Below are 144,179 nucleotides of genomic sequence, written 5' to 3' on the forward strand. Positions count from 1 at the left end.
GACGCTATTGCTGGAATCCGTGACCAAAACTGATCAATTAAATATTATATAATTAAAATATATTGAATAAACTGAGGGACAATAATAATATGGATATTAAAAATATTTAATAAATAATACATGATAGAAAAACATAATAACCCTTCCTTGTCTTCTTTCATACTCACTAGGGTATAATACTAATTTTGAAGTATTCAAAAAAAAATTGAATATTTCGTTTTGAGATTTAATCTTATGTAACAAGTGTATGATAAATTTAAATTTTGGGAAAGAAATGAGTTTTTGTTAAATAGGTCTTAAATTTTAATAAATTATGTCTATAAAAAAAGTCAAATGAATGTCCTAAAGGACTTTTATTTGGGAATATTCTTTAAAAATGATAATAAAAAAACCTTCAAAAATATGAGCTGCTAATTTTTTAAAAAGTTTTTTTCGAAAAGGTTTGTCTGATTTGTTTTATTTAAAAACTAAAGCCTAAACAATGGGCCTAAAGCATTAAGCTTATGCTCATGAGATGGTTAGGATTAGATTAATATTTATTAATAAATATAATTTTTGCTGGAAAAAATTTGATACAAACAGAAACCATCATAAATATTCTATTGATTATACCAAAAATAGGTTTGCCACGGATAGGATCAATGGTGATTTGTAAAAAATAATAATGCAAGGGGTATAAAGAAATTAGATGTTTTAAATTGACGAGCAAAGCCAAGGTACAACATTAAATAAAGATTTATAAATAATTATTCGTTAGGTATTATTTTATTTTCCTAGATGTTGTTTATATCTATGCCATAAACGTAGTCGGGGGGGGGGGGGTTGCAAAAAAAATTCTCTCCCACCCCCTTTGCAAATATATCACTTTTTGTTAATATATAAAAAATATACACCTTAGTCCTCTCCCTACCCCCTGTTTCCCCAAAATGTATGCATATATCTTACACAATAATTTAAAAGAAGGAATGTAAAAGTTAAAAATTTTTTAAACTAAAACTATTAACTTAATTCATATATTTTTAGAAAAAAGCAATTATATATAATAAAAGTGAAACCAAAAAATGTCTTTAAAGAAATGAAATATAAGCCAAAGATAAGTCTTAAGACAAAAGTGAAATATAATTACTTATTAATAGATCCATATTACCAGATAATATAACATATCAAATATAAATTTTTATAAAGTGAGTAATTTTATTTATTTATTTTTATAAAAGTAAAATATAATTATAAAACTATTGATAAAATTAAATCATAAATTAAATAAAAAAATTAAAGCACAATACAAACAGTGGAATATTATATGTTGTAGATTTACAGTATATTTAATTTTATCAATTATCATTTGACAATTTACAAATATAGCGAATTATATATTTTACAGAAAACTATAAAATATTGATAAGGACATCAGAAAATATCTTTTAAAGATATTGTGGGATGAATAATATGTAGATTAGTTTTTAATATAATTTTTTATTTAAAATAAATAGATGGGGTTTAATAATTGAATGCAAAAATTTATTATCAAGAGCATTGATTAGTTAAATTTGTTAAAATATTAACTGTAATATATTCTCTAACTGTCAAATATGCCTGTAAGAGTGGAATTTTACCTAGTATTTTGTAACCAATTCTATATAATAGAGGAATATCAACTATATGTCTACTTACTTTTTATAAATGAATTTCTTATATTTCTTTGGAATAAATTATTACCATGCATATTAATATATATACAAATAATTTTTTATATTTTATATAAACTAATAAAACTATATTTGATATTTGTTCCAGGCTTATTTTTTTTATTAAAATTAACCTCCTATCTTGTAAAAATATTTTATAACTATATGTAGACTAAGGTAACACGGCAGAAGACCGGGCAAAAGCGGGCGGAAGACCCGCCCAAAATAGGGTCTGGAAGCAAAGCCACCATTAACCCCCCCCCACCTTAAAAAATCCTGACTACGCCTATCTAATATCGTATGATAATAAGATTATTTTTACCAATAGTGAATTATATATTTTACAGAAGATTATGAAATATTGATATGGACATCATAAAATATCTTGTGAAGAATGTAAATGTAAAAAATAATTTTATATTTGTTAAATTAATAAAGATATATATTAATATTTAATTTTCTACTAGAACAAAATACTGTTATATTCATTTAAACATATGAATTATAATTTTTAAAATTTTGGTTCAACCATTATCAATCTTCTTTATTATTATTATTATTTATTAATGTAAATCCTAAGTGGGTACGATTGATATTGAATATGGAATGGATTTTTGATTATTTTCAAAGTTGGATATAAAGAACTAGTTTTATTGACAAGTGATACTATTTGTACTGATATTTTTTATTTTATAGAATCATGTTTATTTCTAGGTTTTCACAATACTAAATATGTGTAAAATTAACCAACCAATATAATTTTTCCATAATCAAGTTTTTTTTAATCGGGCATGGGCTTTTTAACTCTCCTCTTATTTCCCAACGGATGGGCGTTTAGGTAGGTTCACCTCAATTCAGCGCGGAAAATTAGGGGCATAAAATTTGGCGCGGCGACAATTCAGCGCAGCGTCAATTCGGCGCGTATCTATTACAGTTGCAATTTATTATATATTACTTAGTATAAAAAAATAAGGATGATTAAGTAGAAATCATTTTGAATGTTGGCCTATTAATTATTTCTTCATATTTATTTTTACAAAAATCTTAATTTTATTTATTAAATGTGTAATATCAAAAAAAATTAACAACCAATATTTATACCTATTTCTTTGGTTGACCAATTTCCACATAGGGTATGTTGATTAGTAGCCAATGTTATGTAAGCCGAGATTTTGGGCATAGAAAAAGAAAGGTTTGGACCTCTATATTCAAAATTTAGATTTATTATTTGTTGATGCACATTTATTTTAATAAAACATTAACTCAAAAACAAAATTAGGTAAAATAAAAATAATATTATTTAATTAAAATTAATATTGGAATTCAAACATTAAAAAAACTTTTTGCATTTCAAACTACCTAACTAGATAATAACCCGTCAAGTATGACGGGGTTGAGGGGTAATTAGTTTGAGTATATGGCACTAAATATATTTTATTAATATATTTTATGAAAATATTAAAATTTTGGCGAAAAAGAGGTAAATTTGTGAATAACACCTCATAAGATTTTCTAAATTTCTGATTCATCTATCACCGAAAAAGGGACAAGTATGATGACCCGTCTTTCTTAAAGGGCAAAATGAAAAATATATAACTAAGATTACCAGAGCTCCTGTTAGTCAGCATTGCTGAGTCCGTCAAAAATGACGGTGAATGAGAATTTTCTCCGTACCCTTATGATAGTTGTTACCTGTTATTTGAAAATAATATCCAATTTTTATTCTTTATAACCTCCTCCTACCTTCAGGCAGGGCCGTAGCCACGTTGGGGGGGGGGGCACAAAAATTTTTGGCCCCCAAACCTGGCCCCCAGAAAAAATCTTTGGCCCCCAAAAATTTTTCTGACCCCCCCCCCCCATAAAAATTTGAAATTTTTTTTTAAAATTGATTTTTTTTATATTTTTAAAATAAATTTTGAATATTTATTCTACAAACATGTCTAGTTTGTAAATTTTTTTCTATCCTGTTTTATTTTTATTTTTATTTTTACCAATATTAAATTATCATTCAGTCATTTTTTTTCATTTGTTTTTGTTGTGTATAACATTCTCTATAGGTATCACATTTATATTATAATACATAACCAGTTATTTTATTTTACAGCGTTTATTTTAAAATTATGAAGAAACAATCAGTTATTAACTCTTATTTTAAGTTAAAGAACAAATGTCAAGCAACATCACCTCTACAAACTACTAGTAATACTACATCAGAAATTTCAGAAAATTATTCTTCTCATAGTTATTATAAATTTATATTATTATTTCATGACTTATATGATATTGATATAGGGCAATACCTATATATTATTATTTCATATATATTTATTTTATATAAGATAAGAGACAGACATTTATTATTAATATTATCATTTTGTATAATAATTTTAATTATTAAAATAAATATATTCACTCATATTTCAAGATATGAATGAAGCTAATAATCTAGAAACTGATCATCACTACACTCAGGAGGAGGAAGATGGTAAATAGTTTAAAATTTAACCCAAATTTTTCTAGTTATATATTTTTGACACTATCAATAGGAGTAGGCGATTATGGTGTTTCATTATTATATTTTGATTTTAAGACAAATAAAGACGAAGAAGAGACTCAATCATCTTCATCTAGCAGCTCAGTCTCTCATTGTCAAGTAGCAACTAGTAATTGATTTATAAATATAAAAATATTATATTTTTTTGTTAATCTTTAAAGATATAATGTTTATGACCTTTTTCTAGTTTTTAATACTGAATATCTATAATTTACTGATCAACTTTACTGATAATCTTCATCAGGGTTGGGCACTACAGTATAGCAAATACTTGTATCTTAAATACAAGATAAATTTTGTGTTTGTTCATTTTCAGCATGCCCTTCCTTCACCCATTCGGATGACCATTATTATTTAAGACCCTTTCCCTCATTACAATTTATTAATTATAATATTTTTAGTGTCAAAAAAGTCCTCTAATGGTTCAATTCAAATCTCAGGTGACCTAGGCCAGAATAAACCAAATCAAATTAAACAATTACGCGAAAAGAGATATCCATGGAAGGCCAAGCTCATTTCAAAAATCATGGTATAGAGGCCGAGACTGGTTGGAATATAGTGTAGAAGCTGACGCTGCCTTTTGTTTTCCATGTAGGAAATACTTGTGTGATCCATGTGATGAATTTGGACAAACGGGATTCAGAAATTGGAAAAATGCGTTAACTGCCAAGAAGGGACTGCTAAAACACGAGAGCTCAAAAGCTCATTTAAATTCAATTACAATATGGCATGATAAAAATCAAAATATAAACAAAGGTACAGAAATAACTAAAATGTTGGGAGATGATAAAATTAATCGTAATCAATATTATATTAAATCAATATTTGATTTGATGCTATTTCTTAGCATACAAGAGCTACCTTTCCGTGGGACTGGTTCAACAAATATTACGAATGCTGCAAAAGATGAAAACATAATTTATTCTTCTGGGATATTTATAGCAATGTTTTTGTTAAACAGTGACACTCATGTATTTTATCTTAACTTTAAAAAATTGTTATGTTAAACAGTGACACTCATGTATTTTATCTTAACTTTAAAAAATTGTTTTTCTTTTACATCCTTAAGCTATTTATGGCGTAACTTAATATATTTCAAATGTAATAAGAATTGTTTCTTTCTTTTTGCTAAAAACAACTTTTATATTTTAAAATCAATTTGTTTATAAACTAATATTAAATTTTATATTTTATAAATCAATTTACTTAATAAACTAATGTTCAATTTTTTATTTTAACTTTAAAAAAAAGATCAATTTACTTAATAAACTAATGTTCAATTTTATATTTTAACTTTAAAAAAAAGATCAATTTATTATAAACTACATTAAATTAAATTGTCAATATATATAGGAAACTATTTTGAATTATGTGATGATTATATTTTTTAAATTTAAATATCAATAAATTGACGTAATATACGTTTATTACATTTGATTTCTGCCTTTGATATCTGCAACCTTTTCATGGTGGCAGTAAACGTATATTACGTCAATTTATTGATATTTAAATTTAAAAAATATAATCATCACATAATTCAAAATAGTTTCCTATATATATTGACAATTTAATTTAATGTAGTTTATAATAAATTGATCTTTTTTTTAAAGTTAAAATATAAAATTGAACATTAGTTTATTAAGTAAATTGATCTTTTTTTTAAAGTTAAAATAAAAAATTGAACATTAGTTAATTAAGTAAATTGATTTATAAAATATAAAATTTAATATTAGTTTATAAACAAATTGATTTTAAAATATAAAAGTTGTTTTTAACAAAAAGAAAGAAACAATTCTTATTACATTTGAAATATATTAAGTTACGCCATAAATAGCTTAAGGATGTAAAAGAAAAAACAATTTTTTAAAGTTAAGATAAAATACATGAGTGTCACTGTTTAACATAACAATTTTTTAAAGTTAAGATAAAATACATGAGTGTCACTGTTTAACATTTCACACTTTTTTTTTTTATTTGCCCTCTGTCTATAATTTTGTCGTTTGTCATTCTTGCTCGTTAACCCCTTCGTTGATCTTTTTTTGTTGTACGTTTTATCTATTTAGTTCCACACACAAAAAAACTAATTTTGTTTTAAGATAAGGAAGAGAAAAAAAAAATTTATTATCAAATTTAATTCATTATAAAATTTTCAAATTTTCTAGGTAACACACTATTTCTAACTGGTCTTTGAACGTTGCGATTCTGATCATTCACTTGTACATTTTGGTTTCTTGGTTCATCACCTCCCCTTCTAAAATTCAATGTATAAGGTGATGCATTATTATTAACATTCGCTTTAAAAACTGTTGCACCATTAGAAGAAGGTTCAACATTAGTTGATCTTTTTTTTATTTGGTCCAAGTGTCTTTTTATAATTTTGTTCCCAGTATCTATCTCATACAACAAATTTCCGTTTTGGAATTGTTTCATTTTATATTATAATTTTTTATTTAATTATTTTTATTTTTTAAATTTTACTCCTTTATTTTTCAATTTGAACACTTTTTTTATATCATAATTTCTCTTTAACTTGTTCTTTATAACAAAATTTCTCTTTCTCCTTCCATTTTCAACATATGATCTCCATATCGTATTCTTAATCTCCTTTTCAACATCATGCTATTTAATCACCTTTGTTTTAATTTTCTTTTCCAAAGTTTTTTTAAATTTTTTATTAATTATAAAATTTTTTATTTTATTATTTTCTTCAATTTTTGTTTCATTATTGTTTTTAATAACTATAATTTCTTCAATTGTTATCAAATGATTTATTTCTTCTAATCTATAAGAATTTATTTTTTTAACATTTGGTATTATTTTTGGTACAGCATTTTGCTTTAAGCGAAGCTTGATATTGGTTTTGCAGATGGGTTTATCGGCCATTTTAAGTTTGTAATCAAGTATGAGTTTAGTAAGTTTATCATTACAATAATCATCACCTATATTTCCCACAAATTTTTTTAAAATATTCTTGAAGGCACTTAGCCAAGTTCTGCCAAGTAATGGACTCTTATTGCTATTAACAACGATCGCTTGTAAATTTTTAGTTACTCCTTCATAATTTACGCTAATTTGCGCCGTTCCTAATATTTTGATTTGATAGCCGTCATAGCCTGTTAATTTTAAATTAGATTTCTTTAATTCAGTGATGCCTGCGCTCTTAGCTATCGAACTAGGTATTATTGAGAATCTAGAGCCAGTATCGACCTGCATGATCGTTGACAGGTTATTCAATTTTAAAGTTACTTTATACGCGTTATTATCTGTGTTGTCTTTATCAGCATCCATATTATTTATGTCCAAGTTATACAAATTATATTCTTTTTTTTCTATTTTATTATTATCATCCTCTTTTATTTCTTCTATGTTTATGGTATTTATTTTATTAGTGTATCGTGTTTGATTATTATGGTCGACATGATGTCTACAATTACATGCGTAACTTCCTCCTCGATTTCCATTATAATTATTACTATGCCTTTGCGTGCATCTTGAAGTATCATAGCGTCTGTTGAATCCGTGATTGTAATCATAATAAAATCTTTGGTTATTATCGTTATTATAACTGGTTCTATTTTCAAATCTTGAAAAATTATTGTATAATCCTGGGTAATTTGCCCTAACGTTATTGTAGTTACCCGCATTATATAAAAAGACCCTGAATTAAATAAAATTATGAAATTTATACCCCAAAATGCTCAATATACATCATCACAGATTCAAAACGAAGTAATATCCATTATGGCAGATATGGTGCTTGAACATATTTCAGACAAATATAATAAAAGCGAGATGCCTTTTTTTTGTCTTAAGGCTGATGAGACAAAAGATGCTTCAGGTTGTGAAAACCTTTTAATAGGAATCATTAATTTAGAGTGTCTTTCTGATGAAAGCATTACAGATTGCATTTTAAAGCAACTTAATGATCTAAATATTAATTCAGCTAATATAATAAGCCAGGCATATGATGGTGCAAACGTTATGTCTGGCCGAAATGGAAGAGTGCAAACACTTCTTCAAAAAAAAATTAATAAAAATGTTCCTTTTATACATTGCTACAACCACAAGTTGCATCTTGTGGTTCAAAATTGGTATAATAATATTGTTATTATTTCTAATTTTTTTAATTTATCAAATGCATTGTATAATATTTTCAGGCGTTTTAACGTATCCAAATATACAGGCCACGCCCTTAAGAGACTTTTAGACCAGAGGTGGATTGGTCATTTGGAAACATCTCGCATTATTTATGAGAATTTTGAGGCTATTGGTGAAGTATTATTTTACTTTTCTAATAGAACTCTTAATTCAGAGGTTTCAATTCATGATTCAGTCGAAGCCTCTGGTCTTTTATCTCAATGTATTAATATAAATTACATTATATTAGCCATCATAATTTATGAGATATTAATTACAATAGATCCACTAAATAAGTATCTACAATCAGTAGGTACTAATTTAGTGGATGCTAAAAATTGTATTGATTCTACTATCAATATATTAAAAAATAAAAGAAGTGATAATTCTTTTGCTTTGATTATGATTAAGGCTGAAAAACTTTTATCAAAATTTAATCTTACTCCCCAAAAATCATCACGGGTACGTAAAACGCCTAAAAATTTCCAAGATTTTTTAGTTGATAGCAAACTAGAATTCGATTGTGAAAGACTCCAATTGGAGTTCTTTAAAAAGGATATATTATGAAATTATAGATAACTTTGTGGATCGTTTTTTAGACCGATTTACAGAAGATGATTTTAATCTTTTAATAAATTGTCCCCACCTTGACCCTGATTATTTTTTATCAGATAAAATGGCCCCATTAAAATCCCTGTTAAACTTAAATATGGAAACACTGCATCATGAAATGAAGATAGCAAAAGGATTGCTAGCTTCGGAAGCTAAAGAAAATCTTAATTTTGAAAATATCTTACATATTATGCATAAAAAAAATATAATCATGCATTTAAAGAATTATATAAATCCTACTCAGCAGCGATAATCATTGGAATATTAACGGCTTCTTGTGAGGCCTCGTTCTCTACATTAAAGAGTTTTATCGAGCAGTAGAGAGTCTATGAAGGATAAACGTAAACAAAATTTAGTATTAATGGCGTATGAAAAAAGAATAACGCAGAATTTATCTTTTAGTTCATTTATATTAAAATTTAAAAATAAAAATCGCCGTATTCTATTATAGTAATATTTTGTTTTTTATATGCATATTATAGTATTATTTTGTTTTGTATATTCATATTATAGTATTATTTTGTTATTAAATTTTTAATAAAAATAGGAAAAAATTTCTATGAATGCGTAATTATTTGTTTGATTTTAAAAAAATAGTGCCCCCCCCCCCAAGTAAGCACTTGGCCCCCCTAAGTGAAAATTCCTGGCTACGGCCCTGCCTTCAGGTCAGGTTCAATCCATTAAAACTAAGTTTAAATGCTATGTTTTGAGACAAAATATATTTATCAAATTTTTTAAAGGGATCAAAACTATCCAGGATCATCACTGGTTTTAAAGAGATAACTAAAAAATTAGGGTTTTAAGCTAAGGAATGATAATACGGTATTATCACGTTATAATCGTGATAAAGAGGAATCTTATTTTAAAAAGCGTTTTATGCGCTTTTCGTTTCGTTTTATTTCTTTTTAATTTTATTGTTATTTATTAATTTTCAATGTTGTTTTTTTTGGCCTTATGAAATAAGATATGTCTAATATAGGGTATCAATCGATAGCTAATCAAAAGATCTATTCAACTGGAGGTCAATCTATCCCCCTTAATGGGCGACTCTAGGTTTGGGGGTAAGGAATATTTTTATCAAAATAAAATATAAATATGGGTATCAAATAATAGCTAATTTTATATCTTTTGACTGAAATTCTTTATTCTTGGTCTGTGGGAATGGGGGGGGGGGGGGTAACGAGTAAATTAATGAAATTATTCTGAGTCCCAAAGATTGTTTACCCGACTTCATATGACCTTAGTTTGATAAGATCGTGCAAGGCTATATCTCGAATACTGAAAGTAAATGCTGATTGAATTATAAATGTGAAGGTTTTGATAATGACAGCAATGGACAAATTCGGGGAAAATAAAAGAAAGAGAGAACGGAATTGATTAAATATATTAAATTTTATATAATAAATTATTTTCAATGTTCTCTGCATTTATCGTGAAATTCGATGGCATAATTAGAAATAATTTATTCTTGTATATAATCTTTTATTATATAGATATCTAAAAAATAAATGACAAAAGAATAGTTTTAAAAATAGATCAATAAATTTTCCATCAAAATTTGCTTCATATTTAAAAATTACTGATAACATTTTTTTCTAAAATATAATAGACCAATTGAACATGATAAGATTTGTAACCTATATAAAATTAATGAAGGATAAGATCCAGATCGTGGCCCTAAATAGTCCGGGCTAAAACAAAGAGGTTGGTTAATCAATCCGGTTTCGGTCTAAGGTTGATAGGTCTTGAAAGATGGCCTCACTGTACAAAATGTTATTTAAAAAAGGTGAGGGTTTAATGTTTTGTTAATGTGCGAAATATTTATAAAAATGGATGCGGTTTATATTACACAAAAATAATGATATTATTAATGCTAATTTCTAAAATAAAATGATAAGGAGGTCAAAGAAATGAAAAAAAAATCACATTTATTTAAATATCAATTATTCAATGAATAATAAATTTTTAAAACATATAAATTTTAATCAGAGCATGGGTGTGAATTGAATATAATAATTTTAAAAAACAAATTCTTATATCATATGAAAAATATAACTTATAAAATTACAAGTTAAAAAATTCAAACTTGACTTAGAAGGATATAAGGGAACATGAAAATAAATTAAGATTTAGAGGGATTTTTAAGAAACTTTGAACTGAATTCGAAGAGGAAAAAAGTTATGATTTGGGAAAGTGAGGGAATATTTTTTGGTAGATATTTTTTTAGGTGGCACCTTGTGGTTATTCAACTTTAATATTACTGTGATGGTTTTTATTATTAATGGAAATGCTATGATTGGTGAGACCAGCTTCTAGACACATGCCATAAAATCTGCTACGTTTATTTCGCAATAAATTTGAAGGAATATCGAACTCCACGTTTTTCCCGTGATCAAGCACTAGTATTCTAGAATAGGTTTAATGGATAAATAAGCGAGTGATGAGATAATATTAGAGAATAATTTATTGAGGATATTAATTCATATAATTTTTCCCTTTCTTTAATAAACTAGGAAATTTTTTATATTTAAGATTTTTTAAAAAGTAAATTTTTCTGAATAAGTCAAACAGGATTTTTGATAAAATTTTACAAAATTCCAAATTTCTTTTGTAAAAATTATAAGTAAATAGTGTGTGATTTTTATGCATAAAAATCTTATGTTGAAATCACAAATTTATGATCTTTAAAAAAAATTTCAATTTTGTTGATCTTATATCTTCAAATGAGAATTTGAAGATTTAAACCCTGTTAAACTAAACCTTTTTCTTCTCACTCTGCATTCCATTCTTTATTTTCTTCTGTTTTCAATAATATATTTACATAAATTCGTATTGAATAGCGAGCTATAAATATCCATGTATTTTGAATCGACTATAATCTGTTTCTACTTTTATTTCACTACCAATATATACAAAAAATTGTTTACTTATCATAATCGATGACGGTATTTAGTCTGTGAGCTATGGTCAGGACCGTGCAGAGAGAAAACTTTTCAGCAATAGTCTTTTGAATGAGCTCATCCGTTTCCACGTCCACAGCTGCCGTTGCTTCGTCCAGAACGAGAATTTTAGATTTTCTCAGCAAGGCCCGGGCCAAGCAAACGAGCTGTCGTTGACCCAAACTTTTTTTTTAAAAAAATGATCAACTAAATTGAATCTTTGTTAAAATTTCCAAAATCATGAGTTGGAAGCTAGATGGGCCTGCATTTTTCAAAATTAATTTGGCGGCCCTAAATTTAAAATTTTTAAAATAACATAAAACATGATTTCTTTTCTTTTATCAAAATAAAATACTTAGAATTATAATGCAATAACATAAGGAGCAATGATTTTTCACTTAACTTAACAAATACGTTTATTTTATTTTTTAATTAAAATTTGTGGGCCACGTAAAATATGACGGGGTATGGGTCTAATGGTGAATATGCAATATTCGACTCTCAAAATCCTGACCGGTCTGTAAAAGGTGATTAAGAATATATTACAAGCAGGGTTTCTAATCGTTAAGCATAACGGTTCGGTTCGTTCCGGTTTTTAGTTTAAAATTCTATAAAGGTTTTGTTCCATTTCGGTTTTTTTAAAAAAAAATTAATATCGGTTCGGTTTATAATTTATAACGGTTCTTTTCGGTTTGTCCGGTTTTTATAAATTTGATTTAAAAAAATTAATCATTAACCATGTATATATTAATTTTAGAGAAAAATCTTTTTAATTTATAATTTCTTATCATGATAATCTAATAGATATTTATATTAAACTTAGTAAATATAAAACACCCGCTAACATTATCCCAATTTCCCCTCAACCTCTCTCAACTTGTGCCTCTCTTTTTACTTCAGAAGAAGTGAGGAAAGCTATTCTTTTCTTTCATCGCGATTCTGCTCAGGGTCTCGATGGCATACGTCCCATTTTTCTCCAGGACATCACTTCCCCCTCTACATGCTCACAAACATCCGTTCTTTCCAAATTAACAAACTTCTGCAACAAAATTTTAAACGGTGATGTTCCAAATTTTGTTTCACCTATCCTCTTTGGTGCTAGGGTAATCGCACTTCAAAAACCTAATAATGATATCAGACCTATTGCCATTGGTTCTACCTTTCGTCGTTTAGTAGCCAAGATGATATCATCTCGAATTAAGCATGACGCTTCACGTCTCTTAAGCCCCTTCCAACTTGGTGTTGGAATCCCTGGTGGCTGTGAAGCGGTGGTACATATAACTAGATTATATCTTGAAAATTTACCCTCTAATGAATCCTTAATTAAAATTGACTTCTCTAATGTTTACAACACACTCTCCCGGAACTCCTTCCTGAGTTCCTCGAGTAATCTTTTTCCCAGTTACACTAAGTTCTTTTATTCGTGTTATCAACAGCCCTCCACTCTTCAGTTTGATACCTTTAAAATTCCTTCCATTGAAAGCATTCAACAGGGAGACCCTCTAGGTTCCCTATTCTTTTGTTTAGGTATTAATGACATCATTAAATCCATTAATTCGGTCTGCTCTTTATCCTTGCATTCTTGGTACATTGATGATGGTATCCTTGGAGGATCCAATGTTGAGGTCAATAAAGCTGTGAATATCATCAAGGAGACCGTATCTGCTATCGGACTCTCCATTAATCCAGAGAAATCAGAATTTATCCCTATCAATACTATCGAACCTAATTCAAATAAATTCAAACTAACGACCCTTGATGGTCTTCATCATTTGGGAGCCTCTGTTGGTGGTAACTCTGCTATATCTTCCTTCCTTCAGTCTACTCTGGATACTTTATTTGAGCTGGCAGATTTATTCTCCCTACTTCCCTTTCATAAAGCCTTTTTCCTTAATTTTTTTCAATATTCCCCGTATTCTTTACGAACTTCGTTCAACCGCCATATATTTAAATTCCCCATTCCTCTTGGAGTTTATGAAAATGGGATCAAAGTCCTTATCGAAAATATTCTAAATCTTAAATTTGATGAAATAGCATGGACACAAGCCTCTTTACCCACTAAGATGGGAGGTCTCGGTTTCAGATCTCCGTCTGATCTCGCCTTAACAGCCTTCATATCCAGTTGTCTTTTAACTAAAAACATAGTAAATTCTAATTCTTTAAAACCCGACTCGTCTTATAATGATGCAATCATCGAATGGAAGACTCGAATTATTGCGGATCACCCTCTTCCTGAATCGAAAAAGCAGAAGGACTGGGATAGTCCTATTATTGCATTCTGCGTTGAATCACTCCTTTCCAGAATGCAATTATCTGACCGTCCCTTATTCTCCTCACTGCTTAATGGTTCTGGCCATGAGTTTCTTGAAGCTATTCCGTCTGTTTATCTGCAATTACAACTGAACCAAAACGAGATTGCTCACGCGATCGGCATTCGATTAAATTGTGTAATTACCCAACCCCACACATGTTCAGGTTGCAGTTCTGCCGTTTTGGGTAATGGTAGACATAGTCTTCACTGTCGCTCGTGTAAAGGTCGAATCGTTAGACATAATCTATGAAATTCACATCCTTAGAGCTCTGAGATCTGCTCAAATCCCCTCTACTCTTGAACCTTCCGGTCTTTTCAGATCTGATGGGAAACGGCTTGACGGGATTTCTCAAATTTCTTGAGCGCGGTCAATTCTTGGTCTGGGACTACTCATGTATTGATCCACTTGCTCCATCAAACCAACTTTTAATATTAGCGAAATATTCTGAAATCTCTCAAGAATATATTTTCATTCCCATCATCTCCACAACCCTTACAACTTTTGGGAAATATGCCTTATCTTTTTTCAAGGAACTTGGCTCTCACATTCGTCAACTAACCGGTGAACCCCACGAAGGCTTCTTCTTAAGTCAAAGATTCGCCATAGCAATACACAAGACAAATTATATTAGCTTCATAGGCAGTCTTTCCACAAGATGATCCGTTTTAACCTCAATAATTTTTACTGCCCCCCCCTCTCTTTTTGTTTCTTTTCTCCTTATTACTAATATATATAATATAGTTTATATGAAAGTATTAAATATAATATCTTTTTTACTTATACATTTATAAAATCAAGATAATTATTTATATTTAAAATGGAATATGAATAATAAAATATATAAAATAATATAACATTAAAATTTAATATACAAAAAAATTACCAAACACATTTTTTACATTTTAATAAATCTAATACATATTTATAATAACATAAATATAATATGGATAATTTTATGGAATATGATCAATATTTTTATAAAGTTTCATTAATTTATTAATTTTAGATGAGAATATATATTCAGGCCAAAATTAATTGATGTATTTGTATTAAATAATGAATTTTAAATATATATATATATATATATATCGATATCCTTTTCATTAATTATATATATACATATACATATATAATATTTTTAAATTAGACAAATTAATTTTTTTTATTTCATAAATAAATAAGATAAAAACAAACATGCGTAAATACAATGATGAATAAAATAACGCATAAATATAATAAAATGTATACTAACGGATAACTAAAATATTTTCTAATATTTCAGGATTTAATTTAGTTTTATGCGCAGAGAGTATAAACTTAAGGCTAGAAAATGCTCTTTCTACGGATACCTGCGTAGCTGGAACTGCTAGCACAGTTATAGCTAGCTTATAAAGTTCTGGCATATTAATATTATTTTCCCAATAATTCAAAAGATTAGTATCTTTTTCTAATCTCTCTATATTATCAAATGACATATTCTATTTCCTACACATTTATTATAATTTTCTATGCCCTGAGAATAATTCTTATTAAGACTTTCATGCGAAATCTTCAAAATCATCATCTAAATTATCTTTCGAATGCAAACACGTAGGCATAGTATTTAGAATTTCAATATTCAGATTATTAAGACTTTGTATCAAGTTCCAAGTTTTACAAAGATGTTTTCTGGCGATCTCTCTTTCTTCAAATGTTAAAAATATTATTTTAATAATAAATAATTTATAATGACTTAAATGAATATTAGAATTCTGAATTTAAAAAAACAATATGATTATAAATAAAAAATTATTATATCATTAAATTATTGCTGACCATTTTATTTATTGTCATTTAAATTCTATTATCTAAGTTTTTATAATGAGATAAAAAATAAAGCATATAATACAAAAATGAATGTAAATAGTACTTGATTTCTTTTAGATGTTAGTTATTAATAGTAGAATTATTTAATTTTTTCCTAAATTATTAGCAAGTATTATTATAAAAGCTTAATAACTTATATATATAAATAATTTAGCCAAGAATAATTATGTGTGATTTTAAGATATCTTATCTAATTAACAGATAATTTGCCTAATCTCTAATAAATTAAGTATTTAAAGAAGAATGGTTTTAATTGATATATAATGTTGTTAATATAAAAATATTTAATTTGAAAAGAAATCACCAATTTAAAAAATACCCCCAAGGAAAATTAAATTTTAAATTTAGGTTAATAATTTAAAATTAATTATTTTTTAAAACCGTTTTGAACCGGTTTAATATTTATAACGGTTCGTTTCCCTCTTTTTATATTTTCTTTATAACGGTTCGGTTAAGGTTACGGTTCAGAAAATCATAACGGTTCATTCCGGTTTGGCGGTTCGGTTCGAAACCCTGATTACAAGAAATAAAAAAAAAGTGGCACCTGACTCTCCTAATAAAAAAAATGTTGTATTTTAAATGGATGGAATTACGAAGTTGCTAAAGGCTGTAGGGAGAAAACCTGAAGAGAAATGAATGAGGCCAAAAGAGAATTTTGTTAATAATCTATTTTTATTTATTCTAAATTTAAAAAATGGCGATGTTATTCTTGGACTTATTCATTGTGTTTATTTATTTAAAGGGACGAACCCAAAAGATATATAATGCTAATGTGAATAATCGACGAATATGGATTATAAGAATAAAAATTCACATTAAAAAATTGATATTTTCAGATTATGCATAAGCATCAATTTAGATTATTGTATGTCGGGGTTAAGTGGATAAAATATTATGTTTGAGTGGAAATTTTATAAAAATTTTTAGACAGGTTATGTAGAGTCATCCCAGGAATTAGGTAGAAAAAATTAGTCTCCTATAGGTATAGATGAGGAATCGGCTACGTTTAACCGACTATTCGCCAACAAGAATTGACTGAATAGTTGTAATAATAGCCAATTTAAATTATTACAATTGACGTTTTGAATAGCTCTGGCTAATAGTTTTTTTTAGTTATTTCCTTTAAATCAATGAGCAGATTCTTTCATATTTTTTAATTTGTTTGCAAAAAAAATTATTTAACTTTTAAAAATTGTTAAATAATATTAATATGTTATTATAATAATTTTATTTACAATTAAATTAAAAAATATGAAACACTGTATTTAATTTTATGTTAAATATTTTTAAAAAAAATTTTGAATTTTCTTTTATTCACTAATTTTGAAAAAATTATTCGCCATAGCTATTTAAAACTGCCTATGGCTATTAATTGTAATCATTTAAATTGCCTATATTAAGTCAGTCGTGTTTTGTGATTATAAATTTCTTTAATTACTTTTTATAAGCTATGGTTTAGGCAAAAGTGGTGATAACTTAACCATTTCCTAACTATATGTTTCAAAAAAAAACCTCAAATTTTCCCCATATTCTGCAATCTCGTGGTCAATTCCCAGAGGTAAACTGGATACAAAAGTGTGTAGGTGAGCGTTTCTCAAACTTTCCCATATTTCGATATCCGTTTTTTCGTTGAAAGGGTCCAAGTTAAACCGCAGAGTGCCAGAGAAAAGCACTGGATCCTTTATAGTCAATTTTTTTTAGTATAGATGAGAAAATAATTTCTAATATAACTTATATTAAATTGTTCAAAATAAGCCAAATCTGGTACAAAAATGCATGTTAAGCTTCCATTTCTGGAAGGTGATATTTAAAAATTAGCCATAAATTGTTTTTTAAATAAAGTAAATAACAAAATTTTAATAAAGGTATAGAATTTATTCTAAAATATAATTCGTGGAATAAGTAGTTCACTTTTTGGTGTATAAAATTAATTATTAACTCAAAATTTTCTACGAAAATATTAAAATTTATAATAAGAAATAAAATTATTTAAAATTAATAACAATCGAATAACAAAAAAAAATTCTTTTCAAATATGTTAAATCAATATTTATCGAATATTCGTTACTAACACAGGTATAGTATATTTTTTATATACAAAAATAATTTACCTTATATGACAAAATCAATATATATAAAATTCATAAATAACTTAATCATCTACCCAATAAAACCATATCATCGTATTATTATGTATGTATAATTTGAGTTTAAAATAAGATATACCTGAGGTATGATAGTAATACGACTCCGAATATCGTGTAGCCCGAGCTGACTGATATCGATTCCGTCTATGTATATCTTAGATATTTTCGAGAATGTTTTATTAGATTCGGAAATTTCGTTTTCATTTAAATTTATGGAATCATCGGACTCCATTATACGAAACAGGGCTACCGTAAGGCTAGATTTTCCGGCCCCAGTGCGACCCACGATTCCTACTTTGGATTCGCCCTGTACTTCGAAAGACACATCGTCCAGTGCAGGGGGAGGGAGAGAACCGATCTGCGCGGCCGAGCGATATCGCATGGTATAATGAGAAAATTTTAAGGAGCCTCTGGAAGGCCAATCAGCAGGGGGTCGATGGTCAGGAATTATCCAGGGGGCCTGTAATATATGTTTGTTTTGGTTCGTTAATGAAGTGATATTTATTAATTTTTCTTTAGTGATCTACAATGTCTTGCCAAATAAATCCGATTTAAATTTTCGTTCAGATTCCAATGGGTTCATTCATATTATTACTTATCTATCACATAAAACTTAAGGGGACAATGGTAAGAGAAGGTAATTATATAAGTTAAGATAATTCCTTTCCTAAAATCTAGATCCAGTCATGTTAAAGGGTGACTAGAAATGCTCTGCATTTTTTTCTCTGTCTTTCTTTACTTTTCATTCTTATCTTATAACCAATTTCCTATAATATATATTGTTATATATAAATTCCTATAATTAAAACCTATTTTTTCTAGAGCTATTATACCCTTCTATAACATTTTATAAAATAAACCTCTGTAGGGGTGTATGAGTATTCAGTGACCCTCTCCACAGCGACTATATTAGTTTCCAAATCGCAAGTCATTCTGACTAGCCAATTAAGGGCTTGGGTTACACTAAGAGCGTAGCTTATGGCTAGTCCAGCTTCTCCGGGCTTAATATTATCTCTATTCAAAGCTATTGTTAGTGCGGCCAAAAATACTATAAAACTGCCTATAAACTCAAGACGGACTGCTAGCCATCTTGTGTATTTTTGGAATAATAATATAATAATATTATTGTAATTTATATTTATATCGTTAGAGAGCAGATTTTATTTTTTTAATTTAAAATTTATACGTAGGAACAGGTTTCTTCTCTTCAAATATAGAAAAATGTTTAATTAAGAATTCGATAAAAATATTAATTAAATGAGCCTAAATTGGATAAGTTGACATAATATACAAATGAATATATTTCATATACAAAATGAAAGATTATATAATATATATTTATAAATTAAAAGTAGGGCTGTGCCGATATTAAATTCGGATCAAGCCCATACCTGTAAAAATCGATCCGATCTTTTTACTTTTCTTTTTTTTTTGTTATTTTATTTATATTTATTTTACAATTATAATATTTTCTAAATAATTTTTTAAAATTTTATTTCTTTTTTAAAATAGATTTATAGTATTTTAAAAGTTTTTTTTATAAAAATAGAAAGAAACACCCAAGGTTTTATTTATTTTAAATCTTTTTAAATAACGCCAATTTTTTTATTTATACTTTAAATAAAAGAATTTTTTTAAATATGGTATCTGAATTATGCAAATATTTTACAAAAGACAGATAATTTTGCAAAATGCGTTATCTGCGGAATCATCTGAGTCTGCCTTCAGTACGGCAGGAGATATAGATAGTCCATATCGTAGAAGCTTATTCCCAGAAAATCTGGAGGCTCTCATATTTATTAAAAAAATCTAATATATTATAATTTTATATATTAAATATTACAATTTTATAATTCATACCAACATAAAATGGATATATTATTGAATATATATTTTTTTATTATAGTCTTAGTTGTAGAAATAAAAAATTAAATTAAATTCATAATTCGATTTTTTGCATAAAAAATATTGATTTCTTAATTACATTTGGTTCAAACGGGGATGATTGAAAATCAGTATAAATATCGGATCGGTTTTGAGGCAATATCGGAAAATATCGGATCGGTGAAAAATATGTGGATCGGCACAGCCCTAATTAAAAGTTATAAGAAAAATAAAATTGAATGAAAAGCCGAGTTTTTCTAATTTTACAATTTATTATAACGGTGTTAATAAAATTATATTTTATTACAATATCATAATGAATCAATGCTTTAAAAATAAAAGGGGGAAGGAGATCATTTCATTACCTATTAGAAACCAAACTTGGGTAAAAACACATTTGATTTTCGTCAACAAGTCTGTACGATTCAGTTAAAAATTTATCTGTCACCCCAAAAGCTCGTATAGTCGAAGCCCCAAGCAGAGTTTCCTGAAAATGGGAATATATGGGAGATCTGGATATGGACTCTAACCTCTTGAGCTGGCGAGATGTAGGGATGTAAAATTTCTTATTATTTATATATATAACGATAAATAAAAGAGATAAGAGCTCCTATTAAACCCCCGTAAAATAATATGATTTAAAAATCGAGTGGGGTTGAAATATTATTTATTTTTACCAAACTAGGGACATATTTTTTGAAATAAATTTAAATTGTTGAAAACTCATTCGGTTCTAATTACCCTTAAAACTATTTGCAACAAAGGGCCAGGTCAGGCCTTAGGTTTAAAAAAAATTTCCAATTTAGATACCTCTAGGGTTTTAGATAAATAATTTAAACAGAAAATATTCCATGAATGTTTCAAATTAGAATAATGAGGCGTTAGTTTAGTCTAACATTAGTCACGTCTTATAAACATTAACTGATTTAGGTTGGCAAAATATCCTTGCTTATATTTTGAGCAAAGAGTAAGACTAAGAATTTTGTAAAATTATATTGAAAATCGTAATATAAATGGGGAAATATCATAAGATCCTCCTAATTCTAACCATAATATTTGATACATTTAAATAATTATATTTCGTTTTAAAGTAATCATCTTTTTAAACGATGTGGCATAAGATGAGGTTGGCTTAAATTTTTTAGTTATACACTGCAATAATATAAAATATAGTGAGGGAAATGGGGGTGGGGGGGGGGGAGTTAAAATTAATATTTCAAAAAATTTAAAATAAAGTATGAATACCGATAAAGTTGTATACATACCAAAATGAAGAAGTATATGATGGCAATGGGCACGACCCCAATCAAAAACATGGGGGTGCTCATGCATATGACTAATAATGTAGTGAGTACGCTGTAAAAAGTGGTGATCCATGACCGTATGTTAGGAGGAAGGCCATTGTCTAAAGTGTCCATATCTTTGGCAAATCTAATTTAATTTTATAAATTAAAATCATTTAAAGTGTTCTATTAGATTTTTTTCACAATTTATATATACACATATTACATATAAAATCGTTAGTTAGAAATATTTATTCATATAAACATTTTCTTATCATTTTATGAAGATAATTATTGTAATAAAGTAATAAGAAGTATACCTATTAACTATCCTCCCAAGAGGGGTACTATCGAAAAATGTCATAGGTGAATGAAGAATATTCCTGAGTAATTTCTGGTGTAGAGACCTGGAAGCATATACCATTGACATGGCTACCACCACAGTGCTTGCCATTATTGCGATGCCTAATTTTAAAGTGTACGTATTTTGAAAATTATCTATTGCTTGTGATTTAATGTTTTAATGATGCATCAAATATTTCTTAAAATTGAATGTGCCTTTTTTTTTATTTGCAGGGATTTACATGAAATCTTGCAATCACTATGAAGAAACAAATATCTCATAAAAAAAGTTCAATTAGAAAAAATCAAGGAGCGAATTTATTAAGATAGGGGGTGGCTATGTTTATTATAAAAATTTTGGAAATAGTCCTTGCCCCCTACTTTGTTTTTCTTACAATAAAACCTTGTAAAAGTCCATACAGGGCGTAAACTCCCAATCGTTTATTCCTAAGAGGAATGTCTTGATAAGCAGTGCCGTTAATCATAACAAATTTATCATCGCTCCATTGACTTAGCCAAAAATTCCCGGCAACCGAAAGTGCGTAATAAAGGCCGTATAGAAACATGACAAGGGCAAAGATGTGGTATTTCAGAGCTTTGAAGTAGGTTAGGTACACGGAAAATTTAACCTTTAAGAAAAATATTTATATATTTTAAAGAGAATCGCAATATAAAATGTTATTGCAAATGCTAAAGCCAAATAATATTTTAAAACGCTTTTTTTACCACAACTTAAATACTGCTGGTAAAATAAACGGTGTTACTTTTTTATAGGGTAACGGCGTTATTCGGAAGATATTAAAGTAACACGTTATTTCGTTACTTTATCTTTTATTATTTTTATTTTTTTTATGTTTATAATGATATAAATGGTTAATATAAAGGCATAATTAATTAACATGTTAAGAATTATTAATCATTTTTGTTTTATTACTGTTTAATGTTTAGGTCTAAAATTTATATGGAAAAATTATATAAAATATAAAAATCAGTTTTCATTCTTCTTTCAGTGGAAGTCATGAATTACATTAGTGGGCATAATATGTGAATTATCTATATCATTTTCTTAAAGACCAAATGATAAAAAAAACAGTATTTGGGTGTTTTTTGAGGGAAATATTGATAAATTAAGAAATTTGAAGGAAATTAGTAAGAGGAAATTAATGCCAAAACTCATTCCCGAAAGAAATTTTTAGTGAGGAAGATATATGTGATGAATGACTAGGATGATATACTTTCAAAATTCTTAGGGAGAAAAAAATATCTTTAGAAAAGAAAACCATTTTCAATGATTAAAATCTTGTTTATAAAATATTGTCATATTTGCCATTTAACGTTCAGTAGAGCAAAAGCGGTGCTGAGAGATATGCGATATTAAAATAAAAACTTGAAAAACAATTACCATCAAGAAAATAAATTGTCCATATATTTATAGAATAATCATGACGTATTTAAAAAAATTCTAATTATTAATTCATTTGAATTTTGAGATTTGTGTAATATATCAATGAAAAATCAAATAATGTAACGACGTTGCTAGTTTTAAAGAATATTAAATTAGTGTTGTTATAGTGACTATTTACTAACTAGTTACTGATAACGATAACTAGTTACATTTTAAAAAAAATATTGAAAAATTATAACTAGTAACTGTAACTAGTTACTTTAAAATATTCATATATTATTATTATAAATATATTTAAATAATTAATTTTATTTTTAATATATATTATAATAAATTATTTTAAATTAAACTTATTAATTTTAAATTTTTATTAAATATCTGATTCTATATGCAGGCCTTTTTTATATAGTTAATATTGATAAATGAATCAGACAGATACAAAATCATCCTGGATTTTGGTAGGGGGAAAGCACTATTATGTGAGTGTTGCCCCATAAATTTTATTGATAGGTCTAGGTTATATTTTATAATTTTGGTTTCTACTTTTTTAAAAAAAATTTGAATTATGGTGGTTATTTAAATTATTAACTTTTACTTATTTTCAGAATTCTTGCTTATAGTGTGATATATTGAATATATTTTGGGGAGGGGATGGGGGGGGGGGTGTATTGTCTTAAAATAATATTTATGATGACAAATTTCCGAAGGGGGGATTTCACCTTGTCACTCCTATTTACAGAATTTAATATGAATTCTAGGATGACATTCAAATGACTCAAAATATGAAATAGAAATTGTACATTTCTAAAAGTATTATCAAAACAATAGACTTAGATGTTAAAATACCTTAGCCAAGCTTCAAAAAATATTTTGAATTTCACATAATGTTTCCTATGTTGTATTGTTAAACGGCTCAATTTAAGTCGATTTTTAAAAAGGGTCCGGATTAAGAATTTAGTCAAAATAATAGCCTAAAGATTTTGCACATACTTGGCAGAAAGGTTTGGACCTCTATTTTGAAATATCGAGGCTTACATAAAATTATTTTGGAATAAATCGTAATCGGGCCGTTTTTAAAATTCGACACAAATCGTTCAGTTTACTAATACAACTCCTATGCCTAATAAGGTATATTTCAGCATCTAAGTCATCCAAAGCAAAGCTATGGGAACCCATCTATGTTAGATTATTTCCATATAATAATTTTACTAAATTTTAGTCAAGTTTTTTTTAGCTAAATATTATATAGAATTATTAATTAATTTAAACAACTTAATTAAAATAACTTTGTCTACAATCCTTGGGAATGATGATGTTCTTATCATACATTATACTAAGTAGCAACTTATGATGCCAAAAAAATCTTTTTATATAATTATAAGAAAGCATATAACATTGCCATGTGAAAATACCAACCTTTGTATGGGCCATCATCTGAACTATTTAAAAAGAAATTAAATGATTACATCTTATTAATTTAAGGTTGTCCTCACGCCAAGTGCTCCCGTAGAATGTTTTCTCACTCTAGGGATGCTTATTTGAAGAGAAAAGAGCGTCCTTTAAAAAAATTTTAAAATAGTTTATTATTAAAGGCAAATATAAATTTATTTATAAAAATAATCAGTGCATATATATATGATATTATGTTATTTTATTTCGGTGTAAATATATTCTATTCTCCGGATTTGTTTTCCGTGTAAATATATTTTTATGAATGTAATTAGTTAAGTTTCAAAAGTAACTTTTAACAACACTAAATATAATCATACTGGTGCAATACAATAAGGATCGCCAAGTGGTCAATATTTTCTAAACAATTTATTTTTCAATAAAATTTACCTGATTCCTTACACCTACTCTCCTTCTTTATAGTTGCCTTTACAAACCCAGATGGTGGAATTCGTCCTATCGTTGTTGGTATTTCCTTTAAAAGGCTAGTCGCAAATATAGTCGTCTAAAGGACGTTGACATCGTCGCCTTCTCTCCCGACCAACTGGGTTTTGCAATTTAAGGAGATTGTGATATTATATCCCATTCCCATGGAATTTATCTCAATTCTAGTAAATGAAGATAAGGTAATCTGCAAGTGAATACGCCTTCAACATTAATAGGAGTGACATTTTCCTTCCTGCTTTCTACTTTTTCCAACTTAATATCCTTTCCTTCTTAATCTGCTACCTGCATGAGCACCAGGCCATAAAGCCTCAAGAGGGCATTAATTTGGGAAATATTTTACAAATTGTGAAATGAACACTTTTCTACGAAAATACTTATTAAATGTTGAGAATCATTGGTGTTTTTAAATAAAAATATGAGTGATATGCCTCGCATTCTGATCATATTCTCAAACCCAAAATTGGAAGTAGAATGCTAGATACTTGCGTGCTGATTCTAGCTGTTATAAAGATGCCGAAAGAATTAATATATTATATAATTAAAAGCTACTTATCAAATTCTTTAGGATGTTCTACAAATTGTATTTCATATGTATGCAGCACTTGTTAATAGCCCATAAATATATATCTTGTAAGATGAAATTCCTTCCTAATTATTCTGTTATTGCAATATAGATAAGTAATTTAATATAAATAGATGAAATTGTTATTAGCAAATTTTAGTTTCCAATCACAATATTGAAGTAAATGTTTATTTGATTAATCAAAGGCATACATTTTAATAGTTTAATTTAAATATCAATTTATTTTACTGATATAAATAGATAATATATATATACTGATCACTTTAAAAATATTGACCATTTTAGTGTGTTTATGTATATATATATAATATTAAAAAAATGAATAGTATCTTGATTGACATTAAATTATAACTAGTATGACAAGGTAATTTTAATATGTTACTCTTCCAGTCTCTGACGTTTCGGTTGTCATCCATCTTCCATCAGCTAATTTACTTTCTTTGAACTCTGCCATTTTGCTTCCTAATCGTCTCCTAACTATATCGGGCGTGTTATCGGTGTCTTCTTTTTTATCCGTCATTTCATTATTATCGTCCAATCCTGAATCGGGTTTGATGAGGACATTAGATTCGAGACCAGTGATTCCCAACTCCAAAGATAATAATGAATCTCGTAAGGTTTTGGGCTGAGGAGAAAATTGGTCCGATTTATTAATTAATGAAGTATTCGAGGTGTGAAAAGATGATGAACGGACTTTATCGTCATTTGTCTGACTTTATTATTTGCGTGTTTTTTTTTAAATAAAATAATTTATAGTTTGATATTTTTATATAATTGGTGATAATATGTGGGTTAAGGCTTAATTTATAATAAAACGCGTTTTGTTCAAGAGGAGTAGTATTTAACGCCGAGTTATTTACAAAATCAAGCCAATAAATAGGTATAATTTATAAATACGAAGCGAAATGATGATAACGCAATGATAAAATTTGAAAAACATATTCTGCGATGTGATGAATAAAATATATGAGATACGATTGTAAAAATAATTGCGAAATCGGATAAAGAAGTATATGATATTTCTAAAATATCATGTAAAATAATTATTCTATCTTTATTTCAAAAATTATTATCGCTAGATGAATCACATTACATGTCAAATCGATCAAAAAAAGCACATTTTCGGCCGACCCCTTTTAAAATTGTTAAAATTTTCTGGAATTATTTAGATAGGCAAATAAATGAGAAAGCCGGTTATTTTAGCCCGCTAGCACATCTGGTTCCCGAAATAATAGGGGCTCAAAAGTGCAAAAAAGACTTTGGAATCTATAAAATTTTTAAATGCCTATATCTCAGAAACTATTTATAGTAAAAAAATATATAATATATCAAATTGTAGGTAAAAAAATTTCTAAAGGGCTATCAAAAAATCATAAAAAATGGCGCCAATTTTAATCTTTAACTTCCGGTTTACCTATATTGCTTTACCTGTATTTTTAAAAAGGGAGTTTGATTTCGAAATTTTTTTACGTATAAATATTAAAATGTTGTAACCCATTTAATCTACAAAGACATGCTTATTATCGCAAGATCTAAGAATGATTCTACCCTAAATGACCCAAAAAAATTTACCATTCAATTTAGATATGTTAATATGGTCTCTATGCCGACAAGAATTAATAAACATTCCTTATACTTCAAATGACAATGTAGATATTGATTCTCCCCCTCATATAATTAATCGAGAGGCGGAAACATTAATATATCCCTACAATCAATAGGGGAATCTTCCATTAAAAGAAAACGCTTAAGTGAAAAGAAATATTTGAAGAAAAAAATATCTAGAGTAAAAAAAATTTTAACGATTAAAATTATACATTATCTTCATCAAATGATGAAACTTCGATGAAATTATAGATACCTTAAAAATCAATTTCTCACAACTGTGGATTGCAAATAAATATAGATTATTAACATTATTACTATCAAATTGGACTGTAAGAAAAATTATAAAAGAATTTAATATTTCATATATGGAGTTAAAATCAAAAGGTTTAATAAAAGAAAAAGGGTTTTTTTTCAACACCGAATCCTAAACCCGGCAAAACAATAGATGCCGCCCACCTTTACTGTTGTCAAAGCTTTTTTATAGCAATGATGAATATAATAGATCGATCCTGGGAAAAGGGATTTTTGTTTCTATAATAAAAAATGGTGAAAAGATTCAAGCCAAAAAAAGATTAATTTTAATTAATTTACGAGAGCCAATTTAAAGATATTTATTCAAATATTAAAATTGGACTGACTAAATTTTGTTTCAAATATATTTTAAATTATGGAATGAACATGATTTTATCTATATTTCTATATATTAATAAAAATGAATATTAAAAAAATTATATGAAAGATAATTATTATTGGAAATTTTTTACATTATTAAGTGGCTAATGGGCATTTTCCCACTCTGCTTATCAGTTTATTTAGTATATTTAATAGAAATTCAAAATTTTTTAGTATAAAAAGTGAAAATATCCGGTTATTGATAAGTTAGCAGCAAAATTTTAACCATAATCCGTATTTTCATAAAGCCATCTTTTTTTTCTTAGATTTTTAGAGTCGATAGCGTCGCCAAGGTTTTGACATCGTATATATATTTATAAAAGGTGTCTAAATAAAACAAACTCCCTTTTTAAATACAGGTAAACCGGTTTAGAGATTCAAATTGGCGCCAATTTGAATTATTTTTTGATCCCTTTAGAGATTTTTTTTTACAATTTGATATATTATATATTTCTTTACTATAAATAGTTTTTGAGATATAAGCATTCTAAAAATTTTACAGATTCCAAAGTGGCTCTTTTTTGCACTTTTGAGTCCCTATATCTCGGGAACCAGTGTACTTTCTCATTTATTTGCCTATCTAAATAATTCCAGAAATTTTTAACAATTTTAAAAGGGGTGGCCGAATCGTGATTGATTTGACGTGGAATGGCCCATCAACTTTGTATCGATAGCGTTAAATAACGCACCGCTTGAATAAAACGCGTCTACTATAAATTCAACCTAAGATTATAACAATTTTTCTTAGGCAGAACAAATATATTAGAGTTAGACATAGAATAGAATCTCTCTTTATTTAATATGAATTTTAAAATAGAATTTAAATGAAAATTTTTAAAAAAAAATAGATGAAAAGATAAATCTGGGAAAAATTTTGGACTAATTCAGAACAATATTTTAAGGAAAACTAAATAAAATTTAATTATAAATAGATTACTGAATATAACTTTTGTCAAAAACTGAAAATAATATATATCGTCTTGATCAATTTATATAGGAATTTTAATAATTTAAAAATTAAAATTCATTCATTGTCAACACTCAATTTAAAAATCTTGGATAAAGAATTTTCGTACTGATAATATTACTCTGGAAATAAAAAAAGAATGGGAGGGAGGGGTCTAAGGAGTCGATGTAGTGTTCGAACTATAAAAATTGATAACGTTTCTTATATTCTACAAGGAATGTTATTTGGAGTTTAATAGCCGTAAAGAAGCTTTAAAATATATGAGAAAGAAAATCGGATCGACAAAGAATCTTCATTTTTAAGTTATCTGCCGATTCCAAAGTACTGATAAGGCTGCCGATCCGATTTGATTACAAGAATTGTTCCTCCCTATAAATTTGAAAATAATAACCTTGATTTTCTGATAATCTGATTCGCTTTGCCAAGATTGATGATGTCGCGATTTGAACTATTGATCAAGGCTTCGGGCGCGAGATCAGTGTTTAAAAAAAATTAATGATATAAATTAAAATATTTTCTTTATTTTGAGTTGTTATATAAGTTAACTTAATATAAATATTATTTATTTGGAAATTCGCGATATAATATGAGATATTCATTGTAAAATAATCATTATAATATTCATAATTATAATTTACTTGGGAATTATTCAATACTGGGAAATCTATCATAATTCAATATCCTTTCTTATAATGCTAACTTTTTATTTAAAATTACTCAAATAAACTACAATGGAATTATCTACTAACATTAAAATTAGTAGATTGATTAAAATATTATGAGAAAGAGTAAGAAATTCTTTTTAAAAATTATAGCTTCTATCCTTTTTTTATAATGTAAAATCAAAAATATAGGGAGCGTCCAAAGTCAAAATTTTTTTTAAAAAAAATAAATTTATTATTGAAATTTACGAAATCGAGTTTGGACGCATAATACATAAAAATGAGAGAATCTTTTTTTTGAAAAAATTTTTGAACCCATTAACTTAACTACTTAGTTGAGTTCATTTAATTATGAAAAATATCATGGGTTATTATATCAACCCGAAAAGAATTTCTTATTATAGGGAGCGTAAGATTAATTTCAAATTTATGTCAAACCATTTTCGGGAGAAATCTGCTCACTGTCGGTTCCATCTTCCTCCACCTGTGAACTGAGATAATTCTTTAAAATTTCGGAGAAAACGCCTTCATTTTTAGCCGAGAGTTCCGTATAAGTGCCCTGTTCGGCTATGGTTCCGTCCTTCATGACCAGGATTCTATCTACCTCGGGAAGTAAATGGATGGCATTGGTCACCAATAGGCGGGTCTGGGAGTTTGAGTTATTAAATATTATAAAATAATAATGAACAAATCGTCACTATATTGGTCAATTTTGTAATTGAAGATTGCCGATTCATTCTTTAAATGTATTTTAAAGCGTTGTTAGAAACAAATAAGCTGATGACACGCCAATTTGGCTTTCGATATAAAAAAATTTAATAAATGAAACTCAAATTTTTTTAAAATTTTTAAATCGTATTGCAAATTATTAATATGAGAAACAAAAATGGGGTGACATGAATGAAACATTTTGGTGTGTATATATTTTTAATTCAATTCAAAGTTAATATTTTACATTTCTAACTACTTTTCATATTTCTCACATTCCTTTCCTTTCCAAAATTACATTATTTTTTTAACTTTATGTTTAAGCGCCCCCTTAGGTCCTAGTACATTTTCAAAAATGTGTCGTCCCACGTGGACGTCCACGGAACTCAAAGGATCGTCGAGTAAGTAAACGTCAATCAAATCCTTTCGATAAACTGCCCTGGCCAGTGACAGTCTTTGCTTTTGACCGCCTGAAAGATTTACACCTTTTGCCGCCATCAAAAATAAAATATAATGATATGCGAGTGTTAATTGAAATATAAGAAAAAAAGTGAAATAGTTATGACTTTCGTTTGCTTATTATAAAGCTCTAACTTCATTTCAATTTTTTAAAAAGACCATGCCAGTTGGTTACCATTATAAAAACTATAATTTAATTATATAAAATATAAAAAAAACAAAATTGGGGGTGGGGATAATATAAAAAGAGGGTGATTCCATATCGGCCAAAACTAGAGTAATAACCGCGACGGTGTCAACATGTCATGTCTCAGTAACATATTTCGCAATTATAAAATCATATTAAATCGATACGATTTAAAGCATTTTACAACCTGTTATAAATATTCCCCTGCCCTTATTTATTCTAATAATTTCCTAGTCTTCGTTTTTTTAATAGTAAAAAAACCTTTTTCCCCAATCTCGGTGTCGTCTCCATTCGGCAGTATGTAATCGCGATCCCTTACCAAGTCACAAGCTTGTAAGGCTTCTAAGTAAGTGGAAGAATTAAAAGGGAAAGGAGCTTCAAAAGTGACGTTATTCCGAAGGTTGGCATTTCGGATCCAAGGCTGTTGAGAGGCGTACGCCACTGACCCTCGTATTTTCATCATCGGTGTCGATGTGCTGGTGAAAGATATCTTTAAGTTGTTTCAAAAAAATTAAATATTGTTTATGGGGGGAGATTGTTAATCTTATAACCAAAATAAATTTGTATTTGTATAAAAGATATTTACGTCCTCCTTATTCTCTCCCTGAAAATTGAATTCATTAATATTTGTCGATATGATGTAATTGACTCTTTTCATCTCCCCAAGAAGTGCAGAAAGTAGCGAACTTTTACCGGAACCCACCGCTCCAACGATAGCCACCAATTGGCCTCTCTTTACGGTAAAATTCAAATTCTTGAGCACTGGACTGTTATAATTAGTAAATTTATCATTAAGACTATTTGCGGACTCGTTTAAATGAATAATAGTCGTGCCGTTTCCTTTCGCGTGTTCTTCTATTTTGGGTAATTCAGTTGTTGATTTAGAGTTATTTTCGATTTGGAAACTTTGGGGGAAATCCCAAGCGAAATTGCAGTTTTTCACGATGATCACATCAACGTTAGCTTATAAGAGGGAGGAGAAAAAATAAGTGCATGAACGAGTTTAAACAATCTTTAATAATAAAAGGAAACTAATGCCTGGTTGTTTTACATTTACAGAATGGTGGTTAGAAATTAAAAACTAATCATCAATTGTTCCTGTATTTAATATGTATTTCTATTTAACTATTTCCTTCTTAAAATTAATACAGAAATAATATTTTCATTTACTATCATAAGCATTCAGGGTTTCTCTGATGACACAGTCAGGTTCTAATTCGTCTTGTAATAAAAACGTGCACAGTCGCTTAAGAGACACTCTGGCCTGGCATAATTTTGTTTTAAAATATTTGCGAATTTTAAAAAAATTAGAATATAAATTGTTTACTCGATATATTTTATAATATATACAAATATCATCGCTTAGATGTGTAATTTATAAAATATTATTTTGTTTTATATTGCATGATGAGTTTCAATTTAATCAATAAAAATGTAATTATATTAGATCATTAGATTATAATATAACTTGTATAAAAAGAATTATTTATAAAAGTACCTCGATCACATATGTTATAATCATGGGAAGCATGGACAAGGGGAAACGCAAAAGATTGAACAAAGCTAAAGAAACAAAAGCCTTCTCAGCATCCAATATATTTTTGGGATTACTTAAAACATAGGTGGCAAAAGTCACACATGATACCTATAAACGAAAGAAATATACATTACTAGACTTGTTTCTAATGATTATGTTAGGCATTCATTTTCGTGTAAATTGTTCATGAATCTACCTTTTATAAATTATTGATAATTGTGGTTTTCCAATATCCTGGATAAAAAATAAATATTCAAGGAACAACAATTTATTATGGTCAACATTTGTGTATTAAATTTATTAGTTAACCTTAATATATCATCGTTGATAAAATTCATTATGATATTTTTAGAAACATATCTAAAGGCAGCTAGTGTACTTAACTCGGACCAGTCTTAAAATAGTCATCTGAAGCCAAAATAATGTAATAGAAGATGTCACACTTGTAAATACTACATAGATATGGGATAAAATTTTGGACCGGAGCCATGACCAGGCTGGCCTATGTTGCGACTCGAATTTTTAAAAAAAATGAGAGATAAGAAATTTTAAATTAAATATTTTATTTATTATATTCTATATTTTATTGTTATCTATTAAATTTGAATATTCATTTTGATAATTTAATGATAATTTTATTCTATTTATTACAAAATATGATAGGAAAATAAATAGTAAATATTTCCTACCTCTTGATATTTTTAAAACATTTCTTATTTTTTATTTATAATTATGATTAAATGTAGGTACAGCCTGAAAGTATATCGAACCAACCCACATTATTTTTACCAAGCCTGGCCCGTAAAATGTATTGTATAAGTTGTCCAATTCATTCTAGAATAATTTTTATTAACGACATTAATTTGCTAATTATCAGCTTTAAAAATCTTTTGCCCGACTTGTAAAAATATTTTGAACAATTTGTCCAGCCCAATCAAATTGTGATATCTAATGAGGTTAAAAAAATGAAAAATAGGAAGGAAATATAACATAAATATTTTTCAACATAAGCCAGACCTATATTTTATTGGCAATGTTACCACAAGTCGTATTCAGCCGGTCCTGCATAGTTATGTTAGTTCGTTTAAATATATCGGTGAATATGTAATCGACCTTTTATTTCCAAAAAATTATTTGCAATTAAATTATGGTACAAGTTTGTCGCTATTTTTAACGGTGGCTATTTTCAGACCGGTCGAGATTTAGCATTAGACGCTGATCTTTATGTGGTAATACTCAAATGTATTAGAAGCATGTATATAACTAGGAAAGGAGCACAAGACCAAACGAAGGAGGTAACCGCGTTTAGAAGTGCTATTTTTTTGAGTATGGCCACTTCTTTATTACGTATTTTAAGAATTTTATCTTCGAAAGATAGTTCCCAGGCATATAGCTTAAGCACTTTTATCCCATTCAAAACTTCGTTCATAACCTTGATACGTTCGTCTTTGAGATTCATTTGACTAGTCTTATTTTTTTATTAAATATTAATAATAATTTTAAATTTGATAATAAAAGTATCCATAGAGCTTTGCAAGTCGGCCTCAGGCCAACCCTCGAGATTGAGTTAGGATTATAATTTTATATTCATGAAAATCCAGTTGTATTTAGAACCAGATACCACTTTTTTAGGGATACCAATATGGATACCAAGTAGGGGTGGGGTGTACAAAGTGTCAAACGGCTCGATTTTTTAAAAAGGCTAACCCAATATTTTAGCAAAAAAATATAAATATTATTTTGGCGAAAATTTTAATCTAAAATCGACTATATCAGCCCTTTTAAATAACAAGATGTACAGCTATTTTTGATCGATTACTCCTCTTTTTAAAAAATTGTATTGGCCTGTATTATTAAATTTTTCAATTAGATAAAATAGCTTCTTAATTAAAAAAATTTACAGCATTAATATTTAATTTTTTAATATATGAAAATATATTTATTCTTAAGAATAAATTTATATAATTGAAATGATATAAATAATTTAAAATATGCTAAAAAAATATATATAATTTATTTTTATTTGGATATTTATGATTTTAAAAATAAATAAATAATTTTAAAAACATTGTAACAATTTATATTGATCATGAATAAACTAAATGATATAATATTCTATCCGGTAGAAAGATTTTAGAACAAAAAAAGTACTATAGAAATAAATTATTTATTAATATTTATATTTTGAATAAATAAGCTTTAAAATAATAGGCTAATTTAAATTTGATAGTAGTATTTTTTAAATGATTTGATATGGTTATGGTATAGTTATCCGATATAAATAATATTTACAACAGAGGATCAGCCTCCAGAAAATAATATCCATACACTGTCAAGTTGCAGTTCGATATCAACTAATTTATTCTGATGCTTTAAAAAAATCAGATTAAATGATTTAAGCCATGACTTTAAGTTTAAAAATAAAAATACAGCACTACTAATAAAAAATTGAAAAATTTATTATTATTGTATTATATAATACAATTTTATTTGAATGATCATTGATATCAATATAAAGGGATTATTAACAAGGATTTACTTTAAATATAAATTATCCAAATAAGGAAAAAATGGAACGCAAAATACATTAAAATTGTTATATCGGCCATTAATATCAGTCCTATGCCAATAACTATCAATATAGATAAGTGGTATCGGTATATCTCTGCTTAGAATCCTATATAATTAAGCGATGATATCCCAAAATACTAACCTTGCCCCATATATTGAACCAAATTTATTTTTTGTAAAATGGACATTATTATATAAATTACTTGAAGATGTTTAATCCTGTTAGCCATAACCCCGTTTAGCGGTATCAATAAAACCATAACCAATAGACCAGAGAGAACGGAAGGTCCAAGAATATTCCATAAAAATGCCATACAAATGGCTATTTGGAGTGGGCTACTCCATAACAAACTAACATATGCGCATACATCTGATACCTTTTGGGTGTCTACCGACATTAGATTCACTATTTCACCAACCGTGGATGTTTTGCGGGCGGAATTAGAGAGTTTTAAGGCCTTTTCAAAATAAGTGAAAACAAACGGAAGTAAATCAGAATAAGATTTTTTATAAATGATTTGATAATATGTAAAACATAGTATATCATTCAGGTGGAAGAATTAGGCAAAAAAAACAAATAAAGCTATAAATTGGATGAATTTTGTGTTCATAAAAAATCGTAGATTTTAAAAATAAAATTTATAAAACGGTTATTAAAATTTTAAAAATAATTATATATTATATAATATAATAATCATACTTTCTTGTAAACGGTACAAATGAGAATGGTTTTGATTCGCATACCTATCACAAATACAATTTGAAAATATTGATGTAAGATGATGGTTTGGATAATAACAGCGGCTAGCATTGCGACAGCATAAAATACACCTATCCAAATGGATTGACTTTTGGAGTTCACAAAAGATATAAGGTACCTGAAAATCAAAGGATGTTTTGGAAAAATATATATCATTTTAGGAGTTAAATAAATGTGTAGTTGAAATATGAAATATTGTTAATCGTTATATAACAAAAATAAATAATTGAGATTTAGAGGTTAATTGATACTTTAAAATTTTGTTTTAGACTAATATTCCTTTTTTTCTTTCCTTCTTTCTGCATCTTATCTATGTTTTCTATAATTTTTCTATAAGATTTATCTATATTTATATATGTTTATAAATATAATTGGGAATTTAATATAAATTAAGTTACTTTAATATTTGAGGACTAACAAAGGTAAGCATATCATTGATAAGCTTGTAAAGTATGCTTTGATACATCATAGGTTTAAAGCAACCAAACAAAACCAATGCCAATGAAGGTTTGAGTTTAAGTAGTTCGTTCTCTAAAATTGTGGGAGATTTGGGGGAATTGTCATCAGATGTCTTAGTAATTTGCAATAATTTTTGGCTAGCGGGAGATTTGTATATCCCATTTTCGATGTTTTTACGCATTTGAGTGGATTTACTCTTAGGGCGACGTTTATTAGCGCATAAGCCAAAAACATTAAACGATTTTATTAGATTTGTTGGAGTCACAACGCTTTGGAAAAATATATATTAACAGAGTTCGATCATTAATAATCAATACAAATCTGAATATTCACAATAGAGATCTGCAAAGTTAGGTCCGGCCCGAACGGGCTTTGGGCCAGGCTCGGGCCTAATTTTATTTTAAATAATCGGGTTCGGGTCGGGCCTAATATTTAAAAAAAATTTGGGCCCGGTCAGGTCGGACCTTGGAAATATTTTTAAATATATCTAAATTTATCAATTTTATATTGAATTTTTTATGTAAATGTCTTTTATTTTGAGTAATTATAAAAATTAATTTCTATATTTAAATAAATTCGGGCCGGGCTTGGTTGGTAAATTTTATTAAAAAAAATTTCGGGTTCGGGCTGGGCCGGCAAAACATTTTTAAAAAATTTCGGGTTCGGGCCGGAAAAATATTTTTGAAAAACGGGCTTGAAAAATTAGGCCTGATGCAGATCACAAATTCACAATCCTTCAACGGCCATTTCCCTTTTCTATAACAAAAAATAGCATATTATATTCTTTTTTCAAATACAGGGACAATAAAATACATTTAAAATAATTTTTATTTTATTTTTAATCGCGATTAGTTTAATAATAAATCAAAGTTATAAAATAAAAAAAATTAAGCTGTTCCCGTAAAAATAAAATAATTTTATATTTTGATAGAAAAAATATATATACAATTATAACTATAAGTCTGCAAAGAGAAAATAGTATCGGGCAGGAGGTTTAAAAAAAAAATTCAAGTATCGAGCAGGCGGGTTTAGAAAAATTTTAAGTGTTGGGCAGGCAGGTTAAGAAAGAAATTTTAAGTATTGGGCAGGCAGGTTAAGAAATAAAATTTAAGTATCAAGCAGGAGGGTTAAAAAAAATTTTGTTTTATTTTACTTGACATATTTTTTGAAAAAATATATTATTCATTATTATCAAAATTTAAACGAGAGTATTTTATCAGTGTTTTGCTTATCTCACTCCTATTAACCTTAAAATTTTTGTTAATCTCAATATAGACTAAATTAAAACTACCTACTGAATTATCAGCAATATAAGATGTACTTCATTTTATCATTTCTCGTGGCTGCTTATATTTTTTATATTATTTTTAAGAGAATAATTTTTTATATCTTTCTCGCTTTCCACATGCATTATTATGTATACAATAGCATAATTTAATCTTTTTATTCACTTTTTAACCACCTGTTAAAAGTCTAATAAATTATTTAAAAAATGATTCATGAAAATATAATTTTAAAAAATTTTTAAAGCAATGATTATTCTTTGCAAACTTTATAATTGGTCATAAATATTTAATCACTATTTTTGATTTTATTAAATAAATTTAAATCCATCAAGTATTTTCCTTCAATTTGTATTAAGAATTTATAGTTATTTTTTTATTATTTATCTAAATTATAAAATTATAATATATTGAATAAAATGCTTAACTAAAAATTATGGTCGGGAGGGTAGGTTAAAAAAAATTGAAACAATAGGCACGCTTATGAGGTTAAAAACACGGTCATTGCACACTCTAATTACAACCAAAAATTAGTATTACCCTTTTATATGAGCTTTCTCTCTAAGCTTGTCGATATAAGGATACCAATGTTTGTCGAATAATGGGTAAAGTTTCAGTGATGTATCTTTATCGGCCAGTTGCCACAAATCCGATTTAGTCAGAGGATATTTACTTCCGTATAAGGCTAATCTTTTTTTAAAAACAATATTATCAATGAATATGACATGAGAAATTTACATTTTCTATTTTGTCGTTTTGATTGACATCGAATATCTAAAATATTTTTAACATCAAAACTCATAATATTAGTATAAGTTAATATTGCTTAAAGAATATTGCAGAACGAGAAAAAAAAGGGGGGAGCAAATATTAAACCATTTTTCAATCTCTAAAATAGATTCTTTTTTAAGGGATCTAATGTTTTTTATAAAAAAATACAAGCAATTCACATACATTATATTTAATCATTGCATTGATATCAATAAGAGCGCTATTAAAGTCAAAAAATATTCTTGATTTAGGCTCTCTCACTCATACAGGGCCTATTTATGCTCCTCGTCGGGCGCCACTGCTTACTTAATAAAAAAAATTTAGTAGAAAAAGCACTAACATCAGGATAAATTGATATATCATCATAATAATAATTTACTTGTTAAACCACCAAAAGGATATTCTCGATAAAAACGATGCGTATATTTCGGGGCATGTTTTCTGTAAATTAGTTATTTGTTATTATTTATAGTAATTGTATGTAATTTGGAAATGGGGGAAAAAAATTATTCATTACCAAAGTCTCATCTTTCGATATAGAAGTAAGCTTAATGTTTTCTTCAGGATTTAGAGTCTAAAGTGAAAATTAAAAAAATCATAAAAGTTTTTTTTAACATACGATTTATATAAAATGTATTTGTAAAATAAAGTCGGAGAAAATGTATCACCTTTAATCACCGTTACTTTTAAAATAAATAACGAGAAAGCTTTTAAAAAACGATATATAATTTTAAAATACTAACTTTCTGGTCTGAAGAAGAAAGTCGAAAATTTCCGGAACTACCAAATTTAGTTTTTAAAAAATGAAATTTATTGCTATCGAACCCAGATCGACTTTTGGCGTTGAAACAATGCAAAATGATTTGGAGAATAACTATGGTCAATTGCAGTATGTAAAGGGTATAATGGGAAAATGCTATAACAGCCTGTGTATTCAATTTCATTTATTATTAAATATTAAGAAGTAATAAATATTTTATTATCATTTTAGATAACGTAAATTATAGCGACAACACGCTTTTATCTTAATATTTCTCAGAAATCTTTCCAATTTTATTTATAATATTTTCTCGGTTATATCTAATAGCTTTATTTCTCAACAGCCCTTTTCAATTTGATTTTAAAAATGTCTTGAAAGGTTAAATATTGTTTATTTTATTTATTACCGAGTGTTTCTTTATGGATAAACTTCTCGACCAAATGTAGACGATAAGGTAGCAAGAGCATAAAACCCAAAAATTGAAAGTGTAACCCGAAGACCATATCCCTTTCATCCTCTCGTAATACAATAAGAACGATATAATCGCCTTGGACCATATGTTTATTTTTTTTAAACCTCAATAAATAGGTATTAAATAAAGTGTAATTTTTTTTAAAAAAATCGTTTAATTCAAAATTAATATACAGTAATAATGGCAAATCAGTCTTTTATAAGAGTTAAAGATTTTAAGGATGCCTAATATTTTTTTGTATGTGACAAAGAAGAAAACCTATGTAAAGGTGAAATTTTAATCCAATTTGAGTTCATTGGCTTATTATATTAATAAAATAACGTAAATAATTTATGCATGGCCAATTTTTTTTAACAAAAAATACACGAAATTTAACTCGTTAACCAAAATTTATAAATAAAAGTAGAAATGTTTTACAAATTAATTGTTTTTTTTACTAAATATACGACCTTCGAATCTATTCTACCAAGTCATATTTCAAATTTTACCGTATTTGAAAGAGATAATGATGTATAGCGTTGTGTTATTAATTTTTTTATGTGTTTTATTAAAATATTTAATAGCGTCATAATTTTATTCTTATGTATAAAAAAATTTAATGTTTTCGAGTAGCGTGTAACCTAGTCTGTTAAGTGTGTGTATCACAATCGGGTAGATCTTGATTCAAATCCAGCAAGGACCATGTTTTTTTCTAAATAACAAAATCTAAATAATGGAATTTCATGCTTTACATACATAATCCGTGATACATGACAAAATAAAGAAATTTTTATAAAGTAGTTTCGTCCTTGGGGGGATAGTATATAGTAGATCGGACTCGGCCACGTGATTCCGTTTATATATTTTCAAAATAAATTGGTTTATTGCATTAATAAATTATAGTTGTGGCTTAGCAAGTGTTTATATGCCGATCAGCGTCATACATCATTACCCATTTGAAAGGTATTAATATTTAATAATTACATTTTATGTCTTAAGAGTCTTAATAAAAACAAGTATTTAATTTTATAAATTGTGCTCCATTTAAAATCTGAGACATATTAGTCCTTTTTAAATTAATTATAATTAGGTTGTCGTCCGACTTTTCGCTAAATTTTGCAACTTGGATTTAAATTTAAAAAAATATATTTAGAAATTGGGACAATTTTTGCTTAGTTGATTCCTACAACTAGCGCAGCTAAATTTAGGGTTGGGTAATAAAAACACAAAAAAAGATTGAATTTCAAAAAAATTAAAGTTATTTTTTGAATAATTTAAAAAATACCAAAAAACTATTTCAATTAAATCAATTTACCGTCGAAGTCTGTCAAATTATCGCAAAAAATAAATTGATAATTATTAGTATTACGATACGAAAGAGATAATAAATCTAAATAAAACTCATTTTTGATTTACGTAAGATACAACGAGGAATGTCGGGAACAAAATAGCTGAAACAATTAAGGATTTCGAATCGTCGGTAATTCTTAAGACCAAATCTGCGACCGTAATTAAGCATAACAAGACTGAGAGGATCTATGAAAGGGGTAAAAAAAATATGAATTAATAAGGCTAAGTTCAAAGTCTATTTTTATTAAAACTTTTTGTTTGCTATAAATTTATCGAGAAATATCGTTCACGACGTTCTTACCCATTTAAAGTTGTAATTAGTGTTGTTAAATGGCTCGTTTTGAGCCGATTTTTAAAAACGGCTAACTCAATATTTCGTCCAGAAAAATATTACGCAAGCCTCAAGATTTTGCTCATAGAAGGAACAAAGGTCTAGGCATATATTATCGAAATCTCGAGACTTAGGCAATATTTTTCTGGCTAAAATATTGAGTTAGCCGTTTTAAAAAATCGGCTCAAAATGAGCCGTTTAACAACACTAGTTGTAATGGTTAATATATAAAAAATCGGGGTCTGGTGTGGGTGGAAACGAAGTCGAGTTAAAGAAGTAATTTAACAATCATGTTAGGTAAAATTAGCCAAATCTTTCGGGTTTTTGCATCTGCCTCATATTTAACAAGGTATAATAAATTTTGATATTCAAAAACATAATACATAGTAAAAAAGATAGTTTTAAACTAGAGCAAAAGTACCAAACAGTTTTAATAAATTGTTATTAAAAAAAATTATATAAAAAAAATATTAGCATAATATAGTATGTTGACATAATATTAAATTATTTTTTCAAAACATGTATTATAAAACATTGAAAATGATCAAAATTAAGATTTATATAGAAAAAACTTTGGGGTCGGGGAAGAGTTATTAACTTAAAAAAAGAAGGGGGGGGGCAACCATTTTGCCGAATAATTTATTTATTTGTGTAAAGGGTTTGATTAATTATTTTCCCCAAAAAAATATACTATTTTGAACTTTCGAAATAAGAAGAATTATTTATCATGGTAAAAATAATAATAATTGTGTATAATCTAAAATAGGTCTGTTTATATTTTAAAATACCTCGTTCGAAAATAGATAAAAAATTTGTTTTTTTAAGTCATTTGAGTACAAATTTATCTATCAATTATTTTGTATATAATTTTACAAATAAAATATTAGTTAGACAAAAATGTCATTAAACTTAAACGTGATATAGGCGAAGACGCAATAAAAAGTAATACTGATTATGATTTTTTGGACTATTTTTTAGATGTTCGTATAAAACCAAGAAAAATAAAGATTTTAATATTGTTTTGAAAAGATTTGGAGGAAAGTTCATCATTGATCAATAATATGCAAAATCTGGTTGATAATAGTATGCAAAATCTGGTTGATAATAGACTCAAGTGGTTGATAATAGACTCAAGGAATGTTCAACGGAAGGAATTTTGTTAATTGGATGAAATATATTTAAAATTAAACTCAAGAGTAGGATTAAAATTCACAGATCTATGGATTGGGGTTATTTAAAGGTTTGAGAGGTATGGCTTTGGGTTTAGATTGGTTTTTAATAAAATTTAATCATTTCAATTAATATCCTGTTACACCTGACAATGATTATAAATAAACGAATAGAAATTTACAGCAAAACGGCAACTTCCTTGGGTTGAAAATCACAATATTTTTAAGAGGCTATTTTTTTTATATATAAACATCAATTTATATTTTACCGATCTGATCATATTATCCCTTTTTTGAAAATTACTATATACGAATACATTATGCTAGCATGCCTTAAAATTATTTTTATAATTTTTTCTTTGAATATACAGATAGATACCAGATATATTTATCGGGATCAGGATTGAATAAATAAATTTAAGTTTTGCACAATGTATTTTTTTAAAGGGGCTATTTAGAATATTATCTTTTGTCCGAAACATTTTTGTTTGATATTCAATTTTTAATAATAATTGCATTGCAAAATATATAATTAAGGACTAAACATTGTATTAATAAAATGTCTCGTTCCTTACAATTGGATTTGATACTATTTCCCAGCACTTATAATTTATCAATGTCAAAAATATTAAATAATTTTTCTATTAATTTTTTTTTACTCGACAATTTTTTTTAGAGAGGTAAATAAACTTAGCCAGTATACTTTGTATTAAATTTTATACAATAAAAAATACATCATATTATATATGTATATGTATATATTATCATAAAAATATTATATTTTAATTTAAATGATAAATTTTTTTATACATTGCATTTTTTCATAAGGCATAGAAGAATGGTCAATTAGAAGAACATAGGTTAAAGGCTGTTTTTTGAAAATATGGAAATATAAATATTTTTAAAAATAATTTATTAGGGAGATCAGATTATATATCATTCTACCGTCGCTGTTTCAGAACATCTTACCCTTTTGGAAAAGAAGTTAATTATTCTCCAAACTTAATAAAATGTACATCCAAGTCAACCCGATGGTGAGCTAAAAAAATTAGGTAGAGCTTGGGCTTGAAAAATATTTGAAAAAAAAACAGAAAATGATGTTTTTACTTGCTTTATCGAAATAAAATGAGAATCAAAATTCATGTGATAAGGAAAAGGCAATTAATGATTTTCGGGCAGATCTCGTGATATGATAAAAATTAATAAACAAAAAATCGAATTTTCAGAGCTCTCTTCAGAAGGAGCCTAAAATATAAAGTCGCAAGACTTTTTCAATTTAACAAAACAAAAAAAAAGTTTTAGGAGCTATTAGACTGACCATTGGTTATGATTTTAAAATATTGTAAAAAAAAAAATTAAAGTCCTTTTTAACTACTTCATATTCCTTACCCCTATTCCACTTCAATGAGGAAATGGTGTCATATTCCCTGTAGTTGAAGTGCCTGGCCAAGCCACGAATGCTATTAATCGAATTCAAATAATATGTTTTTGGCTAATTAGTTTAGGTTTGGAATATTGTTTTCAAGTCTCATTTTCTTTACCGAATGATCGACTAAGACCAACTAGAATTATTCAGAGAAATAAAATTAATTCGGACTTCGGAACAGTCCTCAAATTAATATTGATGATGTTACTATTCCCCCGACAATGCAGGACTTCTCTATTACATATAATATACCTATAGGCTATAGCCTTGCAAATTCAAAAAAAAATTCGGCCCATCCTATTCCTTTTTAAATCAAACCCCTGCCACATATTTTTCCATTTATTTTTAGACTTTGAGACCGATCCGAATTTTTATTTTAAGCTTGAGCAAAGGCCTCGCTCGAAATTTTTGATGAAAATTAAAAGCATTTTTATAAGGTTTAATGAGACAAAAATCACTCATTGATTGTCCTCATCGCATATAAATTCAAATTATCATGTTATTTTAATAATAAAAGAGAAGACATCATTTTCTGTATTTTTAGAATTTTTTTTAAAGGCCCCTTGCCCGATTTTTCGACTAATTATATATATTGCAATAATTGATATGGCGATGCCCTGGTTCTACTTAATTTTGATATTGAATACACTTTTAAAATAGGAAAATCTATTTTGGTGTTTTAGGTATTTGGTGGCATTGTTATTTTTCGTATATATTTTGTCGTTTTTTTCCTTTTTTTCGTTTTGTTTATTTTTTCTTTTACTTTTTATGCTGTTTTTTCGAAGCTAAATAGCCGGCTAAACAAGGCTGTTTAGTAATAAGTCGAACCAGGACACGGCCTATAAAGTTAAATTTTTTAGTTGTACAATCAAAAACTTGTACTAAAGCGATATTTGATAAATAATTTTATGAAAAAACTGCAATTTTTATGTTGAAAGGAAACATGATATAAGTTCCGGAGTTCCACCATAGAAAATCGAAACAACTGGACAATTTTTTTTTCTGGAAGCTTATATATTATATTTAGTTTTTTAGGATAAAATCAAACAAATACTTTTGCGACAATATTTTAATATTTTTTAAAAAAAATTATAGCAATATTGATTTATTGGGTTAAAATAGCGAAATATCGGTTTTTATATAATATCTAATGATGATTGAGAGAGTAGGGTAGTTTAATTTATGTTGTTTTTATAACCTTGACATAGCATTTATATGGTTTTATACGATGGTATAAATATTATAGCTATAATCTAATATATAATGGCAATCAATTTTGAAAACTATAATTTTAAATTAATTTTTTTTTTAAATATTAGTACAAGTGTTACATAGTAACTTGTAAATTTATGATATTTTAATTATGGATCGGAAATGTTATATAGAAAATTAAATTATTAGTCAAATAATGTAATTTAGCTTAAATAATAAACTATACTTAAGGGAAGCAAAACGCTTGTTATATCTTATAAATATATATAATAAAAATCGATATATATAATTAATTATAATACAAATACATTAAATATATTACACTTTATACATTTATTATTGATAAATAATCAATATACATTTTCATTTAATTTTATGGAGACAACAAAAAAATTTTTTAAAAAACGTTTTTTGAAGGTTAAGGTTACAAATGTTGAAAATAAATATTTAGGAAAATAATTAAATATTTCAAAAAGTGCAAGGACCCGTATCTAAATTTGTGGGTTGCCCTTATAAAAACAGCTGAGCCTCCCCATTGCCCCAGGAAATTTACAAAAAAATATAAAATTCTAATTGAAATTTATATTGGATTTAATGTAAATTCAAAATATCATAAATTAGGCTGCATTTATAATAATAGGGCACGATATCGTTTTTATCGTTTTTTTATTCACATATGCCTTAATTTAACATTCAATTTATGATCAAGGTAATTTAACTCTACAAAGCATAGGTGTGACTATGTAGACCGCAGTCATTTAAAAAAACGTTATCACTCAAAATAATTTCTATATTTTTGTCGGAATCTTTTTAGCATATTATCAGGTAAAGTATATATGCTCAAAATTAATTTTGATTTTATTAGGTCGTTCATGAGTTATAGTGGTTTTTTAGCGTGGTCATTCGTAACTTTTTTTATTTGTTTTAGCATTGATATCCTATCCTGAATAAACCTTTTTTATACATCATTTTTTTTAATTAAAAATTATAATATATTAATATTTAAACCTTAGATATTTTTTTATATCATACTCAAACATTTTAAAATAATTTGTCACTTTTTTGACTCTCTTGGCAAAAGCTTTCATAAAATTTAAATAACGATAAAATCTTAAAAGAACAGTTAAAAATCACTTTATTAGAGTTTAATTTAATATATGTTTAAAATATGAAGGCTACAAATAAATTCAATTATAAGATATCGCGTATTTAAATTGGTGTCCGAAAGAACCCCATCTAGACTTTCGTGTCATTATTTTCACCAGTGGTATGAAGGGTTATAATATTGAAGTTTATGCTTTAAATGAAGATATAATTTCCTTACATAATATTATTATATTATTCCAACAATTGAAAGAGATATACTACACCCTAATTTTAATTCTCAAATTCAAATATAATCATTGATCTCTTAATATAATTAAATTTCTAATTATTTTTATGTTTTAAAAATTGTCACATAGATAAAGTGTTGTTAAATGACTCGATTTAACCGATCTTTAAAAAGTCAATATTTTGGCTAAATTAAATAATCCAAATTTGAAGAATGAACCCACTGTTGACGTAAATATTTAGACATCTATTTTGGAAATTTCTAAGCGTAGGTAATATTTTGATTAAAATCTTGATTTAGCCGTTTTAAAAAAAAATGTTAAATCGAACCATTTAACAACACAATATAGATTACACCCATAAGATAATCAAAATGTTGCATGTTAATATATTTATCCTATTTTTAAGAAAAGAGGTTCTAGGAAAAAATTTCAAAATCTGCATGCCACTTTTTACCACAAGAATAGCCACAGTTATAAAATCAAAGGTAGAACAAATTTAATATAGCTGGGAGATAATATAGATATTTTAGCATAGTACAATAGTTTTTAATAGTTACATATTTAATAATTTAATTTATTTTAATTTGGGTTCATTGTATATATTTAAAATAATAAGGATTATGAAAAAAGAGTGTTCATGAAAATTTTTTAAATTAAAATTTCAAATAAGCAAAAAACTATTAGTTGATGTATAAGTGGGGTTGTAATTATTAAGTAGGCCCAGGCCTATTTTTAAAAAAAAAAATGAGTGTCAGTTGTTTGGACCTAATATTTTTGTAAAAAATTTGTGTTTTGAAACAATATTGATATATTTTAAAACAATTTGCCAGAAACAAGGCACCAATATTTTTTATTTTCAATTATGTTAAATGTGAAAATGTAAAACTACATTAAAGAAAAAAATTAATTTCTATATTTAAACAAATTTGGGCTGGACCAGGCTGACAAATAATTTTTATTTGGTTAGGTATTTAGGACAAATAAAAAAAATTATTCAAGATTGGGCTGGCTTGGACAATTTTTTTAAAAAAAATTCTATCTAGGGTTAAAAAATTATGCCCAGTCCAAATTACTATATGCCATATGAGATCATAATATAAAAGGTTTTTTTTAATACAAAAATTTATAAATATTGCCCAAAAGATTAATTTGTTTGCAATAAAAATACTGCCCATTTTTATTAATTTACTGCCCAAAAAAATAGATAGTTTTAAAAAATATATATATATTGTTAACTAAAAATTATTGTTATCAATTATTATATTTTGTATAATTAGCCAATTTTAATATATTTTGAACAGGCTTGTTAATCGATCCTTTTAAAAAGATCGAATCCCGATCACGATCTTTTGAAAAAAAGAGCATCGAAATCCAGGATCGACCATTTTTTAAAAAAAGGATCACGATCCTTTTCTTATTTATATTTCTGATCGATGCATAATTAACATATATAAAAAATAAATAAATATGGTATAAATTTATTGTAATTGAATAATATAATATATTTATTTATAATTAAATTAGCCTTTAATAATAAATTTTTTTCTAAATTATCAACATTTAAACAACCACGTTTTTCATTAAATACATGTTTAGTCTTATTAAACAAGCACTCCACAGGAGCGCTTGATGGTAAAGGTGTGTTATATTCAATAAATGTTTTTTTTAATTAACATAATTATTAAAATATTCACTGAATCATCATTAGAATAAAAAAAGTTATCAATGGAAAGAGCATTTTGTGACGAGTTTGTCCAAAAAAGGTATCGATCCATGCATTCATTTGAAGGATCTGCATATGGTTGACCCTGATTTTCAAAATGGGCAATTACCTTTTTTTTAGCAATAAATTTTGTGGCAGATTAATAAAAGGCCAATTGAGCTTAAATTTTGGGTGAATTATTGATGCCAATCAGGCACGTACGCAGCGGGGGGGGAGAGCAGGGGGCAAATCCCCAACCAAGCCAAAAAATGCAGATGCCGGATATATTTTTCAAAAATATTATTGTTAATATTTATTCCTATCTCATATTAAATATTTAATTACATTTATTTATCACATTCATCTACTTAGTTATTTTATCAATTAATTTCGATTTCAAGTTTTCCGGCGTGATATTTATTTAATATTCAAATTTTTAGTGGCGTAATATTTATCTACCATTTTCAAATTTCTAGTCAAATAATAATTGAAACTCCATGTCCAACAGGGAGAAAGAAATTGCAAGTTTGTCCAACGAGATAGTCTTCGCCATCAAGTAATAACCGCTTTTATGGAGTTAGAAGAGTCGATTATTTGCTATTACTGAAATATCACAATGGCCTAAGTATTTCCTCAGAAGCAAGAAAATTATTGAAATAAATGCTCATTCTAAATTTTTTTGCTGATTAGAATGTATTATTTAATTATACAACTATATATAATACTTTTCAAAAACATGACATTGACTTGATTAAGAAGATGAGAATAGCGGAGAACATTTTATTAGAACTCAAGGAAATTAGGGCTAATGTTAATTTTCATATTTATATGTTATTGTTGAGTCAACAGTAGAGTTATACGTGTCCTTCGACTTGCAGCAAGGCAAGCTCATCGTTAAAACATTAATATGGGATTAGTAGAAGAGTATTATAAAACAAATGTCCCCTCTCTTAGATATATTTATAACCCAAATAAATGAATGGTTTTTAATTCATCAAGCAGCACTTACCAATCTGCAGATATTACTTCCACAAAAGCCTTACCAACCTTTTTCAGATGGTGATAGAAAAAAAAATATTTGTTATATTATATCATGAAAATATTAAAGTATCTTATGATGCCTTATTAGCTGAATAACTATGTTTATAAAATTAACTATGGTTGATATAGCCCCAAAAAATGCTATGAATGCTTTGCATTTGTAACATTTAAATTATATTCCCAGTGTATTAAAAGGGTTTATATATATTAGCAACTCTTCCCATTAGTAAACTAATGAGAAAACATTCTCTTTTTTAAGAAGAATAACAGACCCCTGCAGAGGTAATCTGCAGAGCACGGCCTGGATTTTTTTAAAAATTTTTTATGGCCCGGCTCGAGTTTTTTTTAAATAAAATTTTCAGACCGGCCCGGATTTTTTTAAAAATTTTTTATGGCCCGGCTCGAGTTTTTTTTAAATAAAATTTTCAGGCCGGCCCGAATTTTTTTAAAATAAATTATATTTCTTTTTGATTTTTATAGCTAATAAAAACGATATCAAATATAGGCTGTTTTAAAATATGCAACCCGGCCTGGATATTTTTTTTAAAAAATTTTCAGCCCTGCCCAAGTGTATTTAAAAAATTAAAATAGTCTCTGAAAAACATACCAAGAAGTACAACTTCTGAAAGTAGATTGAAAGGTTTGGATCTTTTGAATATTCTAGGCATTTGACGACAAGCAAGGATGAGATAATTGAAAAATTAGCCCAATCCCAACGAAGATTGGATTTTACATATAAATATATAACATACAATTATTCCTAAGAAACTTTTTGTATATTAATTTATATTTCCAACATTTAAATTTTTTATGTATATAAATTATAGATTTTAAAGGCTCAAAAAATTCAAATTTCTATTTTGGGTCAATTTATAGTGGTTATATTCATTTTATATTTTATAATTCACATTTATTTTATAGTTTATCTTTACCGCCAGTTGTATCCATTTAATATTTTTATTCACAAGTTTTTTCTATATGAAATATATTTTTTTATAATTCACATTAATTTAAAATTGTGTATTAGAATTAGTTATTAGTTCTAATAAATTTATGCCTGATATTTTTAAAAAACAATAATATTTCTTAAAAAATTTTATTATCTTCCCCCCCCCAGACCAAATTCTTGTGTACGCGGCCTGATGCCAATATATTACTGTCATCAAATAGTGAAGGAATTCTATAATTTTTATGCATATTGTTATGATCTTCATAAATAATAAAAATTGCATTTTTAAAAGAATTAAATACTTCTAAATGCCTCTTTAGGTTGAACTACTAATCTTTGAAGAAAATATTTTGTTTTTGCATAAAGAGCATTTTGCATAGATCATTTTATGGTACTTTCATTTATTTCACATAAAGTAAACTACTTACATAAATTATGAAATGGTAAAAGATTCTCATTCTCACTTATATCTGCTGTCACATCAATAGAAGTAGATGTATCATCTTCTAAATCTATAATGGAGGACATTATTAAAACCTAGATTTTATATTATAATATAATTAATAAATAAATATAACTTGTTCTTACAAAAAATTTGGAAAATTGTTGAAATATAAAATCTGGTGGAATGGTTAAAATATGATGTAGATAGATTTTTTTTATAATAATATTTAAATTTAATTTTCAAAATTTTTATTTTATTTATTGCTTTTTAAGTAAAAAAATAATTTTTAAAAGGATCGGGATCAAATATTTTAAAAAAATGATCTCGATCATGATCCACAATTTAAGGTCAGGATCTTAAATCCGAGAAAATTGACAAATTTAGGATTGAATCCAGGATCAGTCATCTTTTGATTTGATCCTTTAACAACTCAGATTTTGAATATAGTAAATTTAAATATATTTTTTAAATTAAAATATATTATTATAAAATCTACATTTAATATACAAAATATAATATATGAATTATTTGACCATGTCTATAATTTAATTGTACTTAGTGAAAATGTGATGTTACTTATTTCTCTAAATCAATTTACTATCAGGATATGTATCAGAGACCTTCATTAAACTCAGTCCCTGGCAAAAATTATATAATTTTATTAATCTAAACCAAATAAAATTATTAGCTGATTTTTTTAACTAAATTTTATATTTAATCAGTTGAAAAATCATATAATGGAGTGTTTAATATTCATTCACTGCTCATATTTTCATTAAGACTATTTTAAAAATAGAGCCATAATAATTTTAAATAAAAACATTTCAAAATCCCAAAATTTGGGCTGGTGCAAAAAAATTGGACCTAAATATAAATTTTTTTCCAAATCTTGGCCATGCTTAAAATTTTAACCTCTGTAGACCTCTGACATATTGATTATTATTTCACATGGCCATAGTTTACTAAGATATATTGAGGTGGCTAGATAAAAAATTTACTACATAAAAATATTTTTTATTTATTGGAGAGGGAAGGGTCCTCATTCACCTTAATATCGTCATGATTAAATGTTATAAAAATAAATATAACTCACTTTACCCATTTTCATGAACTCAAATAGCTATTTTTATATAGTTCGTTTTTTAAATCATAAAATATTTGAAAATAAAATGTGACATAAATTACTATTTTAAATAATGCCAAGGCAGTTATGTGATAATGTCTATGAGTTTTGCCATATCTATATAGGTGTACCAAATAAAATGGGAATGAAAATAGAATATAAAAGCTAGGCAAAAATGAAAGAACAGAATCTTGAAAGCATTTAGTTAAATCTGGATATTTAGAATATATGGTGAAATTTGTATCCTATTTATAAATAATGTTTAAAATATTATCTAAAATAATAAATACCCATAATAAGGAATCACAAAACTTCATTCCTCCTATTTGCTTAGACATATCTCATCTTTTTCAAATGCAAATTATCACATTTGTAAAAAATGGTATCGTACCGTTAATTCTATTTTTAAGTTATAATTAGGTGTTTTGTCGTGATACATTACGTTATATTTTCAATACTAATGTCATTGATACGACGAGCATACCAAAATTAAGTGATGAATATTATTTATTTTATAATAAAAAATCTGAAAAAAATACTTATAAAAAATGGATATAGTTCAAAAACTATTAATAAAGCTTAAAAAAATTAGAATAATACACCTAATATATTTAATGATATTATATATCATTGTATAATCTTTCAATTTCAACCCTTCTAGGCATAGAAGTTTGATCTGTAATCTGAAATATCCCATTTCAAATAAGGGTGTATTGCAAGGGGCGAGCTAGAGTAGCAGAGCGTCTCTATGAGCTGGGAAGTCATGTAGGGTTTGCATCCAAATATTTAAGGGGGTTATACATTTAAAAATGGTAGTCTAGGGGTAAACCAGATATTGTTTAAATTTATTTAGGGAGTTATCTATTCAATTTTTAGATAAAAGGTATAACATATACCTGTAAAATATTATTAATAATTTTATTATAGACCAATTATAACAATACAATGATAATTGCTAAATATAAATTTATGTATTGCTTATAAAAATAAACATTATTTTACAGATAAAACTTATTACTGGATAATTTCCAGCTACCTTTTTAAATATACCACATCCGTTTAATATTTTTAATTCACATTTATTTTATAGTTTTATATATGCCAATTTATATATTTAATTTTTCACATTAATTTAAATTTACATATTAGAATATTAGTCCTAATAAATTTATGCTTGATATTTTTAAATAACAAAAATTTTATCTTATAAAAATTTAATAATAACTCCCCCTCTCCTCTCCAGCAACAAATTGCTGCATACGCGCCTGAATTTCAGTAATTTAACAACAATTTTTGAGGTATAACTATGTATCTCTGCATATTCTATCCACTTTGAATAGGAATCCACCACCAAAAATATGATTTTTTTTCTAGATCGAAGAAATCGATATGGAGACGTTCCCATGGTTTCTTTGATTTGGGCCACATTTGACCTACTTCTTTACAGAACATAGATTCACAGATATTATAGGGAATACATTTCCTTATAATTTTTTCAATATCATTACCTATACATACCAGGCCACCTTACATATTTCCCAAGATTTCATTTTATCCCGACCCTAATGGTATCTATGTAATAAATCAACAATTTTACTACGTAATTTAAAAGGAATTACGGTTCTATTTCTCCTTACTAAACAAACACCCACCACGGACAATTCTTTTCAATTTTTTATAAATTTTGTATTTTTCCATGGTTTTTTCCGTTAAAAATAATTTTATCTAATTCAATTATTTCTCTAAAGTATTTAACTCGATCCCAAAAGGATAAAATATCGAACAATTTTCTTTGCCTTGAAGATATATAATTTCTACATTGAAACTTCCTACTAATAACAACCAATGTTGTAATCGTGGAGATAACAATAATTATCAATTATTCTTTTTGAATAAAGTAATTAATGGTTTATGATCGGCGTAAATTACAAATTTTTTCCGATTAAATATTCGCGACAGGTTAAACCAAAAATGACGGCTAGTGATTCCTTTACAATAACAGAATATCGCGTTTCCACTTCTCTGAAAACTCTTGAAAAAATTAATATTGGTCTTTCCAAATCATCAATTAAAAGATAATTGTACCCCCCCCCCCTACACATTTGTTAGATGTTACATCAAATTTATTTGTATTGATGCCTGATTTTTTCTCACAATGGAATTTTCTAATACGGATATTCTAAAGGGAAAACCCATCCGTAAATTCTATTCCTTCACCATATGAGTTTCAACCTTTTGTCCTTAATAACCACAACGGTTACATGTAATATTATTCAAAATATTTTCTGTATCAATATTTTAACCAAATATTTTATCTTTTGAAAAACCATTTTTTATTCAAACCATTTGCACATATCTGGCTTTTATCACAATTATTATTCATATTAAAATTTTGATTATATCTTTCACTTCTTTTACTTCTTGGAGGATAACCACTGGTCTCATCGCACATTCCGGAATATCGCACGGATTATCCTTTATATTATTCTGATTTATCCTTCTTAATTTCATTTAAAACTCTTTTAAAGTAAAATATTCAATAATTATCTGACACCACAGTGTCTTTCTTTAGATTATTATCTACCTTTGTTTCTATATCGGTTCGGTACATTTACTTATCAGAAATTTTAATGTAATGAATAGCACATATATTATTACAAATAATAATATCGTAACTAACTGATTACTTATATTTAATTGGTTAAGTTCTTTATACAAAATTTGATAACCAAAATCCTTATAAATAAAAACTTTATCAAAAATATTAGGCCTATGATAATTATCAAAATACAAACCCATTTCATCTATATTATAATTTTCCGATGTCCTCATTAAGTCATCGTGACGTCATGTCATCGCTACGTATTTATTATTATTTGTTGATTTTATTATTTTTTTCTCTATACAAACAGATGATCCTATAACTTAAGTTTAATATGCAATTGTAGGATGCCTTATTAAAACCTTAAATATTCTTATAATTTATCATTACAAAATTTTACATTGGATGTCAAAGTAATACATTAAATATATCTATTTACAAAATATTACAAATTATTAATATTTTATATAGATATATGATTTATAAAATCAAAATATAATTATAACTATTGAACAAGGAAAAATTCAATTTAACTTGTACGTCAGAGATAAGAATTGTTGCAGTGAACACAATTTCAATCCATATTTTTTTCCATAACTTAATTTTTGGAGTTATCTCCAATAATACGAGGTAATATTTGTTATTTCTTATAATAATATTAGGGCAGACCTTATTTTGTCATGATTCTCTAATAAGTGGTTTTCCCGAGGCTTTCCCAGTTTCCCTTATTACGAATTCACAAGTTTTTTTTGCATATATAACTAGGAGTTAACTAATAGACTAATTGTTAAATCAGAGATTTCCCATTCATTAATTATAAATTTAATATCTCCAGGCTTGGGAAAATTTTTTCAAAATTATTATGTATTGGACTGGGCTTAAAAAATATTTTTCAAAATTAATATTGGCTTGATTTTCAAAATTATTAGGGATTGAGGTGGGCTTGAGAAAATTTTTTTAAATTATTAAGATCTTGGATGCTTGGAAATTTTTCCCAATAGTACAAAAAATGTATAAAAATCATTAAGCATTATTACTCAAGAAGCTGCTATTAGTGAAAATAATTATAAATGTACATAATATTTTCATTATATCATTATATTACAATTTCATGCAAGAATTGGATATCAAAATAATACATTAAATATATCCTATTTATAAAATATTACAAATTATTCATATTATCATTAATATTTTATACATTTACTCAATAAAATACCAACAGTCTAAATTTATTTTTAAAATAGTATTTTTTTATAAAAGCATTTTATAAATTTATAAAATCAAAATATAATTATTTTTCTAACCTTATTTTCTATACTTTTTTTCTTGGATTTTCTGAGAGTCAAATACAAAATATTTTTTAACACTTCTTTATTTTTCTTTATTATATATATTTTTCGTGATTTTACAACAAAAAAGAATAATCAATAAACACCGATTTTTACAAAATATAATATATTTCTTTTTTAATATTATTTTTTTATCAATATTATATTTTTTATCAATTATTTTTTATATAATAAATAAATATTTATTATAATACAACATGTACCCCTTTTTCAAGGTACTACATGAACATGCCACATTTAACCGTAACTATAATTTAAGAATATATTTTTTTTAGATTCTTTTGATTCAAAACTTCGCATCATTGAAATTCTCTTGATATCGACGTTGAGGGAAACTTCATATCTTTGATATTTTCTTGATATTATTGTATCGTTCCTTTCTGACGTATACGACGATTTGATAATTGATTAAACGATTGTTTTGGTTGTTATCAAAAATTATCCTGATTAATGAGTCATAGCTTGATTTATCCATTGTATCATTGGTCAGTCATGATCATTCTATTTTAAGCTTGGTATCCTTATCCAGCATTGTTGATTATCATTAAATTATGGTTAATGTATCATAGATCTATTGCATCATTGTAATTTATTGAGTGAGCATCATTGTAATTTATTGAGTTGATTACACAGAATATTACACAAAGTAAGTCAGATCTATTGCGTCATTGTAATTTATTGAGTTGATTACACAGGATATTACACACAGTAAGCAAGTCAAATATTTTTCTTAATATCTTTAACAACATATTCACAATACCCCTTTTTCTTTTTACATAAGGAACCATTACACAAAACAACAACCTTATTATTTTCTTTTTATTATTTTTTATTCTCTTACCCTTATATTTCCAATGATTTCTCTATTTCACTACCAGTTGTTTTTTCGCAATTAACGTTTCTTCTCTTCTCAATACCGCTTACAATTTTTATAATCTTCTAATTTTACTTTTTAATTCTTTAATAATTAACTATTTTTTATAACAAACAACTTTATATTAACGAACTTATTTCCCAACTCCTATAAACATTATATTTTCCAACTTTCTTTTACCAACTATAAATAACAAAATATAATATGACCCACATATTATACATTAATATAACATTTTTTAAAAAGCATAAAACAACTGCACGTCTGCATCTAATTTTTACAATTTTCTCATTAACAATAACAATCAAATTTTGCAATATTAAAATTTAAATTCCAAACGACTATCAAATTTTCAACTCATCTAGCATTTTATAATAGAACTAATTAATCCATAACCATTTTACCCCATAAAAATTTCAGAATATATTATTCCACAATTCCCTCAGATAACAAGCATTTTACAATCAACAATTGGACTAAGCCATCCAATTTATCTAACAATTTACAATTGGAATAAGCGATCCCTAACCGTTTTACCCCATAAATAATTTAGAATATATTATTTCATAATTCCTCCAGATAACAAGCATTTATTATCAACCCATATATATATTTCTTTTAAATTTTAATACTCAATTATATCCTTGTTTTCAGCTGATCTCGATTTCAATTCATCTCGATTTCAATTGATCTCGATGTCTAGTTACCTCACTATTATCCTCCCATCTAACCTTAAATATTTTATTTCCCACATTACCTATAATCACTCCTTTCTCCCATTTTATAGTTATTCCATATATTCTAACCCATACTAATTGATTAATCACATATTCCAAAATAACATTATCTTCAATTTCAACATCCCTATCTAAAGGTTTCCATATCTAAGAAAATATTAATTTTTCTTCCCATCATTTTTTCCGCAGGTGATTTATCCTCTTTTCCCACTGCACTATTATAATATAACTGCGCTATCCACAACTCAGCTTTCCCTTCCTTATGTTTCTTTAACCAACTTTTTACAATGGCTACCATTTGTTCAGCCTATCTATTCGAACTTGGAGGATATGGTGGTGCCATTATATTCTCACATTCATTTTACAACAAAAATCCTTGAATAACGAACTCACAAACGCCGGCCCTCCATCCGACATCAAAATACCTGGAATCCCAAATTTCGAAAAAATTTTCTTACAATGTTTTATAACTATTCCCGTGGTCAAACCATACACTTCTTCAAATTCAATCCCCTTGGAAAATGCATCCACACTCAAAATAAATTTTTTCCTTCCCATTCGAAAAAATGAACCCTCTTCCAAGGACCTCTACATTTTGGCCAACTATAACCTTTTTTTTCCAGGGCATATTAGACCAGACATTGCAAATTTCACAACTTTTACCTAAATTATTAATTTCTTCATTCATCCCAGGCCACCATACATACTCTCTTCCCCATTGTTTCATTTTCGCTATTCCTTGATGACCCGCATGTAGCATATTTAAAACATTTTCCCTCAATTTTCTGGGTACAACTACTCTATTTCCTCTCATTAAACAATCATCAATTTTCATCAATTCTGTCTCTATAATTTTAAATTTATTTCCTTTATTATTCCACGTTTTTTCCCCCATTAAACACAATTTTATCAAATCCAATTCCCTGTCCTTTAAAGTATATTTTTGTATTTCCTTCCACGTAGTTGGACTACCTTTAAAACTTCCCGTTAATATTCGAATCAATGCCTCTTCTTTATAATCCTCCTTTCTATTATTCTTTTCATCCATTCCTAATCTCGATAAAACATCTGGTAAATGATTTTCCTTTCCCTGCCTATATTTCAACTCTAAATCAAAACTACTACTAACAATAACCAACGCTGAAGTCTTGATGACATCATCAATTCCTTATTATCTCTCTTAAACAAAAATATCAACCCACAAATTTTCTTCCAATCAAATATTCCCGACATTTTGTTAATCCATAAATAACTGCCAATGATTTTTTCTCTATCACCGAATATCTCGTTTCTACATCCCTAAATACTATCGAGAAAAATATTACCGGCCTTTCCATACCTTTAATTACATGTAACAGCGCTCCTCCCACACCTTTGTTAGAAGCATCTACAGCTAAAATTACCTCCAAATCACTATTAAAATATACCAAAACAGGTTCTTTACTAATTTCCAATCTCAATTTCTCAAATGATATTTCCTGTCCATCCTTCCATTCAAACTTTACATTTTTCTTTAATAATTCATACAATGGTGCATCTATTCGAGCAAAATCCGCTATAAATCTACGATAATAAATCATTCCCATGAAAGATTGGACTTCAGATTTGTTTGCAGGTTTACGCATATTCGCTATACTCATCAAATTCTTATCCATCGGTTTTACTTCCGTCCCATTTATCTTATGCCCCAAATATGTAACTTCAATTACTCCCATAACACTTTTCACGACTCGCCTTCCCTTATCTCTGATTCTTATGAAAACTTCCTCCAATCTCTGATTATGTTGCTCAACCATTACCCCTGTCACTAAAACATCATCCATATAATAAAAAATTCCTTCCAAACCCTGAAAAACTGCAACCATCGTACGCTGAAAAATCGGAGCTGACACACTCAACCCAAACGGTAACCGGCAAAAAGTAAATAATCCTTTAAACGTTGTTATTGTCAATAATTTCCTTGTACATTCTTTCATAGGTAATTGTAAATATGCACATGAAAAATCTATTTTCGAAAAATATTTTGCCTCTTTTAAATTCGCCAAAATTTCTTCCATTCTTGGTAACGTATATTTTACTTCTACTACCCACGGATTAAGCGTTACTCTAAAATGTGCACAAATCCTTAATTGACCATTAGACTTTCTCACCGGAACTAACGGCGTCGCCCATTCACTATATCCAATCGGACATATTATTCCCTCACGTACCCAATTATCCAATTCTTTCTCCATTTCGGCTCTCCATTCAAACGGTACTCTACGCACTGCACAATATTGCGGAACATACCCCTCTTTAAAACGTAAATCTACTTCATAATCTACCAATCGACCTAATTTCTTATCAAAAATTTCTCCATATTTAATTTCCAAATTCATCACTGCCTTTTGCAAAATCTTCAATTTTTGATTTACCTCAATATTTTCCAATACTATATCATCTTCCATTTTTTTTCTCACCAATTTCGCTGGTATAATTTCCAACACAGGACATTTATATCTTTCAAACTTTTTTTCTAATTGCTTACCATCTAAATACTTTTGGGTATTATTATTATTTTCTAATATCCTCTCAAAATCTAATTCTGATTTTTCTGATTTTTTATAATTTTTATCTCTTCCTATATCATTACTTTTCAACATCGATTCCCCTACAATTAATTCATTGTTTATTTCTCCTTTAAAATCCTTGTCACTAATTTTCGAAATATTATCAACTTTCAAATCAACCGAAATATTATTAATTTCCATATCAATATTTTTTTTAATTTCTTGATTTTCCAAAATATCATCAACTTCTAAATCAACCGAAATATTACTAATTTCTGCATCAATATTTTTTTTAATTTCCATATCAGGTATTATACTTATATTAATTTTATTTTCCAAAATATCAAGTTTCTCCTGACCCATTTTATTACTCATAATTTTTTTATTTTTCTGAACTTGAATTATTTAATATATTTTTAATTCCACCACCTTTTAGTATTTTATTTTCTAAAAATTCATTTTCTCCTTTATCACAAATTATTTGATTATTATTTATCATACTCTCAATTTTAATATTCTCTAAAATTTCATTTTTCATTAATTTATTTCTCAAATTTTTTACATCTACCTCTTTTACAGATTTTTTTAATCCTTCAATATTTTTATTATCAATTTTCCCTTGAAATATATTCAACAAAATATTTTCTAATCCAAAATTTGATATCCAATTCCATCCCAAAACTGTATCAATTTTTTCTTTCAATACCCAAAGATTCAAATTTATTAATTCGTTATTTATTATTGCCGGTAAATTTACTTTTCCCATTACCATAATTTCCGATCCATTCAATTGTTTTACTCTCGTTTTATCTTTAATTATTGTTTCATTCGGCCATAATTTGTAATCATCATACCCCATTACAGATATTGTTGCCTCTGTATCCAATAACATCAAAATTTCTTTATTTCCTACATTCACTTTTACTCTTGGACATTGATCAAAATTTTTATTATCTTCCAACTTTAAAATAGGTAAAATACTAATTTGTATATTCTTTCGTGTTTCATTTTCTAACATATTTTTACAAATCCCATAAATGTTATTTAAATTTCCTTCATTTTTTCTTTCTATTTCAATGTGATCATTTACCTTATTTTTATCTATATTTTCCTTCAATTAATCCAACTGATTTTTTGATGTAACTCCTCCAAATGTTTTTATTTCACTATCATACAGTCATCCTACTGTACAATCTCTCGCATAATGACCAATATTACGACATTTAAAACACGTTATATCTTCTACATTTCTTTTTTTCATAAATATTATTCCCTTCATTTTTTCTATATTCCACCGCTGGAAATGCTTTGGAATTTCCCTGTTGATTTTTATAACACTTATCCTGATTATGCCCAAACTTTCTACAATTTTCACACGCCGCTGTAATTTTTTGTTCTTCATTTAATAATTTATATGCCGGAACATAACATTCCTCAGCATTGTGTCCTCGGTTTCCACATCTTTTGCAAACTACGGGTAACATTTTCTTATTTATTCCTTCATTACATTCTCTGCTTATATGTCCATATTTTCCACAATTATAACACGGTCTATTTTGACCGTTCTATTCCACATTCCTGCTATATTCCATTCTATCCAAATTTTCCCCTGAATTATTTCCATAATTTCGCTCTAATTCTTTTTCTTTATTCTTCTCCTCCAATTCTTTTATCTTTATCTTCATCTTCATTTCTGTCATTTTTACTCTTAATATTTCTTTTTCTTTTTTTAAAAATTCCATTTTATCCAATTTTTCTTTATTTTTTCTTTCCAATTCTTCAATCTCCTTTCTTTCATTTTACCATTCTTCTCTCATTATTTTTCTCATTTTTTCAATTTCACTCTCTTTTTTTCTATTTTCTATATCAATATCATCATTTTCTTTTTCAGAATCTCTAATGATCTCTGTTTTATTATCATTAATTTCAAATTTTCTTTTTTCAGTATCTCTAATGATATCTGTTTTTACTATTTCACATTTTTCATCAAACATATTTCATTATATAACTTTTCCATTTTATCATATTTTTCATTTTTTTCTCTATCTATTTGTTTTAACAATCTTATTTTATTTGCCTCTCTATTAAAATTTCTTCTTTTATACCAAAAATAAATACTTAATATTAGACTTAAAACTAATATTAAATAAATACATTGCGACAAATTCCTGATTCAATATAATTATAAGCTTTTATCACTTTTTTATTAAACATAATTTTTTTTTTAAATTTACCTTACAATTTATTCAAATTTTTGTGTAATTATAATAAATTTATTAAAAAAATTTATTATATAAATCTTTATAATTCTAAATGAAAAAAAATACGCTAAAGCTATTATTATTAATAAAATTGTTATATAATACATTCAAATAAAAATATTTTACCTTTTATTATTATGAATTTTTCCTTTTTTTTTATTTTAAATTTTAGCCGTCATATAAGTGGTAGTAATTGGTTATGCCAAATTAATTATCAGTGTCGTTTTTACACGGCACCACTTTTCTTAACTTATTTTCTATACTTTTTTATTCTTAGATTTTTTTAGAGTCAAATACAAAATATTTTTTAACACTTCTTTATTTTTCTTTATTATATATATTTTTCGCGATTTTACATCCAAAAAAAGAATAATCAATAAACACCGATTTTTACAAAATATAATATATTTCTTTTTTAATATTATTTTTTTTATCAATTATTTTTTATATAATTAATAAATATTTATTATAATACAACAATTATTACCTTGATCATATAGTACAAAAAAAGTAGAAAAATCATTAAGCATTATAAAAAATAAATTGTTAGAATTGTTGCAGTGAACATAATTTCATTCCATATTTTTCTCCGTAACTTTATTTTTAGAGTTATCTCCAATAATACGAGGTAATATTTGTTATTTCTTATAATAATATTAGGGCAGACCTGATTTTGTCATGATTCTCTAATAAGTGGTTTCCCCAGTTTCCCTTATTATGAATTCACACATTCTTTTTTGCATAATAGACTAATTGGTAAATCAGATATTTCCCCTTCATGTGATGATAAATCAATAAAAATTTAACTATCTCCGAGGTGGGAAAAAATTTTCAAAATTATAATGGGTAGGACTGGGCTTGGAACGTCAAAATTAATATTAGCTTGCACCTGACTTGGGAATATCTTTTACAAATTATTAACGATTTAGCTGGGCTTGATAAACTTTTTTGAAATGATAAAATCTTGGATGCTTCCTAATATTGTAAGCTTGGACCTGGCATGACATCTATCGTAAAAAAATATATAAAAATCTTATTCCCCTTCATTTTTGACGGGCTTTCTACTAGTATTACAAAAATTTTAAATTAACTTAAGATTGCTTAGTTAAAAATTTTGAAAAATATTTATATATAAAAATTTTTTTATCTTTTAAACCCGAATTAATCAGAATTCAGATCCGCTAGTCACGAGCACAATTTAACCGTTTACATTTTACTTTGAAATTTCTAATTTATATTTCTTAAATATATACTATGGTTTTATATAATTTTTAAACGAATTCAAAGACATTATATTTACAAAAAATATAAGTCCGAAAAATATATTTTAGTCAATCAATTTAATAATTATCCAAAATTAAAATATTTTTCGCAAGAATATCATAAACACAGATAATAAAAATATAAAACAAGAATTTTTTATTCATTTTTATTTCTTATTTTTTTTATAATGCTTTGTTTAATTTAAGTATATTTTAAAAAAATATTTGTTAACTTTTATATAAACGACAAATATGAATAAATTAAACAAAAACTAGGAATAAATTGAACAAAAGCTAGGCTAATAGTAAAAATATATCACGTTACTATTATATCGACCCAATTGTAAGTTTCGGATAGACTACTAATTTTTTGCGAATATAGTAATGATTGCTGTTGGTGATGAACACAGTTCAGTCACCAATTAATATATGCTGATAATATTCCAATAAGTATAAATAATTTAATAATATATAATTAAAATAAAATAGATTGAAAGAATATCCAAAAAAAATAAATCGACAATTTATTGATAAAAATTTAATTCAATCTGTGAATAATATATTCATGACTGATATCGCATTTCCATAATTATATGGCGACCAAACCGTTTTTTAGAATATAAACAGGTTGGATCATGTCGGCCCTCTATTCTAAATATTTCTCATATCCATAGGCGTAACCAGGATTTTCCTAAAAGAGGGGTGGGGGGATAAAAAATTACTGGGGACTTCGCCCCCAGATCTTAGTTTGGGCGAGCCTTTGGCCCGCTTTTTCCTGGCCTTCGGCCGGGTTACCTTAGTCTTTCTATAGTCATAAAATATTAGGTTAATTTTAATAATAAAAATAAGCCTGGAACAAATATGAAATATATTTACATTAGTTTATATAAAATATTATAAATTACTTGTATATACATTAATATAAAAGCATGGTAATAATTTATTCCAAACAAGTATAAGAAATTTATTTATAAAAAGTAAGTAGACATCTATATTATAATTTTCCGATGTCCTCACTACGTCATGTCATCGGTACGTATTTATTTATTCGTTGATTTTATTTATTTATTTTTACAAATAGATGAATAGAATTTCGAGAATTGATGGTGTACACATAACTAACATGGATTGAGAGATTTGAAAAATCTTCTTTGAATTGATAAAAACAATATTCCCTCAACTTTGTAAATATGAATAAAACTTTTTATTTCACTTAATCCTTTCTTTATTTTTTAGATTACCTTATCAATTTTCATCTCATATTATCAATTACACATTAATGAAATCTCTACAAGATACTCAACTTGTATATTTATTTTTTCACATACTCATAATTTTTGTCAGTACTTACATTACAATTTTTTATACTCATATTTTTCTTTCATAACCAATAATTAAGAAGATAACCAAGTATATTCAAATATTTAAATATTCTTATCCTAACCTATTTATAATCTCCAATCCTTATAAATAACTCTTTCTTTATTTTTTTCCCCTCCCTTAATGAATTTATTTACCACTAAATTTTATTTTCTCATTCTTTTCTTTCTATCTCTATTATCTATTAACATTATCAATTCCTTTAATTGAATTTTTATAATATAATAATTACCTTCTTTTTTCCCCCCTTTTTTAATCTTATTTTTTAATTACCTTACAATTAATTAACCTTAATCTTAATAACATTACATTCATCATGTTATATTTTAACTTTTAGAATATCATAATAGGATTGATAAGTCCCCCAAAAATTTATTTTGATGATAGCCAAACCTTATCAATTCCTTTAATTTAATTTTTATTATTTTTATAATATAATAATTTATACCTTCTTATCCCCCCTTTTTTAATCTTATTTTTTAATTACCATACAATTAATTAACCTTAATCTTAATAACATTACATTCAACATGTTTTTTTTATTTAGAATATCGTAATAGGATTGATAAGTCCCCCAAAAAATTTTTTTGATGATAGCCCTCCAACTACTAGAAATATGCATCTAATATGACCCATCTACCGGTTTTACATTATTTTAATGTTTGTTTAATTTCAACAATAGTTTATTTATATTTTTGCCTGATTTCTTTATTTGTCTAGGCTAACCCTAATCCCTCACATTGCTACAAAACATGATGAATCTATTATTAAAGATAAGCAAAGAAAATAATTACGATTAAACAAACGCCTTACACGCTCAAGAGTTACTGGTAGACAAAATAATAAAGAACTACGTTTGAAATGAACTCATCTGGAGGTTTATTTTGTTTATCTTATGTTTTATATCTATGTTTATTTTATTTTCACCCAGTTCTCCAAATTATACTATCACCACTACCACAATCCCTATGCTCCGCCTATTTTTTAACAAATATAAACATTTAATTCTGTACTATCATTCACTTCACTAGGAATTAATATAAATATTACTTTATCCAATTCTCTGAGAAACTTTCATGAATATTTAGAGGAATGTTCAAACTTGAATGTAGAGTACGGCCAATTTCATCAACTCTATTAATGGAAAAATATGTAGTAGTTCTGTCGTGGCCTTTAAAACAATACTTACGACCGTTTTATGGTTGAGTTAACATTGTCGTTCATGATTTTATTTTAGAAGGGAGTACCAATGCTGACATTGACAGAAATATCGTTTTGCGTGTTCAAACTTGAATGTACAGTACGGCCAATTTCATCAACTTTATTAATGGAAATATATGCAGTAGTTCTGTCGTGGCCTTTATAATAATACTTACGACCGTTTTATGGTTGAGTTAACACTGTCGTTCATGATTCTATTTTAGAGGGGAATACCAATGCTGACATTGACAGAAATATCGTTTTGCGTTCTTCTTTTACCAGTATCCCAAGGCATAGGCATATAATCTTTATCAGGACGTAATGTGTTTTATACACTGCTTTGTTAATCCGTCATCACTTTCATCTACAACCCTAAATGATATAAAATTATATATTAATTATTTCCTCTCCAGATGACCGCCCAGATTTATTTTGTCGCTTTTTCCATCAAAAATTAAAATGTCAACAAGGATTTTTTTAATTTTATCAAATACACAACATAATAATTATTCCTCATTATTTTTAAAAAAAATTAGCCTAAATTTATATGTCAATAAAAAATATTTTCTTAAAAAATATATATATAATTTGCATATAAGTTTCCTTAGTGTTTAAGGGCATTTTTGTAATTTAAATAGACAGCATTTTTTTTTACTTAACATAAAAAAATATATATCCCTTATCAAATTCTTTGACAAATAATTTCAGAAATGCAAGACATACATAAATTTATATGAAAAACAACAATAACCCTATATAATAAACAACATATTTTTTAGATATAATTTTAATTGATCATATTACAATAAAGTATAAGAGTCGGTTATTTTTATTTTATTTGTCATGATTCTCTAATAAGTGGTCGCCCAGGCCTTCCCAGTTTCCCTTAATAAGGAATTTGCATGTTTTTTTTCCATATTAGACTAATTGGTAAATCAGATATTTCCCGTTTATGTGATGATATTAAAAATTTAACTATCTCCGAGGCGGGAAAAAATTTTCAAAATTATAATGGGTAGGACTGGGCTTGGAACATCAAAATTAATATTAGCTTGCACTTGACTTGGGAATATCTTTTACAAATTATCAAGGGTTGAGCTGGGCTTGATAAACCTTTTTAAAATTATAGGATCTTGGATGCTTCCTAATATTGTCGGCATGGACCTGGCATGACATCTATCGTAAAAAATGAATAAAAATCTCATTCCCCGTCATTTTTGACGGGCTTTCTACTAGTATAGTTGATATTCCTCTATTATTTAGAATTAGTTACAAAATACTAAGTAAAATTCCATTTTTATAGACATATTTGACAGTTAGAGAATATATTACAGTTAATATTTTAACAAATTTTACTAATCAATGCTCTTGATAATAAATACAATTTGCATTCAACTTTTTAAAGCCATCTATTTACTTTAAATAAAATTGATATCAAAAATTAATCTTCATAATATTCATCCCATAATCTCTTTAAAAGATATTTTCTGATGTCCTTATCAATATTTTAATGTTTTATGTAAAATATATAATTCGCTATATTGGTAAAAATTACTTGATTGTCATATGATAATTGATAAAATTAGATATACTGTAAATCCACGACATATAATATTCCACTGTTTGTGATTTATTTTTTTTATTTAATTATTAATTTATGATTTAATTTAATCAATAGTTTTAAAATTATATTTTACTTTTATTAAGATAAATAAATTAAAATTACTCACTCTATAAAATTTTATATTTGATATATTATATTATTTAGTAATTTTATGAATCTATTACTAATAATTATAATACATTTCAATTTTGTCTTAAGATTTATTTTTGGCTTATATTCCATTTCTTAAAAAACATTTTTGGTTCACTTTTTATATATATAAATGCTTTTTTCCAAAAATGTATAAATTATGATGAATAGTTATATAAAAAAAATATCAACTTTTACATTCTTTCATTCAAATTTTTGTTGATATATGCATACATTTTTGAGGGTCAGGGTATGGGGGGGGGCAGTGTACTAAGGGGGATTTTTTTATTAGCTTACAATGATATTCACAAAAAGTGATAAATTTCTTAAGGGGAGGAATATTTGTCCTTATCTCCCCCCTGGCTACGCCTATGTCATATCCTTAACAATTATGGGTTAGACATAAGTCACCGCCTAGTCTATATCCTGTGGTCACACTGAGCTCCTCATCGGATAGCAAATGATCAAGATTGATACTTGGGACAGGTTCAAGTCGATCCGAGTATTTTACGAAGTATTTGAGGATTGGAATGTTTTCAATAGAGGGATTAAAACATATAATAATAACTAGACTGACAATTCATTCATTAAAATGTATTTTTTAGCATGTATCAATTAAAATCAGCTGGAAACGCCATTAAAACGATGATAATTTGTCTACCTAATATTAAAATTTTTAAAATAATCAAGAAGCACTATTCACTCATTATTAAATTCTTATAACATTAATATGAACGTTATTTACACATCCTATTTCATCATTATGGCGATAATCAAAAGGGAAAATATAATATCAATATTCATTATAAATTGACCAAAACAATTTTATTTAATAGCCAATAAATAAATTTATATATTGTGACTGAATTGAGATTAATTTATTTAATTGTAAAATTTTTAGATTTACATCGTGACTATATATTTTTAAATGTTGATAATATTTTGTTAGGAGTATATATTATTATTAGTTTTATATTGTGACTGTATACTTTTAAATATTGTTATTTATTATTAAAAATAAACATAAATATTACAAACAAGGAATGATAAAAACATTAAAAATAATAAATAATTTAAAACTAGTTGGAAAAATAAATACCAAGAGATAAAATTATACCGGATATCGTAATGAAAGTAAAAATGTTTTAAATTTTCTCCATAACTAAGATAGGGTTGCTAAATGGGTTAAATAGTTAATAAGGTCCAATTAGCACAACTCCTTCAAATATCAAATTCATAAGTATTTTATTTATTATAATAAATATTATAAATAATATTAAAATTATTTTAAATTGGCCCTTAGAAAATTAAACAAAATAACTATAATACTTTATTAAATACTACATATTTATAATATGCACAAACAAATTGCTATATTATTAAGAAATAGTAGAAAGCCCGTCAAAAATGACGGGGGATGAGATTTTTATTCATTTTTTACGATAGATGTCATGCCAGGTCCAAGCTCACAATATTAGGAAGCGTATAATTATAAAAAAGTTTATCAAGCCAGCTAACCTTAATAATTTGTAAAAGATATTCCCATGTCAGGTGCAAGCTAATATTAATTTTGAGGTTCCAAGTATAATTTTCAAAATTTTTTCCCACCTCGGAGATAGGTAAATTTTTAATTGGTTTATCATCACATGAAGAGGAAATATCTGATTTACCAATTAGTTTAAGATGTAAAAAAAGCATGTGAATTCCCAATTAAGGGAAATTGGGAAGGCCTGGGCAAACCACTTATTAGAGAATCATGACAAATAAAATAAAAATAACCGACTCTTATACTTTTTGGTAATATGATCAAATAAAATTATATAAAAAAAAAATTGTTGTTTATTATATAGGGTTATTGTAGCTTTTCGGATAAATTTAATGTATGTCTTGCATTTCCCAAATTATTTGTCTATATTTTTATGTTAAGTAAAAAAAATGCTATCTATTTAAATTACAAAAATTCCATTAACACTAAGGAAACTTATATGCAAATTATTTATATATTTTTTTATTTACATACAAATTTAGGCTAATTTTTTTTAAAAAAAAGAGGAATAATTATTATGTTGTGTATTTGATAAAATTTAGAGAAAATCTTTGTTGACATTTTTATTTTTGATGGAAAAAGCGACAAAATTTTTACTCTTCTTAAAATTGGATCTTTCGCAATTTCTTCTCTAAGTTCTTTTCTTGGCAGAGTTAATGTGTCATAAGTAAGATTAGATTTGGGCAGTCGTCTGAAGAGGAAATAATAAATGTACAATTTCATATCATTTAGGGTTGTAAATGAAAGTAATGACGGATTACCAAAGCAGTGTACAAAACACATTACTTCCTGATAAAGATGAGGCATATTCCTATGCCTTGGGGTTGGGATACTTGTAAAAGAAGAACGCAAAATGATATTTCTGTCAATGTTAGCATTGATAGCCCCCTCTAAAATAGAATCATGAAGGACAATGTTAACTCAACCATAAAAAGGTAGTAAGAATTGTTATAAAGGATACATTTTTCCATTAATAAAGTTGATGAAAATGGCCGTACTGCACATTCAAGTTTGAACATTCCTCTAAATATTCATGAAAGTTTCTCAGAGAATCTGATAAAGTAATATTTATAATAACTCCTAGTAAAGTGAATGATAGTATGGAATTGAATGCTTATATTTGTTAAAAAAATAGGCAGAGGTGCCATAGGGATTGTGGTAGTGGTGATAGAAATATCATTTGGAGGCAACTGGGTGAAAATAAAATAAACATATAAATATAAAACATAAGATAAAAAAAACAAAAAAAACCTCCAGAGGAGTTAATTTCAAGTGCAGTTCTTTATTATTATGGCTACCAGTAACTTTAGAACGTGCAAGGCGTTTGTTTATTCGTCATTATTTTCTTTGCTTATCTTTAATAGATTCATCATGTTTTGTAGCAATGTGAGGGATTAAGGTTAGGTTAGCCTAGACAAATAAAGAAATCAGGCCAAAATATAAATAAACTATTGTTGAAATTAAACAAACATGAAAATCATGTAAACCAGTAGATGGGTCAATATTAACCAAGCCCAGAGATATTAAATTTTTAATTAATGAAGGGGAAATCTCTGATTTACCAATTAGTCTACGGGTAAAATATATTTATTAATAAAAATAATAACATAGGACCAATATTTAACATCAAAAATCCCAATCTAGGTTCAAGCCCACAATATTTGGAAAAAAAATTTATAAGCATTCAAGATCTTAATAATTTAAAAAGATTTTCTCAAGCCCATTTCAATCCCTAATAATTTTGAAAACCAAGCCAATATTAATTTCAAGAAATATTTTTCAAGCCCAGTCCAACCCATAATAATTTTTAAAAAATTTTCCCAAGCCTAGAGATATTAAATTTATAATTAATGAATAAGAAAAAAGCCTGAGCAAACCACTTATTAGAGAATAATGACAAAATAAGGTCTGCCCTAATATTATAATAAGAAATAAAAAATATTACCTCGTATTATTGGAGATAACTTCAAAAAATAAGTTATGGAGAAAAAATCTCTGGCGTACAAGTTAAATTGAATTTCTATATAAAATATTAATAATTTGTAATATTATGTAAATAGATATATTTAATGTATATTAACATAAGACTAACATTTAACATTAAAAATCCCAATGAATATTAATAATTTGTAAATAATGTATTACTTTTTCCAAGCATCCAAGATCTTAATAATTTTAAAAGATTTTCTCAAGCCAACCTCATAAGTAAATTGAATTTCTATATAAAATACTAATAATTTGTAATATTTAGTAATTAATGTATTATTTTGACAATTGGTTTTAATATGGCCTCCTACAGTTGCATAAAAAATTAAGTTATAGGATCATCTGTTTGTATAAAATAAATAAATAAAATCAACAAATAAAAAATATAAAATATGTAGCGATGACATGACGTCACGATGACGTAGTGTGGACATCGGAAAATTATAATATAGATATATGTGAACCTAAGCATTTATTTTATATATGCAAAATAAAAGTACTACTTTTAAGATAGAAGACAATAAATTTTTATATTATTAAGAGAACATTAAATCTATCTATGAAAATTATAATATATTTTATTTTTTCCATAATTTCGAAAGAATACCTAGAAGTGAAGATTTCTAAATTTTATTTGGCTTTAAAATATTTTCTGGGTTTTTCTTAATAAAGGTTTAACCATTACTTTGCAAAATGTATATTATTTATTTTGCTTGAATGCTTTAAAGATATAATTTAAGTTTGGATATGTTAAAGCTAGATGGTCTTTTGTAATTTCATCATGATTCAAAATTTCTGATAATTCAGTTTTATTACCTTATAATATGGTATCATAAAAACAAATAACTAAAAGCAAATTTATTAGATAATATATAATTTTTATCAAAATATATAAGATTTATTAATATTAATATAATAAAAAATTCATGTTTCCAGAATATTTATAATCATAAAAATGTCTTTTGAAAAATTGATTTTGAAGTCATTGCCATAGTTTTTCATATTTTTTATATTACAAATTTTACCATGCAGGTAATAAACATGTGGCGTCTCCAGCTGATTTGCATTGATACATACATTGATACATACTTTTATCAATGAATTGTCAGTCTACAGTCTAGGTCTTATTATATGTCATTAGATTAAACACAACCAATTTTTTAAAGTTAGCCAGAAGAGGGTTAATAAAGTTTCCTGTGCAGAGTACTATTATGACGATAAAAGTTAAAATTTTTCCTCCATAAATCATAGGCATTTCAAATAGAATATCATTACCTCTAACAATCTTGCTTATAAATTAGTCACATTGAAGAAGGCTAGCATGATATAACCCCAAACCACTTTGTTTGGTTGGAATTTGGGCAATTGACCAGTTTAACTCTTAAACTATAACAGATTTATTTCTAATAGCCACTTTTTTCTTTAAGGAGGGTACTTGTTACGCTATTAAAAACGGAACAAAAAGTTCTTGCACAAAAATAGAAATTAACTTGGTTTTGAAGGTTTTTAATATAATGAATTAAATTATTATCTTATACCTCGGAAAATGGTCAATGCTACTCATATTTCTATATATATTTTGTATGACAATCATCGTCATTTATTATAATTAGTCTTATTCGTTTTCTGTATGACAGCTGAAATAGCATTTTATTTTCTGATAAATTAATTTTAGCGCTTTAATGGAGCTTGTCTCTGTATCCAATATAAATTTTAAACTTATTAATGTATTTATGCTTGGCGTGTCGTTCCTATTTATTTTCAGTGCGTTTCAAACTTGTGAAATGATACAAGTTCAAATTGTCATTTTATTTTATATGAATATATATCGTAGGAAGTTGTTTTGGAAAGCACTAGCTTAAAAATATTCCAAGGTAGCGGATATAAAAGGTAGCTCTTTTTATTTATATTTAATTTATTAAAATATAGCTTATCAATTATTTATGGATCCTTTGCATTGTGTAATTGGTTCGCTGCCCCAGTTGTAACATTCCTTGGCCCTAAAATATCTTTAATTCTTGGAGCTTCTACCTATTGGTAAAAAAAATTCCCTTATAAACCTTTATTATTGCTTAGCATTTTCATTGGTTCTTTTTTAAATCCAAGATTATGGTCATTATATGTAACATCTGCTCTTTTAGGGTTAGGAGCAGCTAGTAACAATTTTATTTTAACTCACAAATATATTTTATTTGTGATTTAGTATTATGGACAGCTCAAGGAAATTTTTTAACTATTATTTCTGATCAATCTAATATATCAAGAAATACAGGAATATTTTGGGCACTTTTTCAAACAAGGTAATTTTAAAGTGTATATTACATTTTATTTAAAAAAAACAATAAAAGTTATGTAGTTGGAAATACGATAATGTTTGTAAAGTTTAAAGGGATGACAAATTTAGATCAAGAAGCCTACTCAGCTTTGTTTACTATTTTACTAGTTTTATGTTGTACAGGTGTACTTATGTTAATAACATGCCTTAAAAATGTAGCCTATGAAAACAAACTAAATCATATTGATATAATAAATGATAATATTAGTACCAATAATTATACCTCAATCAATGAATCTGAAAGGACTGCCCTAATTAAAGGAGATATGGAAAAATTGTATTCAAGTAGCCTAACCCATCATGAAATTCCACAAATAGAAGTCAAGAATGATAAAAAAATTAATAAAAGGGTTGAATTTTTGGAAAATGAATATGAAATTGGCACTAGTAGTTATTTAAACAAGTAATTTTGTTACATATTTTCTATTCATGAAGAAAATTCCCTAAATTTGAATGATTTGATTAAAAAAATCATATAGATGGACAATAAATTTAAAAGAAATATTTATTTATTTGCAGGGCTTTTTGTTCTTGGCATCTTATGTATTTTGTCTATGGACATTATGTCATAATGCATTATATACCAGACACCTGCAGGCCTGGGTACATGGGCCAGCCATATTTTAATTGTTTTACAGCAGAGTTTGGCCTAAAAAAAATTTTAAATACCTGGTCTAAAAAAATTTTTAAAAAAATACTTGGACTAGGCTGCACCATATATATTAAAACTAAATAATTTAAAAAGCCATTATTAATTATATAAAACAAATATAATATTTAAATCCTGGCCAGGCCAAACATTTTTATAAAAAAAAAATCCAGACTGGGCCATGCAAATACCTCTGCAGGTTTCATTTATAAATATGTACTAGAAAAATTTATTTTTATTGTCTATCGAAAAAAGTCCTAACATATTTTCAATTAAATTTTTCTTTTTTAGCCAAAATATTATATTAGATCAACAAAAGTCAAACGTTTTTATGGTAGATAATAGAAATACTCTGTCTAAAACACTTCTTACCTCATTTAAATTACTCAAGGATGTTAATATCTTACTTCTAACATTTTCCTTTGCATTCACAGGTTAAATTATATAAATATATATCCATATAAAATCCACACACCTTATAATTAAATGCAGAGGTGCCTTTAAAATGATTTAGTTTCATTCCACTTAATATCCATATATAGTCCACACACCTTATAGTTAATTGTAGAGGTGCCTTTAAAATGGTTTAGTTTCATTCCAGTTATTTTTGAAAATATTTGTTATTTGTTCAGGTTTTTATAAGTTTTGAATTTTTAAATGAATCATATATTTTTTTAATATTTTTTTTTAAAATTTGAATTAGAACAAATTTATGAAACATATTCTATTAAAATAAATAATATTTAAAATTAAAACCTTATTTATCAATTAATATAAAGTATAATTGAAGGGGTGTTAAAAATATTTTAAAAAATAATGATTGTATATAAAAAAAGATAATTAAAAAAAATTGAAATATACTTGTAAAAAATTTGATTATGTGCCTGGTGCTACCCCTACTTATCAAAAAAAGCCATTATTAGCCTCCATTTTAAAAGATAGGCTTCATTTTTAAAAGATAGGCTTCATTTTTAAAAGATAGGCTTCATTTTTAAAAAAATTACAAATAAATTAGTTTTATTTTTGTTTATAATTTAATTATATATATAAATCAGGATTTATAAATATTTTAACATAGATATTGATTATAAAAGAATTTATATAAAAAAATGATTAAAATTAAGATAATAGAAATAATTTTCTTGAAAATCTTTGAATCAATAGATTAAGTTTTAATCATAAAAAAAATGATGGATTTTCATCCAAAGACATTAAGTGTATCAATTTTGAAAAACATCTGAAGGTATATTAGGATTGCTCATGTATTTGGAATTAAATTCGTTTTTTTGTTGTCTTATTATCTCTTTATTATTGGCATGAACATTCTAAAAAAATAAAAATATTTGAATTCAAAAATAAATAATACCTTTACATGTTTCTGGTTATATTTGAAGGATTATAATTTTGTTGCTTTTATACAATTTATAGCCAACTTTTGTTTTCCCATAAAGTTGAAAATATTTTTCAAATTTTGGAGAGAGAAAATTATTATCAACACAATCGTATTCTTCCAGTGTAATTTAGTTAATATTATCTGTGTCTGACTCATTTACATTGATATCCATTTGCATACACTTTAAAAAATTTACACTAGTTTTGGATTTATAATATATAAATTTTATTTTCAAAATTAAATAATAAAATGTAAAAATTATAATTTATAATTAATTGTAAAATTGTATGTTTAATTTTGGTGTTTATAGTTATATTTATTATATTTTTTTAAATAGTGTACTAGCACAATGGCTATTTGGTGAAAAGGTAGCATGCTAGTTTTCCAACTCCATTTTTATAGATAGTCAGTGACGTAGCCAGGATTTATCCATGGGGGGGGGGTAATTTTTATCTCCTTTTCCTCTGGTCTTTAGCCAGGTTCCTAAAAAATATTATATAATATTTATTTTTCACTAGTTATCTTTATATCATCTTTGATAACATTGGCTGAACAATTGGAAATTCTAATTCTAAAATTTGCTAATATTTTGGGCTTAAGTGTCTCACAACTTAAGTAGCCAGCATAAATGAAAAATATTAATAACAAAATTTTGAATTTATGATTAGTAGGCAACTGAAAGCATTATTCTGGAAATTTTATCAATGTTTAATGTTCAATTGTAAATTAATTCATTCCATTTGGTGTAGAAATAAATATAGTCCCCCACCCCTCCCTCCCAAACCTCCCATTTTTATAATCACTCAATATTCCTCTCCACTCTTCTCTCTATTCTCTGTTAAAAAATAATATTTTAACAAAATTTTACATAGATTTTATTTATTATTAAAATACTTTAGTATAAATAACATCCCTTTATTTAACTATGTATTTATTTTAATGATAATATACAATAAAATAAATTTCAAAATGTATAAATTTTATACAGATTATTATATTAAAATTTTTTATAAATAACTGTATTTTAAAAAAAATATAAATACAATAAATTATAAGTAATTCTTGTTGCACATAACGGTATTTAAAAAAATATAATTTAACAATTATAATTAATGCAAATAATTATATTATCAAAATGTAAATAACTCTTATTGCAAATGCAATACTTTTATTAAAAATAGTATAATATAAAAATATATAAATATTATGACTAAGAATTTATTATAAAGTTTTTCATATAAATTTTTTTTAACTATATTATGATCATATTGCACTTTTATGATTTGAATTTATAAAGAGAGATCTACTTTTCTCTGATTTTGCCTAATTATCTTGAATCAAATTTTTATCTAGAATAATCTTATAAATATTTAATAGGGCTAATCCATTTAAACGGTGTTCACCGGTATTTCTTAAATAGATTTTTAACCTTTTCAAGGTTGAAAAAATTTTTTCATTAGTGCAGGTACTAATCGGTTAGGTAGCTAAAATAAAAAAAAACAATGTTTTGATATTAGGCAGGGAATCTAAAGTGAAATTAAACGGAAAAGTCCTGCAAAGCATTTTTAGGTCTCAAAGAGCACTCTATTGTCAAGATTTTTATATCAAAATTCGACATCACTAAATAACTTATCACCTATCCTGATAAATCATCAGAGTAAAACCTGAGATTTTCATAATATCCTCTTACATTTCAAATGTAATCAACAATTCAGACTCAACCGGCAAAAGAAAATAAAAGTTTGCTGTTTTTTACCAAATTAAACGATTTTTTTTAAATTAAAAATTATAAAAAATTAATTAAAATTTTTAAAATCTAATTTGTTTAACAATATAAATTATATTATTAAATTTATAATTGTTTTTCAAAAAATATCTTTCGAGATATGCAGATCATATTTTTTCTCCATCCTCAGCTCAATTATGCCAGAAAATATTTACAATATATCTTTATAGCTCCTCCCCACCTGTTATTTAATATTTTAGTTCATTAATTTTTAATTTAAGCCATGTGATCATTTAAAATTGAAAATTCTTATGTTTTTTTAATTATTTTCATTTTGATATCGTACATGTTATTTTTTTCCGTTTTATATAAAAATTAAAATTTCCCTTGTCTACACCACTGTAAATATTATAACAACTTTTACTAATGCAATTTTTTTTACTTAAGTATATATTTTTATTAACTATTTTTTTAGAACTATCGAAATAATGATATTATATCGAATAATTTACATGTAATTTTATTTTAGAGTTATATCAAAGACAGAAATATTATTATCGTATATTATTTAATAGGGCAAAAATATGGAACAATTTCAAATAATTAATTTTCTTTTTTAATTATTGATTTTGGAAAAAATTTTGAAGGAATTTCCTTGGAGATGTGGAGGTACTTTAAGATATCTGCGAAAAATATCGTATAAACATCATAATTATTTTAGCTTGATGAAATTGGAATCGATATCTTCTACTTATTATATCATCTTCAAAAAATGTTATTTCATCTTCATTTTCCAGTTATCAATGTTGCTTGTTTTAATAAAATAGGGTGAAACAGATGATTTTATTTTCTCTAATTCGGGTCACAAAATTAATATATTTTGGATTCTACATTTATATTTCAATTTATAATACTATAATTTAAAAAAAATGACCTGAATGTATACGTGTTTTTTGCATTATAATTTATTATTTTGAAAAAAAGATTAACGTCGGACATAGAGAGAATTTATCTAGCCCGTTTTGAGTTATTTTTTTTGTTAAATTTTGGTATTCTTTATCTCATTTTTTAAAACGACTCATTCAAATTCTAAAAAAATTGGGAATATTAAATTCAATATATTCTTTAATAATATATGTAATTTTATTTAATAGAATGAGTGGCGCTTTTTAGAGTTTTAAAAATGTCAAAACGCGACGTTTTTTTTAGCAATTTTGTGGAAAATGATATGCTAACCTTTTTAGATCCTATAATAAAAGGAGTTGTGGTAATTCATTCAAATTGTCAAGAAAATAAGTCATTACAATGGGGGAGATCAGTGGCGTAGCCAGGATTAATCCATGGGGGGGGGGGGGGGGGTTGAAAAATTTTTTGGGGGCTTCGCCCCCAAACCCCTTATCAAAATTTGCCAATATTTTGTGTATTATACCCAGGCCAGCATAAATATTAAAAAATATTAGAATTAAAATTTTTGCCAAATTTATAATTAATAAGCGACTGAAAGCATTATTTTGAAAATGTTATCAATGTTTAGTAAATTGTAATTCGATGTAAAAAAAATTTGCCTCCCTCCAAACCTTCCAATTTTATGATCAACTCAATATATCTTATTCTATGTTAAAAATAATTATTTTAATTAAATTTTTGCATATAACAATATTTTGCAGAGATTTTATTTATTATTAACTTTATTTATTTAACTATGTATTTATTTTAATAATATATAAAAAAATAAATTTCAAAATATATAAATTTTATACAGATTACTATTTTAAAAATTGATTGTAAATATCTATAAAATTACAATAAAATATAATTAATTCTTGTATGCAATTTAAAAAAATATAATTTAACAGTTATATTTAATACAAATGAGTATATTATATAAATAATTCTTATTGTAGGTGCAATACTATTATTAAATATAGTATAAAAATATCATGACTAAAAATTCATTATAATTCATATAAAAATTTTATGACTAAGAAAATATTACAATTATATGATTTAAATTTATAAAGAGAGGTCTACTTTTCTCTGAGATTTGGCTAATTCATCTAGAATCAAATTTTTAGCTAGAATAATCTCCTTATAAATATTTAATAGGGTTAATCCATTTAAACGGTTTTCACCGGTGCTATTTCTTAAATAGGTTTTTAACCTTTTCAAAGTTGAAAAAGACCTTTCATTAGTGCAGGTACTAATCGGTAAAGTAGCTAAAATAAAAAACAATGTTTTGATATTGGGCAGGGAATCTAAAGTGCAATTACACATGGAAAGGGCCTGCAAAGCATTTTTTGGTCTCAAAGAGTACTCTATTCTGCCAAGATTTTTATACCAAAATTCGACATCACAAAGTAACTTATCATACGACCTTAATAAATCATCAGAATAAAACTCTGAGATGTTCTTAATATCCTCTCGCGTTTCAAGTGTAATCAACAATTCAGACTCAACCGGCAAAAGAAAATAAAAGATTTTTAAAATAAAATTGTGACTTATAAATCTTTCCTTTAATTGAAATAAAAATGTATCAAAAAGTGGAATAAAAATGTTAATTTTATAAAAATCCTCAATCGTAGATGCATCAATATTTGAGCGATTGGATTGTCTAGAAACTACTCTAGGTTTAAAAATTTCAATCCCAAACATATTAGCGATCTCCTTTACTTTCTCATATATTTCGTGAAATTTTTCATCCACATTATCTCTGATATTTGTTAATATTTCAACAATATCCTTTGCCCTATTCATAACCTCCCTTAAATCCAAATGAATTTTTTGTAACATTTTGCTAAAATCATATGTATAATTAAATAAAAAATAAACACATTGAATTGAAATTAAAAATTGAGACTTCGTAATAGCCTGTAAAAGATTTTCCGCATCTGCGGAATCTTTTTCTTTGCGTAATATGTATGATTCCAGTGCCGCAAAAATAACCTCATATAACTCGATGAAAACCTTCACCGATTGTTGTCTTTCAATGAATCTTGTGGGACAAAATCTTTTTAATTTTTTTTTGAATTTTTCTAATCAATTTCATCGAACGTTTGGGTAAAAATCTCCCTCTTCTTGGGTGGGGTAAAGAAGTCACAAACCGACGATATTGTTTCTAAATTTTGAAAAATATATAAAGATATCTATAATACATAATAAAATCTAATAAATTTCAATTAAATCAAAATCTTTACGTAAACTGTTCCGGATGTCTCTAATTTCACATGCCTCAGTTATCATCAAATTCAGGCAATGTTAACTGCAGTGAACATAAAGAGCTGTGCTATAAAGCTCTCTAATTCTTGACTGGACCCCTTTAACATGGCCACTCATCGAGGGAGCTCCATCGTACCTTGGCCTCTCAGTAGATTTAAATTTAAATCCAGGTTTTGAAGTGATTTAATAATTTGATTAGCAATTGTTTCTGACTTAGTGTTAGGTAATTCAATAAATTGAACAAATAGTTCCTTCATTTTATAATTACCTGATTCCATATCAATAAACCTTATTGCTATGGATAGTTGTTCAATATTACCAATATCGGAAGTTTCATCCGCCAAAACACTAAAAAATGGTGATGCTTTGACTTTTGAAGAAACTTCCTTTAATATAAACTGATTGCATATTGATATTATTTCGTTTTGAATAGTGGGACTTAGGTAAGTAGCATTTTTAGAGGAGCTTTCAAAAAGCTTTAGGTAGTTGTCCCATGGAGTGGTAATGGTATGTCTGGTCTTTCTAATTGCAAGATTTAAATAAAAGATATTATAAATAATACCATTACCTTCGTCATCTGAGGATACAACGAAAACCAGCAAGAGCAACATCTATATATATTTCTAATTCAAATTACACAACTTAAATTTTTATATACCTTTTTCTTTTTGTTGTTGACAAAAAAACTTACGGATATCCATATTTAAAAATTATAAAAAATTAAAATTTACAAACTATCTATATAGTTTAAAAATATATATTTAATAATTAAATTTATAAATATCTAATTTAACTATGCCAAGCCAGAAAATATTTACAAAATATCTTTATTGTTATTTAATAAATTTTACTATGCCAGAAATTATTTACATACAATATATCTTTATTCTTTTATTGTTATTTTATTTTAGTTCATATAATTTATATATATTTTTAAACGATGTGATCATTTAAAATTAAAACTCCTTTTTTTATAAATATATTTCATTGTGATATTCATATTGTATTATATATAATATATTATCTTATTTCTCTAAATTGAAACCGTTTTTTAAATATAATTATTCGCAATAAAAAAAAAATAATTTTTTATTTTATAAAAAAAAAAAATTAAAAAAAAAATTTTTTTCCATGGGGGGGGGGGGGCCCTTGTCTACGCCACTGGGGGAGATATTCATTCATTATATCAACAAGAATAACAAACACCAAATATATTAAATAGAAAATAGAGAGAATTGAATTATAGGTGTGGAGAGAAAGAAACTAGAAATCAGTAGATAATATTTTTATCCCTTTATAATTAATTATAATTGATTTTTAATGCAAGAGGGCTTTGAAATTGAACAGAAGCATATAGTATTGTGTTTTTTTCTTTAAAAAATCACTTAATATTAAAATAAAATATGGAAAACAAACAATTTTGATAAATTATTTAATTACTAAATCCATCGCTAATTTAATATGAGCTTGCAAAAAAAAACAAGGAAGCACACAAATTCAATTTTTTGGCCCGAGCCAAAAATAAAATATATTTTTAGTAAATGAAATAAAAATCACCGATAGTTTTAAAATCACCGATAGTTTTTATCCTTCATCACAATAGATTCTAATTAATTTATTTTTTGATAAAACAAGAGAAGCATCACTTTCTGCGTGATTTTTTAAATATTTTTCTCTCGAGAAGCCCGGTTTTTTACTCCCTTCCATTACCCCAGCTATATCAGGATGTTTAGCAATTTAAGAAAAATGATTAAATAAAAGTGAACGATTGATTGCCCCTCATTCTTAATAAATATGTTTTAATCATCAAATAAAATAATTATATTGCCCTAATTTTAACATTGGCAAATTTAAAAATAATAATTATCATATATGATTAACTCCAGTTTCAAATATAAAATTATATAACTTGTGTAGCAAATTTGAATGATTAAATATATATTTAATTTTAATATTTTGGTTCAGGTGAAGTAGCTCCCTCTAGTGGTAACAGAAATATGATTTCAAAATGATAGTTTCATAAATGCATCTTGCCCCTCAAAGGGTTAAAAAAATATAGCTGCTTAGAATCGGGATTCGAGATCTGCGCTAACGCCCATCCATCTAAGTGGGCGGGTGAACGCGTTTAAATTTTTTAAAGAGAGGGTGGGGTAAGAAATATATTTAAACTATGGGTAGGCGGGCTGTACCGATAACTGAGGATGTTTTCGTTGGAAGAAATCAATTAGGTAAAAAATATATCGAAAACATCTTGGATTTGATTTGCATCTTAGCATATAACATCAACGTAACGTGTATATTTTACCCGTTTCCCTAAAAGCAACGAGAATTTAATTAAAGATTATTAAATTATAAATGCAATGTTTGAAATAGATAGCATCCACGTCAAAATTAAACAACAAAAAATGGAAGATGTGGCTCTTACGGAGTAACCAGTTTTTATAATTTAGCAAGATTTTAGGCTACTTAGTTTAGTTTACAATTTTAAACAATTAACTTATATTACTTTTTTATTTATTTATTATTTATGGTTTCACTTTTTAAATATCTCGCTTGAGTAGAGGATATACTTCACATAGATATCCTACTCTACTTTGATGGAAACGACAAGAAAATGATTTATCAAAATTAGCTATAAAAATATTGGCAATTCCAGAAAACAGTGCTTCTTCTGAACGAGAAATTAGCATTGCTGGAAGGTTATTAGTATCAATATATATTAATTTTATATTATTTCATTTATTATTTAATATTTCTACTAGTTATAGAAATATTACAAGATGAAAATTGGTCGGTTACTTTTAATTTATTTTTATTTTACTTTTTACAACAAATATATTTATTATTTTTTTGTCTTACTTTAATTTCTTCTTTTTTAAAACATACACCAATTTTTCTTTTTCAATAACTTCTCTCAACCAAAAAAAATCAACAACAAATTTTCTTCCCAGAATTAATAACAAAAATTTTTCCAAAAACCCGATAACTGACTTTTTATTATTTTTCTTTTCTTTTTATATTGACAATACAACTCAATAATAATAATAATACTAATAATATAATAATTATTTTTTTTTTAACAAAACGATTGCGCAAAATAATATAATATTGAATTAAAATAATAATAATAATATACTGTACACTAATCCTATTTAAAACAAATAACTACAATTAACTTCTTTTAATGACTATATTATAATTATACTATCAACTATATTATAATTTAATATCCCCAAACATCACATATTAGATCAAATAAATTTATTTCAGACCAGACCGTACTTTAATTTTTATAAATCATACCCGGGTCAGACCTGATTTCTTTTAAATTCCCGGATCGGATGTATATTTTAAATCGCCATTATCAGCTATAAAAATATAAAATAAATAAAATATTTTTTGGAAAAAAAATCCTGGCCTAGTCTTGCTACAGTGCAGGTCTCTGCTTAATCTAGCAAATGCCTAAATTATATACCTTTTTCTAGGGATGCCTATATCATATTCTATAAGTTACTTAAAAAAATTGAAAATGAGTTTATTTAAATTTTATATCGACGGGTTAAAAAAAATTTATAGATCGGATAGGTAAAATTTAAGACTAATGGGGGGGGGGGAATATTTTTTAAACTATAGGCGTGTTGAGCGGGTGGGTTTTTAAAAATATTGGAAGGGCGGGCTTGTGGGCTAAAAATGACATTCAATATAAAAAAAATTTATATGAGAAATATTATAAGGGGAATAATAATCCCTTTTTTATCAATTTAGGTTTGGAAATAACTTTTATAAGCGGAGTTTTAACGACCTGCATAGGTTATACAACAAGATTTGGCGATCAATCCAAATCACTTATGGGAATTTGTGGAATATTGCTAGGAGTGGGTGAAATTTTAGGTAATAATAATGTAAATGTTATTATTTCCCCTTTTGAATATAAATTTAGAAAAAATTTAAAGAATCCTAATTTGTCTTTCTTTTCTTACATTCATACAACAAATTTACATTTTTATATGTTAGGGAGGCCTATAAGGATTTAATAATTTTTCTAACTTACTATATTATTTTGTTCTCATTAAATTATCCAATAGAATATATTATTGAAGTTATTTTTTTCATTTTCCAAGAATTATATTTAATAATTTTATCCTTAGCGGAACCCTTTCCTATATAATAATAATAATTATTGACCACTTTTAAGGTATTTACACATAATAAATAATATGTTTATTCTCCGCCACCAGATAGTATACAAATTTCAATTTGATATCCCTAATTAATCAAGTCATTTTCATAAGACATAATTTTTTAAATAATATTTTAAAAAATTTTCAAATTATTTTATCCTAAATTAACATTGATATCTATAGGTGGACTCAATTTTGGCGTTTTAGAATCATTTTTAGCGAGTCGTAGAAGGGTAAACAATAGCTTTCAAATTACTAATCAAAAGGGTTTAAGTCGATGTTCTACGATAATAACCAGCGGATATCTCCTTAATATATTATCTTACTTTACTTTGTATTTAATCTTGCCTAAGGATTCTCCCATTCAGCCTTCAACACTTGGTGTATACCTAAATTATGAGTAAATTTTGAATAACTTTGAACAATAAAAATATTTTTTTTTTATATATGATTTATTTTTATAATAATGCTATTGTTACATAATTTGGTAATAAAATATCGTAAAAGCCAAAATAATGAAATTTGAAAAGAGCCTATCCATCCCATAAAAGATTGGCTTATTATATTTTACATAACAGACTATCATATTTTTAATTATCGTATAAACTTGAAATGTGAATATTCGTAAATAATTATTTAATGAGATGAATAGACTGTACGCGATAATTTTTTTCCAAACGACATGATTTTTATAATTAAAAAAAATTACAGCAGTTTTACATTCATAATTTTTGGCAAACTTATATATTTTTTTAATTACAATTTTCTTTCAGAAAAAATTAAACAATTTATATATTATATTATATAATGAAAAGTTATTGGAAAACATAAAATCTGTTCACACCTATGATATGCATTAATATAATTATCATTTCGCGACTGGATCTTAGGTTATTTACTTGCATCTCGATGCCTTCTTTCTTGAAAATTTGAAGGCCCGATTACTGCAAACATCTATAGAATATTTTCTATGACAATGACTCCTTGAAAGTTGTTGCTCCTTCGTCAATTGGGGCAGAAGGCATGATTTTGAGAGGGCGTATGCAGGAATAATCTACTATAAAATTATATAAATATAAGGACAAACTATTCCTTTGTCTTAATATCCAGATTCCACATAATTTTATTGAAGCTTCAATTAACCAAAGAATTTCCAAGAGGGCAAAGGAATTTTTTCAAGACAATGAAAGAAGCTAACCGAATTCAAGCTTAATCCAGAATATTTTTGAAGCAAATAAACCATTTTTATTCAACTCTCTAACTTGCTTGAGATAACTAACTGGTTTTTTTCTAAAGAATACAAATAATTCTCTTGCGCCGTATTTCACGCTAGACCTATTTCTTTTGCCCAAAAAGATTGAGATTTCGGCGTTAGTCCCTTCTGTTAATCTTATTAAAACTACTCAAATTCAACAATTTTATAATCAACTTTTAGTAAGTTCACTATAATCTATCTCACTATGATTGAGCTTCCTATTTTATATATCAACTCCAAGCTAAAAAACAGATCCCCTCTGCATCACTTTTTATCAGGGATGCCAACTACATCATAATGAAAGAACAATAATTGTTTTTTTTCGCCGATTTTTTTATCTATATGACAAACATGCTCGAGGTCTTATAAAAAAACAATGTAACTTGTGGAAATGTAATCTCTGAGATTTTGAATACTCACACCATCAAAATTACAAGCTGAAATGTGGATTCATAAGCTAGAAAATTTAGTATCCCATTTACCCTTCGACTATTAATACTTTCTATCGATTGTTCTATCATCTAATTCTCACCTGACTAGATTTATTGACTGCTAGGTCTAATATGTACCATTACAGAATAGCATAAATTTTTAAAATTAATTTTCCGATCTCTACATATTCACTTACGTAAATCACAAATAAAAATTTGACAATACGGCTCTCAATTTAAGAAAAATAATTATTTCTGATACCAATGATGACCCTAATTCAATGCTGTTTTAAATTTTCCATTGTTTTTTTTTATTTTTTTATATTTTAATAAACAAATAAATTTTTTTATGTATTTACATTTCATTAAATCCCATTAAAATTTTTAGTTATACTTTTTTTTTACAGCTATCTAGAAGATATTTATTGTTTTCATGCCATTTACATATTTTCTCACTCTAATAATTTATTTTAACCTATTACTGGTTAACGGTGCATATATACACCTATATATCATTTTTAAACAGTAGTTTTTATTTTAAAAAACAATAAAAAAGGTTTTTTATATAGTTTAGACATTGTACCTCAAAACTGGAAAAGAAAAATATGAAAAAATTTTTTTTATGTCCCTAAGAAGCCCTCAAACATGGCGAATTTATGAGGTTTATAATGCAGTCTTCTAAGTGATCTCACAAGCATATTATGAAATTATTTTGATGAAAACTAATGTATATATTTTTTTGTAGATATATCGATATTTGTCAATCATTTTTGAAATAAATAATTAAAATTTTAATTGGTAACCATATAAAGTTGACTGGTGCATATATGCACCGTTAACCATCTAGCAGTATAAATTATTTTAAAAAATTCAAACAAATCAAATTTAACATAATGAATTAAAATTTTATATTATACTTAAAACTATTACCATTACTAAGGATGGGGGGGGGGGGAGTTGGCTCGAGCCCCCTGAAAGTTTTGGAAAAAAATTTACCCAAAAAAAGGTCTTGAAAATATTTTTGAACCCCCTGAATCGAATAATATGTTTCTTTTATAATTTTTTATCTCGACCTAATTATATGAAATTATTCATCAAAATTATTCATAAAAATTTTAAATTATTTTGTACCCTCTTCCTTGCTGAACATTTTTTTCTTATGCACCTGTTGTCAATTCAATCAAAATAATAGATGACTAATTAAAAAATCTAGATTCTATAAAATAAATATTTAATTTTTAATTAAAATTTTTAAGAATCGTTTCTAAAATGACTTAACAAATGACGGAGTTTTACCTTCAGATAATGCTGGCGAATTGGATATTCATAATTCATTTGATAACGACATTCCAGAACCATCTGCTACAAGAAGCTATTCTGTAATTTCTCGCCATTTAAAATGGAGAAAACAGATACGTTATATTCTACAATCCCTATCAATGGGGAAACGGAAAATGAAGATATAATAAAACTTGAAGACAATTTGCATGGTAAAGATCTATCAGATATATTTTTTAGTTTTCGGCGAACACTTATATTCCCTAATTGTAGATCAAAGTAATATTTATGCAAAATAAATGAATAGGTCTAATAATGTATAACCATCAATTCATGAATCGAGATGAGAAGAGATTGCTTGCATTTAGGCGAGAAGTTACTACTTCCTTTGAACACCAATAAAAATTGAAAAAATTTAAGTACAGGTCACGCAAGCCAGTTTGCATTACAGAGCGAAACCCCTACTGATTCATCTGGATATTATTTATCCAAAATCTATAGATGGAAAAAGACGTAGATGCAGATATTGCCATACGCACTCAAAATATATGTGTCAAACATGACAAATCACACTTCATACTAAATGTTTCAAGGATTTTCATAATATATAAACATTTTCTCGTTTTTATTATATAATAAATATTTCTATTGTTTTTTGATCTTTTAGTATTATGCATAATTTTTATCTTTTTTAACCTCTTAATGGTTAACGGTGCAGATATGCACCAGGCAAGATTTTCTATTTAGGATTATTTTTTTCGGCTGATTTTTTTAGAATATCATATTTGAGCATTAATCAATATAATTTGGAAAAATTGAGCATTTTTATCCACTAGAAAAATCCTGACCATTAATGGGTTAATGCAATTTTTTTCTACATATACAATGCAACTTGTCTCTTTTGAGCTTTTAAATTAATTCATAAAAAATTTATTTGATATTTTTGGTCACTTGAATTATTAATGTTTGGTTTAATTTGATGATGTTCAATTTAAAAAAAAATAGCACTTTAAGCCTAGTCTTAGTTCCGGTAACCGCTTTATTATTGGGATTTGCTGATAGCGCTTTTAATACTCAAATATACGTTATGATAGCCACCCATTACAGGGAAGAACGTGAAAATACCGCCACCTTTGCACTATTCAAATTTATTCAAGTTTTTTTTTACAAATTCTTAAAATAAAATTCTTTTTAAGAATTCCATAAACATTTAATAGTTTTAAAATTTTAAATTATTTTAGGCATGCCGAGTGAACACATTTTTGCCTTTTACATGACTTTCAATATGATAATTATTGAATAAATAGGATTTTTAAAATTAATTGACGAATTGTTAAAAACAGGCTAATGTTATACAACCCATTTTTTAAAAGCTTTTTAATTATTTTAATATAGTTTTTACATATAAACTAACCAACCCTAAACCATATCTCATCCCATTTTTTTGTTATGATCTAGCAAGTTAGGTCAATTTTTTATTTTTGCAGATATATATTTGATATTAGGCGCAAAATCACACAAATACTAATGGATGTTCCAGTAATCCCCTAGAGCTTTATAACGAATAAATTTTCAAAGAAATTAAATAAATGAAAGGGCAGATGGGTAAAATAATTTTTTTTAAACAAGGTAAGTGAGTTTGAAATATTTTACCTGTTGGCTTACATTTATTAAAAAATAATTTTTTCCTTCGAAAGATTGCATACGTTTTACTTAAAACATTGATGGTTGAACAAGTGATTTTTGAAAAATAATGGCGAATGGGCTTACAGGCTAAGGCATCCCCCCCCCATTGCAAACCTTTAAGCGAGAAAAAAAAATTGACATGAAATTTTTATCTATATTTAAGATCAAATTCTAACTTGATGGTTGTAACCTCAGAGTCATATCTGCCATAATAAGAATTTTTACATTATATTATTATAATGAAAGGTATATAAAGGTCTTTCCTTATCACAAAGTAATTACATTTCAAAAATTTAAATATTTCTTTATACATTTTAAATCAACGGTGGGTCTACTTATCGCTCGGCTAACCACACAATAAATCATTTTATTACTAAATATCACTCGCCTGAGAAATGTCGCTCAGCTAACTCATAATAAACCATCCATACTAAATATCGCTCTGCTGGAAAATGTCGCTCGGTTAACCACATAATAAATCATTTATTACTTAAATACGCTCGGCTATAGGTACTTGTTTATTTATGTATTATATTTTTAATCATATTACAGTGGGCTTTCACTTTCCTAATATTAATTGAGAATTAATTAGTTTTTTTAAATAAAATAAATTTTGGACAAGTATAAAAAATTATCTTTTAATTACTTTAGCTTCAATATTTTTATAAAATTAAACTTACTCATAAATTTTTTTTATTTATAGAAGTAAAAAAATAATATTCAATCTGCTAGATGGCGTCTTTTTTTTAAATTTTATCATAAAATATAAAAATAATATTTTGAATGTTAAAATATTTACAATTTTTTTTAAATCGTATTATCTATATTTTAGTAAAAAATTAGTAGTCTTTTTTAAATTTTGCAATTTTTATTAATCAGATAAATTAATAACTTAAGTAATTCGATTTATTGCATAATTATAAATCATAATTATTTTTGCCAAATTGATATAAGTTTATAATATAATTATTGAGTTAATAAATTATAATTTGTTCGTCAGATAAGATTTAAATATAAATTTAGGGTAATAAAATTATATATAATGACGAAATATATTCAATATTCTAGAGATATAGGAAATAAGCAGAAGAATAATGGGGAAAAATAGGGATTTAAAATTTATAAAAAAATTTTCGGATCCTTTCTGTTTTAATTTGACATCGCTTATGTGGTTTTTTGAGCTTTTTGGTTTAAAGTAAAATTATGTATCTGTTTTAACTAAATTTTACGTCTTTATTATTCTGGGCACCGAACCTGAATCCGTACCTGGTTCAAAGACTTTGTGTAAACCAGAACCCTTTTTTAGGAGGGTTCAAAGCCCTGTAACATATTTATTTGAATGAAAAGTAAAAACCATAATAAAATTTATAAATCATTTCATAGGGAAAGGAAATATGAAGAGTAAATGAATATTAACCTTAATATAGCATCCTCCATTGAATCTGATTTCGAAAAAAATTGGTGATGTCATAAATGATTTTATTTTGAAATAAACTTGTTTGACGCATCTGTCACTGTTATTTCAATTGATATATTTTATTTTTTTCTAAAAATCATTTATTTCATTCCGGGAATTCGCCTTATTTCCTTACATCAATTATTATTATTTTTTATTTAAAATCAACTCGACATTTCACGGAACCCAAACCCTATTTTAAAATTCTAGGGTTCAGAGTTCAAACTTTTTTTAAAAAAAATAATTTTTGTTTATTTTTAAAAAAATACAATATTCTTTATAAAAGATTTCATATTATGTAGTATTATAATAAAATAGACCATGATATTTCCAATGAAATACTAGGGCATATGAGATTTAAATAGGATACTTATTTAAATAATAATATTCTTTATGCATCACTATATTTCGACCCCAGATATAAATCCTATTAACCATTGATTAGGAAGAGGTTACCAGAGCTCATTTAACGAAATTATGAGGAAAACAAAAATCATTAATAGGGCTGTGCCAAGATCGGCACCGATATTTCGCGTTTTCCAAAAATTATAGATCGAGCTGATACTTGTAAAAACCCGATCCGATTTTTTTACTTTTCTTTTTTTTGTTATGTATATTTATTTTACATTTATAATATTTTAATCTGTGAGAATAAGTTAAAAATTAAAAATAAATGGCGTAAATGAATTTAATAGTTTTAAATTAATTAACACTCCAATAGGAATCTTTGAGAATAAATTAAAAAGTTGTTTAAAATTTATTATGGGAATTTGATAATATTATAAAATTTCAATTAAATTATTAATATTTGTATTTACAATTATACCAATATCTTAATATAATACAATGAACCCGATGGAACTTGGGTTCAAATAAAATTCTCGGGTACGGTTCGGTGTTTTGAAAAACGGGGTTCAGGTCTCATCATTAAAAATATATAAATGACGATAAATTATTTTTATGGCAATACTAATTAAAATAAATTTTTTTAAAAAAATGATATTTCTGTTATTTTAACTAATTTTTATAAGTCATTATACTTTAATTAGAATTCACAGTTCTGATACAATATATTGACTAAATATATTCGATATTCTAGAAATATTTGATATTTACGATTTTTCTATTTTATGATAAAGATTAAATATATTTGATATTCTAGAAATATTATTATTTACGATTTTTTTATAGCATTTCTTTAAGGCAAAATTTATTAGACACATTCAAAAATTATTATTTTATATTTTATAATAAAATTTTTATAAAGACCCCATCTAGCAGATTGAATATTATTTTTTTACTTTTATAAATAAAAATAAAGTTGTGAAAGTTTAATTTTATAAAAGTATTGAAGCTAAAATATCTAAAAGAAAATATTTTATACTTGCCCAAAATTTATTTTATTTATAAAACTAATTAATTCTCAATTAATATTAGGTAAGTGAAGGCCCACTGTAATATGATTAAAAATATAATACATAAATAAACAAGTACTTATAGCCGAGCGATATTTAGTAATAAATAATTTATTATGTAAATAGCCGAGAATATTTAAATAATAAATGATATATTATGTGGTTAGTCGAGCAACATTTTCCATTAGAGCGATATTCAGTAATATAATGATTTATTATGTGGTTAGCCGAGCTATAAATAGACCCACCAACCAACTTTAATCTTAAAATTATAAAATAATGTAACAATGTTTTATAAAAAAAATTATATATTCTTAGTCAACGATGGCTGCCATAGCCTTTTATTACAGCAAATATCTTTTGTTGCATTGGCAACTCCTAATTTTAGTTATTTCGGGAACATTCGCTGTTTTATTTTTTTACTCAGCCGATCATAGATTGTCCAACAATATCTTGGAAATAAAGTCTCGCGATCGAACTTAGAATTTCACAGATTATAAAATAATATATATGGTTTGTTAAATTTTTTGCAAAACAAAAATCTAATTTTATAAAAATTGCTATTACTATATGATTTACACATTTAACTGATTTTCATTTTAAAATTTGTAATTAATTTATACGTATTATTATTATAATTTATAATATATATTTTAAATTTTATGTTATTATAATGTATAAGCATGATTTAAAATTTTATGTTATTCAAAATTTTTATTAAAAAATCGGGGATTAAAATTAAGGATTATAGTATATAATTTATCGAAATTATTTACTATAACTATTGTTGGCAAAAATCCTAAATAATATAAATAAAACCAAATAATTTGTTGACAAAATTTTATCAAGTTTTGAGATAAAATATTTTATAAAAAATATTCATAAGATTTATATTTATTTTTTTAAATGCCTGATAAATAATAATCTCACATTTTAAAAAATACGTTTATCTTTTTTTATAAATTTATATACAACCTAGAAATTGAATTATATCTGATTTTTTGATAATATTCTATTCATACACTGTGTAAAATATAATATATTATTAAAAATATTTGTAAGTCGATTTAATAATAATGTATCATGATATAAAACTTGAAATAATACAGAATGTTGTTTGTTTGAATAGTAAATGATGAGCCAACCATAATTTAATTAACATCATTAAAAATAAATGTCACGAACTTAACTTGTATGGTATAAAAAAAAAATTTCAAAGGTCATTTATAAGATTATAATTTAATTCTTCCGCTTGACTCCGTACATTGCATTTATAGCTCTACCAATAACCAACTGCCTTATTTCATTCGTTCCAGCTCCTATTTCATATAATTTCGCATCTCTAAGCAGTCTACCAGTGGGATAATCGTTGATATATCCATTTCCACCTTATTATTTGTATTTCGGATATTGTAATTATCAAATTGGTCGAGAATAAAATAATTTTAATCATGAATCTCCAGAACCCCGAATAAGGCGTAAAATGGCATTATTTTAAAATTTTGTGCTAAGCTTTAAAAAATTACAAAGGGATTAAAAATAAAATCCGGGCGAAATCCAATTTTGTAAAATAAATTTAATTATATCAATTATACCTCATTCACAGTTAGCACGAATTCGCAGCTAAGGATACAAAAATACAGCATGTTTTGTATACTTCGCCACGAATTCACGCTAAATGGAAAATCATAGAAGAAATAGATCATTTAATATTCATTTGCTTCTCATATTTCCAATTTAAAATAACAAATTCCTGCCTTTTAAAATTAAGGCCAGGCTTGAAAATAAAATTGTAATCGATAAAACTTTGGTCTCTGTAGTACAACGTTTTAATATACGATAAGATAGCTGTTAAATATCTAATTTTCAAAAATCGTTCTTTATCTAGATATTTAATTTAAGGTGTTCTATTTTTAGTGTATTTCTAATAATAAGAAACGAGTTACCCAGGCATTGAATAGCTTCTAAGGCGATTTGAGTGGCCCTTTTCGAAGTTAAATAAATTGCGGCAGTACAATCCTTTAATAATTATATTTATAATAGGAATATACTTAATCACCCCCCATAAACAGAATTATATTTAATGAGCATACTTAAAAATATTTTTTAAAACTATATCAGGCTAAAGAAATTGTATACAACAAACTCTTATTCCTGTTTATTAATTTAATTAAATGATAAATAATCGTTTTCAATAGAAGTTTTAATAAGAAAATATAAGTTAAAATGATAATACCATAGGGACACATTTACCCTGGTCACAATTCGCAGCAACGTTGTAAACATAAGACCTAGATGAAACCAATTCAACATACATATTTGCTATTTTTGATTGCATCAACTGTTATTTATTGAAATACAAATTAAAAATAAACGAAGGATCATTGTAAAAATTTCTTTGCAAAAGTTTAACAACGAAAGAATATATAACTTTCTTACATTTAATATATCTTATGGAGGTCAATATAATTGCATATTAATAGAAGTTAAATGACATAATTATAAAAGATTATATATAGGAAACAGTTTTATAATAAAGAATCTATTTTTTTGACTATAAAAGCATAGTAAGTACAAAACGCTTTGATTCCATAGAGCAATGAAAGATATACGGATTTAAATATGAAGCAACAAATTCTATAAATTTAGGTCAATTATGTTCCAGTTAATCGATTGGTTAATGCTAATAATGCAATTATTCGCTTCGTACAGGCCTATTTACTATTTATATAACTTATGTTAGTTTTATTTTTATTCATTAGATAATCTATTTTAGAACTAACACTTATGTTTATCTCTTTAACTATATCCTAGGATAATGGACGATCTCTGGATTAAATATAATCTAAAAATTAAAAAAAAAGATTGGTTTTTAAATTCAACCAAGACTGGACCAATTTGGTCGACAAAGTAATTGAACTTTGATTCTAAATCAATGTGAATGCAGCCAACAATCTTTTTTTTAAATAAACGGGTTGTGAGGGCGGTCTGAACCAACCTGATTGTCCACTAGATTTGTAAGGTATTTATATAAAATGAGTAAAAGTAGTAGAAGTTAAAGAAAAAAAGGAAAAGATAAACCTAAATTTTTTTAAAAAGAGATACCCATAACACATTTTTAAATTAGCAATGAAATATTCTCAGTGATGTTGAATATTTTTTGTATTTATAACATTTACAAATGAAAAGAAATAATGAGTTTTCTTAGATTGTAAAAAAAAATACGACTATATGAAGTAATTTTAGCAAAAATAAAAGGTTTTTAAATTGCTCCAATCTTTTAAAATTCAAATATATTTTTATTAAAATAAAATCTCTAGCAATTTTAAAGGTTTAGACTTCTATTTCATTTAATTTGTACATTGGACATCTTTTTTCATTTTTGTTTTTTTGTTTGATCAGATCCAGATAAAAAAAAATAGGTTTAAACTTTCTTTAAAATTTAAAAATACATTTATTTAGTCTTATGATTTTTTTTATAAAACCCGACACAAACATAAAAACGTATCTATTTGAAAAAAAAGTTTTAAAATATTTCATTTATATAATTTCATTTACCTGAAATGTGGCTGTAGATGAATCAAAAGCTTGTCTTTGGTGACAGTAGTCAAAAGCTGTATCACAACAAGCTTGCATTATACTACAAAAAGCAAAAGATAGGTTAAAGTTGTAATCTTTAATGGGAACAATTTGATGAGTTATAAACAATGATAATTCAAAAATCTTATATTCCAGTAAATTATAAAAGGTCAAAACGAGCATCCTAACCTCTTTATGCGAATAATTTAAATCTCTTATATAAATATAAATATTTAATTAAACTTATCATATATAAATACTAAATTAAATCTCGTTCTTATTATTAATTTATTCTAAGCCTAGGCCATTTTTTCCCAATCCTTTAAGAAAAGAGTTTAAAAATAATATATTTTTTCCTTCTAGGCAAAGCACATTTAGTATAATTTGTAGCGATTTTAAAGTTGACCTTGTAGAGGGCATAGTGGATGAGAAATGCATCCCAAGGGCGTAATAAAAGACAAGGTTTCGTATAAAACCAATTTTTAAAGGCCAACCCGAATTGTAAACCATAATGTAAATACCAACCTAACTGTGGAGCACAATATAAGGAAATAATAGAACTGTGGTCTGGACCGATTTTAGTTTTGAATGCCCAAAATATTATTATTATAAAATTGAAACATTTCATATAAAAAGAATTATTTTTACTACCCCCACCCCCAAGTTATTTAAAAAATTTAGTTGAATTTTTATTTTTTATAAGTAACAGACCAAAAATTTTAGCCTTTTTAAAAATCCTTTTTATTAGCACCCAATAATTAAAAAAAAAACTATGTATTTAAAAGCACCAAGCACGTGTTCTTAATAGTTTAGTTTTTCCTAGAATCGGAATCGTAAAAATAGGGCTGATCCGATTCGCAAGCTAATTTTTAGAATTAATCGTTCTTTTTTACAATAATTTATTTTATATATATAATTTTTTGATTATATATAAAATATAATATTAAAAGGATTTAAACATTTATTAAATTTAATTGTATCTAAATTCCTTGGAAGTTGAAAATGTTACTCCTAAAGCCATTTATTTGGTAAAAATTAGATTCATTTTTACAGTTTAGAGCCTGAGCTAAGAATAAGAAGGGTTCAGGTTCTAAAAATATGTTAAAAATGCGGTTCTACTTTCGATTCCTAATATTTTAGAGTTATGATTTGGGTTCTTAGAAATGAAACTCGTTCGATAGTTTCAGGTTCAAGAAGTGTTGTTAAACGGCTCGATATTTTGAATCGAGATATTTTAGCCAAAATAATATTAAGCAAAACTTCGAGATTTCGTTAATAGATGTCTAAACCTTTCTCCATCTATGAGCAAAATCTCCAGGCTTGCTTAATATTTTTTATAGCTAAAATTTTGGATTAGCCGTTCTTAATCAAGCCGTTCAACTAGTTTCAAGTTCTGTTAATGAACAAATAAGAATAAATTTAAACATAAAATAAAATGAACCCTCAAATAAATTACATAAAATTTAGAATAATATACATATAAATTCGTCTTACTTTAATTAGAACTGGGTTCTGGAAATTAAAATAGGTTCTGGTTCATATAAAATTTAAGAGTAGTTATGGTTTTAGGTTTTTTGAATTTAATCCGGTCCCGAGAATTCCAGCTGGCTCCAAACTCAAAATATAATTTTTCGCACCCGTTTTCAACGAGAAAAAAATTAATTTGACCCATATGAGTCGCTTAGCTTAAGATGAGGCAAAGGCCTAGCACAATTTAATTTAATCAAGCCTAAAACATTTTCTTTCTGAGCAAGGAAAAAATAAAAAGACCTCCAATGATTACAATTGTTAAAACCACTATTTATTATATTTTTGATAAAAATGCAAACCCCAAGGGTCCCCCGGATAAAACCAATCTTTCATAATCTAAACCAGACATGAGAATACCGGCACCATCATTCTCTTTTCCCAGTAAATTTTCGGCTTGAATTATTTAAAAAAAACTAATATAATAATTTAAAAATTTATCGTAATAATATAATGTCTTATAGTTTACCAAGTTATATTAATATCTAAATAAATTCACATTATTAAAATAAAAGCATTAAAAAATTTAATAAAGATTAAGTATGTATATTAGATTAATTTTTATAATATAAATGATAAAATCATTTTAATAGATTCGCAATAAATGTAAACTTTGGGTTTTAGACAGGGGTTCGAACCAAACCCGAACCCGGAAAAGAAAACCCGGGTTTCGGGGAAAAAAATTTGAACCCGAACAGAACCTGAACTCTTTTAATAAAATATTCAAAACCCCGAACCGAACCCGGGAATTTTACCAGGGTTCAGTGTATTGTTTAAATTATTATAAGATATTTGTATAATTGTAAATACAAATATTAATAATTTACTTGACATTTTATAATATTTTCAAATTTGAAATGTTAATAAATTTTAAACAATTTAATTCATTTAATCCATTTTTAAATTTTTTTAAATTTATTCTCAAAGATTCCTATTGGATTGTTAATAAATATTAAACAATTAAATTCATTTACTACATTTATTTTTAATTTTTAACTTATTCTCAAGATTATTAATTAGAGGAAAATGAAAGTGAACAAGTCAAGGTAAAAATTATTATATTGGATATTGTTAATTTAAAGAAATACGTCTAAATAAATTTTTTTAAATCTATACATGACTATGCTTTGTATTTTTAACTATATTTTGCCTATATATAAAATAAAAAATTTATTTTTTATACGAAATTAAGGTCTAGTTTTTTAATTATGATTTAAATATAGAAAATTTTTTTTATCAATTAAAAATTCTTAATCCCGAGCTGAACCCGGAACCAAATCTGGATTCAAAAATCCTGAACCGAACCCGCCTATTTTTTTAACCTTATAGCGAACCCGAACCGAATCTGCGCAAAAATTTTGCCGGGTTCGCTACTGATTTTAGATATAAAATAAATATGAATAACTTTTATTGGCTTAATTTCAAGTTTTTCTTAAGGGTCTAATATATTCGCTTGGGAAGATTATTCTAATGCACTGTTTTCGATAATTAATTCCAGTTTTAAATTAATTGATTTGAGAGTTTTTAAAATTATTTTCATAAGTCTCGTGTAATATATATTAGAGCCCTACATGGTCGGCAGTAACATAGCCAATGATATATAGTTTCGCCCCATGGCCTGAAAATTATTAATACTATATTTCCTTCCTACTATTACCTTTGTGTTTGATTCAGTATCACATTTATAAAATGAATTTAAGAAATTAGCTGTTTCAAAAAAATCTGGAGGGTGGAAATCATATAAATATTTTGTTATAACGAAAGACGAATTTATTATTTTATTTTGTAATTAAAATCTAATTTGAAAATCATATAAATTTGAAAATTATAATAACTAACTATTTATAAAAATATTTAAGATTACTAAATAAAAATAAATATATATATAAGTATCATAATTTAGTAATGAGTTTGTTCCTAAAAAACAAGTATAATTTTTGAAAGTTTCAAGTTGAAGTTTTTGTTTGAGAAATATAGGATCGCGGTATTCGTTTGTTATTTTATTTTCCGTGATAAAATTTTTAAAAAATGGTATGTTTACTAGGAAATGTTGCCATTAGTTGATATGACTATTGGCTGAAATATAAAATTATTGAGTTTTTAATATTTATTAATTTTTTTGTTTTCCATTGAGGAAGGAAAGGAAGAGACGCAGGTTGAGTCTCAAATAAGGGATTTGCCATTGGACCAAGGAGTGCAAGTTAAACCGTCATGTCTAAGGCCATCCTGTAATGAAAGGTTAGTTGGTTAGAGGATGTTGGGGAATTTTTGCCTTATTAAATGCCATATGGATGATTTTGTTGATTGCTTAACGGAGATGGCGACCTTGACTACGGGTGCAGTTAAGGCGGTGTTAGCATGTACGGGTAAGTTACATTGGTGGCAGCGCGCGTGGTTGTGTAAGTGAGCAAGTCTAAATCCTATAGTAACTCTCAGTTCATTGGTTAAGAGATTATCTAAGGTTTGGCTTGGAAGTGCTTCGAGCTATTCGTGCCCTCCGTATAGCTAGTTGGATTTTAATAATTGTATGTCGTTAATATAAGTAGGATTAAGGCTATTTTGTAGGTTCTTTATTAGGGGTTCAATAATAGTGATATTTCGGTCGGAAATTTAAAGCCCAAAAGTCATTCAAAAATGTGTGTAAGAATAAATCTAAATGAAATATCTAGTAATTTAATGAGTTCCAATCTATAACCAGAGTTGTTACTGAGCGGCGCTCTAGGAGCGCCGTTACACTTTTTCAAAAACATTTGGATCGCTTCTCCTTTTAAAAATAAGGAGAGGGAGCTATCTCCTTTTAGGGCTGGAGTGGAGGAACGCCGCTCCACCTATATTTATTTTTGTTATATAGCATAGATAAAACATTACTAAATTTTTTAATTTATTGCTGAATATTAACACAGGATAAAATTAATATTTTTGAGATAGAAATTTCTTCCCTATAAAGCTTTTTCAAAAATTCGAACCGCTGCTGCAACTGACATTGAACTAGATCTAAACAACCGGGTTTCAGGCGAGAGCGGGCAGTAAAAATCGACGTTGAAGGTCTCCATGATAAATTAGAGATCGGCGGACAACAAGATTTCTGAGCCGACCCTGAAAACGTGTGCAAAATACTTTTACGGGCATGGCCGAAAGTTCGCATAACTTTATTATTTCCTTTATAAAAAATTATTATTTTACGGGTCGGACCGAGTCGGAAAATCTCCATGGTTTAATATGAACAACACCCTTGACCATACATAGGACTTACCCAATTTTATTTAGATAAAACTATATATGTTGTAGCTCAAAACTTTTTAAAATATATTATATTGAACTGAGCAAATATTCAAAAAAAACCTGCAAATTTGGTTATAATTGCGCATATAATTTGGTTTCTTATAATAAAATGGTAAGATTAAATAGAATAGAAAAAATTTAAAAATATCACCATTGCAGTGAATAGGCAAAATAAAGATCGTGCTTAGCTTGATTAAAATATCTCTCCAGGTAAAACGTATTTTTTTTTCCTCTAAATAATGATGTTTAAATCTTCATTTAACTGAGCATTACATTTTTGAAATGAGAAATTTGCAAAAATTATAAAAAATATTAAAACCGGGAATGCAACAATTATCGAATATCAATTCACAAGTATTTGAGCCGCGCATACCAAGTTTGTCTAGTTTGAGACCTTTAGAAAATCCAGGAGTAGTCTAAGGAAAAAGAAGGGAAAAAATATGTAAATTATAATTTTGGGAATAAGAGAAACATACAAGTTACAAATCTATTCTCTGTAAAAGGAACAATCATGTCAATTTTCATATTTAAATAAATTTATAAAACTAATAATTGCTAGTGAGGGTCAACAGTCCTGTCGGGTTTTAACCCTAATCAGATCAGTCTTTTTTAATGATCGTTTCTCGGGGTTTAAGATTCAGTGCTTACACATATTTAAATTATAATTGCTTGTACGATCAATTTAAAAATTAGCATATCCCCAGTCTTTAGGTTCTATCTTGGACTAAAGACCGACAGTGACGCCCACTAGTATTGTTTAAAAATTAGAAGTGCAACAAAAACTCCAGCGCCCCCAAACCATTTTTTAAATTGTGGGTAGGGGTCCTTTTCTTTTTTATAGAGGAGGTTCAAGATTTTTGCAATACGCCTTTGATATGAAATTACCATAAATTTGGCACCTATATATTTATAATTTAAGAGAAGTAATTAAAGAAACTTTTTAAAACCCCATTAAACAACATGATAAATTTAAAAAATAATTGTTAATTTAAAAAAAGGTATTTATTTTTCTAGATTGAAGATTTATTATAAGCACGATAAAGATTAAAAAATGCTAGATGATTTATTATTAATATTAGTTTAAATGTATCGTTTAATAGACGAGTAATACCTTTTCAACTATAAATGTACTTATATTGTTATGTTTAGATTTGTTTGATGACTTCGATTTGGAGTCAGATGTTTTTGCATACACTATAAATATATCTGCATCAGGTCCATTGGTAATCCAAAATTTTGATCCATTCAAAATATAATGATCAGCTAATGGAGCATATTTTTAAAAATAAACAAATATTTAAAACTAACCAAACAGAACATTTTATTTTTGAACTCGGTCGGAAAATTTTTCCCCAGAAAATTGACACCCCCTACCCACCCCCCTTTATGAAATTTGGTCACCAATAAATTTTCCCACCCATTTTTTAAAATATTTTTAGTTTATATTTTTACTTCCAGGGTCAGGTTTATAGGCATGACCTACAGATTTTGATTAAAACTAATAGTTTACAATATTTAGGTGGAAATTCCATCTTTAAATTATTCAAATAGTTATTTTTAATATATTAAGATCTTTTCGTGTTAATCTATCCGCATACATGTATGTAGAGTTGTTAAATGGCTAAGCCGAGTAGACTTAGCCGCGACTCGTATCTAGTTTCTAGTAGAAAAACGATCCCAACTTGAGTCGACTCAATGCGCCGCATTAGTAGGTTCACTTAGTTGGCCCAATTAGTAGCTACCTTCGTTGGCTAGCTTGCTTATGGAAACAATAAGCTTATTTGGAATACCAGAGCATATTGGCACAGACAATGGTACCAATTTCACCAGTAAATTATTTAAAAAATCTTCTCATGACAATAGTATAAAATATATATTAACATCAGCCTACCGCCAGCAATCGAATAGACAGGTGGAGGGTAGTAAGAACATTATAATTAAACATTTAAAAAAATTTGGAGAAAAATAATATAGATGTGGACATAGCGTTTGAATTTTTTTTATTAAATTACAGAAACACACCTAATACCACCACTGGTAACTAATACAATGTGGGACCTAAACCTTTACATAATAATGATAATAAAGTTATAACAATTTCACAAAATACAACTATTAACGTAAGTGAAAATCATGGTATAACGGTATTCGGAGAAAATAGTTGGGAGAAAGGCATAATTAAGAAAAAATAAAATGATCTTTTGTCGAAATTGAAACAAGATACAATATTATAAGATGGCATTTAGATCATATTAAAAACGATTAGATGATACTGTTTTGTGCAACATCAACAACGATTAGGATGACTCCTCTACTAAAAAAAGAAGATGAGAGGCAGTAATAAGTATATGAGGGTACATAAACCGGTAAGAATAAAATATATGCCAATACAGTTCAAAGAATATATCAGCAAAACATACAAAGACATTCAATATAGATAATATGTTATAAATAGTATATATTTTATATCTTATGAAACGCGTGTAATATAAAATAAATTTAACATTCATATAAAACGCATGTAATATAAAATAAAAATTTAATCATACTTAAATATTAAAATTCATGAAAATAAGTTTTCAGTTCACATTTATCATAGAATATTAAATGGAAATACAATATGGTGAGGATAATGGTAATGGATAATAATAACTATATGAAATCAAGAATGAATAGATAAGATGGATGTGGCCAACACGGCAACTCAACTAACGATATCTGGCTAATAATATTACAAGCCAAAACAACTGATGATGAAGACGACAATCTATATCAAACCGAATCCAAAACCACCAATAACAATGATGACAATCGAAACAAACATGATATCTGCAAGCTTGCACCTCAAAATAATTAAAGGAGAGAATGTTAGATATACATTCCACAACACATTTTATTTTATTCCTTTATTAATTAATTTTATTTTATCAAGATTCAAATTTTAACTTTAATCTTTTATTTTATCAACCTTATAATAAGTTAAGCTTTTGGTATATTTTGAAAATGGGTTTTATATTCAATTTTGTATTTTTTTCATTTTCTTATAGTTTTATAATAGATATTACTATTCTATTTTTTGATTATTCTCTTTTGGAGTAATCGAAAGTATTCTTCTAACGTAAAGTAAATTTTTATTTTAAGCCTTACGATTAAGAAATAAATATGTGTTTTATATATATTATATATTTTTTATGTTATTAACATTTTTTAAACTTATTTGGATGTTCAATATCGGGCCACCTTGTACAACACATTTCAGGTAGATGTCTTGACTGAAGATAGATCTATTCTCATTCATTTTATAAATCGATTAAATAATTATTATCAAAATAAACATCGTTCCCTATTTTGATTGCAGCCATTGTGAGCTTTTTTTGATGTCACTTAGCTAAAATCATTTATGACTTTCGTTGAAGATTGAAAAAAAAAGAAAGAAGTTGAATAGTTTTCATCCAATCCCAGATATCAGATTTGATAAAACAGGGCATGGCCATCAGCGGCTAGTAGACACAGATTCAAGTACTGCAAAAATGGTTATTCAAGATTTGAATGTATAAAATGTAAAATATCTTTATGTTTAAATAAAAATCGCAATTGTTTTATTTCTTATCATTCAAAATAAATTGTATATTTTTTTTACATATGAATATCCCAATGATGACAATTGGTAACATTTCATAATTCTATATATATACACTTTTTTAAATAAAAAACGTTAAAATGTGTTATTTGTGTCTTGTTTAACTCAGTTTTAGAAAAAGAAAATTTTTTGTTCGCAGGAAATATTTCGGGCGTGAAAGGGTTAATAATTTAGTAGTGAAAGAGGGGGAGCTAGCTCCTTCTCTTTTAAGAATTCATACCTATTTATATATATCAGAAACTTGCAAGCCTACCCAGAACTGGTTAAAAATATAAAATAATAGCTGGAACAAGTTTAAAAATAAAATACAAACCTAGACCAAGTCAAAAAAAATTTAAATTCAAGCTGAGCTATTTTTTACAAATAAATCTAAATTAATCAATAATCAGTGGGGAAACATATAATTTAGTGCTTAATATAATTTTCTATTCATATTAATTTAACTTTGAAATATAAATACAGCCAAAATTATTTAAAATAACAAAATTTTAAAAATTCTGACAAGTCATAAAATTAAAAAAATCTGGACTGTGACTAAAAGATATTTTTTAAATCCAGTCTGGGCCTATAAATATATTTTTTTAATCTACTGCTAAAATTTTGATTTCTGCAAGTCCATAATATATATAATATAAAAAGAATGAAATAGTAATTTTGATATTTTTTTTAAATAACACTGATATTGGCCAAGTGATGTTTAGGGATTATAAAAAGAACACCAACGTGCACATCCTAGTTTATATTTTATAATAAATTCCCACCTCTCCATTGAAATATGGTTATACTTATATCACAAACACAAATATATTGAATGTTAAATCTATTACTTTGTTAAAAATTTTTATCATAATAAAACACTATAAAATTAAAAATACAATTTCATAATTGTGTTCCCAATAAGGAACCACATTTTAAAAAATCTAGGCACAAAAATCTGGGTTTTACAAACAAGGCTAAAGAATTTTTATATATGTGTCAAAAAATTCAGATAGAAATTTTTACATATAATTATGGTTCCTTTTTAAGAACACAATTAAGATATTGTATTTTTAATTTTATAGTGTTTTAAAAATAATTGAATGTAAAATTATGGTTTAATTTTTGATATTAATCTCAGAATTTATACCCTTTTTAAAAGCTGTAGTTATCATTGCAAATACATCAGAGCCAGAACCGGATTCACTCATAGCTAAAGCCCCAATATGATCACCAGATATCAACTAGATTTTAAATGTATAGACAAAAATAGAAAAAGTCAATTTAAAAAGGTTTTAAATTATAATATATTTTAATAATAATTTTTGCTGAAAAAGTTTTGTCTTTATATATATAAATAAAAATATCTGTTTAAAATGAAGATAATTTTTGAAAATAAAGTATTAAACCTGTGGTAAAAAACGCTTTTTTTGTTCTTCTGTACCATTTCTAACTATTTGATTGACTGTTAAATTAGAATGAGCTCCATAACTTAATGCTAATGAGCCACTAGCCCTTGATAGTTCTTCCATGGCTATACAATGTTCCATATAACCCATACCCGAGCCTCCATACTGGGCTTTAAAATATTATATTATATTTAAAAAAAAACAATATAATTACAAGGAGCAGTTATTCCTAAAAGGCCTAAGTTTCCAAGTTTTTTCCAAAATTTCTACAAAATTTATCATTAATAATATTGATAGATCAAATACTTTAATATCCTTAAGGTCGTTACATTTATCAATAATATAGGCTTGAGGGGCCAACTCCTTTTGAGCAAAATCAAATACTGTTTTTCGCAGCTTTAATAATTTAAAATTGAGATTAACAGTTTTTTTTACCTGTTTTTGGTCATCAGATAAATTATAGAGTCTGTCATCTATAGGAAAATGTGATAGATATAAAACACTCCGGGTATAACAATTATATTTTAATGGTAATAAAACATGTTTCAAAATATTTTTCATTTTAGTCAGCTGTAATTCATGAATAAATGGGTTAAAAAACCGTAGAGTGCCAAAATATATTCATTGATATAAAATATTTTAGGATTTTTTTGATTTTTTGCGTTTTTCTGATAAAAATATAACGATTAAAAAAATATATACATTTTTAAAAAAGCATTTTATATTCTTACAAATTTTGTTTTTTAAATTTAAAATGTATACAGATTAAAAAAATTAATAAATGCAGAAAATATTTATAATATATAAAATAAATAATTTTTTTATAATAACCTCTAGTATTTAAAATTAAAGTAACATAATTAAGCATCTATAATTATTTAATAATTATATATCTGTATATATTCAGAATCACAATAAAAATTTTAGTTTAATGATGTATATATTGTTATATAATATATATTTTAAGAAAAGAAGTTAATTAATAATTAATTTTTATAAATTTTCAAGAAAACTCAGAAATTTGTATATATACGGAATCAACATTGAATTTCCAGTTTAATGATGTATATTAGACCATCTAAGTGGGAGGGCGGGCAAGCGGGTTAAATTTTTTAAAGAACTGGTGGGTGGGAGGGTTAGGAAAAATATTTATCTATAAGTTAACGGGTGGGCGGGTTAAAAATTTACAACTTTTATTTGTTATTTAAAATCATTTAGTAAATATTTAAAAAAATATGCTCCGTAAAATTTCAACATTTTTATCAAACCGATAAAGTCAGAAGAAATCCATGACATAGTAAATATATCAAAAGCATATTGGATTTGATTTGCATGGAAGAATATAACATCCACTTGGATAAAAATCTAATATTACCTGTTTCCTCAAAAGCAAAGATAATTCAATTAAAGATTATTAATTTATAAATGCAATGTTTAAAATGGATAGCATCAGGGGTGTCTCTAGCTTATACAATCCTAGGGGGCTCAACCAAAAACGCACCCTCCACACCCCTTAATTTGCGGGGCTTCGACGGGGTTATTTTTAAATATATTATACTTTTAAATTGAAATTTGCAAACTCTGAAATAATATTCAAATTTCATATTTTGTCCCTAATTATGAATACATCTTAATATTAGCTTATAAATAATAAGTAAAATAATACAAGACCTTTGGAAGTTTAAGATGATATTTATTAATACATAATATTTATATATTTATTACAGTATTAAATATTTGCGATTGCAGCATATATATTATAATTTATAATATTAAAGAGCATTAAATATTTGTGATTTCGAATATAAAAAAATTTTGAAACTTAGTGATAAAATATTCATTATTGATGAAAAAATGATCTTTTATTCAGAGTTGTACAAAAGATCTTCTTTGAAGATTTTTGAGCGAGATCTAGCTCAAAAATTTGAGCAAGATCTTTGAAGATCGTAAAATTTGAAGATCTTTTATTTATAAAAAAATTTGAGCAACGATCTTCAAAGATCAAGTAAAATTTGAAGATCTTTTATTTTTTAAAAATTTTGTGTAACGATCTTCAAAGATCTTCATTATTTATTTTTTTACCCCTTTAATTTTAACTTAAATTTTTTTTACAATATTAATTTTTACCCATTTATCGATTAGAAAAATTATCGCTTTTCTGAATTTAACATTTTATTAATAATATAAATTAAATTTTTACCCTTCTGTGGTAAAACTTTTTTTATAAAATACGATTATGAAAATTGTCGGTGCATCTTTATTAAATTTATATTTTAATTTAACATGCTTAAAAATAAATAATATTTTTTTCTTTCATCAAGGCAGGAGGAGAGGTATAAAACATAAAAGAAATATTATAAATAAAATTGAAAAATATCTGGGCTTTTAATAAAGGGGTAAAAAAAATTAAATATCATGAAGATCTTTGAAGATCGTTACACAAAATTTTTAAAAAATAAAAGATCTTCAAATTTTGGATCTTTTTATTTTGAGCAAATGTACAACTCTGCTTTTATTTTTTCATTGTCTAATATACCTATATATGGATTGTTGCTATCGACAATCATATTATAGCATCCTCATCAGAATTCATACCTATATTTAATTTTATCTTTAATTACATTAGAAATTTATACCAGAAGAGATATCTTCATATTGAGTTTTACATATAGCTTTTATTGTTTTACAAATATAATACCTAATATATAAATTTATTTATTTATTTTCTTTCTCTTAACTTTTTAGCTTTCAAGGTTTATATCTCTCAGAACTATAACTACTGTTTTTTATAATCTAAAGTATAGTTAGAAATTGTAAAACTGATTTTAAATGTACTTTGTCCAACTCCAACTCTATCATTGCCTTATCTTTCTTTGTCTCAAATATCAATATCAATATTATTTTTATTTCCATTATTTAAAGCATTCATCTCAAAATCAATAACTCTTCTTTCTTTCTCTAGTAATAATAATAAAATTTTATCAATATTGCTTCTATTTCCATTATTTAAAGCATTCATTTCAAAATTAATTTCTTCTTTCTTCATTATCTAATATAAAATAAATGAGTATAAGATGTCTTCAATAAATATATTTAGAGTTTTAACAAAGTAGTTTCTATAAATTGGTTTGGATCTTAGTTTTCTTATGAAGATGTATAGTTTAAATTTAAAAATGAGAAATATAGTTGATTAGTGATTTTGAACTCGGCTAATACACAAAATCAAATTGGATTTATTTTATTTCCAATTAATAAATGAATATATTTATAAAATAATATATAAGCTATAACTGTTAATGCTTGATTGATATTAAGCCATTATCATTATATATATAAATACTTTTTTTTTCATATAATACTTCAAATTTAATATCGAATTTCAAAAACTAATTATACTATAATATGAAAATAGAATGTATAATTCTAACTTAATATACATATAAATAATATAAAATGATTATAACTATGAGTTATTGCCGTTGTCCGCTTAAAAACCATATATTATAATATAATTCTTAGCAAATTATTCTAAACAATGTTTTATAGAATGTAAAAGAAAAATTTATAGGCCTAACAAAATCAACAATTCTTGAAGAAGAGCAATCTAAATCATAAAACTATATGGTAGTTAGAACTTCCTCTTAGATGACATTATGGAAGCTAGATAAGTAATCGAGAAAATTATTGTGAGATATTAAATTTATAAAAGATTACCTTCCATTTTTAATGATATATAAACGACTACACAGTTAACCATTATTGCTTATAAAATATTCAATCATATGCTCTTAGCAGCTGTAATAATAATTTTAAATTACATAGCCACACAAATGATAGATGCTACTTAATTTGCAGTCATAGCCATGACACTAACAATGATTACTCATATCAGAATTTATGTTAGATAAATTGATAAAACAAAAACACTAAAAATCTTTAGAAGATATTATGCAAATATAATGAAACCTTAAGTTATTTACACGGCCATATTAGAAATAAAACATTTTGTAACTAAAATAAGAACCAGAGTGATATGATAAAAGCAATTAAGATTTTATATATTATTGTCGCACCACATCTAGTTGGTATATTATATCTTAAAATAATAGTAGTTGTAAAAATATCAAAAATATACTCGAATTAAAAATTAAACTCAAAACTGTTTTTCAAATAAGAAAAAAATAGCTTTCCTAAAAATACGTAAAAAAGAGAAGAAAAGTTATCTAATTTATTACATCTATTGTTGGATAACTAATAAGATGTTAATTTTTTAATAATATTTCTAAACAAATAGATGGCGTTAATTATTACTTATATTTATTATCAAAAGCATTTATTAGTAAATTATAATATTAACTGTAATATATTTCAAATACGTATAAGTGGCATTTTACCTAATATTTTATAGCCAATTATATATAATAAAAGATTATAAACTATATGTCTACTTACTTTTTATAAATAAATCTCTTATACCTATTTGGATTTGGACCTTGAAAATAATTTAGGAAGAGGCATGGTAATTAAATTTAAAAATCAATAATATAGTTGATTAGGGATTTTAACTCGGCTAATTCCAATATTAAATTTGTAAATTTTTAATTAATATTTATTTAATTAGATAATAATTTAAATAATAAAAGTCAATTATGCTTAAACTATTAATTCTAAATTAATATTTATTGAGTGATATTTATATTCTATTTTAAACACAGAATTTGATTGCAAGCTGACAATGAAAATATAATTTACATGTTTTAATCTAATCTAATAATTAAAATAGTATTCATTTAATAAAAATTTAGATAGTATTATTAATTTTTAAATAATAAATAAATCTATACATTACTCAATAGAATTATAAAAGAAATAGTTCAGGGGGCAATTAAAATTATTTTTAGTTCAAGAGGATATTAAGGAACCATTAAAAAAAAAATTTTTTTGCTTCAAAAGGCTATTCAAATTTTCCAGGGGGCTCGACCCCCTTTGCCTCCCTCCTAGTGACGTAAATGGAATAGATTTTATTAAATTCAAAATAAAAAACAATAATAGTACATGTTCTGCCGAAAACGGCCTTTTTATACTTTATAATTCGGTTAATGATGCTTACTACCAAGAGAATGTATGGAAATATTTTAAATACCAATCTAATTTGCTAAATACCGACCAAAATTTATTAAAATGTAATAAGACCCTTATTATTTAATATTACGGAATCACGTGGTCGAGTCCGGCTCTATATATCATCCGCCCAATGATGGAACCACCAAGTTAGAATAAGAAAAAAAAACATGATCATTCCCGGGATTCGAACTCGGGAGCATAGGATAAGTAAGCCAAGCTCTTGCCTACTAGGCCATAGAGGCTTTCCAAAAATCACGATTTTTCAAATATATATTATAAATATATTTGGTAGTGCCTATCCAAATGAAAAATGAACAAAATTCAAATTTGATAGATGGTACCTTAAGGTACCAAGCATCATTAACCTTATAATTCGATATATAAAAAAATAAATCTTTAAAATAAAAATAATACGACTCATCCTGAGTCTTATATACTATACGCAAACCAATACGCCAATGTTAACACTAAGATTATTTCGCGTAAAAAAATTAAAATATAAAAAATTTACAAACAAAAAAAAATTTACAAAAATAATATATACAATGAACACCACTCAGGACATCTCCACTCTTCCCCACTCTTCCTCACTCCAAAGTTCCTTATTGGAGGGGCATCGGTCTGTGCTTCCTATGATCCAAATATCTCATCCAATTCCTTTTTCCCTACTTCCAATTCCATAAATTCTTCATGGGGTACCACCTGTTTGCCCGGAACCTCTAAGACTAAGGGCCGTCTTTGTTGAGATATCGCCTGCATTTCCGTCACTTCTGGCCTTCGTTGTTGAGACGTTGACCGCACTCACGACACGTCTTCACTCCGCATCGGAACATAGAGCATTTTGTCTCCAATCTCGGAGGGGACACCAACCGGGTCTCCACGCTCCGTGCTCAGGGGTTGCGTACATCCTGATCCTTATAAATTTAGTCTCCACTTGCTGACCTAAGGCTCCATATTATTACTGATAATGGTTGTCCTAAGCATAGGTAATCCTAAATCTATATAACCTTAAAATGAAAACAATATACCTAAATATAACTACTATTTCATTAATACATTTTTCTAAGGTATGATCCTGATGTGAACTTATCTGATTGTAAAATACCCTGTCCAAAACTACTTCTTTTTCTACATTGGTAATATGATGTAGAATTTATTACCCTATGCATAGTAAATCATTAAAACATAGAATATTATGTCCTCTTTTGGATTTTTTATTAGTAATTTTGTTTTCTAAAATAACATTACTAAATTGATGTTAACTTTGAATAATATTGGAATTAATTGTTTTCTCCAGAAGAATTTTGATGTTGTTTGACACCGTTTCAATTTCATTATTATGATTATAAAAAAAATATTTTATTACTTTTCCCGTACTTTAATGAACCAATCACAGATTTGGACGAAACTTTACGATGAAGTGTCCATACATCATAAGCACGGAAATCATTATTAAATGTTATTGACAACTGACATACACATATGTTATAGTTATAATATACCTCTCTTTTTGGAAACCGAATGTTTTTAAAAAGCGAATTTTTAAGAGTAAATTTAGTCACAAATCAGAGGGGATTTGCCGCCTTGGAAATCGACTCATATTACATATATTTTGTCATTTCTGATAGAAAATTATATTCTTATATTCCATCAGTAAATCAGTCCTTATTACCATGTTTACCACCAAAAATGAAAAGTATATATATTTCTATACTATATATTAATGATTTTCATTTAGATGATTATGAAGCATTAGAAATAAAATTATTTAGTTCTTATTTACAAAAAATTTTAGCCTTCACACATAGGCAATTTCCATTTTATAATTTTTCTATGTATGATATTAAGATAAACTCATCAAATTGTCTCATACTTGAATGTGTGTTTTTTATTTTATTATATGACTTTCCATATTATATTTGCTTGAAAAACACTGATGATATAAATGTATTAAACTTTGGTTTAATCACACAAATCAATAATAAAATTTCATGTATTCAGTTTTCAGATTTTTTAAACAGTTCTATACATGATTTTAAATTGTTTAGGGAAATCAAAGAAGAGTAAATTTACAAATCTTACTCAATTTTAGATATATTAAAGTGTTATCTGTTTAGATATAGCAAAACATACCAATAAAATTTACTTTATAACTGGATCATCCAATGGACACTGTTACTTACTGCAAGTAGATAAAAACCTTAATGGTTTGTTAACTTATTCAATATTTAATTTTGCCAAATAATTAGATGTACACAACAAATGTGAAATTAATTTAAACTATATGATTGTAGATGTTAAATTTTTTCAATCAAATAATTCAGGTATTTACAAAACAAAAATTCATACTTTTAAAATGTATATATAGTTAGTGTACAATCCTTTAAAAATTTATTTTTGACTTTTATATATGATAAATAAATGAGATATTTATATATTTTTTGAATAAAAAGTTTTATTGAAAAAATACATGAACTAGGATATGAGTAATAAGGTTCGTCAATATTAATACTATATAACTGATGTAAGATGTAATCCTGTTATTTCAATTAAATTTTCTGCCCTAATAGTTGTTTTGATCATTCTTAGTGCTTGCAAGGGTCCGGTTGGACTGACGGTCCGGTCCTAGTCAGTCTCATCCGACTCTTGGGTCCCACAAGACAGTTCCGTACAACCAAAGACTGATTAAAGAAGATAAAAGTTTACTGTACTATGAATTGCATTTTAGTTAATGTGCATGTACAAATAATAAAATAACAAAAAAACGATATAGAATGAATCCAAAGACCATTTAATTTATAATGACACTTGAATCTTGGATAAAAAATGGAATATTTTTTTATTTTTTAGAAGATAATTGAAATATTTATTTATATATAATTTATTTATAATCAAATAGCTATCGCATTATATATATTAGAGGTCTGCATTGTGCGGGCAAATTTTTTTAAAGAACGGATGGGCGGTTAAAAAAATATTTTAAACTACGGGCAGGTTAAAAAATATTTTAAACTATGGGCGGGTAAAGAAATTTAAACAATGAGCAGGGTTAAAAAAATTTTAAATCATTTAAGTAAATATTAATAAAAAATTGTTCCTATGAACTTTTTTGGATATTAAAAATTAAAGTGTACTTTTTTGGTATAAAATTTTTCTTAAAATTAATAAACTTTTTTTTTTATTTAAAACTACCTTGGTGGAAACGACAAGAAAGAGATTTGCCAAAGCTAACAAGATTAGCAAGAAAAATATTGGCAATGCCTGCAACTAGTGCTTCTTTTGAACAAAGATTTAGCATTGCTGGAAGGTTTCTAGTACAAAGAAGAACGTGTTTGAATCCAGAAAATGTCGATTCATTATTATTTTTGCACTATTAATTACATATAATATCAATTTTATATTTATATTTTCATAAATATTTTATTTGATCAAATAAATTATCCATAATTTAAATTGAATATTTTTTATGCTTAATATAGTAATTTCCTAAAAACGTTTTTTAGAGGTGTAATGCTGAAATTTTTTATATTAGATGCTTAAAAGAATAGCTATAATTAAATTTTATAATAGCGAGCTTGGCTTAAAATTTTTCATAAATAATGGGTGGGCGAGTAAAAATTTTTAGACTAATGGACGGGCGTAAGGAATTTTAGACTAATAGGCTGGCGGGTGAGTATGTTTGTTTTTGAAAACTATGGGCGTGCTGGGCGGGTGGGTTAAATTTTGTAAAAACATTTGTCGGCAGGCTTATAGTCCAAAAACCCGCGCAATGCAGACCTCAAATATATATATCAAAAAAACCAATTAAATATGTAATCAAATTGATTTAAATTATATTCAATAAATTTGTATTTTAATATTCTTTTGAAATATTAGGCATTTGTATTGTATAATATAATAAAAATGATTTGATGATATATTTAAAATATTGGTAATTTAACACTTTTCATTTTTATTAAATTTAATGCAGAATAAAACTTTTGTAGCTTAATAAAAAATTTTTTTAGACGGGATCGGGCCGGACTGGATGGTCCCACGGTCCGGTCTTACTTGACTTAAAGGTCCATCGGTCCGGTCTCATTTTATAAGAAATACACCGGACGGGACCGGACCGTTGCAAATACTAATCATCCTATTTATTACAAGAGCAGTAATAGGGTGCATACTTTTTTTGCATTTTTCTTTTTGGAGGAAGAAGATATATTATTGTTTATCTTGAAACCAGTATAAAGGTTTTTTAATATATGTATTATATTGAGTTCTATAACATTTTCGAATCCCAGAAAAAAAGCCTGTGGAAAAAAAAATCAACCGAAAAAACTGCGGAAAAAAAACTTAAAAATAAAAATATGTTTAAATCCTTATTAATAAACACTATTTAAATACTAAATCTATTATAAAAAATATATATGTAGAATAATATAATACATAACATATCTATTTTAATTCTATATTAATATAAAAATAAAATCATGTCCAAAACATAATTCTAGAAAATTCAATAACAAACAACGACTTCATAATACAAAGTATAATAATAGATATAATGGAAATATAATTAATGCAAATGATTATATGAGGAAGAAGGGGGGGTGGGTGGTTAAATAATTTAGGGAAGAAGGAGAAAATCTAGATTAATCGGGCTCCTAGGGGAATGAGCATATGAAGCATGTGAAATTAGATTTTATAATCTGAATTCCTATGCCTTGACGTAAGTAGACGCCTTCTTTTGGGTCTCCTGATTTAGTTCTTAAGGCTCTGCCAATCTTTTTAATTAGGCTAAGAGCCTGACTTCCAGAGGATGTTAAGGTTGTCGTGACAACTAGTACGATTTGTTTTAAAATCTTCGGTGTATTTTAAAATGTCTTTATTGATGTTGGAGGGTGAGAGGGGGCCAACGCAGGAGAAATCCCACCCTAGAAATCGGCCATTCTCCCAATGAATTTGTGTAATTCCATCGGGTCGTCTCCCATCCTTAAAGAGACCTGGGGGTTCTACTTAATTTTAATCCTTAAGGTTTTTTTCTGAGTTTTTTTTTAACTTTAATTTTTTTTCCGTAGTTAATTTTCCGTATTTTTTTTCTATCAGGTTCCCGATTACCACCATATTCAGACATAATTGACCACAATTCAATCTGCTTTATATTATCGAATTCTCTGGTGAAATCAATAAAGTAAAATAAACTGGTAATTTGTATTCATAGCATTTCTGGATGATTATTTTTAATGCCAAATAGCTCTTATATTCTTTGTTGACCTATATACACAGACCTATTCAAATGTGAATACAAATTCGAATAATAAATTAATAGTATTCGTTTCTTTTGAATGAATCAAATAATTTAATATTTGTATTCCTTACTCATTCACCTTAAAATTTCCATAACCATCTTCCATATTATCCTTCCTTCAACTCTGTTTCTCTTGTTGCCAACAGCTAACTTTACGAGATTATCAGTAGACAAAAGTCCCATGAAAGTTTTCCATCTATCTTTCTCTTCTGATTTTGAAATATATCAACAAAACTACTATTTGATACCAAAAAACTTATCGGATATCATATTCCTATACTTTAAAATTGAGAAATTTACTAAAATGTTATTGATTTTATATATTTTTACTAAGATTTTAATTGAAAATTGATTATGTATATATATATCAGAAAAACAATATTTTACTAAATAACCATTTTTTTATATTAAGCAATTAACTTGTTAATCTGTGGTGCTCTTACTGGTGCTCATGTTTATCAGTAAACTTCATTTCTTTTTAATTCTGAACTATTTTGCCGAAGGGATATTGCTTGTACAAGATTTAAAAGGGATATTTTTTTGAGTGAAAGCACAAAATATGATGTCATCACTGCTCATGATATATGCCCCTTGCAAAATATCGGAATTAACAAGTTTATAATATTCATCGGAACATTTCAAGGAGTAATATACATTTTTATTTAAACGGTTTTATTAAAAATATAATTAACCCTTCACATGACCACATAAGGAATTTTTTTATATCATCAATAAGGATTGTTTGACCCTTGAGGAGAGATTTTGAATGAAAATTGAATAATCAATTTGAGGAGATAGATAACTATATCAATGTGGTTAACATTATAATTCCCAATTTAGTAATAACCAAGAACCAGCTATAATTTGTATAAAATCTAGAATATTATAATAGACATGCACTTTAAATTATTTGCCACTTTTTACCTTATATTAATTCTAATTAATATATTTTTAAATTATTTAAAAATTAAATTTAGATCAGGGTTTAACAAAAATCTTTAAATGAGCATTTGAAAATTTTTTTTCGCCCAAAATTTTGAGGAAAAAATCTTTGAAGATCAAAAAAATTGAAGATCTTTTCGTAAAATAATTTCACATTTTTAAAAGAGGAAGGATCTTTGAAGATTTTTGAATTTTGAACAAAGTTAAACCCTGATTTAGAGTCATTAATTTTAATAATCTTTCCTATCAAAATTATTATTTAATTTTGAAAATGTGAAAGATTTTGACTATAAATTTAAGGGTCTTCTAGAACTAATTCTTAGATTTTTTTTATTTATGATCTTACTTCCAATTTTCTCAATTATCGTAATGACTTATTTATTTACTTTATTTTGATATTTTATTCAGAGAATACTAATTTACAAATATGAAGAAAAAATACAAGATGCGAACATTTATCCTTACAACATTATAGATGTCCATTCGCCCGTATACGGCATCAAATGCCTTTTGAAGGAGGGAAGGTCGATATGTTGCATTGTTGTAACACCCTTAGGAATTCACGAATACAGTGATTTAGTCAACAAAGAATTTTGAATTATTTAAATATTGTTAATAATTGGTATTTATTATTTTGAAATTGTAATTTTACATAGCTTAGTTAATAATGTACGAATAAATTTAAATGCCACTTTGGTTTATAAATTCAGCTTTAAGCTTATTACGATCGATGGTTTATATTTCCATAAAATTCTTGCAAATATTTTTTATTAAAAGTCGTCAAATAAAAATCTCGAGCTATTATAATGACTTATTTTGAAATTAAAAATAAAATAGATAGATAATTCTTATATTTGATATTTTCAACAGGGATGTGAACCCTTCGACAAAAAAAAAGGGTCCGAGTTCGGGCCCGGTAATAAATTTAAAAAGGACCCGGGTCAAGGGTCCGGGTTCAGAGGGAACATAAAAATAATGACTCAAAATAAGACTTTTTTTCATTCATTTTTTATTATACTTCATTATATACACATTTATAATTCGAAATGAGATAATTTATATTTTAACTATTTTATTCAATCGCACAATCATGATATCTTCTAAAATATCATCCTTCAGATTTCCACGTAAATTAGACAAAATATATTTGAACGATAAAAATCCACGTTCCACGCTTACCTAAAATAGATAGTCATTTTTATAATACATAAATTATTTTACTTGTGTCGCCGGTACAGCCATGACGATTCTAGACAAGGTATATAATTCTGGATATATTGAAGAATTTTCCTCCCAGAATTTTAAAATGTTTGCATCTCTATTTATTCTCTTAACTTCCGAGAACTTTTCTATTAAAGATACAATAGATATTTTTTGCTCCTTTCTATCAGATGATAATTTAATATTTTTTTTCTCTATCTAATAGTAAAATTTCCAGATCATCAATATCATTATCATCAATATCGTTATCATTATCATTGTTATCGCTACAACCAGTAGATATTGTTGTAGCCTCCAATATATTAAATAATAGAGTTTTGGGTATGCCATAAATCTTAAAGATGGTCTATAGCCATTTGTTTTTGCTCACTAATTAATAAAACTTGATATCGCGGGTCTAAATATATTGAAGCCTATACAACACTATTTTGTAAATATTGTTGCTATCTAATTTTCATATTTTCTAATACTTCATATGAAAAAGAACTTGTAAATCTTTCTAACTCTAATCGAAATCTTATCCATATGCCATAAAAATCCGATAAACATAACTGTTCTGCTTGCAATCTTATTGTAGTTATTTTTAAAAGAACCAACATACTAGTAAGGTCTTTTATTTAATTCCAATCATCTTCCGACAAAAGACTTCACATGCTCTTACAATAAAATAATTACAGAAATCTTTCAAACTTAATAATCGCTCTAGCATCATACATATAGAGGACCAACGTGTTGTGCAATCTAAAATTTCCATTTGCCTTTTCATGGATTTGAATATTCTTGATAACTTATAATAAAATTATATATTTGCAAAACCTGCCAATTTTGATTAATTTAAATTTACTGCTCAAAAAACATAACTAACACTGCAAAATAATCACTTAATAAAATTTTTATAAAAGATATTAATAAATTAGCCTTTAAAATTAAAATATTATTACTTGCAGTACAAAATAATTCCAAATATTTCACTTTCAAATAAAAATAGTCAAAGTATTTCTAATAAGAGCAAATAAATTTACATAATAAAATATTATTACTTACACTATAAAATAATGTATGGTATCTATAAGAATTTTACGATTTCTCGGATATGTGATAAGGATGAGATTTTATAATTTAAAGTTGACACATTTTTAAACATTAATTAATACGATTTAAAGCTGAAACATTTAAAACACAAATATTTAATTTATCTTTTTTTATTATAACATATAAATTTCAAACTGTCATATAACAAAAAAAACAACAATATATACAAAAAAATTATAATATATCAATATCCTACAATTATATCTTTCAAATATAATCTATTTACATTTTATCGTTATACATCCATTTCAAATCATTTTTAACTTTTTAAATTGATTTTTACTTTTACATTTAAATCGATTTTAACTTTTACATAAAATATTTCATTATCACCTCGAGTGATTTTATTTAAATTATTTCCACAATATAACATTTCCTTCTCTTTTAGTTTCCCCCTTCATTGTACCCATCATTCGTATCGTATATTGAGGTAATCCCTAAGTTCTTTATTTATTCCAAGTCCATGTACCTTTTCGTTCTAACATCAAATTTAACTAAAAAAATTATATTTTATTTTATATAGTTTATTTATAATGAATGAATTTCTTCGGTCTCAAATTGTATTGTCGACTTGGCTCTTGAACACTTATTTGATTTCGATCTCGTATCTGGCTTTGAACTTGAACTTGATCTTGTTCTTTCTTTTGATCTTGCTCCTGACCTCTTCCCCCCTCTAAAAACTCGTTCACTCGTCGTATAATCATTACTTGTCGATCTTATTTTTATTTGATTCAAATGTCTTCTTATTATATTATGTCCAGTATCTATTTTGTATGATAAATTTCTATCTTTATGTATCACTACTCCTTTATCCCACATGTTTTCCTTGAACGTTTTATACCAAATTTTATCTCCTACGTTGATATTTCTCGTTACTGTTATTTTGCGATTTAATACGTTATCTTTTTCCTCCATAGGTTTAACCAAATCCCATTTTGTCCTTATACTTCTAGAAGACACTAATTTGCTTGGTATCATATTTGTCGTCGCATTTGGAGTATTTCGATAATTAAACAAAAAAATTTCTAAAGCTATCTCGGCGTTAACTTTTGTGTTATTCTCCACATTTCTCTTCAAGCTCATTTTCATTGATTTAATCATACGTTCGCATTGACCATTGGATTGTTGATGATGTGGAGCAGTCAAAATATGTTTTATTTCATGATCCTCACAAAATTTTTTAAATAGGTGACTAGTGAAATTGGTGCCATTATCCGTCACGATGTTATATGGTATTCCAAATAGACTTATTATTCTCATCAGTTCTTTCACAGTAGATTCTGTTGTAATATTTTTCATTCTCTTTATTATTGGAAATTTGCTATATGCGTCCACAAATACCATGTAATCATTATCTCCGAACTGTGCAAAGTTAATATGTACTCATTCAAAAATTTTAGTCGCGATTCTCCATGGATTTTGTATATTGTGTGGATTGTCTGCCCATTTGTTACATTCTTCACACTCTTTTACCTCTTGATCTACATTTGCATTTATACCAGGCCACCATAAATAATCTTTCGCCAATAATTTTATCTTGCCTGCGCCTAAATGTCCTTTGTGTAAATCTTTTAACATCTCATTTCTCATTTTCCTCGGTATTATGATTCGGTTTTCTTTAAAAAGGCAATTCTTTATCAAACTCAACTCCATTTCCATATTCTTGTATGTATTGTTTTTTATATCTTCACCATGTTTGATGTTATTTATTACTTCCATTAATTCATCATCATCGTTTGTTTCTTTCACTATTCTTTGAAAGTTAATTGGTATGTCCCATAAATCACTAGTAATCTCATTATTTTCTATATTTTGTATACCCTCTTCAGTATTTCTTTGTGGTAATCTTGATAAACAGTCTGGTATTGTATTGCGATTACCAGCTCTGTGAACTATCGTGAAATCGTAAGCTCCCATAGCCAAATTCCACTTTTGCAATCTCATCGATATTGACGTGTTATCTTTTAATCCTTTTGTAAATATGCAAACGAGTGGCTTGTGGTCGGTTATAATGACGAATTTGGAGCCTATGAGGTACTCCTGAAACTTCTTCACTGCATATACTATTGCTAAAGCCTCTCTCTCGATATTTGTATAATTAATTTCTACTTTCAATAAAGTTCTCGATGCGTATGCTATAGGCATCTCCTTGCCATTTCCTTCTATATGAAATAATACAGCACCTAAACCTTTTTCCGAAGCATCCGTCGCGATACCTATCGGCAAATCTGGATTGTAATAATTTAACGATGGTGGTGTACTAATTAGATTCTTCAAATCATCATAACATCTTTGATGTACGTCATTCCACAAAAATTTTCCTTTATTTGCTATCTTGTATAATGGATCCGCTAAATCCGCAAAATTACATAAAAATTTTCGGTAATAACTAGCCATGCCCAAAAACTTTGCCAGTTCTTCTTTAGTTGTTGGTACTGGCATGTCCGTAATGGCCTTTATCTTTTCTCCATTCGGATGAATCCCCTTATCATCGATGTCGTGTTCAAGAAATCGTATTTCTTTCTTGAAAAATATACTCTTCGTAAAATTAGGTATTAGTCCATATTTTGAGATTCTGTCAAAACCCAATTTTATGTTTTTCATGTGTTTTTCGTCATCATCACCAGTAATTAATAAGTCATCAATGTAGAAAATAGCGTCTTTTAAATCACCGAAAATCTTGTTCATAGTCTGTTGAAAAATAGCTGATGATGTCTTTAAACCGAAAGGAAGTCTGGTGAATCTGAAGTAGCCTCTATGCGTGGATATGGTGAGAAGATTTCTTGATTATTTGTGAATTGGTATTTGAAGGAAAGCATTCTTAAAATCTATTTTTGTAAACTTCTTGCCTTTTGACAGCTTTGATATAAGGTCATTGATTCTTGGAATTGGGTATTTGAAGTCTACCAGTGCAGTGCTCTTGAAGTCTACGCAAAGCCTCAATGTACCATCGCTCTTATAAACAGGTGTGAGCGGACTCGCCCAGCGTACGTCGTCCACTTGCTCGATTATCTTGTCATCGATCCACTTCTGCAACTCCTTTGTTAACAAATCATGTCGTTTATATGGCACTCGTCTTGGCGGTATTATTTTTGGTATAGCGTCCTGTTTAAGATAAAGTTTAACATAACTGCGATTTATAGGCTTTTTGTCAACTTTGGTTTTACATTCGTTTATCATCTTTTGTATTGCATCATCATAATTTTCTTCGACATGGTTTACAAATTGAACTAATATGTTGCCAAACGCTTTTAACCATGTCCTACCTAACAGCGGTATTTTATTGCTCTGCACTACGTGTATGTTCAAGGTCTCTGTCTTGTTTTTCCATATTTTGCCTTGATGTCAACGGTACCCAACACCTTTATAATTCTCCCATCGTAGCCCGTAAGTTTTGTTTCCGATTTCTTTAATGTTTTAATACCAATTTTTCTTGCAACACTTATTGGTAGTATTGTGAATCTTGACCCCGTGTCTATCTGTAATTCAATTGGCACATCATTAAGGTGCATCGTGATTTTATATGCGTCATACGCTTTGTTATTATCATCATCAAGATTATTTATATCCACATTAAAAAGACTATATTCTTCTTTTTCAATTTTATCACAATTTACATCCTTTATTTCCTTTATTTCTTCTATATTGACCGTATTTAATTTATTTGAGTATCGCCGTTGATTATTGTCATTATTTCGGTATCTGTTATTATTATACGATTGATTGTAGTTTTGGTTGCAATTCTGATTGTAGTTACGATTATAACTTTGATCGTAATTCTGATTATATCTTGGTCTGTATCTTGAATCATTATTATTTCTATCATTGTATCTGTCATAATTACGCCTATCGTTATAATTATCATTATTGAATCTCGATCTTGGAGCTCTGTCATTATATTGATATCTATGATTAAAGTTATTTTGATACCGCGGATTGAAATTGTTACGATAACGTGAATCATAATTGTTTCCTTGAAACCTCTGCCAATTATCGCATCTAGGTGTCCACTGCCGTCTAAACCCATTATCATTTGAAGTACATGCCAATCTATTGTTACCATCGTATTTCACCAGTTGATTATCCGAACTTATCCTCTTGACTTCGACCTCATCTATCGCTTTCACCGTGGTTCCTGCTTCAATTTTTATATTATCAATTTTATTTAAAATATTGTCACACGCTTCTTTCTCTTCTATATCTGCTGCTGCCTTTAGTATCATATCTATATTTACATTTTCCATTTTAGAAATTCTCTGCCTGATTTTCTTACTTATCGATGAAAGCCTTATTTTCTCTATTGCTCTCTCAAAGTCTTTATACTTACATTTAGTATTTAAACCACATACTCGAGTTACCCAGGCCTGAAATTTTTCACCTGGATTTTGCACAGCCGCCGCAAAATCAACCTTGTAACTGTCCATAGATTTTTCAGGGTGTAGAAGTTTAAACTTCTCGATTAAATTTGTAAGATTAGAGAACTCGGACGATGTACAGATTGCCTCTAGATTTAAGTACTCGTCTTCTGGTAATCTGTTTGTGAAAATACTCGCTTTTTCCGCTTCCGTCCATTGGCTATCTTTTAATACGGAATCGAATCTTTTTAAAAAAAACTCAACGTTCCCTGTAAACGCCGGTACGTCAACTATATTATTTTTTGTATTTACTAACGGTTTCATAATGTATATTATTTATAATGATCGTTTATTTCATATCTTATTTATATCATATATCACACGGAAAAAAAATATATTTATATTCGTATATAAAATTGAATAATACAAGCTAATAAATTTATCTGGTAGCGTTGGTCAAATGATTCAGTCTCGTTGATAGCATTGAGCATTAAAAAAGAATGTCTCGTGTATAAACGTAATGGATTTGTGCGTCGAAGCATAGCGATGTTGCGTGATTTCACGTGATGGACATCTTATAATCATGATGTATCGAAAGCGCTCTGTCATATTGTAACTATAAACTGAGACTATTATAAGAATTGTAAACGTCGGAATACGTTGCCACCATATAAGAATTTTACGATTTCTCGGATATGTGATAAGGATGAGATTTTATAATTTAAAGTTGACACATTTTTAAACATTAATTAATACGATTTAAAGCTGAAACATTTAAAACACAAATATTTAATTTATCTTTTTTTATTATAACATATAAATTTCAAACTGTCATATAACAAAAAAAACATAACAATATATACAAAAAAATTATAATATATCAATATCCTACAGTTATGTCTTTCAAATATAATCTATTTACATTTTATCGTTATACATCCATTTCAAATCATTTTTAACTTTTTACCTTTAAATTGATTTTTACTTTTACATTTAAATCGATTTTAACTTTTACATAAAATATTTCATTATCACCTCGAGTGATTTTATTTAAACTATTTCCACAATATAACAGTATCAATATCTAAATAAAATGAAATGAAGTCCAGGAAGAAAAACGTGAAGATAAAATAAATGATTCCACGAAGAAAATTATAAAAATTTTATATTATTTTTTAAAAATTATAAAAATTTTATATTATTTTTTAAAAATTATAAAAATTTTATATTATTTTTTAAAAATTATAAAAATTTTATATTATTTTTTAAAAATTATAAAAATTTTATATTATTTTTTAAAAATTGTATTTTTACATTAATTTAAAAAATAAAAATTTAAGTTAAAAATTTTTAACACCCTGAACCCTTAGACCCTTCACTTTTTAAAAGGGTCCGGGTTCAGCCAAAATAAGGAGGGATCCGGGTCCGGGTTCACATCCCTGATTTTCAACCTAAAAATAAAAAAAAATAAAATGTAGGACCACGGGAAAAAAAACGATTAAAAAAAGAGAAAAGAAAAATTATTATCTCACCCCCTCCTGGCATCCTCCTCCTTTTCTTCCCTCTGTTCCCTTTTCTTGCTTGAAACCGCCCCTGAACCGCTTGGAAGGCATCTTATACCACCCCTGCGGCCAGACCCCTCCCCCATTATTCGGCCGAAAAAGGTTTATTTCCGAAAATTCAAAACCTCTATTTTGTCTTATAAAATTCAGAGCACAGATACCATATTTTCAATTTCGGCCACAATTTAAAAAAAATTCATCCTATCCTGAGTTAGCTATTTATGAACCGGTGTAGGATTGTGAAATCAATACCCATTCTCTCTTCTATATCGTATTGATATTATCACTGTAGATTCAATACCGTAGTGATAATTTGGTATTTTTGAATCAATACCGTATTAATTTTTAAGAGATGTTTTCATTGCTTCAAATATATTGGCGGCCATTAAAATTGTAAAATATTTTCTCATATATTTTTTTCATCGTTTTAATATATTGGCGGCCATTAAAATTGTAAAATATTTATTCATAATATATTTTTTCATCGTTTCAAATATATTGGAGGCTATTAAAATTGTAAAATATTTATTATTATATAATCGCTTCAAATATATTGGCGGCCATTAAAAATATTTATTATATATTTTTCCACCGCTTCAGAAATATTGGCGGCCATTTTCGATTTGAATTTATTTAAAATAGATTTAATAGTTTTTTTCTATTTTTTTATATAATTTTTTAAGGGAATTTATTTATTTTACAATTCTTGATATCCTATATAATTTTTATTTGTTTACTTTCAACTCCATCCTTTAGAAAATTTTAAATAAATACAATGTATACAAATTTTCTTGATTTGCCATTGTATTATTGGGATCTCAAGCCTTAATTTAATACAAAAGCTTAAGCTATAGTGTTGCGATGATTTAATGAAACATATTGACGATTAAATTAAAACTCATCCATATACAATTATTTTCTTTGCAAAAATAATTAAAATAACAAAAGGAGTAATAAAAGAATTTTCAATAATGCTTTGTCTATATTTTAATTGCAAAGAAAATAATTTTATATGGATGGGTTTTAATTAAATCGTCAATATGTTTCATTAAATCATCACAACACTGTAATCACAGACAAATGAGGGTTGTTGATTCAAAGTTTTATAAAAGATATTATGAATTCAAACAAATTAAATCTACCTTATTGATTGAATGAGAATCTATAATTGTCATCTATAAATGTCGACTCAAAGATTTAAATTATATTTTAGATTTTATTCGTAAAAGCTGAGGTTCGGTCATAAATTATCAATACGGTATTAATTTTACAATATTGTAGAATCAATACCGTATTTATTTTACAATACTACACCGGCCATATTAAACTTTGGAGCAATTCTGTAAAGGATGTCAAAGGTTAATCAGAATAAAAAATACGAGATAATAAATGTTCCTTTACATGATTTTTTTCGCGCCCTCAGGTCTGTAAAAAAATTTAACCGGAAGCTTTTAGTTATTAAAAGAAAAATAATTATTTAAGATAATAAACGTAAATATTGATGATTATAATCATAAATTCTTTTTTTTTGATTGTTATAAAAAAATGATTTGACAATTTTTCATTATGTTTTTAAGAGTAATTTGATGATTAGAATCATTATAAACATGGTGATACTTTATAACGAGATTACAATATTTAGTGCATTCCATATTAATAAATTTTACAAACCGAGTTACACCAACATAAGTCAAGATATATTCGAAAAACTACAAAAGCATAAACGAAAACGGAGCATATTATATGAGAAAAATAATTTAACTGACGATTTTAATTATGGAAAATACCTATCGTTTCAAGAAATACTTGATATACAAAGAGGGCAAGATGTTAGACACGAAAGTAGTTACTCCCAAGCTAGTCGCCATTATTTATCTAAAGTAATGAGTAACTACAATATTGATTTGGTAAATCAAAATATAACGTGCAAGAATATGACAAAATTGGACGATTTTGAAGTGTTTTTAAGGTTAAAAAAGATGGAATGGATACAAACCACTACCAGTAATACCCTGACAACAAAGAATTTACTACAAAAATATTTGGAGTTTTTTAAAAGTGAAAATTTAAAAGATAACGATACATTAATGCCCTCTTCTTATGGTAACAAGCCTATTCATACCTGGCCATGGGATGATGCGCATAGACCGTATGACAAAAATATAGCTGATAAAAACTCGAATATTTATAAAGATATATATTCAAATATAATATCGTACCAGGATCACATCAATTTGAATATGATAAATAAAGAAACTATGAATAATCCCAACTCCCATAAGTTTCAACAAATGGAAAATCAGGAAAACGACTTTAAGCCAGCGATGCTTCAAATACTGAGAAATGATACTATTACTATTTCAAGTTTAACCTTTACAACTATGGCCGATGATGGTGATAATAATTCCAATAATAGAGATTTCGTTATGAATTTCAAATTGAATCTAAAATCTAGGAAAGAAAATAAGTTTTTAGTGGATTTGTTAAAATTTATATCTATCGACAAAGACATCACTGACATAAAAGCCTTAGATTTACATAATACATTTGAAAAATCGAAAGAAAATAATATAACTAAATTAAGTTAAAAAATTGAAATTTCGCTAGTAAGGAAATGAATTTAGAGGGTGATTTAAAATATAACACATAAATCTTTATATTTTAGGTGTTATAAAATTATCACCCTGTTTGACATATAGCAATGTAATTTTCTATAAATCTTTTATTTTTAATACATATTTACAGTACCAAGCTATGAAATTTAAAGTTTTCAGCTTGAATAAAGTACCATAGAAATAATCTCTTTTTAAATATATAAAAATTATTATACCATTACTTTTTAGTATTATGAGTAAAAATTGTGATTGATGTTTTTAAATGTTTTGATGAGTAATTTAATTTTAATATAGACAATCTTATACATGATTAACACCTTTCTATAATATCTCGTATGTGTTACGTTTAATATATCAGAATCTACGAATATATATAAATATCTGATAAAAAAAAGTATCATTGCAGAGTTCCCTGCTGGGATTCTTGACTACGATTGTCTCAACTTTTAGATATAATATATGAGGCAATCCTGAAGTGAGAGAATGAGAAAATATTTTATAGGTTCTGGATTATCGGTATAAAACGACTCTATATTTTAGAATAAATTGGCAGTTTCTATATAAGTTATCAATAATCGGAATTTGTTTCTGGAATCGCTTCTACAACGAGTGGGAGAAGAAGGGGAGGGGGAAATAACATCATTAGAATATTTGGTTTTCAAATTTTATTAGTGGAAATATGTTTTTAGATACTCCTCATTGCTGCCAGCTGCCCCGCGATTTAAAAAAAAAAGCTAATAGGGAAGAAATTTCAAACTCAAAATATTTATTAAATACTCAATTTTAATGTTGTACTTAAATTTAAATAATCAGTAACAACTTTGATAATTTATTTATTCACTATTTTAATGTTAAGCAGTAAAATTTAAATATTCAGTAATTAATTTATTAATATTATTTAATTTATTGCAAAATAATTAGTGAATATTTCTCACCTGATTTTTATTTATTCACTATTTTAATGTTAAGCAGTAAAATTTAAATATTCAGATATTAATTTATTAATATTATTTAATTTATTGCAAAATAATTAGTAAATATTTCTCACCTGATTTTTATTTAACTTTGCTTATTTTTTAAATTTATATTATAATTGGGATTAATCAGGCCAAAAATAAAGACTAGGAAGGAAATAATATATGGGCCACGGGACGGTCATATATTTTATTGAAAATGGTACCGTTAGCCAGTGAGACTGCCCTTCGCCTATCACAAGCAAAGTATGCATATAAAGTGGGTGTTTATGACAGAATATATGAGTAGATAAAAATTCAACTTTACTTCTAAGTATAAACTTATACTTAATACTTCTAAATTTTTTCAGTAACATGATAAAAAAATCAAAATTTTCTTCTGAAATAATCCTAAGAATCGCACTTGGGACAGTATAACTTATGATATGAATGGAAAAGAAACCGTATTAAAATGTTAAATAAGAGAAATGAAATTCCTTTATATTTAATGGCTGGTCATTGCATAAATCTTTCTGAATAGTAAATAATCGTAAAGAAATTTCAATCTGTAGGGCTTTTACATATATGCATTGTTGGGATAAGAGGATAGCTTTGAAGAAGCAGGGACCGGAATCGTTATGGTTCAATTTGGTTACGGTTCAGTATGTAAAAAATTATAATTATGTTTTGATTACGGTTCTTAAGAATAAATTTACATAGGTTAGGTTCGGTTCAGCTAATTATAAAGGTTCTTAATGGTTCATTACTGTTAGAAATTTTTTTTTATTGAAACAAAACCATCGTCTAATTTATTTTTATTATAAGCATCTATAAACTATATGTAAAAAAAATATATAAGATTCAAAATAACTCATTTTTAAATATATTATAAGTAATATATTTTCTAATATAAATGGATTCATATTTGTTTGTTGTGACGATAACACAAATTTTAGCCCCGAAAAGGTCCTTTCTACGGGAACCATCAGTACTATAAGATTAAGTTTATATAATTCTGGGCATTCATTTTTTTGATTCCTAAAATATAAAAACTGAACCGGTTTAAACCGGTTAAACCTTTTTTATAAAGGTTCTTATTACTCCTTCAAAAAATGATTATATCGGTTCGGTTACGGTTACGGCTCTGATATTTATAATGGTTTATAATAATTTAACGGTTCATTACGGTTCACCCCGGTTCTCTGTGAAGAAGTGAGAACTGAGTTATTCTATTAGCGTGGTAGCCAACCAATACTATCAATATAAAAATAACATCGAGGTATTTATTCATTTCTATTATTAAATTAAAAAATTTAATTGTCCTGAGGGCCTGATAGTCACACCCATCAACACAAAAAATAAATAATTTCAATTTAAAGATATTTAAATTAGCTTTTATTTGATACCCATATCGATATTTTGTGGTGATAAAAATATTCCTGACCCCTCAAGACCTAGACCCGCCCTCTATGAGTGAATATTATGATTACAATAAAAAAATATTTTTATTACCTTTTATTTGATGCACATATCCAAAAAAATTATTTTTTACACCCTCTCCTCAATCCACCCCCCCCCCCAGACCAAATCATACCCATCAAGACCAAGAATAAAGACTTTCAGTCAAACGATATTAAAATTAGTTTTATTTGATACTCATATCAAAAAATTATCTTTTACACCCCCGCCCACCCCCCCCCCCCACCCCAAGTTAACATCAAGACCAAGAATGAAGACTTTTAGTCAAACGATATTAAAATTAGCTTTTATTTGATACCCATATCAAAAAAAAATATTTTTTACAACCCCCCCTACCCCTAGGCCAAGTCATACCCATCCAGACCAAGAATGAAGACTTTCAGTCAAACCATACTATTGATACCCAATTCGATATTTTGTGATGATAAAAATATTTCTGACCCGCCCAGGGAGAGATTGACCTCCAGTTGAATAGATCTTTTATTTAGCTATCGATTGATACCCTATATTAGACATATCTTATTTCATAAGGCCAAAAAAAACAACATTGAAAATTAATGAATAACAATAAAATTAAAAAACGAAACGCACGGAAAACGCTTTTTAAAATAAGATTCTTCTATATCATGGTTCAAACGTGATAATGTTGTATAGTTCTTTATCCTTTAAAAAATTGAAATTTTAAAGGGATCCCTTTAAATCCCGTGAAGATTCCGGATAGTTATGATCCCTTTAAAAATTACGACATATGTATGATGAAAAAAAAAGTAAAGAATTGTTAAAAAAATGGATTTAAATAAATTATTTTTAAAAATACAAAATAATTATCAAAAATGAGAAGAAAAAAGATTGAGAAAAGATATAGTAAGAAAAATAAATTGAGAAAAGATACAAATAAAGTAAAGAAATCGCAAAAAGTTAGAAATTAAATAAGAAGGAATGACAAAAATAAATAAAAATTTAAGAAAAATTGAAAAATTTATAATTTTTTTTAAAAAATAAGATTTTCCTTTTTTGAATGGGAATTTTCCTTTTTTGATTGACACTTTTCCTTTCCTTTTGGGAATTTTCCTTTTTCGATTGACACTTTTCCGTTTTTTATAGGACCTTTTCCTTTTTTGTTTGACACTTTTCCTTTTTTGATTGAACCTTTTCCTTTTTGGTTCGACACTTTTCTTTTTTTGATCGGTATTTTCCTTTTTTGATTGACACTTTTCCTTTTATGATTGACCCTTTTCCTTCTATATTGAAACTTTTCCTTTTTTTATTGGGACTTTTCCTTTTTTGAATGGGAAACCCTGTATCTAGAATCTTCATGGTTGTACCGGCGATACAAGTACAATAATTTTATAAAGATAACTCTATTTTAGGTAGGGTTGAACGTAAATTTTCATCTTTAAAATATATATTGTCTACTTTACGTGGAAAACTCAAGGATGATATTTTAGAATATATTATGATTGTGCGAGAATAAAACATTTAAAATATAATTATTTCATTTTTAAATTTTTCATTTGTAAATTATGAATATGTATATATTGAAGTATAATAATAAATGAATATAAAAAAAATCTTATTTTGAGTCATTATTTTTATGTTCCCTGAACATGGACCCGAACTCTGGACCCGGGTCTTTTCAAATTTTATTCCTGTATCCGAACCCGGACCCCAAAATATTTATTATTAAATCAATAAAATGAATGTAGAACCTATGTAGTAAACGAGCGCGTTCAAATCGAACGCGTTCGAACTATCGTTTTATTTTGGAAGAACGACGTTCCTTTTATTTTTCTAACATCTTATTTATATTCTTTTGAAAATAAATATAAATTTAATATTACGTGATACGTGATAAAAGCGTTTTCGCCCTCTGGTTGTTACAACAGAGCTACGCTAGGTTTTCCTCAAAAATCCATCAAACTGGATAGTTAATTAAGGGGAGAAAAAATGAGGAGCCCTTCACACGTTTGTGGGCAAGCCGCATGTACTTGTACGCGCATCAGTCCGAGAACTGTTGCTTAAACGTCTATAGGCTAATAAACAAAAAGAAATGGGCAAAACAAAAGCCTATACCCAAGAACTGCAAAAATAATTTAATTACTTTAAGGGTGGGTGGTGGCTAAGTTTAAGTTTAACATCTTTAAATATTAAAATCCAAATTTTTTAAGAAAAAGGATTTTTTTTAATCAGCTGTTTCCTTTATCACATCTGTATTTTATAACCAGCCATTTTTGTCCTATATTATAGTTTATTAATTTGAATATTATTTATAGATTAGCGTAAATGGATGTTGTTATTTAATTATCATCTTCAGAATCATATGAAGCTTTAAAATGTGCTCTTAAAGTATAAAATCAGTTTCAAAATCTTCAATTCTAATTTAAAGAGGTACTTTTGATTGTATTCATTATTTTATATAATATAACTATAAGTATCCTGGTAATAATTTATTTTAGATTGTTTTATTTTATTATTAAATTATGATGTATTATAATAGATACATATAGTAAAAATCATTAAATATTATATACATAAAGATATAAAATAGTTAATATCTTTTCGAATTTATTTATTTTTAGTTATGATTTGAATTTTCGGTATTAAGTTTTTATCAAGAGTTACATATTTTAATAGTCGAACACTATTTAAAGTATTATAAATATGTTAAGGTAGGTAGGGAGTTGTTCACAAATGAGGAAGTAATATGATATTTATTTTAATTTTTATTTATTTAAAAATTTTTAACTCCTCAATCTAATAAATTTTACATCTATATATATATATGTTACAAAATTCAATTTACTTAATCGGTTAATATAAAATAACAATTATTTAAACGACCTAGGTATTAAGAAACCATTAAGTTAATATATAAAGTGAAAGAAATAATAAAATCAGTCCGTTAGGTAAATATAAAGTTAATATAATGTAAAATAAAAGAAATAATAAAATCAATCCTAATATGTTAACATTCTCCTCTCTATTTTCTTTTATCTTAAATGGAAATAATATGTTAAAGTAGTTGTTATTACTTTCATATTTGTCCTAAAAACATAATTTAAATTCTATTGTTTTTAAAATTTTATATTTGGGAAATTCGTCTACTTTATCATTTATTATATAAGGTATTTTTTTAGGTTGTATATTCTCTTGATACTTTTATTCTCACAAGTGTCATCCTTTAAATATGATTTGGATACTACTTTTTAAAAATTTTATGTATGAGAATTTCATCCACCTTTTTTACATTACATGTTATATTTATATTATTATCACAGTTTTCTTTAGTCACTAAAATACATTTAAACTATATACTATCATCAAGAATTTCAATCATTTTATATGTGTTAATTTTATGTGTACTAATATTTTAATTTATAAGATTTATACCATTGTTTTTATAGTCATTATAATGATAATTTCCCTGCCTAATAATGAATAAAAGCTTGTGCTTTTTCAGTAAAGCGTCTGAAGACTCAAACTCCTCATCTGTCGATATGGCTCTAACTTTGTTATAGGTGCTATCAGATAAATTAATAGCTAATAGCGCCTTATGTCTACTGTTGAGGTTACTAGCTTCAAAAAATCCTCAATCTCAGCATTATAAGATTGCATATTGCCGATATATTCTGGGAAAGACAAGATAATAGTCTTAGACATCAAAAATTTTAACTAATTTACTTTTTATAAAAAATTTTTTTGTTATATTTATGTGAAAGTGAAAATAATTTATTTATATTTTTTATTAATTGATCTTATCTCTTTATTAATTTTTTATTTTTTAATAATATCTTTATTTTATAAATATCTTTTTACTTTATATATCCAATCTACATGATAATTAGAATTCAATGAATATAATATTTCAGAATTTGATCATATTCATTTCCATTTTGGTCCTATTATATAGTTCACTTTAATTTCTTAATATGAATTTAATTTTAATCTTTAAGTTATTATATTATTTTTATATTTTTATACAACACATTTTTTTTTATCTCATACGTTACTTGGAATTAAATAAACATAATCTTTTAGAATTCTATTTCATCTATTTTAACATATATATTAAGTAGAATCCAGTTATGGAAATTTAAAGTAATTAATTCAAATAAATAAAATTATTTAAGGTAAATTGATTAAAACACATTCGGACGTATAAAAATTGAAATTGTCATTAATACAAAAATAAATAAAAAATTTATATGAAACGCAATATAAATAATATAAAAAACAAATAAAACGCGAAATTTATTCCATTTCAATTATTCTTAATCAATTCATATTCGATAAATTCATTCTATTTCAATTATTCTTATTCCATTTAATATTCGATACAATTCATTTCAATATTCAGTAAATTATTTTGATACTATTTGCTAAATTACAATTATAACAAATGATATAATTAACTATGATAATAATGATTGACGAGTTTATTTAAAAATTAATGATAACGATTCGAACATAACGGGATCGAGAATAAAAGTGACAGGACAACGTTCAAAGGCAACAAACGATTTGGTAACAAGTTCTACGACAATTATGAGGAACATGAACATTTAAAAGTCGAAGGAAGAAAACAGAGAGGAGAATGTTATATATAGGATTTACATATAAAATTATTTAATTTATGCTAAGGTGTTGTATAGCATAAATTAGAATTTTATTTTTATTCATTCATACATTAAACTTATTTATTATATTCAAATTCGATCAATTTATTTTGTATAAACATAAACAACAAATTTAAAAATGTATAAAAGATGTTTAAATTTATATATAGTTAGTTGTTAAAATTTTAAATATATAAATTTTTACTATTTGTTTATCAACCTCCTTGCCTACCTTTTCAGAATATATTATAAATTTTATATAAATAATTAAATTATATATATATAAAAGTTTTTATATATTGTCATGACTAAATGAGAGAGGGATATATTGATTTATGTTAGAGAGTGTTATGTATTTTGAACAATTAATAACGTTTTTGTTTATTGTTTTAAAAAAAAATGAGTAAAAAAGAAAAAAAAGCGATATTTATTTTTTTTATACGAAAGATTTTGATATAATTTTATATTTAATAAAATAAACCTTGTTTTAATAGATACTTAAATCTGTCAGTAGAACCATATATTCCTCCTTTATAAATTGAACTAATAGATCTTACATTCTATAATCTAAGGAATTACTATAATTTGATGCCGAAACTAAATTAAGAAACAAAAGAGGGTAAGATAGAGCCTTTAGATTTTTCCATTTATTAAATATTTTTATAAAGAAAAATTAATAAATGAGTTATTTTATATTAATAATAATAGGTATACTTTATTGTTATATAAATAATAAAATTTTATTATTAAGATGTTAATAAACTCGTTATAAAATATATAGTATTTGTTAAAAAATAATTTATTAGAGGAATATTTGATTATTATATGTATTGCATTGGTAATAATTTTAATTGTTTTCCTTTGTGGAAGATGGATAGGCAAAAAACAGTAATACAGAAAATACTAAGAAAGAAATTACTAGTAATAAGGGGTAGGGAATAATGAAAGGACAGGGGAAATTATATGTTATAATTGTGGTCAAGTGTGGCATTTGGAAATAAATTGTAGAACCATAAGTATGATAAATATGAACTTTTAGAAGATAAATATTTTGTAAATAAGAATGAATGACTAGATAATATTAAAATTAATAGTTATAAATTATTAAGTAATTATATAGATATAAAATTGTTAATTTAGGGTTAGGGATAATTTATTTGTGATAATATAAATTTAAATAATTTTTATTATAATATAAACAAGATAGTTTTGAGGAGCTAAAGAATAAGAGTCCTAGAGTTGAGGTCATTTTATTAAGATATAGAATTAAATTTCTAATATGTAACGGGTTCAGTAATCAGTGTCATGAGTGTCAAGCAATTCAATAAGTTTGGCCGGGGCATAGATTTACAAAGGAAAAGATGGGTGACTCAGTTTGATGGGTCTATAATAATAATTCTGGGATTTTATTTAATAGAATTAGCAGGTATTAATAGTAGTAATAATTTATGGCCGACTATCCAGAAGAGAGAACCGATATTAGGGTGGGATAATATTTGGGATGTACCGATATTTTTTATCGGATCGAGCCGATATTTCACCCATTTTTAAATACCGGTTTTTGGCCAATATTATAAAATTTTCCAATCGGCCCGATAAAAAATGGCGTTTTTAACAAAAATAAAATGTCGTAAAATTCTTTTAAAAGCTATATCTTAAAAACCATTTATTTTTATAAATAAAATCAAAATCCATTTTTATGTTTATTTTTTTAATAATAATAATTAATTATTAAACATTCTGCCATATTGTTATTTTTTTTGCGCGTTCTGTTTATAAAAGTGTGCCCTTTAGTGAAGCTGGTGATATTGACAGTCCCCATCGCTGCAGGCTGACCTCTGATAAATTGAAAATTTAGGTATTTTTAAAAGAAATCTTCTATATCAAATATTTATTTCAAATTTCATAATATATTTGTTTATTACTTATTATGTAAATAGATTAATGTTATTACTTATTATTTAAATACTTATTATGTAAATAGATCAATGTTATTACTTATTATATAAATAAGTGATTTATCAATAAAAATATTTTATATACCTTAATTGCAATATAACTGATCATTACAATATATTTAAATAACATATGTTATGGTATAGTCAAATTATAGATGTTATATTAATAAAAAGTATATTAAAAATAAAAACAAATTGGTATCTTTGCAGAATACAAATTTAGATATGTGGGATCGGTAATCGGCCGATATCACTTTAACATAGGGTCGGATCGACTTCCAAAAGGTGGTATCGGTATACCCCTAGATAATATTAAGATTTTAGAACCCCGTAATGCATGGAGGAATTAATTTAAGGTACAAAAATGTAAAGATAAACTTTGTAAAAATTGTGTAAATAGGGAGCAAGAAGGACATAATGGTAATATGATTAAGGAATATGTTAACGATGAACATTTTAAAAATGGTAGGGACAGGGAGGAAGAGGGAAATAATAATTATAATATTAGAAAGAAATATGTTGACGATGAACATGTTAAAAATAGTAATAAGGATGAGAATAAATATAAGAAAATTAATGAAATAAATTGGAAGGGTTTTAATATTAAGGGTTTTCCGACGAGATATACGTATGCACATACATTGGGGATAATATGAGAGGCATTATTTTCAAATAAAATAAAGAGATAGTTAATAATAAAATAGAAAATACTTGTAAGATGAAGAGAATTAATGGTAAGGTAGAGGATGAGGTTAAAATTAGTAATAAGGGTATAAAAGTAATGAAAGATTTTGTATGTTCAAAATTGAAGAGGGTACTTAATAATAATAATTTTAGCATGCCTGATAATGAAACTTTTGACATGGAAACGTTAAATGATAGGATAACTTATTTCAATTCTCAGGACAATCGTGATGAAGAAAAATTCTTAAATATAGATGACAGAATAAAAGGGATGTATGGTGAATAATTACAAGGAATAGTGATTTTAATACAAATAACCATAATGAGGGAGACAAATTACCAAAAATTAATGAAGATAATATCAAAATCAAAACCGATAATAACAAGGATACTGATCGAGCTAAATTACCCAAAATTAATGATGGTAATATGAATAATAAAAATAACGATAAATAAATACCACAAATAATGATAATATAATTGGGAACGAGGTTTGGATAAATAAAAACGGAACTGAGGTAATAGCAACAAATGACAATAATATGGTGAAGGAATCAGATAAAGTGTTGGAAGGTAAATATATACAATGGTGGAATTATTGATACGATACAATTAGATTTTTATAAAGGAACTGGGTACATTAAATAATTTTGAGGTGAATATAAAATTGAGATAATTCGATACCTAAGTATTGTCCAACTCGTTGCGTTCCTTGAATGAAGGAATGATATTAAAAAGGAGTTGAACAGATGGGTGCTGGAGGGAATTATAGAGCTAGTGGATAATAGTAGTTGGGCGACACCGCTAGTACCAATTAGAAAACCCAATGGCACCCTGCGTTTATGTGCTGATTTCAGGATCGATAAATTAATGGGTACCGGAGATCAAGTTTCCTTTGCTGAAGATAGACGAAATTTTAGCTAGTTTAAAATATGCCAGGTATATTTCAAAATTGGACTTTGCAAATGCATACTTACAGTTGAAAATATCAGTAAACCCTTGACTATATCAACGTTGAAAGGATTGTTCAACTTTAAATGGTTACCATTCGGGTTAAGTGTGTTTACGCCAGTTTTCCAAAGAGCGATGGATTCAATTTTTTTTCAAGAATTTTTTATTATGTGGCTGATCTGTTGATCAGGGAGAGGTTAATGGAGGAACATAATAAAGGATTCGATGAGGTATTACAACTTATAAAAATGAGAGGATTACGTGCAAATAAAGAAAGGAGTATGTTCGGAGTCACCCGTGTAATATATTTAGGACATATAATAGAAGACAGGAGTCATTTCGTTAAGCAAAAATATTGAAGGTATAAAAAAATATCTGGCCGTCAAAGGGAGTTGCAATTATTTATAGGAATGATAAATTTTTATCATCGATTTCTTGAAGCTTTTGCAGAGATAGCCACTTCATTATATGATATTTTGAAAGATAATACAGCCTTCAAGAGTTGATATATGTCGAAAACCAATTTAATTATGTTTTGGTAATAATTTGGAGGTGATTTTATCAGTTGATGCTTCTGCAAGAGGGTGGTAAGGAGAAAATGCCTGCCATATTTTTTTTCGCGAAGATTCAGACCAGCGGAGGAGCAATATTCTGTTATCGAAAAGGAGTCGTTGGTGGTTATATTTGGGCCATGAAATGCCGAGAGTATTTGATAGGGCGCAGATTCATTATTTACACAAAAGATAAAACTGATGCTGTAACTGCAGAGGTGGCTGTTGTTAGTTAAAAATTTCAATGTGGAAGTACGTTATAGACCGGGAGATTAATCATTTGCAAGATGTGTTATCCCGATTATGTATCGAGGAAGTGGTGAACAAGGATGAGGATAATTATGATAATGTAGTGATTATTCTTCGGGAATGGTCTAATGACATCCATAGGGAAAGGAAGGGGGGTGCAGGGGCGAGCCCCCTGAAGTAAATGGCTTCTTAATATCTCTTTGAACTAAAAATGAATTTTTTTGATTGCCCTCTGATCAATTTCTTTTATAATTCTATCAAGTAATATATAGATTTAATTTTATTACTTAAAAATTAATAAGACTATCTAAATTTTTATCAAATGTATACTATTTTAATTTTTAGATTAGATTAGTACATATGAATTATTTTTCACTATGTCAGCTTGCAATAAAATTCTATGTTAAAAATAGAATTATCACTCACTAAATATTAATAGAAGCTTAATTGTTTTTTTATTTAAATTATTTGAAAATTAACAAATTTAATATTGTTGCCGAGTTCAAAATAACTAATCAACTTTATTCATTTTTAAATTTAATTACCATGCCTCTTCCCAAAAATATTTCCAAGGTAAGAATAAGTATAAAAGATTTCTTTATAAAAAAGTAAGTAGACATATAGTTAATAATCCTCTATTATATATAATTGGTTGTAAAATATTAGGTAAAATGCCACTTTTACAGACGTATTTGACGTTATATAATGTATTACAGTTAATATTTTAATAAATTTTACTAATAAATGTGTTTGATAATAAATATAAGTAAAAATTTGCATTCAATTCTCTAACGCCATCTATTTATTTAGAAATATTATTAAAAATTAAACATCTTATTATTCATCTCACAATGGATGTAATAAATTAGAAATCTTTTCTTCTCTTTTTTTACGTGTTTTTAGGAAAGCTATTTTTTCCTTCTTTGAAAAACAGTTTTGAGTTAAATATTTAATATGAGTATATTTTTGATATTATTACAAACTACTATTATTTTAAGATACAATATACCAAATAGAGGTGGTGCGACAATATTATATTAAATCTTAATGTTTCATCATATCATTCTGGCCCTCATTTTATAGGTATAAAATGTTTCATTTCTAATATGCCATCCTTGCCGTATAAATCAAGGCTTCAATATATTAGCACAATTATTTCTTCCAAAGATTTTTAATGTTTTTATTTTATCAATTTATCCAACATAATAAATTCTGATACTAGTTCACATCATGCATGGCTATTATTGCAAATTTACCAGCATCTATTATTTGTATGGCTATGTAATTTAAGATTATTACTACAGCTGTTGAGAGCATATAATTGCATATTTTAGATAAGCAATAATGGTCAACTGTGTAGTCGTTTATAGGTTAATGATGCTTACTACCAAGTGAATGTATGGAAATATTTTAAATACCAATCTAATTTGCTAACTACCGACCAAAATTTATTAAAATGTAATAAGACCCTTATTATTTAATATATTAATACGGAATCACGTGGTCGAGTCCGGCCTTTTATATATCATCGCCCCAAGGATGGAACCACCAAGTTAGAATAAGAAAAAAAACATAATCATTCCAGGGATTCGAACCCGGGAGCATAGGATAAGTAAGCCAAGCTCTTGCCTACTAGGCCATAGAGGCTATCCAAAAATCACGATTTTTCAAATATATATTATAAATATATTTGGTAGTGCCTATCCAAATGAAAAATGAACAAAATTCAAATTTGATAGATGGTACCTTAAGGTACCAAGCATCATTAACCTCGTTTATACATCATTAAAAATGGAAGATAATTAAATTTAATATCTCACAATAATTTTCTCGTTTACTTATATAGCTTCCATCATGTCATTTAAGAGGAAGCTCTAACTATAATAGTTTTATGATTTGGATTGGTCGTTCATATTCTCTTATTCAAGAATTGTTGATTTGGTTATGGTCTATTTTCCTTATTAGTCCATTCTATAAAACATTGTCTAAAATGGTAACAGAGTTATATAAGTTTCATGACCTTAAACCATTATCAATTTGAGGCATGAAATAATTAACCTTTTTAATCACTTGTAATTCTTTACTCATTCTTTTTATATCAGCAATAGAAAATATTTTATACTGTAATAGATTTTGTATTAAAAAATATTATTTTTAGAAATGTCTTGTATTTAATTATTTATATGTTAGTATCAATGATATATATAACTATAGATTGACGATCATGCATAAAAAAACGTCCACCTATTGAAATCAGCTGTAGCGCCATTTTGTAGCTTGTACGTTGATCAAATGCCTCAATAATGATAATAATTTTTAAAAATTTAACAATTTTACTAATAATTTTTAATGTAATTATGTAAAATAATCAAATGAATCCTAACCTCAACTGATCTTCAATTAAATTACATGGGTATTCTCTAAAATAAAAAAACTCAACATTTAACCCAATAGTAGTACATAATATCATTAAATTACTTTCACCCAGAAATTATTCAGAAACATAGATTGCTACAACATCACTGAAACAAAAATCACCAAAATTATACCCATACAAAATATTCCATACTTATATCTAATACACCCTCAAATATTCAACCAAATAAGGTCCACTGCCTATATATAATTGCCAAAAAAACTTATCACACAGATTCCTTTGACTCAGTCAAGAAAATACATCTTTCAATCATAGTTTTAAGTTAATTTATCTATTTGATTAATATTATTATAAAAATAAATTTATTTTTAAACATTCCTCAATTATTTAACCCCCAATCATTTATTAGAATATCTAATTTATTTTATACATATTAATTGCAAATATCAAAATCATTTATATTTTTATATATATTTGTTAATTTTTTTAATAAAATTAGTTTTTATAATTTTATCAAATTCACTTGATGTTTCATTAAAAATCTTATTATCCACTTATTGTTCATTTATGGAATCCTTATTATTAAATATAATAATATTTTATGATTCATATCTTATTAATAAATAAAAATGATGTACTTATATTTATTGTAGTTGCTGGTACTTTTAATTTTAGGTAAGTAATTTATACCTTAAAATAATAATCAAAATTTATATAAAAAAAGAGATCTGTATAGATATAATTAAATAAAATCTACAATACTCTAAAAGTAGATGAGGATTAATTAATTATGTTAAGAAAATAAGATTTTATAAAAAAATATCCTGTCAATTAAAAATTATTTTGGATTATGTGTTCTAGATGAAATAAGTTAAACTATCTTAAAAGATGGGTTGAGAGCTCATCTTACTTAATTTTTATTGTAATAATCATTTATAATTTTTTTTGTTTTAATTATTTCATCTTAATTATAAATGACAAATGAAAACATCTTTTATTTTTTTTTCAATAAAAACATAGTGTAATAATAACATTTTTTGCATGAGTTTAAATTATTATATAAATCATTTAAATAAGGTTTATACAATAAATATATAAAAATATAGAGTACACTTTAAAAAACAAAATGTATTTTTAACAATGTGATGATTCACATTCATATTATCTTTGATTATAAACATTCATCCTTTTTGATTCTATCATCACCTATAAAAAATAAAATATATTTACATTAGCATAGATTATATATAATATCATAATTTTTATAATATGTCTTATATAAGGCCTGTTCTTTATACAATATAATTTTTAAAAAATAAAAGAAGATATAAATATTAATTTACATGACTTATTGATTATTAAATTGTATTGCTTTTGTAAGATTTTGCCTCATACCAGTTCTCAATTCCTGGTTTCTCAAGTCAGCAAAATGAAAAAATCTAATATTTAAATATCTTTAAAAAAATAGTATAAAACTAATAAATGATTACCTTTGAACAATTAATTTTACAAGAATTTGAAAATGGCTGTAACCAATCTCATGTTCATTAATATGTTCAGTAAGATCAATAAAAATATTTGTACCAATTATTGTGGAAAAAACCAACACTTCCATTTTTTTAATAATATTTTTACGTTTAATATCATTTTGATAAGTTCTAAATGAACTTTCACAAATTCGGCATAATATAGACATACTAGATGAAGGAATCACTAACCCCCCATTATTTTTAAAATTTATGAGCATATTATTTATATTATTATCAATATATGAATCACTGACCATTGCATTAATGCAAACATCACATCGTACCTTTTTTTCTTTAATAAGTTGTTGTACTATATATCCCGAAATATAAGTTGTTACATTATCTAAATATAATGATAATTTTGGGATATGAGGATTTGTTTGGCTAAAATAATAAGATAATGCCTGGGGTATTATTGGATTTGAAATAGTTTTGATAGAATTAAAATCATCGTCATGATTATTTTGAAAATTTGAACATATTAATTGAGTATTATCTAAGGAAATGCAATTTCCTGTAATTGTAGCATCCAATTTTGCCATTAAGGAAATGCGCAGATCGAACCTGATATGCTGATGGATTATCATTAAATCCACCTCTGCTACGAATACTACAAAAATATAATTCTAGGTGGTCTTGAGAGGTTTTATATGTTAAAAAGAACCTTAAAAAATTGTTATATTATAGCTTTATGAATAACTCTTGTTATAAATTAAATATAATACTTCATTTTTGGGGTTTCCCCAGTTAATAATTCCTTCCCCATTTCCAGGATGCTTTTCATAGAAAGAATTAACCCTTCTACACATGTTTTTTTATTAGACTTATAGACATAAGTTCCATTTGTTAACTTGAGTGATTTTAAAGTTTTAATGCACTTGTCAAAATGATTTTCATAATCTGCAATTGTATTATTATATAAAGGGGCTTTATATCCTTTACCAAGACAATTTCTTGTATTAAGATAATCAAACATTCTATAAGTTATTCATAAATTTATATCATAATTTTTATTTTACTGATCTATCATCAATATAAAATTAATTGTACCATCACAATTTTCAAATCCAGGAATCTCCTGATGCTGGGCAAAAAGAAGGCTATTTGCAA

The 144,179-nt window shown here is 26.3% G+C and overlaps 4 protein-coding genes and 1 long non-coding RNA gene across 7 annotated transcripts; 3 read left to right on the forward strand and 2 right to left on the reverse strand.

The window, feature by feature from the left end:
- Positions 1–10,510: 10,510 nt before the first annotated feature.
- Positions 10,511–51,948, reverse strand: LOC135923182 (multidrug resistance-associated protein 1-like). 2 transcript variants are annotated; one of them, XM_065457790.1, is made up of 29 exons: positions 51,876–51,938; positions 51,648–51,830; positions 40,920–41,039; positions 39,459–39,599; positions 39,036–39,218; positions 38,810–38,866; positions 38,672–38,733; positions 38,062–38,211; positions 36,178–36,507; positions 35,720–35,897; positions 35,223–35,477; positions 33,713–33,916; positions 32,410–32,556; positions 32,082–32,175; positions 31,498–31,874; positions 31,173–31,401; positions 30,578–30,750; positions 29,996–30,203; positions 29,287–29,356; positions 26,031–26,361; positions 22,168–22,393; positions 21,743–21,887; positions 21,405–21,570; positions 20,505–20,704; positions 19,116–19,344; positions 18,335–18,715; positions 17,621–17,787; positions 11,919–12,113; positions 10,511–11,398 (listed from the first exon to the last, which is right to left on the reverse strand). In XM_065457790.1, the coding sequence occupies exons 1-29, from the start codon at positions 51,921–51,923 to the stop codon at positions 11,233–11,235; spliced, it is 5,415 nt and encodes a 1,804-aa protein (XP_065313862.1). In that variant the 5' UTR covers positions 51,924–51,938; the 3' UTR covers positions 10,511–11,232. The 2 variants fall into 2 exon arrangements, with proteins under 2 accessions (XP_065313862.1, XP_065313863.1); XM_065457791.1 differs by lacking the exon at positions 51,648–51,830 and having other exon boundaries at positions 51,876–51,948.
- Positions 51,949–64,486: 12,538 nt separating this feature from the next.
- LOC135925559 (uncharacterized) lies at positions 64,487–65,427 on the forward strand. Its single transcript, XR_010571677.1, has 3 exons — positions 64,487–64,528; positions 65,150–65,244; positions 65,323–65,427. It is a non-coding gene; the product is annotated as an uncharacterized LOC135925559 (long non-coding RNA).
- A 7,310-nt stretch (positions 65,428–72,737) lies between these two features.
- LOC135925436 (UNC93-like protein MFSD11) lies at positions 72,738–92,844 on the forward strand. Its single transcript, XM_065460753.1, has 11 exons — positions 72,738–72,880; positions 72,922–72,977; positions 73,017–73,124; positions 73,164–73,243; positions 73,291–73,387; positions 73,436–73,825; positions 74,363–74,505; positions 84,172–84,297; positions 84,771–84,987; positions 88,557–88,707; positions 92,427–92,844. The coding sequence occupies exons 1-11, from the start codon at positions 72,770–72,772 to the stop codon at positions 92,589–92,591; spliced, it is 1,644 nt and encodes a 547-aa protein (XP_065316825.1). The 5' UTR covers positions 72,738–72,769; the 3' UTR covers positions 92,592–92,844.
- A 311-nt stretch (positions 92,845–93,155) lies between these two features.
- LOC135923144 (isovaleryl-CoA dehydrogenase, mitochondrial-like) lies at positions 93,156–105,908 on the reverse strand. Its single transcript, XM_065457733.1, has 11 exons — positions 105,828–105,908; positions 105,736–105,787; positions 105,522–105,691; positions 105,263–105,356; positions 101,608–101,759; positions 100,816–100,912; positions 97,517–97,610; positions 95,667–95,748; positions 94,345–94,449; positions 94,055–94,127; positions 93,156–93,496 (listed from the first exon to the last, which is right to left on the reverse strand). The coding sequence occupies exons 3-11, from the start codon at positions 105,669–105,671 to the stop codon at positions 93,348–93,350; spliced, it is 996 nt and encodes a 331-aa protein (XP_065313805.1). The 5' UTR covers positions 105,672–105,691; positions 105,736–105,787; positions 105,828–105,908; the 3' UTR covers positions 93,156–93,347.
- A 6,195-nt stretch (positions 105,909–112,103) lies between these two features.
- LOC135923885 (uncharacterized) lies at positions 112,104–117,670 on the forward strand. 2 transcript variants are annotated; one of them, XM_065458874.1, is made up of 7 exons: positions 112,104–112,341; positions 112,384–112,708; positions 112,749–112,852; positions 112,895–112,969; positions 116,348–116,396; positions 116,439–116,580; positions 117,286–117,670. In XM_065458874.1, the coding sequence occupies exons 1-7, from the start codon at positions 112,167–112,169 to the stop codon at positions 117,472–117,474; spliced, it is 1,059 nt and encodes a 352-aa protein (XP_065314946.1). In that variant the 5' UTR covers positions 112,104–112,166; the 3' UTR covers positions 117,475–117,670. The 2 variants fall into 2 exon arrangements, with proteins under 2 accessions (XP_065314946.1, XP_065314947.1); XM_065458875.1 differs by having other exon boundaries at positions 112,763–112,852.
- Positions 117,671–144,179: the final 26,509 nt, after the last annotated feature.

Source organism: Gordionus sp. m RMFG-2023, chromosome 2 (assembly GCF_954871325.1).
Source record: "Gordionus sp. m RMFG-2023 chromosome 2, tfGorSpeb1-WG-v2, whole genome shotgun sequence".
Classification (NCBI taxonomy): domain Eukaryota; kingdom Metazoa; phylum Nematomorpha; class Gordioida; order Chordodea; family Parachordodidae; genus Gordionus; species Gordionus sp. m RMFG-2023.

Coding starts and splice junctions, on each gene's coding strand:
- LOC135923182 (XM_065457790.1), bottom strand. CDS start 51,923: ATGTCTAAGCAAATAGGAGGAATGAAGTTTTGTGATTCCTTATTATGG. Junction 35,898..36,177: donor GTTAGTCCTCAAATATTAAA/GTAACTTAATTT, acceptor TTTGATTTTCAG/GTACCTTATATCTTTTGTGA. Junction 31,402..31,497: donor AGGGAGAGAATAAGGAGGAC/GTAAATATCTTT, acceptor AACAACTTAAAG/ATATCTTTCACCAGCACATC.
- LOC135925436 (XM_065460753.1), top strand. CDS start 72,770: ATGGAGCTTGTCTCTGTATCCAATATAAATTTTAAACTTATTAATGTA. Junction 73,826..74,362: donor ACTAGTAGTTATTTAAACAA/GTAATTTTGTTA, acceptor TTTCTTTTTTAG/CCAAAATATTATATTAGATC. Junction 74,506..84,171: donor ATTTTCCTTTGCATTCACAG/GTTAAATTATAT, acceptor TTATCAATTTAG/GTTTGGAAATAACTTTTATA.
- LOC135923144 (XM_065457733.1), bottom strand. CDS start 105,671: ATGGGTTATATGGAACATTGTATAGCCATGGAAGAACTATCAAGGGCT. Junction 97,611..100,815: donor CGATAATTGTTGCATTCCCG/GTTTTAATATTT, acceptor AAATAATTCAAG/CCGAAAATTTACTGGGAAAA. Junction 95,749..97,516: donor TTATCCGGGGGACCCTTGGG/GTTTGCATTTTT, acceptor TGCTTTTTGTAG/TATAATGCAAGCTTGTTGTG.
- LOC135923885 (XM_065458874.1), top strand. CDS start 112,167: ATGTTTTTAAAAAGCGAATTTTTAAGAGTAAATTTAGTCACAAATCAG. Junction 112,342..112,383: donor TTTACCACCAAAAATGAAAA/GTATATATATTT, acceptor ATTTTCATTTAG/ATGATTATGAAGCATTAGAA. Junction 112,970..116,347: donor TTTTCAATCAAATAATTCAG/GTATTTACAAAA, acceptor TTTTATATTAAG/CAATTAACTTGTTAATCTGT.